The 141451-nt window shown below is 34.0% G+C and overlaps 17 protein-coding genes across 40 annotated transcripts; 8 read left to right on the forward strand and 9 right to left on the reverse strand.

Annotated features, from left to right (window-relative positions):
* Positions 1–1886: 1886 nt before the first annotated feature.
* Positions 1887–6541, reverse strand: LOC105208435 (superoxide dismutase [Cu-Zn]). The gene is made up of 5 exons (XM_011178272.3): positions 6467–6541; positions 5101–6241; positions 2812–3010; positions 2528–2746; positions 1887–2358 (listed from the first exon to the last, which is right to left on the reverse strand). The coding sequence occupies exons 2-5, from the start codon at positions 5163–5165 to the stop codon at positions 2071–2073; spliced, it is 771 nt and encodes a 256-aa protein (XP_011176574.2). The 5' UTR covers positions 5166–6241; positions 6467–6541; the 3' UTR covers positions 1887–2070.
* A 202-nt stretch (positions 6542–6743) lies between these two features.
* LOC105208436 (sodium-coupled monocarboxylate transporter 1) lies at positions 6744–13366 on the forward strand. 4 transcript variants are annotated; one of them, XM_054226105.1, is made up of 10 exons: positions 6744–7253; positions 8016–8175; positions 11395–11460; positions 11525–11576; positions 11656–11723; positions 11810–11964; positions 12024–12273; positions 12346–12726; positions 12783–12952; positions 13026–13074. In XM_054226105.1, coding segments are annotated over exons 1-10 (1602 nt in total). In that variant the 5' UTR covers positions 6744–6954; the 3' UTR covers positions 13027–13074. The 4 variants fall into 4 exon arrangements, with proteins under 4 accessions (XP_054082080.1, XP_011176580.2, XP_054082079.1 ...); XM_011178278.3 differs by having other exon boundaries at positions 6783–7253; positions 13045–13366; XM_054226104.1 differs by lacking the exons at positions 11395–11460; positions 11525–11576; positions 11656–11723; ... (3 more) ...; positions 12783–12952; positions 13026–13074 and adding exons at positions 8688–8753; positions 8829–8880; positions 8955–9022; ... (2 more) ...; positions 9614–10167; positions 10225–10616 and having other exon boundaries at positions 6796–7253.
* LOC105208439 (cardioacceleratory peptide receptor) lies at positions 12958–28290 on the reverse strand. 9 transcript variants are annotated; one of them, XM_054226114.1, is made up of 9 exons: positions 28136–28290; positions 27269–27990; positions 23978–24396; positions 23612–23897; positions 19788–19923; positions 18688–18885; positions 18345–18605; positions 18000–18282; positions 12958–17938 (listed from the first exon to the last, which is right to left on the reverse strand). In XM_054226114.1, the coding sequence occupies exons 3-9, from the start codon at positions 24067–24069 to the stop codon at positions 17716–17718; spliced, it is 1479 nt and encodes a 492-aa protein (XP_054082089.1). In that variant the 5' UTR covers positions 24070–24396; positions 27269–27990; positions 28136–28290; the 3' UTR covers positions 12958–17715. The 9 variants fall into 9 exon arrangements, with proteins under 9 accessions (XP_054082089.1, XP_054082087.1, XP_054082085.1 ...); XM_054226112.1 differs by having other exon boundaries at positions 23612–24396; positions 27573–27664; positions 27744–27990; positions 28136–28289; XM_054226110.1 differs by having other exon boundaries at positions 23612–24396; positions 27269–27664; positions 27744–27990; positions 28136–28289.
* LOC105208438 (uncharacterized) lies at positions 13725–15132 on the forward strand. The gene is made up of 3 exons (XM_011178279.3): positions 13725–14186; positions 14273–14396; positions 14453–15132. The coding sequence occupies exons 1-3, from the start codon at positions 13725–13727 to the stop codon at positions 15022–15024; spliced, it is 1158 nt and encodes a 385-aa protein (XP_011176581.1). The 3' UTR covers positions 15025–15132.
* A 1031-nt stretch (positions 28291–29321) lies between the features above and the next one.
* Positions 29322–31308, reverse strand: LOC105208434 (putative uncharacterized protein DDB_G0282499). Its single transcript, XM_011178271.3, has 3 exons — positions 30439–31308; positions 30250–30373; positions 29322–30192 (listed from the first exon to the last, which is right to left on the reverse strand). Exons 1-3 carry the CDS (start codon positions 31039–31041, stop codon positions 29594–29596), a joined length of 1326 nt encoding a protein of 441 aa, XP_011176573.2. The 5' UTR covers positions 31042–31308; the 3' UTR covers positions 29322–29593.
* Positions 31309–32765: 1457 nt separating this feature from the next.
* On the forward strand, positions 32766–39179 carry LOC105208433 (protein bride of sevenless). The gene is made up of 6 exons (XM_054226119.1): positions 32766–33949; positions 36077–36153; positions 36218–36620; positions 36689–37140; positions 37216–38672; positions 38734–39179. Exons 2-6 carry the CDS (start codon positions 36135–36137, stop codon positions 38989–38991), a joined length of 2589 nt encoding a protein of 862 aa, XP_054082094.1. The 5' UTR covers positions 32766–33949; positions 36077–36134; the 3' UTR covers positions 38992–39179.
* A 316-nt stretch (positions 39180–39495) lies between these two features.
* Positions 39496–46991, forward strand: LOC105208466 (uncharacterized). 5 transcript variants are annotated; one of them, XM_054226103.1, is made up of 6 exons: positions 39496–40137; positions 41455–41605; positions 41664–42262; positions 42329–42490; positions 42554–42739; positions 42799–46991. In XM_054226103.1, the coding sequence occupies exons 2-6, from the start codon at positions 41512–41514 to the stop codon at positions 46156–46158; spliced, it is 4401 nt and encodes a 1466-aa protein (XP_054082078.1). In that variant the 5' UTR covers positions 39496–40137; positions 41455–41511; the 3' UTR covers positions 46159–46991. The 5 variants fall into 5 exon arrangements, with proteins under 5 accessions (XP_054082078.1, XP_028893690.1, XP_028893691.1 ...); XM_029037857.2 differs by having other exon boundaries at positions 39496–40252; positions 42329–42739; XM_029037858.2 differs by having other exon boundaries at positions 41394–41605; positions 42329–42739.
* A 2193-nt stretch (positions 46992–49184) lies between these two features.
* On the reverse strand, positions 49185–53875 carry LOC105208431 (uncharacterized). 4 transcript variants are annotated; one of them, XM_054226116.1, is made up of 7 exons: positions 53647–53871; positions 52430–52827; positions 51464–51990; positions 51151–51388; positions 50062–50273; positions 49899–50004; positions 49193–49786 (listed from the first exon to the last, which is right to left on the reverse strand). In XM_054226116.1, exons 2-7 carry the CDS (start codon positions 52671–52673, stop codon positions 49674–49676), a joined length of 1440 nt encoding a protein of 479 aa, XP_054082091.1. In that variant the 5' UTR covers positions 52674–52827; positions 53647–53871; the 3' UTR covers positions 49193–49673. The 4 variants fall into 4 exon arrangements, with proteins under 4 accessions (XP_054082093.1, XP_054082091.1, XP_054082092.1 ...); XM_054226117.1 differs by having other exon boundaries at positions 52430–52822; positions 53601–53871; XM_054226115.1 differs by having other exon boundaries at positions 53601–53871.
* Positions 53876–55636: 1761 nt separating this feature from the next.
* Positions 55637–63105, reverse strand: Hyal4_1 (Hyaluronidase-4). Of its 2 annotated transcripts, XM_011178263.2 has the most exons (6): positions 62668–63105; positions 57756–58159; positions 57597–57682; positions 56766–56849; positions 56114–56364; positions 55637–56048 (listed from the first exon to the last, which is right to left on the reverse strand). In XM_011178263.2, the coding sequence occupies exons 2-6, from the start codon at positions 58156–58158 to the stop codon at positions 55922–55924; spliced, it is 951 nt and encodes a 316-aa protein (XP_011176565.1). In that variant the 5' UTR covers position 58159; positions 62668–63105; the 3' UTR covers positions 55637–55921. The 2 variants fall into 2 exon arrangements, with proteins under 2 accessions (XP_011176565.1, XP_011176566.1); XM_011178264.3 differs by lacking the exon at positions 56766–56849.
* A 2933-nt stretch (positions 63106–66038) lies between these two features.
* On the reverse strand, positions 66039–84607 carry LOC105208465 (uncharacterized). 3 transcript variants are annotated; one of them, XM_054230717.1, is made up of 7 exons: positions 73408–78021; positions 71844–72362; positions 70906–71747; positions 69868–70102; positions 68488–69167; positions 68061–68166; positions 66039–66345 (listed from the first exon to the last, which is right to left on the reverse strand). In XM_054230717.1, the coding sequence occupies exons 1-7, from the start codon at positions 73541–73543 to the stop codon at positions 66194–66196; spliced, it is 2670 nt and encodes an 889-aa protein (XP_054086692.1). In that variant the 5' UTR covers positions 73544–78021; the 3' UTR covers positions 66039–66193. The 3 variants fall into 3 exon arrangements, with proteins under 3 accessions (XP_054086692.1, XP_028893542.2, XP_054086698.1); XM_029037709.2 differs by lacking the exon at positions 73408–78021 and adding an exon at positions 79378–84607 and having other exon boundaries at positions 66040–66345; XM_054230723.1 differs by lacking the exon at positions 66039–66345 and adding an exon at positions 66386–67993 and having other exon boundaries at positions 73408–78022.
* A 127-nt stretch (positions 84608–84734) lies between these two features.
* On the forward strand, positions 84735–86578 carry LOC105208427 (uncharacterized). Its single transcript, XM_011178259.3, has 2 exons — positions 84735–84898; positions 86285–86578. The coding sequence occupies exons 1-2, from the start codon at positions 84818–84820 to the stop codon at positions 86420–86422; spliced, it is 219 nt and encodes a 72-aa protein (XP_011176561.1). The 5' UTR covers positions 84735–84817; the 3' UTR covers positions 86423–86578.
* LOC105208428 (conserved oligomeric Golgi complex subunit 1) lies at positions 86563–90307 on the reverse strand. 2 transcript variants are annotated; one of them, XM_011178260.3, is made up of 5 exons: positions 90069–90307; positions 89328–90010; positions 88206–89272; positions 87493–88137; positions 86563–86970 (listed from the first exon to the last, which is right to left on the reverse strand). In XM_011178260.3, exons 1-5 carry the CDS (start codon positions 90206–90208, stop codon positions 86830–86832), a joined length of 2676 nt encoding a protein of 891 aa, XP_011176562.2. In that variant the 5' UTR covers positions 90209–90307; the 3' UTR covers positions 86563–86829. The 2 variants fall into 2 exon arrangements, with proteins under 2 accessions (XP_011176562.2, XP_011176563.2); XM_011178261.3 differs by having other exon boundaries at positions 89328–89985; positions 90069–90207.
* A 2464-nt stretch (positions 90308–92771) lies between these two features.
* On the forward strand, positions 92772–94769 carry LOC105208429 (pinin). Its single transcript, XM_029037718.2, has 9 exons — positions 92772–92931; positions 93002–93208; positions 93288–93598; positions 93653–93751; positions 93815–93886; positions 93953–94057; positions 94115–94153; positions 94215–94268; positions 94330–94769. Exons 2-9 carry the CDS (start codon positions 93025–93027, stop codon positions 94639–94641), a joined length of 1176 nt encoding a protein of 391 aa, XP_028893551.2. The 5' UTR covers positions 92772–92931; positions 93002–93024; the 3' UTR covers positions 94642–94769.
* A 422-nt stretch (positions 94770–95191) lies between these two features.
* Positions 95192–97558, reverse strand: LOC105208464 (chymotrypsin-2). Its single transcript, XM_029037720.2, has 3 exons — positions 97422–97558; positions 96752–97362; positions 95192–95442 (listed from the first exon to the last, which is right to left on the reverse strand). The coding sequence occupies exons 1-3, from the start codon at positions 97483–97485 to the stop codon at positions 95281–95283; spliced, it is 837 nt and encodes a 278-aa protein (XP_028893553.2). The 5' UTR covers positions 97486–97558; the 3' UTR covers positions 95192–95280.
* On the reverse strand, positions 97186–105015 carry LOC105208426 (chymotrypsin-2). 2 transcript variants are annotated; one of them, XM_054233860.1, is made up of 7 exons: positions 104696–105015; positions 104447–104590; positions 103410–103642; positions 98914–99340; positions 98252–98853; positions 97422–98192; positions 97186–97362 (listed from the first exon to the last, which is right to left on the reverse strand). In XM_054233860.1, exons 4-6 carry the CDS (start codon positions 99005–99007, stop codon positions 98037–98039), a joined length of 852 nt encoding a protein of 283 aa, XP_054089835.1. In that variant the 5' UTR covers positions 99008–99340; positions 103410–103642; positions 104447–104590; positions 104696–105015; the 3' UTR covers positions 97186–97362; positions 97422–98036. The 2 variants fall into 2 exon arrangements, with proteins under 2 accessions (XP_054089835.1, XP_011176560.1); XM_011178258.3 differs by lacking the exon at positions 103410–103642.
* Positions 104897–105913, forward strand: LOC105208463 (plasma kallikrein). The gene is made up of 3 exons (XM_011178318.3): positions 104897–105031; positions 105088–105635; positions 105689–105913. The coding sequence occupies exons 1-3, from the start codon at positions 104947–104949 to the stop codon at positions 105866–105868; spliced, it is 813 nt and encodes a 270-aa protein (XP_011176620.1). The 5' UTR covers positions 104897–104946; the 3' UTR covers positions 105869–105913.
* A 1183-nt stretch (positions 105914–107096) lies between these two features.
* Positions 107097–108464, forward strand: LOC105208425 (mite allergen Der f 3). Its single transcript, XM_011178256.3, has 2 exons — positions 107097–107840; positions 108244–108464. The coding sequence occupies exons 1-2, from the start codon at positions 107139–107141 to the stop codon at positions 108406–108408; spliced, it is 867 nt and encodes a 288-aa protein (XP_011176558.1). The 5' UTR covers positions 107097–107138; the 3' UTR covers positions 108409–108464.
* Positions 108465–141451: the final 32987 nt, after the last annotated feature.

Raw genomic sequence — 141451 nt, forward strand, 5'->3', positions numbered from 1 at the left:
GGGAAAATGGGCGAAATCGGCTCACAACCACGCCTACTTCCCATATAACTCAATTTTGAATTCCATCTTATTTGTTTACTTTATAATACATATGCACATTAGGAGCCAATGAAGATGGCGGAATAAAACTTTACACCAGTATTCGAGTTTTTGTGCTGTGGCATCACTTGAGGAAAAATTTTCGAAATTTCGTGCCTATAGGTAATTTTTCACCGAAAATATCGGTAAATTTCTCAGATATTTTCATTTAATTCAGATTTAATTTAATTCTCTGTAACAAAAATGGTTAAAATCGGGTCCCTAGCTCCCATATACCTAATTATAGGGTTATCAAAAATTCGATTAGCTTAATACCTAATAAATCGATTATTATGTGAAATATATACCCATGTGTCAAAAATGCAGTATACAACAAGTTTAAACAAAACAAATAAGGAAAGGCTAAGTTCAACCGAACATTTTATACTCTCGCAATTTTATTAAGATAACATACAAATTTACTCATATATAGTATATGAAGGCTGAGGTAATTCCTGAACCGATTTCATTCATTTTCACCAGCAAGGTACATTATATCCAAGACTATACACTCACTTAATTTCGCTAAGATATCTCATATATTAACCAATATATATATGCAGAATAAAGCCCACCGTATTTTTGAAAAACCTATAATTAGGTATATGGGAGTTAGGAGATGTTATGACCGATTTTAATAATTTTTGGAACAGAGACACACCATTAGAAGAAAACCATTTCCTATGAATTAAATTAAATTATCTGAGAGATTTACCCATATTTTCGTTTAAAATTTACCCTTAGGCGTTGAGTTCAACATATTCGATAACTGGGGCCTTGGAATGTTATAGTCCGTTTTCGACAATTATTTGAGTAAAGTCAGAGATGATAAGCACTATTTGTGTAAAGTTTTATTCCGCTATCTTCATTGGTTCCTTATATATACATTATAAAGTGATGGAATCAGATGGAACTCAAAATTTTTAGTTATAATAAAAGCAATCGTGGTTGTGAATCGGTTGTGAACCCACTTTTAGTAATTTTCAACCTAACCTTTGTATGGGAGGTGGACGTGGTTATTATCCGATTTCAACCAAATTGTGGTGGGGTACGTAAGAGAACCGACTGCAGAAAGTTTGGTTTATATAACTTCATTGGTTTGAGAGATATATACAAATCACCAATTTGGTGCGGGGCCACGCCCACTTCCCCAAAAAAATTACATCCAAATATGCCCCTTTCTTGTGCGATCCTTTATTCCAAATTTTACCTTTATAACTTTATTTATGGCTTAGTTATGACACTTTATATGTTTTTGGTTTTCGCCATTTTGTGGGCATGGCAATGGTCCGATTTTGCCCATCTTCGAAAGCAACCTCCTCAGGGTGGCAAGAAATATGTGTTCCAAGTTTCGTTAAGATATCTATTTTTTACTTAAGTTATCCGTTGCACGGGCAAACGGACGGACAGACGGACAGACAGACATCCAGATTTCAACTCGTCTCATCATCCTGATCATTTTGATATATATAACCTTATATTTAACTCGTTTAGTTTTATGACTTACAAACAAACGCTAAGTGAACAAAACTATAATACTCTCTTAGCAACTTTTGTTGCGAGAGTATAATTATAAGAGTATTTTTAAACTTCTTATATGTACATATATACAATCTCCATGGTTCTTGCAGGAGTAACAAAACAAATATATAATATACATATGTACAGTGACTTATTTTATACAGCGCGTATTTCCAATTTTAAAACATTATAATTTAGCGACTATAAGGAATACACAAATGTGATTAGTACCATTAAAAATATAAAAAAAAATCTATTTTAACAAAAACACTTTACTTAATTTTATATATTTATATTATTTGTAATTTCGACGAAGATTAAAAAATTGTATAAATAGTTTTATAATATTATTAACTTATCAAATTAACGCACAAATTGTAATGGAAAATATTGATGAAAAAACATTTTTTGCACCTATTATGCACCAAAAATATTTTTAACAATTAAACACTGACTTATTTTATATTTTCTTTATTTCTGCGTTAAAATGGTAGTCGACGCTGAGCTTGTTATACTGATGACGCCACATGCAATAGCCGGCCCCACAGAGTTTTCTTCATTTTGATAGGCCAATGCATCGGACATTGATTGAAGTGAACTAGAAAACACTTCAGCATTGAGTGCAATATTTATGTCGATGGGCTTTTCATGAATAACAATTGCACGCCCTACAATTCCGTTAAAACCAAATAAATTTAGATACGGACTACGAAAGACTGACGAGATACTCCCATCTTCTTTGGTGTCTACGTTGCCAATCTGTTCGAATAAAGTATATTAATAAAATATTTTTTTATAAGTCTTATAATGATTTTACGAGGTTGATTCCGAACCTTGGATATATAACACATATGGTGTATACATACTACTTTCAAAGGATAAAAAATATGAGGATATTTTAGTCTGGATTAGAAATATTAATACTTACGAAATTGTTAGGGAATTGCCCACCAGTTGATTTGCAACCCTCACGTATATCTCCGTATGTGTGTATGTGAATAGCATGTTTTCCTACTGGTAGTCCAGTTATATTAATGGTCACTCTGATGTCGCCGTTATAGGGCATTTGTTGAAAGGTAACAACTCCGTTTATGACGGACTCTCCTTCTCCTACAATTTTCGCAAATGCTTGCCAATGAGGTACTACCTGCAGGAAAAGTAAAGTTTCTTACTTTTATATAATAATTTGTGCAGTAAGCTTCTTGTACTCACACCGCCATAATTATAACCCACATACATTGGATATTGCGTGAATTGTCCACCCAGTGGAACAGTCATTCGTTCAAAACGTTTAACCTTAGTACCAGACACAACTTTAATCACATCGGCAGCCTGCTTGTTGGATGGTGAATCATTTACTTTAGGGAGCGCTCTGGCTTCTATTGTTTGGATGCACAAGACTACTTTGGGACTAATAAAAACAGAGAACAGCAAAAAGGCAAGTAAAAATATGCAAATTATGTATTTCATAACGGCGATGTTATTGTTACACGAATATGTAATTTTCCGTTAAATTTCGATGTATCAACGACCAGAGTAACAAACTGCCGTCAAATAACTGAATCAACACAAGTATCTAGTGACATTCAATGATGATGATGGCATCGACATAGTTTTCACGCTGATTGATTCAGTTAATTATAACATAGGGTAATTCGATTTCAGTTCACGATGATAATTCTATGTACTTATGTATACGAGTATATATAAATGCAGGTGTTTGACATGCACATAGCCAAACTTGAAGAGAACTGTGGAATAGGGACACACTGGTTTATTGCTAAAAACAAAACCACCAAACCTTCTATAATTATAATTATAATTAGTTATGTTACTCTGATTAGTAACCAACATTTTCCATGAAAGTTTTGAGGTTTAGTCGACAATGACTGTTAACATTACATAGATTTCTATTTATATTGGCATATATAACTGTGCCAATTTTTCTTCATTATCGATAGTACAAAAATCGTAACATGTTGCATAACGAGAGAGTATAATAGTTTTGTAATTTCTAAAACTAAAAGAGTTAGATATAGAGTAATATATACCAAAGCAATCAAGGTGACGAGTAGATTTGAAATCCGAATGTATACCCGTCCGTTCGTCTGTGCAAGCTATAACTTGGTATTGTAGATGTGCGACATTAAACGACTGCCACGCCCACAAAAAAAAAATAGGCGTGGCAATTTCAATATCTCGGAATCCTAATGTTAATATTTTAAATTTGGCCAAATCGGTTCACAACTACACATATTTTCCTTATACCACCTGATTCTATCTGATTCGTTCATTATACAATCTATAAATAAAGCACTAGTGAAGATATTGCAACAGATTTTTGTACAAATCCTGCATTTATGGTGTGGCATTGCCCGTCCGTTATGGGACCATACCCCAATGCTTGTGACCAATTTTTAACTGGAAATGTCGGCAAATCTTTCCGATATTCTAAAAAATATATTTTCCTTACAATAGTGTGTCTCTGTGCCAATCGGGTCAATACTTCCCCTAGTCAACATATACCCGATTTACGACTTTTCAAACTTCCGGTGGACTTTATACCGTAATATGTGAGATATCTTAGCAAAATTAAGTGAACTTGGTGAATATGAATGAAAACGGTTCAGGAATTCGAGATAGCTTAACTAATTATCCAATTAATATTTTATTAATAATAAATTTGAGTAAAAATCTTCATGCAATCCAGCGAAGTATAATACATATTCTAACATCTGTTAAATGAATAAATGAAATGTAGCTAGAAAAGTAAATATCAAACGAAAATTAAATTAGAATAATGTTTTTCTACACAATTGCATGTTCTGCTATTTCTAATTGAAAATTTACCGTGAGTGTATTATCGAAACACTGGTATAGTAAAGTAGTATAGTACTATAAGGGGGAACTCTAAATATAATATTTATATACAGTACATACGTACATATATGTATGGTAAAAAGCTGCGTATGCACCGCAGATAACAGTGAGAAAGCTTACAAGAAAGCTCAGAGAACTTTAATGCGCAACTTTCATTAACATTCTCTGATTATATATTTTTACTTTCAGCGAATGCTAACATTTACTTGTGTTGCAATTTATTTATATTTACTGACGTGCTTTAGGACTGTGTTAATATTACCAAAAAAATTAAATGTACGAAATATAGACGAGCATAAAAATTACAGAATGTTTTTTTTTTGTTGTACATATGTTAAACCTCGGTAACATCAAATTTGGCTGTCAATTTTATATATTTTATGCAAAGTGTTAACGAAGTATATGACATTTAATTATTCATTATGGTTGAATAAAAGATGCCATAACCATATCCATATCACACATACTATCATTGATTTAACCCTTACACTCACCCAAAAATCCAAATTTTTAAATTCAAAAGCAAACAAATTTCAATCAAAAGCAATATTTTTTAAAATAAATAAATGAAAATGACGAATACTTTTTACTTGTGCAAAACAACTCATGGAAACAACTTACCAATGTTTTGAGCTCCAACTGACAAATCGCAACAAATATTTATGTAAGCATTCCAGTGGCTTCATATTGTTCAAGATAATAAATATATTTTAAACAAGTAAGGAAAGGCTTAGTTCAAGCAATTTATCAAATAAATTGTATTTACATAACACACAAATATACCCATAAATTCGGCATAAAGCTTAATAGAATAACGAAAATCAGCATGTATAGTATATGACGGCTGAGTTAATTCCTGAACCGATTTCACTCATTTTCACCAGCAAGGTACACTATATCCAGGGCTATACGCTCACTTAATTTTGCTAAGATATCATACATATTAACCAATATATACATATATGCGGAATAAAGCCCACCGTATTTTTAAGAAACATATAATTAGGTATATGGGAGCTAGGAGATGCTATTTTTGAAAAACTTATAATTAGGTATATGGGAGATAAGAGATGCTATGACCCGATTTTATAATTTTTGAACAGAGACACACTATTAGAAGAAATTAAAATTAAAATTATTAAAATTTACCCTCATTTACCCTTCAACATGTTCGATATCTGAAGCCTTGAAATGTTATAGTCCGTTTTCGACAATTTTCTCACAAGTGAAGCCAGAGATGATATGCACTATTTGTGTAAAGTTTTATTCCGCTATCTTCATTGGTTACTTATGTATACATTATAAAGTGAAGGAATCAGATGGAATTCAAAATTGAGTTATAAGGAAAGTAGTCGTGGTTGTGAACCGATTTCGCCCATTTTTTATCCGTGTTATCAGGGTGTCAAGAAAATATTATATACCGAATTTCATTGAAATCTGTCGATTAGTTCCTGAGATATGGTTTTTGACCCATAAGTGAGCGATGCCACACCCATTTTTCATTTTGTAAAAAAATCTGAGTGCAACTTCCTTTTGCTATTATATGTGTGTTTCTGGCGTTTTTCGTTAGAAAGTTTGGTTTATATAGCTTCATTGGTTTGAGAGATATATACAAATAACCGATTTGGGGGCGGGGCCACGCCCACTTCCCCAAAAAAATTACATCCAAATGTGCTCCTTCCTAGTGCGATCCTTTATTCCAAATTTTACTTTTATAACTTTATTTATGGCTTAGTTATGACACTTTATAGGTTTTTGGTTACTAAAAAATTAAAAATAATTTTGGATATAAAGTGTCAGTAATAATTAATGAAAAATACGAGTAATATTTGTTAAAAATCGTGGATTGTTCGATAGGAAAATAGGATTTTTATTTAAGAATACTAGTATTTTTTCATTTAAAAAATTAAATTTTAATTTTAAATTTACATGTTAAAGCATACAATTTATAAGAAAACAATATTTTTGCAAAATGTGTAATATTTACCCAAGTGTTGGTAGCAGCTATATTTCTATTTACATTTAAAAAAAGAGACCGTAAAACAGTAGCATTTATTATTAAACTTTTACGTAAACTGAATATATTTTCTTTATTAGAACGTCATGGAAATGCTCTAAACTAATACCAGATAATTTATATCATCCAAGCGACATAACGACCATAAAGAGCTTTTGTAGTTTACTTATTCTTAATTGATTTACATGGGTCTTATGATGTACGTATATAATCGCATCTCAGTAATAAAATATGCAAACAGCTTCTTTTTTGAAAATTTTCAATTATTCTGATTGCAACACTGTTTGTGATTTAGTTTGAGCTTTGTGTTGTGCTTGAATGGGTGCTACTAAATGAAAAACGCTACTAGTAATTTAATCCAGTCTAGTCAGAAAGACTGAATATTCAAATACTGTGCTGATTCTAAGCAAGAGAACATTCCAAACGAATTAAGCAAATATACCAACCTAATTGCAAATATGGATCCGACTGCCTCTACTCTAACAATGTACGAAACGACCGTTGTCGCTTCAAATACAATAAAATCGCTGAATGTGATGGAATTAAGCTCCTCTCTACAACATTTCGGTGTTCTTGACTACTTCGTTTTTATGCTCATGCTGGCGGTGTGTGCAGTAATTGGATTATATTTTGGATTCATTGAGAGGAATAAAAAGCAAAGTGATAACGAGCAGCGTCGAGGTTCAGAGGCATTAGACTACTTGATGGGCGGAAGAAAGATGAAAGTGTTTCCCGTGTCGTTATCATTAGTTGCCAGGTATTACTTCAAATTCATATTCACATATCCATGACTAGCCCAAATATATCCTTTGTTGTAATCGCTAGAAATTCCTACAACTAATGCTTACTTATTCAATATCTTCTACATATGAATAATAACATGTGGTACATTTCTGGTTAAATTTTTGATTAATCATTGTTGGGATTTTTCATTTTATTTGCTAAAATTTAATAACACAACATCAATAATAAAAATTGTCGAGGAAACCCTCCACCAATAGTTAAATTATGATTGCTTACATAATTGGTAAGTTATTCATGCGAGTGCTGGGGTCAATTATTCTAGCTATTGACATATTGAGTTAATTGTGAAGACGTAATCGTCCATGCTCTTGCTTGTAATTATCTATTAAAGTTATTTCTCAACCAGAAGATTTAATAAACAACAAAAAGAATATTAGTATTAATAGTAAGACTCATTTGTCCCATTTATGTAGGTTTCCTGTAAATAAGATAAAACAAAATGTTTAATCTTAATCTCAAGGTCAAGGTCATATCCTAGTGCAACTTGTATATCATTTATAAACAAAATCAAATAAATAAATTCCCCTATAGTCCTGAATTGTGTTTGGCCATAGCCGTTGCCTTTGTTCCTGTCGTTGATTTTTCATTCTGAGTTTTATTATTGTTCTCAATAAACAAACATTGGATTAATTTAAATTTTTTTCATATTATGTAAATATTATGTAAATTACATACGTTCTAATTCATATAATTAATATAACTTTCTTAATTATAGTTTTGTTTCGGGAATATCTTTACTCGGTACATCGACAGAAATCTATGTTTACGGTACGCAATATGCTTTCATTCTTATTACGTTAGTTATATCTGGAATAATATCGTGGTACGTCTTTCTTCCTGTTTTTTGCAATCTACAATTAACCTCAACTTATGAGGTAAGTCAAACTTTGTTTAAAAGTGTGAATATATTTATGTGAATGTTTATTCAGATGAAATAATTACGTAAGTATGTACAACATGTATAATCTCTTCCGGGCTATCGAAGGAGTATAAGTATAATGTTATCCTGACGCGTCTTTCCTTACTGTGATTCTTTATACCAAATATAAAAGCTTTATAATTTGTGGCTTAATTATAGCACTTTATAGCGAGTTTTGATTTTTTACATATTAAAGTTTTCGTCTCGTCTGGCTATTTTGATTTATAACTTTAGATTCAACTCGGAGATATAGCATAATTCCGTAATTGAAATACCGTATGCGATCTTAATTGATTGTGCAAAATTGTAAGCAACTTGTCTTACTATTAGTTAAATAAACTTATAATAATTATTGCATACGCTTGTCGACACGTTTGTAAATAATGTGAATGAAAAGTAATGGGTGTAATTGTTTTTGAAAAATTACTTAATTAATTTATTAATGTTTTCACTCTGTTCTTCAATTAGTATTTTGAAATGCGATTTGGGCGTGAGGTACGCTATTTTGGATCCATTTTATTTATCATAGGAATGGTGAGATATGCAGTTTACCTAGAATTATAATATTAATTTATAATTATACTATTTTTTAATTATTTCGCAACGAAGATTCTGTGGCTACCCGTTGCAGTATATGTCCCAGCTTTGACTTTTAATCAAGGTGAGAAAAACTGGGCGTACGATAAATAAATACAATTGCCAAGCATATCGTAACACACTCATTTACTCTTCCAGTATCTGGAATCGATACGCATATTATAACACCAATAGTATGTCTGATTTGCACATTTTATACTTGCGTGGTAAGCGTATATGTGATTCAGAAGGAATTTTTCCTCCGCATTTAATTTTCATTATAAAAAGGGCGGTTTAAAGGCAGTGATTTGGACAGATGTTGTGCAAAGTTTCGTTATGTATGGATCAATAGTGACAATTTGCTTTAAAGGAACATTTGATGTAGGGGGCTTAGATGTGGTTCTGCAGCGTAATAGTGAGAGTGGTCGTTTGAATACACCAGAGTAAGGGGAACAAACTTGTTTAATATAGTTATACATATGTATTTATTTTTCCCTTTGTGCTATAGTTGGACTTGGGATCCTACAGTACGATTGTCTATGTTAGCTGTATTTGTCGGAGGATCTCTTCATAAGATACAATCTTCTGCTGTAAATCAAATTTGCATTCAACGTTACCTTTCATTACCTTCTCTCCAAAAAGCAAAACAGACAGTTATATTATTTAATATTATGTTAATATTTCTCATGTTGTGTTGTTGTTATATGGGATTAATAGCATATGCCAGTTACTACGACTGCGATCCAATCAGCACAAAGGTTGGTACATACAAAAACTAATATGTCCTTTCACTAATTCGTTTCGTTGTTTATTTGCAGCTTGTTGCGGCTAGTGATCAATTGCCAACATTGTTCGTGATGAAAACGGTGGGTGACATACCAGGTTTGACAGGATTTTTCGTTGCTGGCGTATTCAGCGCTGCGTTGAGCTCATTATCTACTGGATTAAATTCGTTGGCTTGTGTTATTTCTCAAGATATCATTACATCCTTTCTTAAGTCACCTTTGAACGAACGCCATACAGCTATTTTACTGCGCTTAATAGTTTTTGTCTTTGGTATAGCCTGCATCGGTTTAGTTTATATAGTCGAAGAACTTGGTATGATATTACAATTAGCTACAATGACGGGGGCGGTTACAATGGGACCACTCTTAGCTGTTTATACAATGGGCGTTACATTGCCATGGATCAATGGGAAGAGTGCTCTTATGGGTTGTGTGACAGGTTTTTTAGTTTTGAGCTGGATATGTGCTAATTCACAAATCGCCCAAATGAAAGGGGAAATCGCTTATCCAAAAATGCCAGTATCGGTGAATGGATGCGAATATGAATTTGACAATGTGACAGCTTGGGATACCATCCACAACTACAAGTGAGTTCATTTACATATGAAAGAAATAAAACTCTTTTTAACTAAGAAAATTTATAGGTCGTCAACTTCTGAGCAGCGAAATGTATACCATCTTTCTTTTTTATGGTATTCCGCCTTTGGTGCATTCATTTCGATTGCCGTTGCATGTATGACAACTATAATATTTGGTACAACGAATTTAGAAGAATTAGATCCAGCTTTACTTGCGCCCTTTGTACGGCGTTTCTTACCATTACAACAACGTAAAAATTATTTTAGTGTTAGTTTAGAGGAATCTTCTGTTAAATGCCCAAATGAGAGTATTCAACGACGCGCTGAATAAACTACCGGTAGTCATTATATACTTGACAAAGTATATACCTTTTATTTACACACATTATTTTAAATGTCTCTTTACTAAATATTATTAAATCAAATACATATATCAAGAATATGCTTGTGTGAATGTATGTATGTATATTAATTAATCTTTTGAAAACCTTATTCCGCTAAGTTAACCCTAGTCATATTCATAAGTCGAATAAAATAAAGAAGAATCTAGCTCATTTTTAACTTATTCTTAGGGCTACTGCCACGCCAAAAAAGGCGATAACTGAAACCCTATAAAGTGCCATAACTTAGCCATTTTTGATACACAAGATCATATTAGAAATGGACATTTTTGAATGAAAACTCTTAGAGAATGTGGGCGTGGCCCGCCTCTAATTTGTTTGTCTGTATATATCTTAAACACTACCAAAGCCATATCTGGATATTTTATTATGCAACATGAAAATAAATAAAATCGGAATATAACCATGCCTACTTATGGATCAATAACCATATCTCATAAACTCGACCACTTTCAACGAAATTCGATCCAAGACATTTTCTTGGCGTCCCAATGGTATACTCTCAAAATGGGTGAAATCTGTTAACAACCACGCCTAATTTCCTTATAAAACATCAGACTATAAGATTTCAAGGCCCTATCTCTCAGATATTCTAAATCAATTCAAAGGAGATGTGTTTCTTATAATAATGTGCTCCGTGTCGAAAATTTGGCAAAATCAGGCCCAATATACCTCATAAATGGATTTTCAAACTTCCTATGGACTGTATATGTCGGCTAACATGTGAGATAAATATCTTATTAAAATGAGGACGAATTAAACATTCCCTCAAGAGCATGTTTAAACTTATTAATACTAATAGTGATTATTTTAATTAATTTATTTATCATTATAGTACATTGGAAAGCGATTTAGCAGGAGAATGCAGCTGTTTTCTGCTTCTTTATTTGTAATTAAAGCGGTAAGCATATAATTTCTATCGTTTAGAAACGCAGTTCTTATGTACATAAAGATCAAATTAACAGATAATATGGCTACCTATTGCTATTTATGTTCCGGCTCTAACCTTTAGCCAAAGTGAGAATATATAGATCATACTATTTGAAGTACACGTATGTATATATATATATATGCTTCTTTACTATTTAATTTTCAGTTAGCGGAGTCGGAGTGCATACAATCACTCCGATTGTGATTGCAATATGCATATTTTATACAACCGTGGTTAGTATTAAAAATTAAATTAATTTATGACAAATCATGTATGATTATTGAATTATTATATACTGTATAAATACACATATAAATAGGGAGGAATCAAGTGTGTTGTATGGACTGATGCCATTCAGAGTTTGATTATGTATAGTTCCCTGATTACATTAATTGTTAAAGGTACTTATGATGTAGGAGGCATTAAAATCTTGTGGCAACGCAACGCCGAAGGTGGTCGACTGAATACTCCGGAGTAAGAATATTAAACAGAACTTTTGAAATATCAAGAATAACAATACTTTTATTTGAAAGCATTACTTTAGATCCCACAGTACGCATGAGCATTATGTCGGTTATTGTAGGAGGTACCTTTTTTAAGCTACAGAATACCTCCATAAACCAGCCAACAATTCAACGGTTTATGTCACTCTCATCATTAAAAGATGTCAAGCAAACACTTGTCATATTTTCTTTTGGAGTAATTGTTCTTTATTTGGGTTGCATTTACGTGGGTCTGGTAGCATTTGCTACATATTATAAATGTGATCCAATCTCAACCGGCGTGAGTAAATTACATATTCATACATACACCTCTTGATTTAAAAGTTATACTTATAAATAACAAATTATTAAGCTCGCAGAGGCTCGCGATCAGCTGATTCCATTGCTTGTAATGCAAGTTCTTGGAAAGTTTCCAGGTTTACCTGGGCTTTTTGTATCAGCGGTGTTCAGTGCTGCATTAAGTTCCATTTCAACTCTACTAAACTCCTTGGCAGCAGTTATATTGGAAGATTTTATTAAGCCGAACGTTCGAATTCCAATTAGTGAAAATACAGTGGCCATCGTTATGCGGTCCATTGTAATTGTTTTTGGTGCAAGTGCAATTGGACTTGTATATATTGTTGAAAGAATGGGGATGGTATTACAGTTTTCCGCTACTATGCAATCGATTTCGTATGGACCGATGTTAGGTATTTTTTCTACCGGCGTACTGATGCCATGGATTTCAGAAAAGGTTATATTTTCTATGCAAGCGTGAGCAAATAATATTGTTTTTTTTATTGTTTTCAGAGTGTTCTTGTTGGAAGTATTACCGCCGTTTTGTCTATGGCCTATATATGTATAAGTGCTCAAGTGGCCATTGTAACAGGCTCATTCCGTCACACAAAACTACTGGTTTCTGTTGAGGAATGTGACTACGAATATGACATGAATCGCTACTTGAATTCTACGAATGAATAGTGAGTAGTTTATTTCCTTCTAAAATCAAAGTATTCACATATTGATACTATATTTTACAATTTATTGTTTTTGATCGGCTTAATAATGCCAGCGAGGTTAAGAATGGAACGGCTATACATCATATTTCTTTTTTGTTGTATACAATGCTGGGCGCTTTTATCACCATTGTAGTTTCAAATATAGCTTCATTATATTTTGGAGGAAATAAGATATCTGATGTGGATCAAAATCTAATTGCTCCTTTCATTGCTAAATATATCCAAAAGAAGAACTATAAAAGTGTTAAAACATCCGAGAAATTTGAATTGAACGAAATGGTTGGTTGATCACTGAAAACTAAGTATATTGCATATGTTCCATATTTTTCCTTGACGATATGTAAATAAATATCTATCAATTAAAAAAATTTAAAAGCGGTTCAGTTTTATTGTAAAGCATTGATGATAAACATATTTTATGTATTAACCTGCTTTATGTATTAAAGCGGAATTTTGCTTTCTCTAAAATCGATCTTTTCCCATTAGATATTTATGTCAGTATTTTTTTAAATCAAAATATTTATGCCTGTGTAATACAAACAATCTTCGAATTTTTCTGCCAAAACAAAATGTCTAAATCAGATTTGAAATACTTAAATTTGTGAAAATATATCAAACATTTCGTAGCTTCGTTTTCGAATCCCACTCAGTAAGGAAACACATTTCTCCACTACTTAACAAAATTGCATACCGTCTAATCGAAATAAAATAAGTGTTAAAAATTGAACACGTAATGAGTTGCTTTCCGCGTCAATCAGAATGTTGCTGCTGTTCGTCTTGTTCGCCCTGCTGCAATTATATGGGTGATTGCTGTAATATTCGTCGAAATCGGTCGTGTATTGATTGTTTTCCAACGCGAATGATCCCTGATGTTCAAGTACCTCCCAAAAAAATGAAGTCTAGATCTCCTCCAATTAGGCCTTCAATAACAAAAAATAATAACAAACGCACATCCAAAAACGGAAAGCGTTTAAGTGTACCAGTCGAGAGCGAACCCAGTATCGAACCTAAAAATCCTAAGCAAACAAAGAACAAGCAAAACTTTCAATACCAAGATCTTAAGAAACGTATGGAGGTAATAAGCGAGGAAGCGGAACAAGATTCCGATGATGAACCATTTAGCAGCAAAAATATTCAGAATTCATGTGCCGATTTTCTCAGTATTGTACATGACACGGTATTAGAGACGGTGCAGGTGAGTAAAGTGTGACGTGTATGAATACGATATATTTCTCATTTAACTAATATATGAAATAAACCTAATTACTAATTTTTTATTAGAGTTCTGTTGAATGCATGATGAGAAATTATTTTGTTCATACAATGGAAAAGGTCGAAACGCTGTGCTCGCAGATGATGAGAAATGAATGTTTACTAAGCAAAATGTATTTGGATATTTTAGATAGTGAGGCTTGAACTTGCACTTTGGAATTTAATGCTCTTAACATCCTTTTCATACAGAAATATCACAGCAAAGCGAGAAAAGTCTACGTCAATTTAAATGCCTGTGCCAATTTATTGCCGAGACTCAGAAAGAAGTTAGCGAGGATCGTACACAGTATCATCGATGCAATTGTCCGAATTGCACAGGCACGGAAGAATCTTTCATATCGCTAGCTAAAGAAAAAGTTTTATCGAAAGGACGCCGTCTCTCTGGCAGTGGTAATAGTAATAATAATTTCAATGGTTACACGAGTGAATTAACTGCACGAAGCTATCGTGACACCGACAACGAAGTAAAACCTAACCCCTCTCTGACGAGCTGCACAAATTTAATACAACCTAAAACTAAATTACTTGAAAAACCACCAAGTAATATCAGCAGCCTCGGTAATGAGGTAAATCGACGAAATATTAAACGATTGAGTGAATCCAGTCATTTCGAGATTTCCAATAATCGCAAAATTCCTGAGCTTCCAAGGGTCGATGACTGTTTTAAAATCGAACAGTATGAGAACCGTATAGAAGGTGGCAGATACGTTAGTGTGAAAACGGGGCCAAGTGAAACGAACATGTCGGATGTAAAACTGTAGGGGCAGCTAATTTACCTTCCTGCCGTTTTTTGTGACCAGTGAAACTTAACTGTGCATTGAAAGTGGCGAATTGACGTTTTTATTACGAATATTTCGATGATCCTTGAACATGAATACATATTATATATTGACGAGTATACTTAAATCATTCTCTAGCTGTTCTTGCAGTGTAAAAGGCATAGACTTCTCCTCCAGTTTGCATATCGATTGCCATATTGGAGGAGAAATTTTTGCTTTTTATCTTGATTGCTTGGTATTATTATTCTGAAACTCCAAATTTAACGAATATTTAAATTTTCTAATATATTCTACTCAAATATCGAGCCCGAAACAAAAAAAAAATATTTTCTTTGACGTTGGGTAAAGTACATATGTATAGAGAGCCAAAAGTGTATAGGAACGTAAACGTTAATTAAATTTGTGTATATCTGTTTTTACCAAGAAGAGTCTCTCAGTTACAGTGTACTGTGCAGTCAAGTATGCCATTTAAACTAACTTACCTAAGCATTGCTATTTCCATCCAAACTAAAAGAAATTATACACTTCCATAGTCCCACAGTTACAGTGTACTGGTGCAGTACAGTGTGCCATATAAACTGACTTACCTGGGCCTTCCGATTTCCATACAAACTAAAAGAAATCGTACACTTCCATACCATAACAGTCGAAGAGCTCGAGTTGCCACTTCGTTCTGGATACTTATCTAGACTGAACCCCGATGGATAATCGTTAAAACAACAATATACTCTTCTTAAATCATTTTTTCAAAAAATTTGCATACTATCAACACTGTTATATCACAAAACTTCTTTGCTTGAAGATATCCTTCGACTCGTTGATTATGAAACGAAATCCACGAACAATAAGTGAAACTAATGAATTATATTTTAATTTAATAATTGGGGTTATTGGCACAAAATTTAGATAGGCATTAAAAAAACTATAATCTACATTATTGAATAATTTTATTGTATACATATTGAAGGTTTCGATGGACTCTAATCTTTATTTTTATTATCATTTTGCAACGGTCATATAGGGGCTCCTCTTATTTCCAAACGACTGTTTATGAGACATAAAGATTCGTATCCGTACAATGGTTAAAACTGGTACGTTTTATTTCTTTCTTTAGTAATTTCGATGATTTTCCTTTCAATACTAGTCTTTAAAAACAAAGGAATTATTTCAATATAGTTCGCTAAGTTTACTTTTGTGTTTTTGACTAATAATATATAAATACATATGTACATACATATATTTTTTTAAATATAAAGCGTATAATAAAAATCAGAGGTTTGTATATACATGTATACGATTTTTTTGAGATTGGTTGTCTTAATTTTTATTGGCTTTGAATATTCTGTCTTAGTTTTACATTATGTACAACCATATAATCATGTACGTGTACACATATGTATATATACATATAAATATTTAAATAAATAATAAAAAATGCATATTAGCCTTATCAATAAAATGTTTTAAAAATATTTATTTATATGTACATATTTACGTCGGTATATATCAGCGTCTATACGACATGTAAACATAAATAAATTACTGAAAAAGCGTGTAGGATTAGGATAAACTATAGTTTTTTGTTCGTTGCCTTTCCTTTTGTTTCAATAAATTCAATTCATTATTTTTGTACCTAAAATAACTCAGTGTAGTTTAAAAAGGACTTAACCCGGACGTTACAAGTTCAAGAAATTGCTTTCAAATTGCCACACACTCACACTTTTTTACTACCACACCCTCACTTTCCGAACTTGATTGCTATTGCTATTGCGAACTATTGCTTTCAATTTTTGCGAGCAAGAAGTGTTTCAAGTTGATGATCAAGAAATTATCAGCTGAGTGCACAGTTCTCCAATTTTCAAATTACAAGTGTTAAAATTTTAAAATTAATCTATACTACTATTTTATAGAGGAAATATTTGTATGTATGTTTGTAATGAATAAACTCAAAAACTACTGTGTCCTCCCAAGTATGCGCTTGAGAGTCGAATATGGAGCGTGTGCGGTGGCTTGAAGAACAAAATATTAGAAATATACAAGCTCGCACTAGGGTGTCGAACTCTGAGCGTTTTGCGTTGAGCGTTCCCAACGCCTTCATAATCAGAGATAAAGACATCGGACACCAAAGACTAGAGACTCATTACAAATAAAATATAATTTCATTTTCCTCATTTTACTTTTTTAAAATGAACCCACGTAAGAAACGTGAAAGTACATTTATATGTATAACCGTAAACCCGTGCGAAGCCGGAGCGGTCTGCTAGTAACGAATACATTTATTCAAAAATTCAAATTTTGAAATTCAAAAGTAAACAAATTTCAAACCAAAAAAAAAAATATTTTTTAAATGAATAAAGGAAAATGCCGAATACTTTCTGCTTAGGCAAAACAACTCATGGGAGCAATTTACTAAGGTTTTGTGCTCCAACTGACAAATTGCAAACAATTTTATCAATATATATCATATTGTTAAAGTTAAAAAAGACGGGTTAATGTAAACAAATACATGAATTGTTTACTATTTTATTGTCAAAAGCGGGTATGTCAAATACTTAGTTCACTTTGTTGAATACACTTTGGTGTGATCAACTTGAAAGCAAGTTCTTTCCCGTGTAACGGTAGCGTAAGTTATTAAGATTATTGGCACAGCTGCGATGTAAATGGTGCACGATATCATACTTCCGAAACGGCTAATGTATTATTTTCTTTTTCACATATGACCACATGGGCTGGTGCTTTGTTAGAACGTCGTGATACGGCAAGTGAAGTAGTCAACGTTCGTACTGAATCGCAGCTGTGGTGAAGTCGACGACTCACGGTGCTGCACCGATTTGCTGTTGTACTATTTAAGTAGGAACGACAACAGCATTTGAACCATTTGAATGGTGGAAAACGACTAAGAAATATAAAAAAGGATAAAGACTTTTTTTTGTAATTTTTTCGGATGTGTCACTAACCTGAGCGTGCGAAATACTTGTGATGAAAATATACAGTATATGAGTGGGTTAGCTGCAGAATTGAGTGGTGCCAAACTCTGTATAAAAGTTGCTATAGCAATATTGGTTTGAGTTTTAGGAATACGTCCAAACACTTGCAGTAAGTCGAAGACAATGTAGGGAGACCAACACAGTATAAATACGATGACAATTACAAATGTCATTTTGACAGTTTTTACTTTGGCTCGAGGTATTATTCCGCGAGAGCTGGCTCTTCTAGTAGTTATATTACTATTACAACGTTCTGAAGTCGAAAACATTAAATCATGATTTATATAAATACATATGTATATGTACATGCTTTACCTGAAGGTATAAATATTGAGCCCTTTGCCCAAATAGTTTTTACGATAATCGCATAACAAGCTGAGATGGTCAGTGCAGGAACAACGAATAAAGTTGCCGCGACTAGACACATATACGTTTGCCATGCTTCCGGCGAACCAAGTTCTATCCAGCATTGCATTTGGCCCTGGATTAGCTTTTCTTCGTAAAGAAATAAAATGGGTAACGAGAAAATAACCGAAACCACCCATGCTGCTGTAACAAGATGCCTTGCTCTGCGCCCTTTACGAGAAGTTAATGTAAATCAAAGCGTATCTACTGTACAAATAAATTTATCAATGTTTTATAAGTAGGTATGACTCACATGATTTCGAGAAGTTCATTGGATGAGTAATGGCGTCATAGCGATCGATACTCATAGCTACTAGCACATATGTAGAGGAATATGTCACGCAAACTTGGGAAAATCGAATGAGCTTACAAGCAATATTACCAGCCCTCCATGAAATAGTGATGCGCCATATTATGTCAGTAAGTACATGAAGCAAACCCACAGAAAGATCTTATTTAAAGTAATATATAAAGTTAAAAAGGATAATAGTATTAATCAACAAGTAAGGAAGAACTAAGTTACTAAGAGTGTAAACGAACATTTTTCACACTCTTTATCTATGTAATTATTTTTTATTTAACACACATTTTGACCCATATATTTGGCATAAAGTCCACTAGAGTATCGGAAATCATTATACATAGGATCAGAAGGCTGGACACTCCTCTACACTTATTTAGTACTGTATGTTTGAAAAATCTATAAAAAGAATCGCTCTGAATTACATTAAAATATTTGAGAGATTTACTGATATTTTCGGTAAAAAATTATCCTTAGGCATTAAGTTCTTCACGTTCGATTTCTGGGGCTTTGAATAGTTATAGTCCGCTTTCCGGTTATAGTCCGGTATATTTCGGTTTCAGTTTTAGACGGGCGGATCCAGTATTTGTGCAAAATTTTATTCCAATATCTTCACTGGAACTCAATTTATATATTGTGAACGAATCAGATAGACTTAAAAATTGTGATATATCAATAGTAGCCGGTAAAAAATTATCCTTAGGCACTAAGTTTTCGATTTCTGGGTATTAGTTATAGTCCGGTATATTTCGGTTTCAGTTTTAGACGGGCGATGTAACACTTGGAATCCAGTATTTGTGCAAAATTGTATTCCAATATCTTCACTGGAACTCAATTTATATATTGTGAACGAATCAGATGGACTTAAAAATTGTGATATATCATTAGTAGTCGTTTTGTAAACATAGATGACCCGCCATCTAACTCGTTTAGTTTTCGGACTTATTAACAACCGTTATATTAACAAAACAATTATACTATGTGCAACATGTTACGAGAGTATACAAAACTATATATGTATATGAAGGATAATATCCCAAAGAGACTCTTACCTGCGATTGCTAGCTGCTTAATGAAATAATTCATTCTTGATTTTCGATTTTTATTTACAATCATAACAAATAGCACCGCAGAGTTTCCAAGCACAATGACAGTGAAGAGTATCCATAGAACTGCAAATTGTTCCATCTAAAAGAGAATAAATATGTGAAAATACCATAATCAATAATCGGTAATCGGTAAGAAAAATGGGGACTACAAAACGCACTTACATATTTACCAAAATTTTTTTACAAAATAAAATCAAAGGGAATTGCGGGTATTCAGGGATTAATGGAAGATATGCTGCTATCTACATATATAAGGTAGATACATATATGATAAATAAGACGATGTCATGGAAAATTGCATTACACTGAAACTTCTGGTTTATGCCTGTCGGTGTTTATATATACATATGTACATATATGTATATACATATGTATGTATGTATACAGTGAACAAAAAAAAAGTTGTACTGGGAAATGTTTTAACTTTGATGTTACTAATCTCTTTGTTTGAACATTGATTATGATTACAAAATTATTTAAGAAAAATGTTGCGTTTGTATGGACACTATAATGGCTTCCAGTCTTTTAATCCTAGAATGCTCTAAATTTTTTGTTAGTTAAAGAGGCGTATATGTCCATATCTCCTGAAGAACAGTTTTAACCTCACGGTTGGCTTTAAGTCATAAAATTAAACGAGTTGGATATTGGTTTATTTATATCAAAATTATCAGGATGACGAGTTGAAATACGGATGTCTGTCTGTCCGTCCGTCTATCCGTGCAACGGATAACTTGAGTAAAAATTAAGATATCTAGACGAAACTTGGAACACATGTTCCTTGGGACCGTAGGAGGGTTGCTATTGAAAATGAGCGAAATCGATTGCCATCCATTGCCACGCCTTCAAAATGCAGCCCCTAAATATTTTTTTTGTGAATATCTCGCAAACCAATAAAGTTATATAAACCAAACTTTCTGCAGTCGTTACCTTGCGAACAACATTACACATTGTAAAAATTTAAAAAATCGATATAATCGGATAATAACCATAAAAAGTTGAAAATGGGCTTGGCGTTTTCCCATTCACTTGGGAGTTGCTAGGAACGATTCTTTTGCATGTGGCTCAAGCAGCTCACGTCTTCCGGTATTAGACCAAGTATCCTCTGGGTAGCCAACAGACATCCGTTTGGAGGTGAGCTAAAGTGAAAAGGCGAACCCCGCTTATGCGGTTGTGCGTAGGGTTTGGGACCCACCACATAAAAACAAATAACCAATGAACAGGAAGCAACAGCCTCGAATAAGGAGCCCCAATTCGTCGTCGGGTCTTCAACATATCGCTTATTTACACCCACGCCCCGACGGAAGAGAAGGACGAAGGGAAGAACAAAAAGGCGGCGCTGTTGTGGACTCAGCTATAACCGCGTAAGCCTTGTCTACGCCAGTCAAGAAGAAGAAAAGTTTTTTTTTCAAAAAATACGGTGGACTTTATTCCGCATATATTGATTAATATGTGAGATATCTTAGCAAAAGTGAGCATATAGTCTTGGTTATAGTGTACCTTGGTGGTGAAAATGAGTGAAATCTGTTTAGGAATTACCTTAGCCCTCATATACTATGTATATATGTTATTTATTCGTTATTCTATTGGACTTCATGCCGAATATATGGGTAATTGTATTATCTTTATAAAATTGTATCAATAAATTGCGAGAGTATAAAATGTTTGGTTCCACCCCAACATAGCCTTTCCTTACTTGTTACTATCAACTTTGAGCTCTGGTAGCTTTGTCTCCATAGAGGCCCACATATGTTTGCTTATATTTTTTGGAATTGAGGGCTAAACTCGGTGGAGGATGCGACGGCACTTTTTCAACGTTGTACAATAATAGCCATTCCGTAATCACTAAAACGAAAAATAATTGTTGTGTACTTTCAAATAACTAATAAAACGCATTTTTAGATGCAAGTCGAAAACTTAATTAGTTTAAAAGATAAGTAATTTCAAAGTCAAAACATTTCTCTGTACACGTTTTTTTCATTCACCATTCACTCTATTTGAAATAGCGCATGTATTTAATACCTTTGATTTAAGAATTCAATTGTATTGTTTAGTGCCCCGCAAGCCCATTTTTACATTTTCAATCAGTGTTCTTTGCATACAATAAGAAAGGTAAAGCATAGGCACTGAAACTATATATATATATATTACATATATTGTTACATACATATACACACATATTGTTTATATACAGACTCGTATATAGATACTAAGATACATACGTATATGCCTATATCAAAAATTTGAATGGCTGCAGTCATGGCAACTAAGGCGTAGTGAGTATCAAGTCTGTCCTGTTCTGTCAGCCTAAAAAACGTAAATAAAAGTGGCATCTGTCTGTCATAAAGTAAATAATCCCTAAAGAGAAAATAAAAATAATAATTCGTATGGGGTAGAATTTATATTCGCAGCTTGTGTATTATTTGTATATTTATATTATTTGTTTCTGTACCTGAATGCTTGCGATTTAAACCTCGATATTACAATCCAATATGAGATGAGATGACGAAGTACTCATCACAAGGATTATTATTGTCATGAACACAACGAATTAATTTTTTGTAATACATAATTTGTGTAGACATTTCGCTTGTCATTAGAGAATATCATACATCAGTGGCATCTGATTTTATTATATGTATAACGCTACCGTTACACGGGAAAGAACTTGCTTTCAAGTTGATCACACGAATTAATTGACATAAATTGAAAGCCATGACGTAGGCTGCAAGCAACTTGATATTCAATTATTGCTACAGAGATGCCGTCATCAAGAAAAATGGGTTTCAAGTTCGGAAAGTGAGAGTGTGGTAGTAAAAAAGTGTGAGTGTGTGGCAACTTGAAAGTAATTTCTTGAACGTGTAACGTCTGGGTAAATACGGCAACAACCATCCTTTATTTTCTCCAAGGTACATACATATATGTATGTGATATTATTATACTCGAATGGTAGTTGGACATGGTTATTTCGAATTTATCCACTTTTACAATGAAATATAAGGTACTATTTGAGTGTTGGAGCTTAATTGTAGTGGTATAGCTTTCGAATTAATTTAAAAGCCTCCATTTTATTTAAACAATTCCACTCAGTTACAACACCCATACACCAAATTTTCGACCGCTACTATGCTTTTGTTTTCAAAGTTTGATTCTGGTCGTTCTTATCACTGGTCGTAAGTTTGGCATAGTAGAAGACTCTGTCCGAAAAAAATGTCCGCTCATTTAATTGCAAAAAATGTGTGTCAGTGTAAAAACATATGAAATTCGCACTTAAGTTTTCAGTACGATGTATAAATAATATTGTATTCCATTTTAATTGTTTTAATTAAAATGTAACAATTATTGTTTTTATTCAACGCAATAATTGAAGATTTCGCACAGTTTTGTTGGTAATTTTCATGAGGATTTGGCATTTCTTTTTTCTCTTCCTTCTCGCGCTGTTTCGGTTATGATGTCACTGCTAGCTCATGTCATTTTATGATTCTTGTCATGCAAACTGTACTTATTCGTGTGTCAATCTCACTTTAAACACTTTGCTTAGTTGTAAAATGGATGGTATTGCTATTTCAAGCTTCCAGTGGGGGTAAGGTTGTAGTTGTGGTTTGTAGCTCAGTAGTTATATAATGTAGTGGTTGACATCACTGAATTTAAGTTTAGTGTAAAAATGTAATATTCAAGTGATAATAAATATACTTAAAGACGTGAAATTAGAATTATGCACTTGAGTACTTAAAATGTGTAAATGGATGGTAAATGTGAATGTTACTCACCTCGTAAAAATAGAACGAGTTCAGCTTGTCATTTCCTACATCCTCTGTCGTCGCAGCTGGCGGCCCCAAAATTGTTCTCAATACTTTTTCCGAAATATTATTGCCTCCGTTGAATGGTGATGAAATGTCTTGTTCAATCAAAACTGGATGAGGTTTGAATGATGCCATTGATAAAGACGTGGTTGGGGGTGTAGAGGCTTGGGCAGCATGAGATACAGCCGAAATATAGTAAGAGTGGGTAAAGTTGCTTAGAGAAACGAAAGTGCTTGTAGGAGTGCCGATATTGCTTAATTTTACGTAATTGAAACCATTAGATGTGCTATTTGCGCGGTCAATTGCAGCAATAACAGTGGCACTTACACTTACATTTGTCGTGGCTGAATTATCAGGAATGAAAGGCTGTGGAATATGCTCGTAAGCCAGTACAACAGCAGGCTCAACTGTATACAAACGAACATTATTACTTCTATCCATCACATGACCTAAGACATATAGTGTATATTCACTTGTTATATGGCCATAAGAAATTTCTAATGCGAATTCTTGAAAGAATTTAATATTATATTTTCCTCCGAATAAGCTGTAAATTGTTTTCCACCATCAGTGAAATAATTGTTTCTTATTTCTTAAAACTTTCAATTTATTTCTCAATTTTATTGCATAGTTTGTGATTACATTTTTCATTGGATGCGTGAGATTTTAGAATAACGGTTACGGCACAAGCTTGCAGTAGAAGTGACATATTTCTTCAAAATGCATACATAAATATTACATAAATAGGAAACCTGTAAGTAATACACAAAGTGTTGTTTATATAATATATACAATAAAATGTTTATTTATGTACTATAATCTATTCTGCCAACCAATTATAGTATCGTAGATTTGTACGAGTTCAAATTTATATACATAAATTTTCTAATATCTTAAACGGAACAAATTCAAAGGTAATTTTTACGTAGATAACGGTAAATTCATAAAAAACGTAAAATTACGCGGGACAAAAGTTTAAATACAGTGCATAGAGTCTCATTTTCTGATTTAATCAAACGGATATAAAGGAAATTAAATAAAGTATTTTGTTGGTATACCTCTGCTTCCATAACTGCTTTTAGACGGCGTGGTGTAGATAGAACCATATTTTCTTTTTCGGAAGGCGGAATATCAGACCACTCCTTTTTCAGAGCTTCTTTCAAAGATTGTTTGTTGGTTGAAGACGCATTATAAATTTTACATGCCAATAGCTCTTAAAAATGCTCAAACGGGTTCATGTTTGGTGATTGTGGCAGATTATAGAGCTGACGAGAAGCATAATACAACAGCCATTCCTTCACTAAGTCCACCGTATGCTTAGGGTCGGCGTCTTGTCGGAATAGAACTTCCGAGATCCAAGCAATCCAATGAAGACTGCATATGTTGTTCCAAAATATTTTTATTAACATATTTGTCCATTATACCATTGATAACCCTTAGATTTCTCACGGAAACTGCTTATATTGTTCCCCAAACCATGACGCTACCTTCACTACGCTTAACCGTTGGTATTTTGGGTTTGATATGCTGTCCCTGCTTCATGCCACATTTTTGGGTGGCTATCGTATCCAAATATCTTGAATTTGGATTCATCAGTAATCAAGACTCCTCTCCAAAAGGATTCACCCCTTTATAGTTATTCGCAAATTCAAGTCCATGTTGCTTATTTTTCTCATATATGATATATTTGTTGTGTGGAACTCTGCTTCGAAAGCCATTTTCCCGTAAAGCTCGTGCTATAGTGTTTGGGTGTAAACTGATAATGTGATAATACAAACATCTCGCCGAGCTTTCTTGAAAGCCCAGTTTTTGGCTTATTTGCAATGGATTTGAGCTTTTTATACATTCTTACAATATTTTGCACAGTCACAAAATATATTAACAATTTCTAAAAGTTGCTAAATCATCTAAAAAATGACAAGAAACATGCGATGCCTATTTTTCAGTGGCTGTATTTAAACTTTTGTCCCGCGTAATTTTACGTTTTTTAAGAATTTAACGTTATCTATGTAACAATGTTTTTTTTTTGCATTCCATTATTGGTGAATTATCTATTATAAATAAACTGCAGCATAATATTTGTGTTTCAACACATTGTTTAAAAAAAAATTTAAATTTTATGGGTGTATTTAAACTTTTGTCTTTGTACATATGTATGTGCCAATTTGAGTGCAACCCTTTTGTACCATCTTTACCATGGAATTTAAGGTTTCTAGTGTTTTCCCTTATTAATGTCATGTTACAGCTTGCACAGACGGACGAACGGACAGACAGACATCCGGATTTCAAATCTGCTCGTCCCCTTCATTACTTTGGTATATTTAAGTCTATATCTAACTCTTTTAGTTTTAGAAGTTATAAACAAACGTTATATGAGCAAAACTATAATAGTCTCTCTGCAACATATTGTGAGAATATAAAATATGAGATAACACAAGAACGTAATGAGTAGGAGATATTTAAATTTATATGTAATGACGTCATTGCATCAATAATACGATAATACCATGCTATTCGCGGTATGTATTTCTATATTCTGGTATTTAAATCGTAATGTTGTTAAGTGCAACGTGTGAACGCACAGCAAGTTACAGTATTTACACTAAATGAAGACCTTGCTGGCATATGGGCTAGTAAAATACGAAATCCATTAACTTGATTTTGCAATTTGACAGGCATACAGATATGTAGATGTGTATATATATAGCATGAATTATAATTTGTTATATATTGTACAAAACATATATGGAGTTAGTTTTTATTCTGGAATCGAAGAAAGGGTGGCTAACAAAGAAATATTTACTTGTATAAGCAAAAACTTCTATTTGTAAACCTGGGCTATTATTAATGTTATACAAATAAAATTTGGATAATCGGTTTGCTACAGTTTGGAAAAGTGAAAATGGAGTAACAATCACACCTACTTCCAGTATATATATATATATGTATATATATTAAGCACCAGTGAATATAACTAAAACTTTGCACTTATGGTGTGGCATTGACCGTCAGAAGGAATATTCTCCTTACAAATGTGTGACTCTGTGCCGAAAATTGGTCAAATCGAGTCATTACATCCTCTAGTTCTCATATACCTAATATACCGTATATTTATACCGTATATATCGGTTAATATTTGAGATATCTTAGCAATTTTAGGTGAGCATATAATAATGGATGTAATGTAAGTCAGTGTCGATAAGTGAAATTGTGTATTATTTTAATAAAATTAAAGAAATAAATAAATTGCGAGAGTTAAATGTTCGGCTACCCCCGAACTTTAGCCCTTCCTTACTTCTTGTTGTTGTTTTGGGTGATAAACTTGTTGTTGTTTCACTGCCTTGAGTGAATTGAGCTCGAGCTTGTTACAGTGCTTGGGAAATAACAATGGCTTGAATTTGAAACACCATTAAATTATCATAGTCTGTTGGTTCTCTCTTTGAATTGCTTTTATAATGTTTTACAATATTTAATGTTGTGTTCATTAAATGCTATTAAATGCCATTGTGATGAGTACATATTAAAATAAAACTTATAGATTCATTTAACAAACTTATAGATTCAAAGAACAGAAATCTCTGAAATTAATTACAATATTACTAGGTAATTATACAATATTATCACCGCTATCCTTATCACTGGCTATATATAAACTGCTGTACCCTGTTTTAAAACCTTTCACTGCCGGTTTTCACTGATTGTCGCAGATAACTCCATTTATACAAGCAAATGCTTACATACAATCCCATACACGCGCACACACATCTACTCATTGTGGTGAAGCGTGGAACTTTTCAATTCAGTTTCTCCATAAAACTTGTTTGTAAATACACATAATACAATTTTATGATAAACTGTCGGATAGTTACGGAAATTTTGCTTTCAAAAGCAACGTTTTTATCACAAAATAATTAATTTTAACCAATACTTTTTATATTGTAGTAAGCGATGTCATGTTTTGCCGGTTCTTCAATGTGATTTTTTTGCACACTTTTGATTCTGCGTTCTGGATATGGATATCTGTTGGCATACATACGTTTCAAGCATATGAGTGAGTTTAGTTGGTCGCTACCTTGAATTACTTTATCTAATCTCTTACATAGAAAATACTTCACGGGACACGAAAAACCAAGTCCGACGACAAACTTATGTATGCTTATGTTATGTATGTATGTGCATACGTATAGAATTTTGTTAACATCACTTAACACTACCAATCGAACGTGTTGCTCTCACGGAAGGCGACGACATACTAACAAATCAATTGGTCGCATCAGATGCTACTGCCAATGTAGCCGCTGTAGATACAAATAGACACTTTTTACTCTGTGTTTTGCACCATGCTGCTGTCCTTTCGAAGAGAAAGCTTTGTTAGTAGCTGTGATAAATGCACAAATGGCTTTTGTGAAAGACGAATATCCAAAAGCACACATAATGATGATTTAATGCTAACTCCATTTTTATACGTACTAAATGCTCACGCATACTTACACGTATGTGGAAATAAACGGTAAACTAGTGACAAGTAACAGTAAATATGTTCGTTCGGCACGTAATTGGTTTTTATCAAATACATAATACTAAAAGCTCTTCATATTTTATTTTCAATACGAGCAAAGTGTAAATAGAATTACTTTAGAGAGTTTGTTTTATTTCTCTCAATTTTATTTACAATTTTAACAGAAAGCTCTGTCCTAAATGTGTTTTCTAATCACAATATAATGTGTAAATGTTTTTCTGTTATAGGATATTTATCGATATTAAATAAGCTCAAACGTTCAGAGTTAAACTTGTCTTAAATGTGATGCGCACCTCGATGTTGTCTGTAAAATGGTTATTCTTCAGCTAGGAAACAATAACAACAATAGCAATACAGTGGAACTTCTCTAACTCGAATCACTATAATCCACCAAAAAACTTCAAGGTAGAGAGGCTTCTACAGAATTTTCATTAAAACATGTAATTTTAAAAAAAGCAGTAAAATATAAATTTATACACATTTTTATTTATTTATTTCGCCTAACGTGTGTACATAAAACTTTATAAAATGTATTCTGTATTTTGTTCGTTGCAGTTTGCTATTGTTAGGCTATTGAAGTCTATATCCCATGCCTTTGTTGCATGATTTATGAAATCCATAAGTGTTATATCATATTTTTTGTTAGCCTCCATACGATATAGAGACTCTTTTAAAATGCTGCCTCGATAATAAAATTTATATTTTGAATTATCCCCTGGTCGAAAAGTTTCATTTATGGAATGCATTTTGTATGTAATTTTTCTTCTATTGCCATTTGAAGAGTTCGAGTTATAGAGAACTTCGAGATATAGAAGTTCGAGTTATGGAAGGAAACTTGTATGAAATTTGATTTAAACCTCCGCATGCGCATTAACACGATTTGTGCTGTTATCTCTACTTGCATTGAAAAGTGACTTTATAATACACATAAGTTAGGAACAATTTTAACAGTGTTTCCACATAATAACATAACTGATTCAGCACATAATCTATAGTATCGGTTAATAAGATAAGAAAACTTAGGGTGGTCGGTTTGTAAATTAGCCAAGCATCGAATGCTTAACTCATTCGCAAATAAACCCGTTCTATGAAATTTAGTTAGACAATCACAAGTAAACAATCACTTGACACAGCCTTTATAATTCAAAAGCTTTTAAGTCAAAATAAAGTAAAATTTTAGTTTATTCCATTTAGAATAGGAGGTATCAAGAATATAATATGAAATATAGATATATATATGTATGATGCAATTTTTTTTTTAATTATTTGAGAAATAAATAATCGAGAACGATCACAATTTAGAATTCGAGTAACATACATTTGAAATCCTATTATTTAGTGATTTTTAACGATCACCTGTGCCATAGTATTCACTATTCACATACAATTTTATGTGTATTTTATCATAATTTTCTTCTCTCTATTCCTTATTAAGCATCTCCACCTCCGTTTCCACCTCGTGTAGTGCTGCAACTACGCATTGTTGTACCTCCATATTTATTGTGGTGCACGTGTTCATCGCTGCGAGGTGTCATGCCATCGGAGCTCATTTGAAAATCATCATCATCCTCTTCGAAAACGGGCTTGCTAATTTTCATAGCGTCTTCCAAGCGATAACTGTTACTTTTGGGTAATGGTTGATCATCACATTTTAGTTCACTCATTTGTATTTGTGTGCAAAAGCGTTGAATATGCTCTAAAACCTCACGCATTCCCATCTCAGATGACTTTTGACTCATGCTGCGCTCCTCTGAAGAGGTTTTGTGTGGTTCGGAAGGTGGTGTTTTAATGGTGCTACGACATGAACACGAGTTTTGCCCCTTTTCACATTCATTGATCGATGTACTTTGTTTCGACCCGCTACCACGCTTCTCAGGGTGATTAGATGGTGCTGTTGGTGCGGTACTTGATTGGGTGTTTGAAGTAGATGCCAACATAGTATGATGTTGGTAAAACATTTTGTCATACTCTGATTTCATGCAGAGGTAACGGAAGTGGCGTGAATTCTCCTCCCCATAGTGTACAACCTCTGTCGGAGTAATAATATACAAATTTTTTTCTGAACAGATTTTAACACTAAACTTACTGTTATTTAAATCAGCCTGTAGTTTATTTAGCATTGAATTCGTGGACTTAAGTTCGGCTGAAAAACGATCGACTTTTGCTGATAATTCTCGAAAGTTACGATTGAGTAAATCAGAGATCGATTTCTACAAAAAAACAAAGCAAATCATGATACAGAGTTTATATAGCGAAGGAATTCGTCAAAATTTACCCCGATAGCACTTTCAACAGTTTGACGAATGAGTTCAAAAAACTCTTCGGTATCATCATCTTTATCGTCATCATGGTTGACGTGATGGTGGCGATGGTGATTAGTATGCTCCTGCACGCGTAGGTCTTTTTGCGCGTTACTATCCGCAAAGCTCGAGTAGTTCTTATTATCGTATAGATTAGGCGCATTGTATATAGCCGATGGTGGGCCATAGTTGTTTTTTTCTGTACGGGCAGTCTTAGCTTTATTACTGCTGCTATGTTCTTTTTTGCTATCATCCAGATTCAGCACTTTCTCGTCCTTGCCAAAATATTTGTCTTGTTTAATACTATTAGGTCCCGGACGGGCACTTTTGCGCCGACCTGTCGCCATGCTGCTAACTCCCATTGTATTGCCGTTACCATTGACAGCTGACGAATTGCCAGATGGTGCTTGACAGCTGGTATTGTATGGAGTATTGGAAGTGATAATGTATCCTCCATAATCTCCGCGATCGCGTAGATTCTTTGGCATGTTATTGTTGGCTTGAGATTTATTTGTGTTTGTTTCAAATTTTGACGCATACAGTTCTTCGACAGATTTTCGTGGCCGTTGTCGCACCATTTCACCAAAGGAGTTCGTAAAACTTATACCTTTAAAAATGGATGATTGTTGTTGTTGATATAACGACTCTTCAGCTAGGGAAAGACCATGCAATTGTATGATGCCCAGATGATTTAGTTGTTGACCTGTTCACTTAATTACAACGATATGCTGTGTAACAAAGAAAGAGATAAATGTTAGTGGCAAATTAATTCTCTGAGACTTTTTAACAATTTTTTTTTTTATTTTTTGACGAAAATATCAATTTGCATTCAAAAGTGTCTGAAAATTAAAAAATACACTGCAGTGGAGAATTCAAAGTATACACCAGATAAAGCAAAGTAAGCCTGGTCACTATTCGGACGCGAAAAGATGGCTTTACTTACAAGTGGAATAGGAGGTATAATAGCATAGTCCAGTGGAACTTCTCTAACTCGAATCACTATAATCCTCAAAAAAACTTCGAGTTAGAGAGACTTCGAGTTATAGAATTTTCATTAAAACATATAAATTTTCATAAAGCTGTAAAATATAGATTTATACACTGATTTATTTATTTACTTCTCGAAACTTTTATGGACATACGTTAAATCATATATTCTGTAATTTTGTTTGATAAAGAATAAAGAGTTTTTCCATTATTTCATCAATAAACACAAACATTGAAATCCTAGCTACTGACATATGTACATCCCCTCACACGAACTCCAGCAGCTTTCTGTTTTGCTATTGGATATAACCGCCCATATGACTTGTACAAACAAAATATACTTTCTTTGGAGAAGATAACTTTCTCCCTAAATTCCGTCGACATGTTTAAGTGCACCTTTGCAAAAAAAAGTCGCATTGTTTGGTACACCTTACTAATGAGTGGTGTTCTTCGACAACCTGGGCATTGGAACCAGTATTACATCTGTTTCTGGTGATGGTGTTTTGGGATATTTATACTCGTTCACATAACGGTTGTATGTAACACCCAAAACAAAACGAGTTAAATATGGAGTTATATATACCAAAGTGATCAGGGTGACTAGTGGAGTTCAAATCCGGATGTCTGTCCGCCCGTCTGTGCAAGCTGTAACTTGAGTAAACATTGAGATACTTTGATGAAACTTGGTACACGAGTTCTTAGCAACATAGGAAGGTTGCTTTCGAAGATGAGCCATGGACCACTGCCACGCCCACCAAATGACGAAAACCGAAACACACACGCTTTTTAGGGAAGCCCCTATTAAGTTTTTTGTACATAGCAGATCAGTTAGAGCAACGAAACTCTCTAGAGTCGTTTTTTTAGGTACTACCTTATACAATCCAAAAATGGAGGAAACCGGATAATAATCACACCTACCTCCCATTCAAAAGATATTTTGAAAACTACTAAAAATGTTTTCATTCAGTAAGGAAGAACATCAGAAACCTCAAATTTCATTATAAATATGGTACAGAAGGACTGCAATCAAATTGGTAACAAAATTTTAAATATGTGTGGCTCCGCCCACTTAGAGGTTAAAAACCATATCTCCGAAACTACTTGAGCACTCCAATGATGTGTTATGAAAATAGTCCAAATCGGTTCACAACCACGCCTGAACAGGGTATATTAAATTTGTCACGAAGTTTGTAACACCCAGAATGAAGCGTCGGAGGCCCTATAAAGTATATATATAAATGATCCGTATGTTGCACTGAGTCGATTTAGCCATATCTGTCTGTCTGTATATAAGTATACGAACTAGTCCTTCAGTTTTTAAGATATCGTTTTGAAATTTTACAGATGTTATTTTCTCTTCAAGAAGCTGCTCATTTGTCGGAATTGCGGATATCGGACCACTATATCATATAGCTGCCATACAAACTGAACGATCGGAATCAAGGGCTTGTATGGAAAACTTCCGCATTTTACTACATATCTTCACGAAATTTGGTGTGAGTTATTGTTCATAGAATTAATTTAATCTCCGAAGAAATTATTCAGATCGGTTAACTATAGCATATAGCTGCCGTACAAACTGAATAATCGAAATCAAATGCTTGCATGGGAAACTTTCTCATTTGACACTACAATAGCTGAAGAAATTCTGCAGATCGGATAACAAAACCTGCCATACAAACTTAAAAATCAAAATTAAGTTCTTATGTGACAAGGAATGTTCATAAAATTTAGTATGGATTATTGCCCAAGATATCGTTTTAATCTTCAAAAGACTTACTTTTTCTTACGTCTTTAGGTTTGCATAAACACATAGTTACTAAAAGAAATGCACCTGTGAAGGGTATATTAGCTTCGATACAGCCGAAGTTAACGTTTTTTCTTTTTTTTTTAATAACCGAATATTATTTTCACCATTACCATAATCCATAACGTACCCCATAGATAATATTACGGAGGCCAGTGCACTTTTGTCCCAAAAACAATATTCATATACACACGTTCGAGTATGTACATACATATGTACATATTTATGTATGTATGTAAACACATAATTTATGCGATATCACCGTAGCAACATAAAGCGATGCCAAACATTGTTAAGTTGTAATTCAGCGTGGTGAACTCAGAGGTGACATATATAATCAGACATATGTCTACAAAATCATAACAAACCATTTTATCTTAGTGGCTCACTGCTTATACAATAATCAACCTGTGCGCATTTAATTATTATTACCACAAATATTTATTGGTTTTGGAAAATAACGAAGACCGACCTTAATGGTAAGGGAGCATGCGCTGCATGCCATATTCACTCTGTGTAGTTGAGCTTAAATTTGGTGAAGCGTTAAGTCCATCTCACTCAAATTCTACAAATTAACTAGTGAACGCAGGGCAATGTAATAATGAAAGCAAGCCGTACAACAGTTAAAATTCTACTCCCGGTTAAAAGGTACCTCAAAGCTGAGCTCTTTGCTTGTCGCGAAAACAGTGAAGGTAATTACTGGTGTTTACATCGAACGGTCGTAGAGAAATTATACATATTAGTAGTAGTAATTTTTTTTTTATTTTTATTCATCAAAAATAGTTTGTGTGCTACTGTGCCACAAATATCTACTAAACTTATTATGAAAAGTATTAGCTATCGATTTTTAAATGGAACCATGGACATTTGACCTAAAATAAATCAAATATGTATACACATACATGCATATGGGGAAAAATTATTTAAGTGAAAAGTAAAGTGAATACGCAGATACAATCAAATGTACCTGGATACATACATATTTAAGTCACATACTATAAGACATTCGTCTGCAAGGTCCAACCAAGTGTAAAAACACTATGCTACATAAAATACATGTCATATGTGATATATGAAATAGTTATAAAAATGATGTGATGATGTTTGTTAAACATGTTTTTTTTTCAATTTATATATGTTTTTCTAAAAGTTTTACATCATAAACACACCAATCACTAAAGTGTACACTTTCAACAATAAAACAATTGTGTGTAAGCAACTCAAAAGTGAACGACTAATGACTTATTTATGTGGCTACATGCATACATATATAAGTACCTGTAAATATTTATTTGCAGTTTTCAAACATACAAGTTTAGCGATCGACATCAACCCTTAATCGGTGCCCGATTGCACAGGTTAAAGTGCCATAATAATATGTACATAAATATCTGTTTACAAATTTACGGAAGCGTTCATTTTATTCATTACTGACAATAACAAATAAATAAAGAATGTTAAATGGATTAACTTGAATTATAAATTGTAAATGTTGTAGGCCTACTGATGGAAGAGTATTCCATTTCATACGCAAACTGATGAATACTTGTAAAATGATAATTTACGCCTCAAATGAACTACATAATCTTTACCTACTTGGTGAAAACCTTCAAAAAAACCTATTTATATTTTTCAAATTAACTTATTATTATAATATAACGGTAAATTAAATTGGCCGTCGATTATGCAATTGGTTTGTTATATATGTACATATATAGATATGACATAAAGAAGACTAATACAGGGAGCACTCTAATATATAAAACAAATAACAAAATGGCTGTGACTAGTAAAATTAAATTATACTATAAACAAAAATTACCCAAGTAAACTCAATCAAAAATACATATATTTATACATAAGTACCAACAATCTATAAGGAAATGATCATTAAATAAATGTTAATTTTTAATATTCTAATGCATAATAACAGTTACGTAAGCACCAAAGAGAATATGCGGAAAAAGCGCTTTCATAAGTGCATAATATCAAAAGAGGACTATTTTAAAGGTGACAGCAATAATGTGGACTAATGAATATATATGTTTGTAAAAAAATAGAAATTCCCTTTATTTTTTGAACAGCCGCGATATTTGTTATGCACCCTCTAGGAAAATAAACGAAGACCTCTGCTTAAATATATTCCAAAACCATTTTAACTAAGTATGTACTATATATATATATATATAGGGCATAATACCAAAATTTAAGATTTTACTATCAAGACAGAATTTTCAGAGTCCCTATATCGTATGGAGACGAACAAAAAATATTATATTACAGAAGTCAAGAGTCAAACAATAGCAAACTGCCACAAACATAATAAGTAAAACTGTATATAAATCTATATTTTACAGTTTTTTGAAAAATTTTATATTTTAATGAAAATTCTATAACTCGAAGTTTTTTGTGGATTATGGTGATTCGAGTTAGAGAAGTTCCACTGTACTTGGATGTGTTTATTTCTTTGGAGTTTATTTCCTGCGGGTGCTGACGTCCGACTGCTGTAAGCCTAATGCGATTACAGTAAAAAGAAAATTTGCAAAATATAGTAGGAAACAAATTTAACCTACTGCCCACATATGTGCATGTATGTATGTATACACATAAATAATATTCAGTTAGATTTTTTATAAGGAAAACAACAAGATTACTAAAGAAAAAGAACAGCATTAAAGAAGAGTTTAGATGGGAGGTAAATTGTAAAAGAACCAGACCTAGATATTAGTATAATTTAGTTACTAACAAACTAAATATACGTTTTATTAGTAAGGTTGCTGTTAGTAAGGTTGATTTTCACTAAAATTTTATATTACTAGAAGACTGATTTTGAACAAAGAAGTGAAATAGATGAACTGAAATTGTCGCGAAAAAATTATGTTTTATAAAACAAGTGGTAAGTGCTATCAAAATATTGTCTCGAATGAATATATGTTGAAGTTAATACATTTTATTTCCAGTTCTAATGTTAACACTTCCATTGGCCAATATATACATTTTTTATTCAGTATGTGTAACGGCGCAAGGAGCTGCTGACTTACTCAAGATTACAAAACCAACGCCGAGCATTATTTCGAAAGAACCATCAATAAGAGTAAAAAACCCAACTAATACCCAAGCAACTGCTTTCCCTACTACAGAGGTTAGTCCTGCGACATCTGTAGTACCTGAGATTTGCATACATGGTGTAAAAATTTTATCAAACGTCAAGCATGATACTCAAAATATACAATACGAACAAGATTTCGTGCATGTCATTGAAGGTGATGCTATGCTCAGCATATTGACTACGGATGTTGCTTCATCACTTTTTGTAGTCGATCGGGTGAACAGAGCAAATCTATTGGATGCCGACTTTGAAATTGGGAAGTTACATGCCTTTATTTAACTTTAATATGTATTTATTGCTCACTTACTTTATTTATTTCTACAGGAGTTCGTGCCATATTGGTCGAAGATGAAACAGTTGCTGAAAATTTGCTTATACAAGAGGTACAGTATCTTCAGCAGTGCATAGCTCATGCCATTGGTATCTTTGTCGATTATGATTTATATAAAAGTTCCGAGAAATTTATCAAAGACCTAGAGTACAACATTTGGCCAATACTTCCGCCTCGTATGTATATCCTTCCGAAAGTAGCGCATCTGTTGCACCAAATGCCTTGGGCCGGCAGTATAGCATCTGTGGAAATTATCACTGAAAATTTAAACACTTATAATGAGTTTATTGAGGCTGTGCGTCATGAACATATGTGTCTTATGCATTTTAAAAGTAATGAAAATATTTACATTGTGTTTGGAAAAAAGATGACGAAGCATTTCGAAGATAACAGCACTATTTTTGCAATACCCACTGATCGCACAGATCGTACATTTCTAACAGGTAATGAAAATAATAAAAAATAATAATATCTTTATGAATATACTTATGTATGTATATATTACTGTCCAATTTAAGATCTTCCGGAGAAGTCGTATGTGTTTATGGAAAGCGAAGTGGATCCTGATAAAATTGAGGAAAATTCTACAATGCCAATAATAGACGAGACTTTAAAGAGTACATTAATTCAACCGTCCCGGGTTTTCGCTTTTGCGCGACCCTTGCTGGAAATCGTCCGTTGGTTAAAGGGATCATTAATGCGCAACTGCAAACGGGAGCAAAACATTTTTGTACTTGAGTCTTGCTTAAACTTTTTAAATTTCATCGCTGATTGGCAGACAACTGAGTATCGTCAGTATTACGAACCAGCTAAAATTTTAGAATTATTGCACATGCAAAGATTTACTTCTTTTATGAACCTTAAAATGTTTCAAAAAAGCACCAAAATCCCCAATGAAAGAGCAACGACTAGTCAAGATCATACAGATCTTCAGGAGATAGCATCACAAAACTTTGTTACTAACATAACCACGTTTTATCATTACAATGAAGCTAATAGCACCAGCATAGAGTTGAAACCTAAATTTGGAAAGGTTTTCAATTGTCAGTATAGCGCGGGAGACAATAGACGATATCCTTTTTTATTCGATGGAGAATCTGTGATGTTTTGGAGGATTAAGCCGGATGCATGGGTAGCAACGGGAATGACTGCAGCTATTCTTGGCCTAATAATTACCTTGGCTATATTAGTATTTATTGTTGTTCGCATATCTTTGGGTGACGTATTCGAAGGCAATCCCGTCACATCGATATTATTGCTGCTTTCTATGATTTTATTATTCACTTCCTTTGTACCTTTCTCTTTGGAGTATATCGGTGAGCATAAAAACTCACACGTGACATTTGAAGATGCCGCCACGCTGAATACGCTTTGCGCTATACGAGTTTTTATTATGACACTAGCTTATTGCCTAATTTTTTCACTATTACTTTGTCGGGCTGTTATGCTCGCCTCGATAGGTTCTGAGGGGGGATTTTTGTCCCATGTCAATGGCTATATCCAGGCTGTAATCTGTATTTTCAGTATCCTCGTACAGTTGGGTATGTCAATTCAATTACTTGTCATTATGCATATCGCTACGGAGAGTATATCATGTGAGAACATGTACTATGGCCACTGGTTATGGCTTTTGGTTGGATACGATTTCATGTTACTTGTGGGCATTGTTGGATTGATTCCTTTTATATATCGCTCTCAACGGAATTATCGCGAAGGTATTCTCATTGTTATTGGTGCAGTGTTGACATTCGCAATTTGGATCGTTTGGATTGGAATGTCACTTTTAGGGGATGAGATGCGTGATGCAGCAATATCTTTAGGCCTACAGGCCACGGGCTGGGCTATTTTAGTAGGTGTGCTTATACCGCGGACATTTCTTATAGTGCGCGGAATTGAGCGTTCGGATATTGCCCAAGCATTACCTTCGCTTACTTCACTAGCGTTTGCGCAAAATAATCAGTACTCATCGGAACAGGTAAATTATTACTTCATTCTATTTGTAACTACGCTACTTTTATGAACTACTATTTTAATAGAGCGTTTACGAGTGTGTTAATCCAGCTATGCGAAGTTGTTCACAAGCTGATATAGTTCAGTCTCCAAGTGAAATTCCGACTCTTCCCTTGCGCGGTGGTGGACCACGCCGCCAACAATTTTTCGCCAACTTACGTCAGGCTAATGCCAATATCAACCCACAGCGACAACCGCCTCGACCACAGAGGGGCAGTCCCACACGTTCAGAGTGCTCTTCTTTGCCCGGTTCACCAGAGAGCAGTAAAATAACCCGGTTTTAGACAAACCAAAACTCCATGGAAAATATATTATATTAACTTACCAAATAAAACGTATTTTGAGATTATTTTATTTGTATCTAGTCATTCATAGTCTTTTAAAGACTGCCCTTTTATTATACATACTTATATTACAATAACATTTTCGAAACATACTATATACAATGTTAAAATTAAATAAATTATACTCACTTATGTATTTTTTATTACCATTTTAGTAACTTCTGTAAAGGAACCTTAGTCCCAAGTTCGTGAATTCTTTATAAGCATAATATGGTATAATGTCGGTACATCATTAACAAAAAATTTACTTCCTGCAACGAATAAATCGAATATACCTACATATGTAACTAAAAAACTAATGAATTAATTTTGTTTTGCATAATATCTGAAATGTCTACTATAAAGTCAACCGGGATATTATGAATGATTGTGATGAAAATTATCACCATGTATAAATGTATGAAGAAGTTCTATCAGTATTTCGCCTTGCTATGAAATTACATATGTACGTCAAGTAAATGGTCTATATATCTTATCTGTTTTATGGCTGACCGCTTGGAATTCAATATTAGGGGTGTTATTGCAGAGAAACTATGTTGTCTTCTGAAGAAGTAGTTCATTTATCTAAAAATCTTTCAAATATAAAATACCAAAATGATTACCATCACACAATTTTTAATGAACTTATTTGAAATGTATTTTGTAAAATTTTAAGGATTTACAGTTATATTTATCTGTGACCTCAAATAACAACAGTTACTTTTGATGATGTGGGTAATTTCTATTGTTTATTTAAAAATAATTACAATTATATTTATATTCAAACCGGAAATAAATTCAATAACTGGCAACAAGACAGTTTTTGTTGAGATAGTGTTGGTAGCCGGTCATGGTTCTAGCTGTTATGATATTAGAAAAGCTTATTATCGAATGATTTTAGCTTTTTCGTTGAGTCGATTATATGTCAAAAGCTAGTTTATTAAAATGAGCATCCATTTGCATGTTTTTATTAAATTACAACTCAAGTTGTCTGGCAACTCACGCTCATCTAAACTATTCTGAGTTTACCGTCGATTGACTAACTTCGTCCAGTTCAGTTTTGGACGCTAACCCGAACAAGTCGTATTCAATTAAAAATCGTCGTTGGTAATAATTATCTTTCAGTGATTTTCGATGCATATAGTATATATAAAAAGAGACACTCAGAATCACATAACAAAGAAAAATTCTAGTTAAATAGTGTTGTTTAGATATTTTAAAAGTACGAACTGGAGAAAATATATATTTCAGTTAGTTAAAGTCTCAGTATATAGTGGCATGTGTTTTATTTATTTGTTTCATAACATTTAATATAAAGCAGTGCAACAGTGAATATTTAATTTACACACATGTTTAAACTAATAATACGAAATTAGCTGCATATAGCATATTCCTTTATTTTAAGAAAATTGTGAAAAATCATTGGCACTCAATTCCTATTTTCAAAAGCTTTATTCCGTTTTCCTTGTGAAATGTTTCTCTCTCTCTCTCTTAAAGCAGTGTTGTACGTGTCCTTACATTATGTCACTCTCTGGCATTCTATATATATATGTATTTATATTTCGCGGTTCGTTAAGTTAGCACGCAGGAGTAAATAAACCCCGCAATATCAGTTTATGACTAAATATTTCTATCTGAAAACCAACTAGGTATAATAAGGTCACAATTATACTAATCAAAGAACGATTTGTTGGCATATTTTTTGTACAGGTGGGGTTTCTGACCGAAATCTGACAACTCTCATTTCATACAACTTTGTCTGTAGAAGTTCATATTAGTTTAATAGTAGTTTGACTGGTTGATTTCATATACCAAATAATTGCAACATACAAAACAAATATAATGAACTTAAAAAAGAAATATATTAATAATATATGTAGCATTTTGGTAGTTTATGTAATATTATGAAAATATGAATAGAAAAATGAACACTAACCAATAAACAAGTACAAAAATAACCAATCCCCAGTGCATAAAGAATTTATCTGCACCCCTAAATATCGACAAATTGCAGGTCAACGAAATTAGCACAACGACCTCAATGTGGAGTCTCAAAGTAAGATGCATTTTCCATTTATAAAAACATTTACGAACATAGCTTTCATTCATAAAAATGCAAAGAAGCACATTGAAAGAGATGCGGCTGACTGTTTTCATCTAATTGAGTGAGAGACAACTGACGAATGCGCATGACTGCAATTATATTGGGGAGCATTTCTTGTGCCACTGCTGTTGTTTATATGAACTTAACGAAACTAACCTTTCACAAAACCTAACACATTCGATTTTATTCAGCAATTATGTGCATATATGTACTTACCATTTCAAAACTTTTTTCATCCTATTGATAAATATAATATTAGTGTTGCAACTAAACAAATTGAAATTTTTCCAATTCGCCGATTTCCTACTAAATAATAACAGCGATGTGCATTTGGAATTTTGGAAGAAGCTAAATGAAGATACACATAAATTCTCTAAATGTTGACCAGCTGTTTAGCACTTGATTCAAGCACGAACACCTTGAATATAACAACAAATGATGGTTTTACCGGAATTAATGTTAATCTAGATGGTAAGAGCTACAGGTTATGCTTTATAGAATTATTAAAGTTATACTGATTGATTTGTAGATGAAATTTTCCACTCGGAATTTGCAAATTCTTTGGAGGCAAACGCTAATATATTTCAAAGGGTATCGATGACGAAGCAACTAACTACCAGTTCTCCTACAACAAATGGGGAAAGAAACCCCGGTACCTTAGTTATAACGCCTATAGCTCATCTTGGTCCTAGTGATACATCAATACCAAATAAAATAGATTCGGCTGGAATTGAGGCCGACAATTGCAATTCAGCAAAAGTGTTGCAAAAAAATAGCAGCAATTATATAACTTTATTGCCAAACGCACATGTTGCAAGCATTTTGGCCACAATCAATTCGGGAAATGATGAAGTTTCTTCAAGGAAGACAGTTGATGATACCAATGGACGTTCAGCGGCACTGGAACGTGCTTATGTTCATGATGTGTATGAGAATTGCAATGAGCCAACTGGTCCTATTCGACCACGTATAGCACAATTTCTGAATAATTTAGATCCTGGTGCAGTAGTCTGTGATGTTGGCTGCGGTAATGGTCGCTATCTTGCTCAAGGAAATCCTTCCATTTGCACAGTTGGAGTTGATCGTTGTTATAGATTGAGTAAGATGGCTCGTGAAAAAGGCGGGGAGGTTGGTATTTATTTAGTGAAATGGAAATGAAGCAGTTCTGATAATATCATTAATAATTTATTTAAGGTCATAATGTGTGATAATTTGGAGCTACCATTTCGAGATGATTCATTTGATGCAGTTCTTTCGTTGGCAGTTGTTCATCATTTCGCTACCACTGAGCGCCGAGTAAATGCTCTCCGAGAGTTGGCACGTGTATTGCGCATTGGTGGTCGTGTCATTATAACGGTATGGGCACTTGAACAGAGACACCGTCGTTTTGAGTCACAAGATGTTCTCATTCCATGGCAGCCTCCGAAAATTCGTAATATGAGCTGTTCGGATGAAGAGGATGATGAAAGCTTCTTACCACCTTATCATGCTTACACAGAGGACTCAACAAACTCAAGCCGCTCAGCTGGTGATGGTGACAGCTCAAGTTTATCCTCATCCTCGCCCGGTGAATCCTGCTACAGTTTTGTTCGACGTGCTATTCAAGTAAATTTCTTAACTTAATCATAGTAGTTAAATGGCACAATATTCTCTATTATCTTCAGAAACTTGCTGCTGGTCGAAAGCATCCTTGGTTTTTGGACTCATGGGCCTCAAAAGAAACAAAAAATGATAGCAGCCTAGATTTTGAAGATGTGAAAGATTTGCCAATCGAACTTCGACGACTTGAAGATTTTGAAGACTTTCACGATCCTCCACTTTCTGCAGGATTGAAATCACGTAGTCTTGGTAGCATTCTGAATCCCCCTCCCCGTCAAATTGTCCGTTCAAGATCCAGTGTCCCTAGTTTAGGTGGAACTCTCTTTCATTTGGACGTGAATTACAAACCTGGAATATCTGTATCTACTTATTCAATTCAAAACACTCAACATTTCTTTACCAAGGACTTCAATATAGCACCCGTTATTGTCTCCAAAAATAATGTATCTCCCACAAAATCAGTGAATGCTGCAAATGTAAGAAGTATAAATAGTAATAGTCCACTAGGACGCCGCCCAAAGCTCATCAAACAAAAACAATCCTTTTGTGATGAAGAATGCCAACTGCCAGAATATCCTTTTCATATAAAAGGTGCACATAATAGTAATAATTTTAATGCCAGTAGTAGTTTGTATTCACGAAGTCGCTACTACTTCAACGGCAGTAACATTAACGTTAACTCACAAACTATAGGAAAAATGCCTATTATTGATAATTTACACCATCAATCTCCACTTTCCGCCCGCCAAATGATGCAAGCAAGTATTTTTTTACGCAAACAAAGTTCCTTGAATGAGGAACTTATGGCCGTTAACCGATTGCGTGAAAAAGAGGGAGTTCGGAAACGCATTCAAAAGCAGACGTCATTAAATGAAGCATTCCTTTGTCAATCCAGTACACTTTCCAAAAAATTTCATATTATGCGAGAGAACTTCACGAAGAAAGTGAAAACTTCAACAGGCAGTTTTGAGAGGGTTACTAAAACTGGATTGAATAAATTAGTTCAAAACCTTTCATCTTATATATCGCCAGGAACGATTAGCTCCGATCTGTCTGATAAAGTAATTAGCGAGATTCAAGAATACGGTACCGTACATTCGCAATCTAACGCTCCCAAATGCAATAAATATCACCATCATCACCATTATCAGAACGTTCAGCATCCACAATCTGTAAATCTGCAAAATTGCCAATATCATCCGCGTACTTTCACAAACAACCAGGAAACCGGTTCGCAGGCGTCACATTATCAAAAGCAATTGTCGATCAGTAGTGGGGTCAACAAATACGCCGGTCCAGTCACATATTGTAACAATGCAGAGTGTTCTAACACGGGCTGTTATTGCAGCACATACCATTATGCGGGTTGTAGTACTTTTTGTACTACTAACGATGGTTATGAAAATAAGAATGGAGAGTCACGACGACACTCTAAAGAGTCCGGTTCAGACTCCTCTAAGGACAGCAGTTTACAGTCGGATACCAGTATTGAGTCAGAAGATAGTTTCGCCTCAGTTATTTTTATACCAAAGCCAGAACAGCATCAGCAACAACTTAACTACCAACAAAGCTCAAATTCGAGTTCAAGTAATTCGTCCTCAAGCAATGGTGGAGGGGGATGTCGAACTTATGGAAGTTGCTGCCAACACAAGATTGAAACGTGTAAAAAACAAAACAGTGACAATACTCAAAATTGTTTAACATGTCTAAAGCATCTGCAACAACCGCACCATCAAAGATTGCCCTCCGTACCCACCTCGCCCATGATTTTGGCATGTCCACCAACTCCAGCGCATTCCCCTGCAGCAATACAAGCTGTTATAACATCTCCCCCAAGGACAGTTGCAGCTGTGACGGCAGCCATGGCAATACTTACTCCACCTTCAGATATTAAAAATGGAATCTTAGATGAAAATTCAAAAACATTCTCAAATAATAATACGAAAAATATCAAGGATCGATTCGATTTTGATGAAGACCTTATAAAGCAGCACGAAAAGGATAAAGCACAAAATCAGCGAGAAAATGAAGAAATAGAATGTAAAATAACGCGACAAATTATCAAGAACCTACCTCCTATTCCTAAATTTCGTAAACAATCTTTGCAACCATTACGTCAATATTTTCCGATCGTACGGCGGTCATCGACAACATCTAGCTCATCTATACCAAATATGCCAAAACTAATGTCTTTAGAACTTTTCAATCCAGCCACTGACGATCTAGACAGCGATTCGAGCGAGGCATCCACACCAAACTCAATTGACAGTGTGATTAGTACTGGAAAATCCAATTCTACGACAATTACCTTAGAGCAAAGTATAAATGTGAAATCATCTCCTACATTTGAACAAGATGAATGCGATTTTGAGCAAACTATTAAGACAAAAAAACAACAAAACTACGGTGAGCAACTGAAGAACAGTAGTGACATTCCACTCGACATATTTTTAAATGAAGAAGACAGTTGTCCTATACCACCGAATAAAACCAATATTAACATCAGTACGAATTCATTACATAGGAAAGAACAAGACTTTGTTGAGTTTGCCGAACAGCTCAATATACAGTTGATGCGGAAATTTGAGGACAAAAGCGATAATGATGAATGTGTAAACATAGAAGCGATGAACGAATTTGGCGATTTTTCAGATGTACACGTTAATGTGTCGGCAGAATATTTAAATTGGAAGCGTAGTAATGAGTTGCGAGACTTGTCGGCAATTCGCGAGGAACTACGGGAACGACGTTTAATGCTCGCAAACCTTTCTACTCAGCCAAGCTTGCAACAATCGCCAACATCTTCCACATCATCCTTATCTTCACAGACACGTAGTTTTACCATTCATGAGGAAAATGAAGAAGAAAGTGATGAACGAAGCTACTCTCTGCAACTCTATGAGAATTGTAAAGTATCAAAAATTAATTATATACGTAATCGTCCATATAATTTGAATCCGGAAACCGCTTACCTATTGCAAGACGAAGGTGAAATCTTTAACGAAGAAGAAGAAAATGAATTTGATTCATTATCCAAACAAGAAACTCTTAATCAACCCACAGATGAAACCCAAATGTGCCCCAAAGTCTCTGAAAGACCAATTAGGAATGAAACTTTGAGATTGGAAATAACAGATGAAAAAAAAGACAATTCATTCGAACAAAAACCCAAAGAATCTGAAAAATCTCTCCAAAATCGACAATCAACAGAATCATGGGGCAATTCTAACAGCTCTGCTGGTTCTCTTGAGAGTCCGTCTCAAGGGGGCTCAACAACACACCACCGCTATTATCACGTTTTTCGTGAGGGAGAGCTTGATGCATTGATCAATCATCATGTAGCTAGTTTACATATAGTCTCCTCATACTATGAACGGTCTAGTTGGTGTGTAGTTGCTGAAAAAGTTCAAGTTTGGACTATATAAATAAAATCTGAAACTTATCCGTAAAATTTAAACAATATGGAAATGGAAAATTATAATACATACATAACCTCTGACCAACAATACCAAAACAATAACGAATTAAATTTACGACTTTTTACTCGTGCATTAAACATTAATATATACTGTGTAATTATGTAAAAGGAATTGCTAGTGTGTTCACACGCCTTAGTTCTAATTCAGTATAGATTATAGTGCTTAATATATCTCAACCATACATACGAGTACACATGAACTCCCGAGCTTACATCGAACGAAATATTCTCAACGAATGTAATGAACTAGGATGTATTTTATTAGTAGATATGCACAGCCCCTCGCATAATGTGTTCCAATCATAAGAATAGACGTATATATATACAGTAATCCCCGCTTAAGTGCCCCTTCTTAATATGCAAGACTTTTGGAACACTTAAGCGAGAAAGACACTTAAATGAATTCCGCTTAAGTGCCTCGAGGTACTTACCAAGCTTTTTATCAAATGCTTCGATCTAATATTTTTTCTTTATTTCTTATTAATAACAAAAATACTTATTAATAGCAATAAATATGAAAAAAAACTTGTTTTCATGCTCTTTAATTTGGTTTGACATTGTCAAAAGGCACTTAAAAGAGAAAAATTGCAAACAATTTTGTATTTGTGGTTTAAATATTACAAGCATTTAAGCAGTAAAAGCCACTTAAGTGGAGAATTGTATATGTAAATTTACAGAAAAAACAACGATGCAGCAAAATATGTAAACTTAAGCGGGGATCACTTTATACCTTTATTAATACAGATACTGGTGCTTATGTTTGGCTTTGTATTAACGTATTCATAGCTATTTAGCGCATAGCTCATATTTAGCTTCTCATTAATACAACGATTAAAAATTGGGCGAATTTTACTAATATTCGTTTATTAACAAATATGGAATTGTATATACATATTTAGTAACTCAATTAGCTACTACATGATAAAATATAGAAAGGAATAGTGGTAAAAACTTTTTATGAAAACTCATGTTTATATTTGTACATAAATTTGCCTCCTATAATTTTTTGCTCTTTAATTTAGATTATGAATATTTGCTCGAATCGTTAAAAAATCGAGTTAATTACTATTAGTTAACTTTAGTTTTAGACTCTGTGATTGGCATTGTGATCAATTATTAACAAATTTGTAGTGTATTCAAAATAACAAAAATTTAATGATTTCGCTCATAATAACTAAATCGGTTTTGTAGAAGGCGAGCGAGCTTTCACTCAGCACAAAAATTTACTTTTCTCATCATTATCAACCGGTGATAATACAATTAAGTTTGAAGTAATATTTTGTCATTTTAGATGTTAAGATTATTCATTCATTTGAGCGACATACTTGTACTGTTGCTTTAATATAGATTAGTGTAAAAACATTAAGTAATAGTATAATGATAAATTAATTACAACACTACGTTCTGAATACAAAAATGTACTCAAAATCTAAATATATATATGTAAAATTTTTCCGAATAAATTCCTTCATAAATGATGACTATTTTCTTTTTGTTTGGAAAGTAAGCAAAGGGCTAGGATACCAAATAATTTAATTCATATGTATGTTCGGCATAAAGTCCACTGGATTAACTAAATTCATTATATGCATCATTGTATATATTATATGAGGGCTTAGGTAATTCCTGGACCATTATCATTAATTTTCGCCACGAAGATACACGTACATAATATTTAAGATTATAATTTCTCTTATATGAAAATATAGAGAAAAACCCACGATAAGGATATTTCGACTAGCCTCAATAAGTTTTTGAGCATGTTGAGAATTGTCAGGGAGTACAGATCTTCCGAAGCTTTTGAATTCATGATATCGTTGAAGTAGTTTGGAAATTAGAGCAAACCAATATGTTTACGGTATAATATTGAATCTGGTATATTAATTGCAGAACTGGAGTTGACTGAATATGCTTAAAAGACTTGTGTGTTTTCGGTAGAAAGTTAAAGTGGACTAACAATAAAGAAAAAAATATTTATTTAATTTTATTAGTATTATATAACACACAATTTGACTTACATATAAGTCCATTGAAAATTGGAATCCCTAATATTAGGTATATGGCACGGAGACATATTATTAAAAGAAAAATATTCCCTCTGAATTTCTTCAAAATATCTGTGAGACTTACATACATATATTTTCGGTAAACATTTTATTCGAAATTCTGATGTCTTCATGTTCGATGTATGAGCCCTTGAATACTTATGGTCCGATTTGACCTCACTATAATTGCAGTATTTGTGCAAAGGTCTGTTCCGATATCTTTACTAGTGCTTACTTTATATATTTTAAAGTAACTATTCAGATCCACTTCAAAGTCCTGGTATATGGAAAGTAGGCGTGGTTGTGCACCAATTTGGACTGTTTTCATAACATGTCATTGGGATGCCAAGAAATGATATGAACCGAATTTCATTGAAATTTGGTCGAGTAGTTTCGGAGATATGATTTTTGACCCATTTCAAACTGTGTATACAAATTTGAGCGCAACTCTTCTGTACCATCTTTACCATGAAATTTACGGTTTATAGGGTTTTTCTTAGTAAATTAAAGCATTTTTAATAGCTTTCAACCTTTGTATGGGAAGTGGGCGTGGTTATAATCCGATTTCATTTTCATTTTTGAACTATAAAAGGAAGTGGCTAAACGACTCTAGAGAGTTTGGTTGAAATAGCTTTAGTAGTTTACGAGATATGTACAAAAAAATTAATAGTGAGCGGGACCCACTTTCTCAAAAAAATTACATTAGTCCTATGCGATCCTTTGTACCAAATTTTACTTTTATAACTTTATTTATGGCTTAGTTATGTCACTTTATATATTTTCGGTTTTCGGCATTTTGTGGGTGTGGCAATGGTCCAATTCGCCCATTTTCAATACCAGCCTCCTCAGGGTGCTAAGGAATATGTGTACCAAATTTCATTAAGATATCTTAATTTTTACTCAAGTTATCGCTCGCACGGACGGACAGACATTGGGTGACACAAACAATCTTTATGTGAACAAAACTATAATACTTTCTTTAGCAACTTTGTTGCGAGAGCATAAAAAGCAAAATTTCATTTAATAACAGACATGTTTTTATTATGTATATTTTCTTATAATTTAAAATTACAGTTTTAATTGTCTACATATTTATGACCTTCATTAGCATTGAATACAGTTAGGACTTTTAGCGAATAATTTATTCTTTAATTACAAGTTATTCCACTCTCACCCTAATACATTTAGGTTGTGCTTACTTATTGAAGTTTCACAACTTTGTTTTTCTCCTTGGTTTTTTCAAATGTAATTTTTTTAATACTGTTCAGGACACAATTTTCTTAATCTTTAGTATTATTGATTGCTATTATAAATACAGTTGCTTAACTTACCTAACATATTTCAATACTTAAATAAGTAAAGCTTAACAAATGATATAAACTATGGGGAAGTAAATACATGGCGATTTGCAATGAAGTCACGCATTCCTAATGGCCAGAAACAATAGGAAAAATAAATGGCAGGTGAAAATTGATTTATTAATCCGGTGGGAGTTAGCCACAGACATTATTGCCGATGCAGAATACTCTCCTGCAAGAGATAAATTAATTATAGATATTCAGAAGTTAATTTTTGAATCAAATGAAAGATAATTATCAACACATGCTGTCAATACATAAGTTATATAGTTCACAACGCTTACCACTAAGCACATGAAGTTGGACGGAAACGGACGCACTATTCGACGGCTCACAGGTGTATGTATCCGAATCCTGCTTTCGTACATATGGTATTATCAACGAACCGATCTGTGGCATATAAGTCAATAAAAATATTATATTTTATATAGAAAATCATCTTCTTACCGTATTTCGACTGCTGTCAACATTACCGAATATCGCCCGATCGATTTCCGTGTACCAACCCAGTTCATTTTCATTGGTGATTTGCGTTTTGTCTCGAAACCAAATAATGTACGCCGGTGGCTCAAGCGTATCACGAACTATACAATGTAATACCACTCTGCTGCCCGTCTTCACGAAGCGATTTCGATCACCAATAAGTTCAGTGTGTGGAACTATTGAAATACGAATAATAAATAAATTTAAGTATTCTGATTTTAAAACGTAAATTTTAACAATGTTTTCACATAACAATTGTTTACAAAACTATGAAATAACCGATATATTTATAATATATAAATATATATAATATATATACATATACAGAAGAAATTGCAGAAAAGGCCGCACTCAGATTAAAAAAAAAATGAAAATGGGCGTTGTGTTGCCCTCTTATCGGTAAAAAACCATATCTCAGGAAATACTCGACCGATTTCAATGAAATTTGGTACATAATATTCTCTTAACACCCGGATGACACAGATGAAAAATAGGTGAAATCGGTTCATAACCACGTCTACTTCTCATATAACTAAATTTTGAATTATATTTGATTCGAATGAATCTATAATATATTCATTAGGAACCAATAAATATAGCGGAATAAAACTTTACACGAATACTGTATTTTAGCTGTGGCATTACTTGTGGAAAATTTGTCGAAATCGGACTATAACCGAATATCAAAACCAAAATTACACTATAAAATTACAATTAACTCGAGTGAAAGCTCTAACTGTGGATACTAATTTGGGATTTTACCCTTTTGTATTTTAGGGTGGCTGCGGGTGCAGCAAAACCAAAAAGGCAATTTAGGCCGAGAACCTAAGCAAATAAAATACTTTGTAAAAGTAAATATCCCGTTTAGTCTAACATGTACTAGAAATAACTAATTTGTAAATATTCTCTTTTGTTTTGAAATGAACAAAGCTAAATTTTTATGCGTAAAAACAGACGCTTACCTTCAAATCTTTTGTACTTGGAAACTATCTTGTTCAGATTATATTGGCTAAGCTAACTTGATTGATCTCCAACTATAGTCTATTCACTTACCCACCACTCCTAAATACATTTTAGCGCTCATTTTTGGTTCAGTCGACACTTGGCATTCATACCAGCCTTCATCGCTTTTCTGTACATATTTGATTTGTAGTGAGCAAGTGTTATTGCTCTGTCCATGAAAAATAGATTGAAAGCGTCGATCTGAAATGAAAGCTGCTTGGTCGACAGAGAGAATATGTCCATCGCGAAGACGAAGCCATGAAATTGGTTTGTTCAACATGCGCGGCATCTGTTGTTTTTAATAATAATATCTAATAATAACATATAATTTGCATAATTTGTTCAATAAATGTTGACCACTTACGTTGCATGGTAGATAGGCGTGATTTCCTAATTGAACGGTAATGTTTTTTGTTGTCATCGAAGAGTTGGGACGTCGATTGTTTTGTTGGTAGCCATCGATATTGAGTTGATCTTGGTTTTCCGTATTCTTGCTTGAGGTAAGTATTTTTGAAGACGTAGTTGGTGATGAATATTCTGATAATTCGGCAATAGAGAAAGACGGCAATGGCGATAAAAAAGTGGGTATTGAAAAACCTTTTGCAAGGGCGTCAGGAGATGATGAATGTTGTGTCGATGCTACAGTAGAAGATAATGAAATTGGAATTGATTGCAGAGCTACAGTTGATGTAGAAGTCGGCGGTGCATAAAAAGTTTGTACTGAATCTTCAATTATTGGCGCCAAGGAGTATTTCACAGTTGATATTAACTGAACTGTCGTTGTTTCGTGTGGAAAGGTAGTTTGCGTAGTTGCAGAATGCTGCGCAACTCTTGTCTTCGATATTTCCGGTGAAGGTATGGTTGTATGCCGTGATTGAGTCATCATGGAATCTATCATGGAAAATTAATTCCCATGATATTTGAATTTTATAATGTATACTCACTTAAAATGTGTATCTATATTTTAAGTGTGTAATATAAATTTTTGCATAAACAATTTACAGGCTTACAAGAAACTAACATAGTCCAACAAGATTAAGTGTATACTTGTAATAAAATTTTTATATATTAAAAAAATTATATTTTTATTCAGTTGGTGGTTACTATAATTTTAGTTATTATTGAAGCTATTGTCATAGGTTTCTCTTTTGTTAAAGCTGATCAATATATTTCGCTATAATGTCCTTAATTTTAATTATGGAATTGCATCTCAAGTAACAAACGCAACTATTTTACGTGAAGCTATAAATAAACTATATTTAATGGCCTTTAATTGGTACTACCAGACAACTTAGTAATACATAAACATTTCATGAGTTTATTTACTTACCCGCCCCCAGGACAAGTGCAGAAGACAAAAGGAATGCTAATACATATTGCCAATTCGTGGCAATACTTATGTTTTTGCATAAATTATTATCCTTTTTAATTTGAAGATGGTTAGTTGGGTTGCAGATATTATTGAAGCAATTATCATAGGTTCGTCTTTTGTTAATGGCCATGGAGCAACTACAATAGATATAGGAGACAAATACGCTATCCTTCTTGTTTTTTGGACCCTTTACTTCTTCCATGGTTCGAGTTCAAAATTTTTGTAGACTTTTTCACCACATCTCCTTGCCACTAATTGACGCTCATTCGTGCTGTGAACTTGTGATGATTATCTCCATAAGTAATAAATAGGTTCTTAAAGATAATTAAATCTTTGTATTGTTGATATTTACTGCACTTTTTATTATGTTAGTCAATATTTTCCAATAAGTTTTGTTAGTAAGAAAAAAAATAATCAAAGATAAACCATCATGTGAAAATATAAGTCTAAGTATAAGTATATCAGCACTTTATTGTTTTTAAACCAAATGCGGGCGATTTCTTTATACACGATAATTTTTCATCCACTCAGCAAATTCATCAATAAAAAATAACCGGAGAGCGGAGCAATATAATAAACACATATGAAATAGCCTATTTGGTTTCATATACTAGCTTTAATTTCGCGATTCACAAGCCTCTTCACGTAAGGGATGTTGCAACTTTTTTGTTAGTTTTAACTTGCATAGAATGTGTCAAATAGTGGGAAGAATAAGTCATGTTGATGTTTAAATAATTTATAATTTATTACTCCCCAAAAACTTAAGAAAGCGCATTCAAGTTTACACAGCTAAACACATACAATATTTTTTAAGGAATATTTTATCAAAGTGTGACAAGCTGATTATAATTATTTCCCAAATAAATTTAATTGCTTTTTCATGGACCTACGATTAAGGAATTACTCGAATATATTGTTTGTCCGCTAATATAATAACGGATAAATAAATTTGAAAAAAAGGTTTCACCTATGTGATATGTGTATATAAAAGTAATAAATTGCCGTTTGTTGCCAACATCTGTCTTTTTGAAGTGTATGTACGCTTATACCAACACAATTTGAGAGTATATGAAACCAAATCCTTTGCATATATATTTTTCTCTTCATTTTGATTTAATCCATTCTGAACCATTGTTATTCTTATTCAAGATGTAACATTTTAAAACCTAATTCACATTTTTATCGTTCTTTTAGTATAGATTATTATTATTGAAACCGCATAATATGTGTGCAACGCAATGTAAGAGCTTTTTCACTGATGCCATATTAATGAAGTCCCGATTAGTTCCTGTTGGTGATGTGGAGAGGCTGTGACGCCGTTTCATTCCAATTATTTTATGACTTAAATTTCACAGCGTTTCATTCCTCACTTCTCTAGAGCGCATGTCCGTTCCTAATATTTCTATATATTTATCAACAAATTTGTTGTTGCATACATTTTTATATTAATATTTCTATAAAAGAAGTATTATTTATAAATTCAGGGTATATTAAAATGTTAATTTTTATCCTCTTGAAGCCTGTTCACAATATCTCTACCAATGTAAGTAAATTTAATGTCATTTGGCAACAATCCTTAAAACTATGAACAGAAGAATATAAGTATATGTTTCAAGTATAGAACTTCCCCCGTAAATATATGCTGGGTTCCTAAGCCGCCTGCAATGCCTTGCATTGTAGATTTAAACAACACTCAAACTAATTGCTCACAGTAATTATCTTAATATATTATATTAATTAATTATTAATTTAATGTAAACACGCTTAACGCTAATTACACTGGATAACACAATTTAACACAAAGTTGTGCCACATGAAAGCTCATATCACATTTTGAACTATTAGGGCCACTAAACAATAATTTATGAAAATATTGACATGCCAGGTTTTCTTGTGACATCAAAACATGCATTTCCTAAAAAGTACAAACATCAGCTGTAGGGTGCATTCGAGATGGTAATCACAACAGCAGTGTTGCAAATTGGTCAAATTATCACGTAACCCGTGAATTTTCGGCAACATTTGCTCAGCACGACGTTCTACCGACACTTTTTGCGCGCAATTTTATCAAATAGTCGACAATACCAAATTTTAGTAAGCACAACACAATGGAATTACATATATTTCACATTATATCAATGAATATTAAACAAACTTTGTTACTTGTCTTTTTGAATGCTTTGGCACAGACAGTTCGACACTTTATGGGATGGAAGGGTCTTTAGAACACGTTAGTGGTATGTTTACGATATAACAAATGTATACACATATGATGTAAGTTAGCCGAATGCAATTGTTATACACACGTATGATTGAAGTTATTTTTTAACAAGTAAAAAAGGGCTAAGCTATATCATATCCAAGATTTTACGTTCACTTAATTTTTCTAAGATATCACACATATTAACCGATATATACAGTATAAACCACTGGAAGTTTGAAAATCCGCTGGAGGAAATATTGGCCTGATTCTGCCCATTTTTAGCACAGACACACATTATAAGAAAGAACACAACTCTTTTGAAGCACTTTAGAATATATGAGAGATGATATATGGGGCCATATTATAAATCGATGACATTCTCAATCGGACGTCAAAATATGCCTCTCAGTTCTAACTTCTAGTTCAACTCAACTAATAATATGTAAATGACTGCTGAAATGTCCAGATACGGGCTTTTCTTAAGATACATATGTACCATGATGGTAAATTGCTATTGGTATACGGTAGAGTTTCGCTAGTTATTATGCGTACTATTGATTGGGATCGAACAGAGCAACAGAAGAATAGCTCCTACTTCCAACGTAGTGAGCATTTATATATAGTTTTTATTTTAAATTTCTAGAAATATGTATATTCTCAAAACTCTTCTGTGTTCAAAAATTATAGTCTAATTGTTATGAATTAAACACTTTTCTAGGAGGGACATACTTAGTAGTGCTGTAATTATACATATACTCACCGTATTGTCACAATGAAATGTCAAGATAATCTCTCTCTCTCTTAAATCCGAGTTTGTGAACTTAGATCAGAAACTATTGAAATAAAGTTATTGTCATACATATATAGGTCAGAAGTGATAATACCAAGTGTGTTCATATCGCAGAATGCTTAAATTTTGTTTGGAAGCAATTGACCATGTTATTATTATAAAATTTAAACTGTTACTTTCGGCAAATCCATTTGCTTGTTTATTTGTTATTTATAATTTACTAACCTAATTAGCGCATGTCTTGTCTTTATGCTTTATTTCTTTTCGCACATAAATAAATAAATACATTATTTTTTAACCTAAACTTAACGATTAATCGACCGAGATACATGTGTGCGTCAATTAAAATAACTTGTATAATTTATGTATGTATGTATTCTCTCTCATCATCACGGATTTTTGCAGCATATTCATATGACTTAGTCAATGAAGAATTTCCGCCAAGATATATCAAGTCCTAAACTTCATTACACTCAAGAAACAGTTGATGACAGTCATAGCCGGAGCGTCCTCTGCGTCCCGCATCATATAAATGTTCGAACTTACCATCGCTGCTGCGATCCAGGAAGTAGCTAGTGGCATAACTGCAAATTAAATGAAATTTCTTTCTTGATTACTTCCACCGTCTTCTAAGAGCAGCAATACTTACGATCCCAGTTGGCAGAAGATGCTGGCACCTCCAATTTCGCGAACACACTCTGAGTTTGCTTCACACATATAGCGTTGCATGCACTTGTCGTCTGCATTGCGGTAAGTACGCACGTAACCTTTCAGAAGGGAGAGACCGGCGACTGTGGCGTCACTGACCGAGTCCCGCTTGCCCATCGAGCGGGCAGATAACGACCGATGAGAGAATGATGTCTTCAGTGCATCAAGCAAATTCATCACGATTTGAATGAACTGAGTGCGTCGAATTGCACATAAATAAGAGCAATAACAAGAGCAGAGAAGAAAGAAATTATTTTTTTTTTTTGAAATACTCAAGAACATATGCACAAATGTAGATTCATAAATGTGTACGTGTGCTAATAGATGTGTAAGCTCGTCAAAATGTGCGAAGGTAAATAAGCTAGATAAATTATAATGGAAAAGCTATGCGATTTTAGTTGATTTATGCATGTGAGTATTAACATGTGGTTATTGCAATGTTTATATGCTATTATTATAAAGTGTTTATTGTACGCATTTCATATTCCGTAGATAAAGGTAAAATTTTTTTTACTTTTTACGGTAAAAATTTTTGTAGTAGTTTGTTTATTTTTTAAATTATAATTTACTAGTTCATCAAATTATTCCTTTACCTCTCCAGCTTGTTTCGCCATCGAATTCACTTGATCGGGATCTTTGGTACCAAGCACTGATGACAGCACAGCAGCTAAGATGTTCTGTTGCAAGCGAGAAACCACACAAAACCAATAATTCCATACACCATTCAGTTTGAGATATTTTTCAATATATTATGTATCGATTTGTATTGTATTGTACAAGAGCAACAAAAATAATGGTAAAACGAAAAGAATACGATTTTCGATTAAAAACTTTTATGAAAACAGATTTTATTAATACATATGGCAGTATGTATGAATTTAAGCGGTGGAAATTGAAACTCAATGTGTAAGTACTAATTGAAAACAGAGGAAGACATGCGTACTCGCATACAGCTATTACTTATGCAAATTTAGCGGCCACTTAAAATGATTGTAAGTCATCTGTTTATATGTACATATACACATATATATTATATAAATTCCTAAAGTTTCATATTGAATTAAATATTCACACAAGTTATATTAGATATTATATCCAAATTCTTCAGATAGCTGTAAGACTATTGAAAATAAACCATTTGGTAAAATAAAAAAAATATTGTAGGTTTCAAACATTCGCCGAAATACGTACTAATTGAATCAATTGCATACCTTCGAATTAAAATCATATACTAACCATTGCCCCTCTACTTTTTTTTAACTATATATATTATATTCTTGAGTGGTAAAGCATTTAAAAGCAGTACTTTTTGGTTAGATCTAAGAAATTATTTACACCAAATAATAAAATGCTATGGGATTGTATAAAGTGCACTTTAAGCTTCTACAATGATATATATAATAAATTTAGAAATCACTTGGTACCTGCATTGGAGAGCCGCCGTTGTCAACCTTATCAATACCGTCGCTTGGAGCACCGCCGCCCAAAAGTGTGTTAATAATTTTCAGACCTTAAAGTAAAGAAATTGAATGTAAGTATAGAATTAGTAAATATCAGATTTTTTTCTTGAATATTGCACTCACCCATCGATATTACATTGGCCCAGGGTGAGCCACCGAAACCGACTGAGTTGTCTACATCATCAGATTTAGAGGGCACGTTCGCTGCTCCATTGAAGAACATCGTTAAAACAGTCGACAACATATTGGACCAAGAAAAACCGGTGGGTGTCTCGCTCAATTGATTCACCACATCGCCGTCATCCTCTACATCATCTAAAGCCACTTTTTTGGATGCATTGGGTTTCACCGCATATTTGCGGCCCGTGGATTCAGCTGTGGGCTGATAAATGGGGGACTGGCGGCCTTGTTGAATATGTCGCTGTTGATAAACTTCATTTTGAGGATATGCCCAAGTGAGGAGCAGGCAATTAGCAGAAACTATTAAAAGTAGCAGGCAAGAGTAAAGCTTGCGTTGGTTAAACATTCTACAGCGAGAAGAATAAAACGATACACATAAGTGAACATTTTGAAAAATATATTGAAATGTAGAAAAGAAAATTCCATCGTAATTTAGAAATAATAAACATGCTTCAAAACAATCTGGATTATCGCCCTTGTTGCGTAGAGAAAGGAAAACATGCTTAGCAAAAGTATGTCACACAAGTCTTTTGTTTTTACTGAACATGGTAAAAGGAAAGGAGTACATAGCCAGAATGTATTCACTTACGGTGAAGACGGAATATTGTATGTTAATATGATATTCCTAATTGAGGTTTTGTATGCCGGTCAATATATTTGTGCGATAACAATATTTTTTACAGTTTTTAGTATGCTAGACACTCGTTCATTAATATTCAACAGGTGTACTATGACTGCCATATTTGCCACAGAAATTGTGCAATGCCACAATTTTCGTTAACATTTGCGAATGCAATGGCATAAAGCAGTAGGAAAAGAAACGAAGTTAAAATATTTCCATTATTTCGAGATCATATACACCTATTAATGTACTCGTATGTAAAATTTCTATTATAGTAAATACAACATTGCAATATTCAGGTGAGTTCATCCATTTGAATGGTTGTTTCAAAAGCATTCGCTCTTTACAATAACTGTAATAGAATAGAACACAAAGAAAGAGCAACTAACGGTACAAAGCCAATTAAGTATTTGTGTACGTACGTACTGGAGAATATATGATTTTTGTTTAAGACGTGCTTGCATCTTGTATTTTCTCATTAACAATTACTAGTTTTCTCAACAGGTATTTTATTAATTTATCTCGGGCTACTGAATTAGCTCGCCATACTCTCTTTGCTCCCAGTTTATTTTTTGTACTTATACATTTCTTTAATGTGTTTGTATGTGTAAATAGCATAGCTGTGGTTGCCAGGTTAGGCTTACGAGTGAAAAAGAGAAATGAAAGTATCATAAGATAACTATTGCCTTCGAATAGCGACTCTTGGCCACCTTGTTGTTGTTATTGCTGTTTTTATTTGGTTCTCTGGTTCTATTCCTCTGTTAGCACTGCGATAATTGAAACGAGCCGTTTTTATGTGACACCAATAACATGTACTAACTGCCATAGTTATTCGCCATATACTCGTAAGTATAAGTTGATGTGAGAAACGCCTCAGCACGTTCCTTGATCGTCATAAGTAAATTAAGAAGAATTTGTGAATTATGAAAGTTAAAAATTGTATTGTCAAAGCCGAAGTTGATTAATATCTACTTTCTATGGTATACACGCATACATATATAAATATTCTAATTGTGTTAAATAAAGTTTAAATGTACACATACTTTTCAGGGTGACAACAATCTACCATACATAAACTCTCGGAGTAGTGGAAAAAGGAATAAATTCATTTTTTTTTTATTTTAATAATAACAATAAATTTAGATAGTTTGTATTTCAAAAGCATACCGACACAAAAGAACTTCATATGCTCTTAATTCTGTGATTTTGAAATATTCAACTACCATGTGGTTTGTATTTTATTGAATTAATAATTAGCATTTCTAATTGAAGCCTCAGCAGAGAAAGTGAAACTGCTCGTTTTTCCAGCCAAGTCATATCACGATTGCATTTTTTCGGTTTCCAATAATAACACTTAATTAATTTGAAGTATACAGTTACTTTTGTATTATAAGTTGTTGTGACGACCAGATAAAGATGAAAATGGAAGACACGATAACTTTTTCACTTTCATTAAGTCGACACATAAAATCAAAGAAAAAATTGGAAGCCGTAGTGCTAACAGAAAAAGGGAGAAAAGTATATGTAGAAAAAGCGGAGAAAAAAGTAAAAGTTTATTGACCGTAAATGTTGTGCGTCACTTTTGTCGATTTTTTTTTTCAATTATTTTCAACTAAAAAAGAGAAATCATATGCACGTATGTGATTAATTGATACAGGGAATATTTAGATATCAGTTCTTTAATTTGCTTATAAGAGTATATAGAGCTAAAATTCTCAGCATGGTGCTTAATTAGCCTGCAGCAATATTAATGTTGGATTATTGAACTTTGTTTAGTTTAATTTTCAATAGTTTTGTGTCTAAGTATTTTGATATTTTCAGAACGGCAGAGCGCATTTAATACTTTTTTAAGTTGTTGTTCTTCGCTTGCAACATTTGTCATTTTCCAAAACGTTGATCAATAATTTTGGTACATTGGAAATGAAAACGATAAATTGTCTTTTCAATCACTTTTGTGGACTTAAAGCGTTCTCTTTTCTCAAAAATGTGACATTTATTCTGCCCTCTACTCGGATTTTCAAGGTTGACCAGCATAATGGAGAGAAATTTGTTGTTCTTTTATCATGTAAAAAATGGAACACATTCAAAGTGGTAACGCAGCATTTGTATAATAAATACATCTTGGTTAATAGACAACTAACAGTTAAAATTAAATCTCCATTTATTCATTAAAATAATTTAACTGTTTATTGTAATAACTATATAAATATAATGAAATTTTTCTCATATATGAAGTGCAAGTATTTTATGGTAGTTGTATATTTTTCAGTCCGAGAAATGAAATCGAATGCAGCCAAAATACTTCACAATATAGTGGAACAACTTTCTTCGCTAATTATTTTTTTCAATAGCTCATATACATATACACATATGTAGGTACGCGCTTACTGACAGTTGTGAAATTAAGAGTAGATTATGATTTCTCAGCAATATTTTGGTCGTGGTAAATTTAGTTAGGCATATGTACATAACTTATTCTTTATTAAGTTGAGTATGTGTTGATGATCTGATCTGATAATACTATTGAAATCATGTTAAATATCGAAATCTTTAAACATGTTGGATCTTAATTCGATATAAATGTGGCATTGAATTTACATATACATATCTACTCTTACAACGGTTTTGAGTATAACAAAAGCAGAGTGTGTCAAGTCAACAGCAAAACTTTCTCCACTCAAGCAAAAGCCGAATGCCAGCCAATCAACAAATGGAATGACAAAAACTACAACAAAATGAAAACGGTATGTGCATACATTCAAATGTATACATGCATGTGTATGTAAGTAAGTACACCTGAATTCAAATTCGTTTGTTGCTTCGATAAATAAAAATTGTACAATAAAGTTCTAAATTAAAAATAAAAAAAAAAACATTTATAAATAAACAGCATCTTTGAACTTGACTTGACTGAGAAAATTACACATTATTTTACATATATGTATGCCGTAATAACTACATACTTTTCCAGATAAAATCAGTTAACTGTTTCTTATTTTGTTCGTTCCCAAAATACTCTGGAAATTTCTCCAAATTTTATCTCCAAACAGCGGATGATGCTTACAACTTTAAAAATCCACTTATGATAAAACAAAGATTATGGAAAACCGTGGTGTTGAAGAACATAAGGTACACTATGTATGGATAGTCGTATTTCCAGGTTGTGGTAATATGTGTTACTTTATACACTTATATGCACATTCATACAGTTTTATTTATGGATGCCTGGTGTAATATAATTGTTGTATTTCAGACAACTTCTTCGTTGCGGTTTTCCAGATTAAACGACTGGCTTTTTTGTTTATTTTTTCTTCACTATTGTTTGTCTTCTTCTTGTATATTAACGATTTAATTTTTCAAGTTCTGTTATGACTGGTGTGTGACCTACATTGCAAAGTGTATTGGAGTGTGTGAACTCGAACATGCACGAAAACGTGAGCATAAAATATGTTGGTGTAAATTAATCCTAATTCGTTTGAAAGTATAGTGTTAATACCGGCGTTCCCCATCCAAATAGAGGCGCATAAGAAATTTGTACATTCTTTTTCATACATGCATTTTTATTTATTAATGAAGCTTACGGTATGATGAACTGAAATTTAGCAGCTTTACCATATTTAGCTTAAATAAATAACTTTCTAATTTTTACTTAAACTATAGAAGCATAGCTACTTTCGCTTACTGATTTATATAGTTTTTTGTAGTTAACTAGATCATCTTAATAAAGACTCTGTAAATATATATTAAAAGGCCTGTAAATACGGTTGAACTTCCCTAACTCAAATAAAAAAAAACACAATCGAGTTAGAGAGACTTTCGAGTTACGGAATATAATTTGTATGAAATTTGACTTCTATTTGAAGTTCGAGTTGTGGAAGTTTAACTGCATATTAAATTGGGTTTCATATCTAGAAATTTTCAAAAATGTTCGAGATCACAAAGTTGTTGTTTTAATAAACAAATCCTTTAAAAACAGTGTATCAAACTCATGTATATAAGCAAAGCTTTGTCTTATCATTAAACTATGTTTGATATATATAAAGATCATGTACATATATGTAGTATGACCCAAATTAAGGAAATTATTTATAAAACGTTTGGCCAAAATAGGTATAAAATATAGACATTTTTCTATTGCTAGTTTTATAGAGTGGAGAAATTGATAACCCAGGCTGTTTTAAAAATATCGATTTAGAAATTAATTGCAGTTCTTTATAATTAAGTAAAACTCACCTGATACTACTTCGTTATTTTCCCCTTTCTCAATTCAATTATATTGTACAGAGCTATGCAGTTGACGGTTCTTGTAACTGTGGACACTACTGTTGCTGTCTAAATCACTTGGATATTTGCAATTTAGAACGTTGCAACTTCTGCACTCGCGAATAGACTAATTTTTATTATTTTTTAACAAAATTAAAAATGAAATGATTAACGTTTGGTATGTTATATTTTCACTGCACTGAAGTTAAAATGTTATAATTTGTTGAGGAATTTACAACATCTACTTTTACAATGTGAGCTTCTTTGACTATAAGAAAATTTATCTTTTTCCAGTTTTCTAACTTTTCACAATCCACACTTTGGTTTCGTTTTAGTGTTTTCTTCGCTGATAAGCTGTCGTGCTGTCGCTGTAAGCTATTTCTTTCGTCTGAAACAGCGATCGCCTTGAACTTGGGTTTATATAGCCTGACCCACATTCCAACACTGTATGAGCGATTAAACCAACTACCAGTTGAGAGTTGCTGAAGAAATTTACAAGCAACAAGTTGGAGCAGTAAATGTTGCCGCTATTACTATTGCAGTTACACACGCTCGCACTGAAAGTAACGAACGTAGAACTGTGAGCAGCGCACTGCCATTGCAGCAAATCAATGTTGAAGTTGGTAGCAGCTTTAGCGCATGCGTGCATGGTTTTGGTAATGTTAGTTTCGTTTTCAACGTCGCCGCTTTATAACTCCACAACCTGTATGAGCGCAAATTAAAATTTGAGAGCGGTGGAGACCGTAAAAGAAAATATACGATCGTAATATTCTAATAATTACATATATGTATGTACTTAGGCAGCGGGACATCGAAACGAAAGAAACCAAACCTCACATTGCTTTCGTTAAGTGAAGTGATTAAATTTGTAATTCCACAAACTTAACAATTGACAATTGTTTAATTAGATCCATCCATACAAATGTCAATTTAAACTCACTAAAAGTTCACACAAAAATTTCGCCTGAGGCTCTTTGAGGAAATTCTTTCGCTATTTCGAGTGGGCAACTTTATATCGCTTTTAAACATCTTTAATTTATTTTTGTTAGTCTGTTTTTGTATGTATCTTGTCTCTAAAATACCAATTCAAAACATAATTTAGTCAGTCATCAGTAATTATTTACATAAAAACTTCCAAATGGTTTATTTCTTTTACATTTCCGCAACTCATTCACCAACGGATAGATTTCGACCAAAGTTTTCGATTTTGCGGATTCAATGATTTCGTAATTAGTGACATCTATTAGTCACGATAAGTAAGTTCAATGTGATCGTAAATTTGATTTTCAATACGGTTTCAACGATTCCGACGTAAAATTTTTCGATCAAATCGAACCAACTACAGTTGAACTTCACTAACGCGAATCACCATAATCCACAAAAAACTTCCGAGTTATAGAAATTTTCGATAAAACATCAATTTTTCAAAAATCTGTAAAATATAGATTTATACAGTTTTAAACATGTATTCTGTAATTTTGTTTGTTTCCTATTCTTTGGCTCTTGACGTCTGTATCCCGTGGCTTCGTTATATGATTTATGCAATCCATATGATATATAGGGATTATTTTAAAATTATGCCTCAATAGAAAAATTTTAAATTATTTATGGAAGGAAATTTGTATGAAATTTGACTTCTATTGTCAAATCAAGAGTTCGAGTTATGGAGAACTTCGAGTAAAGGAAGTTTGAGTTATGGAAGGGATTTTGTCTTCTAAAAGTTATTGCCAATTCTTCGAGTTATAGAAGATCGAGTTATGGAAGTTCAACTGTATATTTCTAATGCAAAAAAATATGCTTAAGATGATTCAATTGATTTCATGACGAATATTCAAAAATTGCAGTGAATGGTAATGAAATCGAGAAACGATTCTGGTGAAAATTGCAACACTCTTAATAAATTTCGTATTTACATAAAAGCAGCCTAAAAGTAGGCAAAGTTGGCTTAAAATAGATAACTACAAAAATAAAGAACGTATGTATATGTATGTAATAAGAAGAACATATATATACGTTCTTAGCTACAAGTTTTTGTACTAAAATACCTTACCAATACCAAAGAACGGATATTATACGTTCGTTGCAAATGCCTTATTTGAAAATACTCCAATGTGTACTAATCACGTTTAACGTAAAGTAACGTAAATAACGTAAAAATAAGAAAGATAATATAAACACTCCCTAGTACACGCTGTATAAGCAAAAAGAGATTGTAATGCTATAATCACAAGTTCATAATATAATTTGAATTTGGTTTTATTCCGAATAATAGCGTTTTTAGACAGTCAAATTAATTGATCAATAAAAATTTTTATTTAGAAACCCTTTTTTGCCTTTTATACTGCCGGCTACACGATAACCGATCAGCTGTTATACCTTTTTGTTTTTACTTTTCATAAGAAGTTGGTAAGCTTCATCAGCTGATTGATATTTTAGCAGCGACATCTATCGTAGCTTTTTTATCAAAAAATTCAGCCAATCGCAATGAACGTGTATCGTAAGCAAAGTAGCTTTTGATTTTCAAGTCGATTAAAATTCAAATAAAAATAAATGTAAATTTTATTTTGTATGGTAAATCGATCTTAATAAGCATTTTAATCGAGCAGAGACCGGTTAATTGATCAATTAGCTGCTTTCTAAAACCGCTATAAAGAATTTGATACGCTTCCTTCCCTCGCTTCCTGGACTTAGACAACAGTATTCGAGTTCCCCAGACTTTAATCATTCCAACATATAAGTAAAATTTCTACATCACATTATATCATATACAGTAAAACCTGCAAAGTTGGACACTAGCTCAAATTGGACAAAATGTTCTGTACCAAAATAATTCATTTTTATGTTTTTATAAATATAATTCTTTATAATATGGACACTTGCGTAACTCGGACAAAAAGTGCTGAACCGCAGGAGTCCAGCTTAGACAGGCTTTACTGTACTTTTTGTAATCATGGAATGATGTCATGAAAACCACCAAATCACACGAATTTTCGGTATTTTTATATCAATGCGGAGTTATTAATACAAAAATTTAATTAAACGCAAGTACCAAATACTTTGCGATTAATCGGTCTTGGCATCGGCCAGTATTGCCCAAAAAATTCAGCAAATTCAATTCTTTGTACTTTTTTCGAATATAATACAAAAATTGCGAAAACTTTATTTAAGTAAAACGACTCGACTAAATGTTACCACAATTATTTTAACTATGTATGTATGTAATTGCTCATATATAAGAACAGCCTAAGTTGATAGAAAAAAAAATATTTTGAATATAAATTAGCTTTAATGTTCATTACATTATGAAATATTAATGTAGTAGTATTTATATAAATTCCTCATTTTATTTTCCATATTTACAAGTACTAAAATATAAAATATAATAACTAAATTACTTTATAAATGATATATATACAAATATATACATATAATATAATAATATATAATCAACCGTCAAGCATGTCAATAATATTCTTCACAATATCTGTTATTTGCTTCAAGGAAATCGCAACTGGATGGAAATTTCGGCGAATTCGTGGTGCCAATGCGAAAGCATCAGATACAATAGTATTAATCGCCACTTACATTGCATAGAAATATTAATATTACCACTCTCACCCGACGTTATCGCCGATGCAGAGTACTCGCCTGCAAGTAGGAGCAACAAATTAAAAATAAAATACAGTTTAGAAGAATGCATATGACAATTTCGTGGTAGTTATGCTTTTAATTCTATGGCGCAATATTTTAATTGTTTCAGTACGATATACATATATAATATTGAATCCTGAATGCTTACAGTTAAACTTACTAAGTAACTTACATTTCTCTTAATAAGTAATACTGAACAGTTTTGCAGCGATCTTGTATGTCCTTTAAATAAACTTCGCTTCAGCCGTAGAATTCATCATTCTCTTGACATTTCATTATATTTCTAAAATGTGCTAAATGCTAAAACTGAATTAGATCGTCTTTTCCCCAAACAATGTACAGCGTTAAAGCTGTAAACATAGAATTTATACACAAATGTTACGACTCGACGCTTGCCATAATGCACCATTGTAGTGTGCATGTACATTGTAGGTACATATGTGTGGTTTTCTATCTCACTTCGCGTTGAAAAACTTCATATACATTTTTATACTCTTGCAACATGTTCACCCAATGTTTGTTTATATCACTAAAGTGATTAGGGTGACGAGTAGAGTTGAAATCCGGATGTCTATCCGTCTGTCCGTGTAAGCGATAGCTAAGAAACTACTCGACCAATTTCAACAAAATTTGGTTCGTAACATTTCCTTGGCATCCCTATAGCATAGTTTAAAGGAAATCGGTTTACAACCACGCCTACTTACCTTATAACACAATTTTGAAGACCATTTAATTCGTTCACTTAGCAATCTGTAAATTAAGCACCAGTGGTGATATCGGAACAAAACTTTACACACATATTGCGTTTCTAGTGTGACATCACCCATCTTAAAATCATCGAAATTGAACTCAAAACATATCAACACCTCAGTGCTTGTGACCTTCTTTTACCGAAAATATACATACTTAAATCTCTTAAATATTCTAAATAAATTCAAAGGATATCTACTTGAGTGCATCTGTGCCAAAAATGAACAAAATCGTGTCCATACATACAAACTATATGATGATGATTCTAGTGGACTTTATGGCGAATATGTGGGTCAAATTGTGAAATATTAAAAAAATTACACCAATGTCTATCGAACAATGTGACAAATAGGTAATAGCTAATATCGTTTTTACATGACAGCATCGTTAAGGAAGTGTTAGATTTCCAATAACCTTCTAAATTATTAGTTAATTGGAAGAAATACAGTCACGTCACAAAACATACATACAAGACACAAGACACTTTATAACGAATGGCCAATACTGACACACGGTCACCATTGCTTCAAGAGATCAGAAACATTCATGCCGCCCGTCGTTAGTCGGTGTTAATGACATATTTTGTTCGTATTATGTAAATTAAATTATTTATAGAGTGGTGATAAAACAATTTAATTTAATTTTTCATTGATTGTCAGAAAATAAATTAATAATTGGACATCATATGCATACATACAAAATAATGGGATTTTTTGACAAAAATATTAATTCATTAGTCCACATTATTGTTGTCGCCTTTAAAATAGTTACTTCTTCCGATCGAACACGTACAATGAATGTTCTGAATTTTCAAAACCCTTTCAATAAATTTTGCAGCGCTTTAGCGTTTACTATATCACCAATAGAGTACATATGTACATACTTTTTATATTAACTAAATTAGAATTAAACTTTTATATAGGAAAGTAAACCTATTAATGTGTAAATAGAAGAGAATATACCATTGAGAACGTGAAGAACAACTGTTTTAGGAGCACTGTTGGATGGGCTGCAGGTGTAATTGCCAGAGTCTTTTTTCTTCACCGATGGTATTATTAAAGATGCAGTCTGCAATTAAATTTGAAAAAATAAACATTACACTAGATATGTGAGAGACGGGGTCAAAGTACAATGTATTATAACAATATTAGCATACCACAGCAATGACTTTTGATATATAGTATGTACAATATATGTTTACAAATTGTGAGAAATTGGCACCGTTAGGTGAAAAACTATTACATATATCCTTAATAAAATACCCTCATTATAAATTACACATGCCTATTCATTATTTTGGAATGTAAAAGTAGTTAGACCATAGTATACAAACGTCTTTCAAGTATGTAAATGTAAACTTTAATAATCAGAATTATAAAAGAAACTTACCGTTACTTGTCGTACCTCCACTGCTGCCAATAGTGTACTCGTTGTCGTTATTGTCAATGTAGTTGGCGGACAATGAGTAGTGCTTACTTTGGTTGGCACTGGTGTTGATATGGTGACCACTGCCGCCGCCGTGGTGGGGAGCTGTGAGAAAGTGGCGTTGCCAAAGTTGCCAGTGCCAAATTCAAACCTATCGTGGTTATCCAATAAATCGTCCACGACGTCTGTCCCTAATCTAGAGAGTGGTAAATTGGTTGCCGATTCTCCGTCTCTAGTTGTCGCGTGAACTACCGGCGTGTTTTTTCCCGCAGTTCCAAAGTCGATAGAAGTGTCATCAACTGTTGTTGTGGCATTTGCTGAAGAGACTGTAGCAGATCCTGTTGGCGGATTAATTGTTGTTGTACTTTCTACATTATTCATTGTTGCTGTCGTTGTTATTGTGGGTGTACTCTTTGTTGAGGTTGTTATATCTGAAGTCGTTGAGAAATCAGATATAGGTAATTCGACGCGTTCGATTTCCGTGCGCCATCCCCTCCGGCTATGCAAATAAATCTGCTTCTGATTATGGAACCAATTAATAAAAACTGGCGGGTCCAGTGCCTGAGTAATAATGCAACGTAGTTTCACTTCACTGCCAGTTGTGACATGTTGGGTGGACTCCCCAATTAATTCCGTTTTCGGTTCTACACCAATGAACAGGCGGCGACGACAGTGTGCAGCGGTTGTTGCAATCAAAAAGTTCAATAGTGTAGGAGGGAGAATAATTAAAGCGCAACCAACCGTTAAACATCGGATATATTAGTTGTGATTTAATGCGTGTTTGAATGTTTTCGAGCAGTGAATATTTGGTAGCAGGTTTTCGATTTTTTATTTTGTGAAATTTATTCGTTCCGATGAGAAATGTTTGCAGGATAATAAAGGGGTATTGTACAGGAAATTAAGATTATAGAAATTCAGTTAATACAATTTAGCATATTATCATTATTATAAGAACATATGTATAGATATATATCTATATTTTCTATATTTTAGGTTAAGCCAAGCTGTAAGGCATTATATATAGAATATTATTAACGACCTGGTGTCATGAAATTTATAATAATAAATGGTAATAAATGTTCGGTTATAATATTAAATATTGTTGTATGCCAAGGTTGCGGTAAAAATTAATATTATAATTTCATATCGTTTCTTTAGGTATCTTTTCAATATAGAAGTTTTCATAGGCGTGAATTTTAGTTGAAACATTGTAGTAAAATAATTAAATAATAGTAAAATAATCCTATTTTATTTTAGTGCAAGTTTTCAAAGTGGTAGCTTTTCTTTTAAATGGATCCTGACAAATCAGAAAATATACGGATTTCTTTGTACAGTGCTACTTACCCACTACTCTAAGTGAGACGATGGCACTCGACTTTGGTTCTGTAGATACCTGGCATTCGTAAGTACCTTCATCTTTAAGTTGAACATATTTGATTTGTAGTGACCAACGTTCAGGATTCGGTGTGAAAATTGGCTGAAATCTCTGGTCAGAAATGAAAGTCGTTTGATCGACTGTTAAAATGTGTCCATCGCGAACTCGTAACCAGGATATCGGGTTTTTCACAATCTGCTTCACCTATTCACCGAAATATACAACAACATATGTGTAATAACACTATACGGCGAAATGGACTTTGGCTGGGTATTGGGGGAACTAAGTTTTTCCGGAAGCTTGAGACATACATAAATAAAAGAAGTGCATTCTCCGATTTTCAAAGTTAGCCTAAGAAAATATACATATGATTTTTTCAAATAATTATTATTAATTACAGGATAAGTTAGTAACTACCAAACAATCCTAAATATGGAAATAATCTACATTTTCTTCTTAATTCTATGGGGTATAAGTTTTTTCAGCCCAGCTTATATGATGAAAATCAGAGAATGCACGTTTTTACTCAAGCTCCCGGTGTCAAGTGTTGTTCAGTGGAATTGATCGCATATTATTTAAAATATGTAAGTATATATTGAAGATGAACACACTTTTCTTAGCTCTATTCAGGGGATGATTTTTTAAATATTTGATATTCTACGAATATAAGTCAAAATTAGCTCATACGTGTGCTACCTCTCTTCATATCGGAGATTTTTAAAATATGATCATTCCTTATCTACTGTGTAAAAAGCGCATTAACAAGGACATTTTCCCTGGTATGACCGGGTTCTATTAATATATTTAAATAACGGAAATGTTGGGAATTGCTAATGAATCAATAATCGGACAAAATACTTTTTATCTTCAAAGTGCTTATAGTTAAGCAAATGTTAAACTCCCCTAATATGCAAATTGCAAACTTATTTATAGCAGAAAATTCAACAAATACATATAAACAAGTACAAATACGAGTATATGTACACAAACTTATAAATTGGACTTACATTACACGGGAGATAGGCATGTGTACCTGCCTGACTAATCACCGACCGGTAGTCGTCGATTAAAGGGGTTGGCAGTTGTGTAGTTGTATGTAGTGGTCGCTTCGTCGTGGATTTCATTGTTTTTAGTGATACCGTTGGAATCGACGACTCAATTGTTGTGATGTTTACAACTTTCTGCCCAACAGCTGTTTTTCCTACTTCCATTGTTGTGTCCGGATAAGGCATATAGGTAGTTGTTAAAAGTGTCAGTAGAGCGTTCGAACTTCGCGATGCATTAGTTTTACTGTGTACTATTTGGTTCGAAAACGTTGTGAACCGTCTTATGTTGGTATCTTTGTCGATCAAATGCTCGTAGTTTTCGGTCTGTGGCATCACTTCCTGCACTCTAATAGGTGCGATTGTTGTTAAATTAAATTGTTGCTGCCGTACTTGACGAGTTCGTTGTTGACGTAATTTTCTCATCGACTGTTTTTGCTGTTTCATCGGCATATTGCTATTATTTAAGTCGTAGTCATTGCGGTGCCGGTTTTCTCTCTGAGCCTCAGATCGCACATAAAGAGTAGTGTGACGTTGATTATTACTACAAATATGTCTACTGTCACGTTCATCTACAATACCGTTGTTGTGATCATCTTTTTTCATCAAATACTTCTTATTGTAGTCGTAATGGTAATTACATTTGATATTGTCAATGTCGTGCTCTCTGGAGGGGTATTGACCACTAGTCATGTTTTGCTGATTCTGATGTGCGTATTTCTGATTTGTACCAGTTATTGAAAATAATTGTATCTCTTGTTGCGGTGTGATAATGGTAGATGACCGAGCCGATGGGACACTTACCCCTGAAATTAAGGTTTCTGTTACTAATATATTCCTTATGGTAATTATTGCTTTTAGTGCCGTTTTCGTTGTTGACTCTATGGCCTTCGAGAAATCACCTGTTTTGGTAGTTCCTTCTGAATATTTTCGCCCAACACTCATACTAGTTATCCCTGTCACATTCAATACTCCTTTTGTTCGCTTTGTTACCACCTCAACTTTCGTTATTGATTGCGTTGAGTTTTCTCTTAATAATTTGGCTTTTGCTGATGCCGTAGTTGTTTTTATAGATCTCATAGTGGACAACTCAGCATCCTCAGATGTTTTATTTAAGTTTCCTTGGACATCTTGAATGGAATATTTCTCTTTTGCATGTTGGTTCTTAGTTTTAAGTATTATATCCCAACTCAGTTGATTCGGTAGTGTCGGCACTATCGTCGATTTCTCCAAATTTAGTGAGTCGAAACTCGTTTGCATAGAACTTTCTTTATTTGTTCGATATGTTTTCAAATTATCAGCCTCTGTATTTATTTGCATAGTAGCTGATACTACTGTTTTTAACACCAATGGTATTGTCATATCTGTCACGGCTTTGGTAGACGTCACTGCTACTCTCTCCATAACATTCAACGTCGAACCTGTGATATGATAAATGTATTCGAGTATTTTCTACCAATGAAATAAAAACCAATATATATTTGTCAGTTAATAAATGACATAAAACGAATTGGTAGAGGACTGATTGAAGTTAGAAATACTTTTACCAATGACCAAATCGGCTGAAATTGAAAATTTTTTTATGCTGAATTTATAGAGAATTAAAAGGATTTCTTTCATATTAGAAGACTCAACTGCAAGTATGGTTGTATTATGGTAACATACTCGTCTGGATTTTTTTCTGGGGAAAGGATAGGTCCGATTCACAGAGTAATAGGTGGCATGTTTGCAAGTTTAGAAAAAACATACTAGAGGGATGCTTTAGTTCGCCAATACTCTATATACAGTAATTCCCGCTTAAGTGCACCCTCTGAATATGCAATACTTTTGAGACACTTAAGCGGGAAAGGCACTTAAATGAATCCCGCTTAAGTGCCTCGAGGTACTTACCAAGCTTTTTCTCAAATATTTCAATCTAATATTTTTTTAGAATGAAAATCACATTTATTTATTATTAATAACAAAAATACTTATTAAATTTTTTTTTCAAAAAAAAAAAAACATTACAAATCTATTTATATATTCCTTTTGACAATTCTCAGCGCATTAAATGTCACAAATATGAAAAGGCACTTAAAAGAGGAAAATTGCAAACAATTTTGTATTTGTGGCAGGCATTTAAGCGGAAAAGGCACTTAAGTGGGGAATTTTATATGTCAATTTAGAGAAAAAACAACGATGCCGCAAAATATGGTCACTTAAGCGGGAAAGGCACTTAGACCGCAAAATATGGTCACTTAAACGGGAAAGGCACTTTTACGTTAAATTACAGTGTAAAATTAGAAATTCGAAAATTATTGATAAAAACTGTCGAATAGATTCGACGTTAGCGGTATAATGAAATATTAAAAGGATATTTTGTTCTATGGTTTGGTTCTTGAAGTAAACAACACCATAGACAAATAAAAAAAACGTTCAAACATTAGAAAATTGTGTTTAATTTCATAAATACTATTTCTTACTTACCTGGAATGGTTGTTAAAACACCGAATAGAATCAACCAGTTGGAAATATTCATATTTTTCAAGACAATTAAAACTTTATATTGGTTATGCGGAAACATGGAGTAATCAATGTCTGCTGCTGTATTTATACACCACATTTGTACATTTATATATTTTCCAGGGAAATTCAGAAACTCTTAGGGGAATGTGTAATATTTCCACTTTCATATACTTCTTCATCACAAATTAACTTATTCTGATTACACTTTACATTTCGTTGCTTGGTTATTGACATAATGGTGAAAGTGTGCATATTATTTGTTTTGTTTGACTGCACTTTGACTGTGTACCTTCAAAACTTGGTCTAGAAACCTTGAAAAATGACAATGGAGAGTTGTATGAGTTTACACTATTAAACTTGTTCGTTGCTGATTTCGCGAACTTTGTGAAAATTGGAATTGATGCTATTATTTAATAATTAATTTGACTGAATTTTTTAATTCTTTAAATTCATTCACTTTGATTTGAAATGTTTCATTCATATAGTTTAGTATGTGGTCCACTTCATTTCTTCCGAAAGTTATGCTTAATTATTTATTGAAGCGTATCTCTACCGCTGAAGTCAACTGAAAGCAAATTTATTTGTGTATGTGGAAGCGTTGTTGATCCTACTAGTATACTATGCAATAATCTGTTTATATTTTCATTGTTTTTTTTTGAAAATTATAATTTCAAATGTTTTTGAAAATAACATTCTCTAATTGGCTTTCTTTCGGGTGCTTAATGGAAATTGTATCAAAAATTTTTTTAGTATTGTATAATAAAATAATTAATACAACTACATATGTATAAATGTACACATTTCAGATTAATCTTTTACGTTTTTTCAGTAGCTAGTTATGTTAACTGTTTTAGGTTCTAAGTTCAGTACGCGTAAAATCTAATAACGCTGCAAACTATGATCGAATAAAATAATCGGCAATATTTTTTCTCTTCGATTAGGGGACTTTAATTAATTAATACGCTTAGTTCATACTATGTATGATGTTATATTTACATTAATTGCTTCCTCTATTCTCATTTCGAACGTGGACTACGTTTCTATCGGTCGTCCGGACCAACGTGTCGTATGAGCAACCCCAAAACAAGCGAATTATAAATTAGTATTTTCGCACGTACACAACAGCTAGTTGCTATCACAATCTTCTGTTTAAATATTTCGATATGACAAGGACTGTGTATTAACGCGCGCAACGATGTATAAACGCGAGATTCTCCTCGTTGACTGATAATAATATTCAACTGTAGCTTCACTGGTGCCCGCATTTTATACTCTTTTCAAAGCTGTTAGCACTGAACGAGTATATCTGGAATTTTAGTTCATTGACAGTGAGAAGGAAAACCAAAATACTCCTAGCGTACGTTATGCTGTAGATATTTCACTACAATTTTCATTCTGTAAAGGGTTTAACATAAGAGAACTCTACAGTGTTTAACTTTTACGTGAATGTTAAATTAAAGTCGAATAAAAATCGTAAACAGCACTACAACACCAAATTTGTTAAATAATTAAAATTATAAACTACGTATAACTTGAATTTGATTCCAATGCTGATGAAGAAAATCACGTTAGTAGTTCTATAAAGCAAAACCGGTAATGAAAATATTACCACTAATGATTATTGAATTAATAAAAAGTAAAGTTAGTTTACATATCCGTGAAGAAGTTTTTGGTGCGGTACCATTTTAAGTTGCTTTAATTATTTTGTGTACTATTTTAATAACATGTGTATAACACGTCTCACTGTCTTGTGCCTCTTACTGTTACATAACAGCAAAGATGCGTTCAACAAATTCAAGCTATAACCGACACAACCAAACGAAACAAAAAACAAATAAAAATTAAACATACATACATACACCTGCGATGGTCTCCGTAAAAGCATCACCCACATTGCAGATATCACAAATCGAGATCAGGTTATGTATCTACATGTATGTCTATAGTGTGAAATACAACAATATTTTAGATGGCACGATTTCATTAAAAAGGTTATGCAATTTATCTTTGTGAAATTCTGAAAATGGATGAGGTTAAAAATATTGTAACCCAACCTAAACGGAAGATATTTTGCATTTGCTCTAAATCTAAAGCCATAAGGAATTGACATTTTAATCAATTTCGAAGTTTCCACTTAACGTATCGATCAGAAATAACTCACACAAAGAATAATTCCAAAAATCAATAATAATAATCATTGATTTACTTGAATTTAATAACAAAAGCTCAAAATAACTTCGTAGTTATTCAAATTTTGAATATTGTTTTTTTTCGGAACACCAAATAAGAAAAAAGGTCCTTAATTAAAGGATTTATTAAATACTCACACTTTCCAAACCAGTTCATTTTTTACAAACTGTTGCGTCTTTTATAAATCTATTGACCATACGAAGATGACCTAATACTTGTTGGTAGGCTCCTCCTTTGTGAGATAACGTCATATAACACAGATGCTCTCCGAAGCTTTAAGCATAAGTGTAAATGCGTGATTTAGCCAATTTTAGTTCATTACATGTTTTATTACTCACTTTGTGAAATATAAAGAAAATATTAGGTATATAAAAGGTAAAATTGTTACGGTGGCATGACTACTAAAGTTGGTACACAGTATATTGCGTTCATAGAAGCATTTTATAGATATTTCGAATGTTGAAAGACAAAAATCGCTAACTTTGAGACCGGGATACTCATTCTAGATAGTGCATGTTGGTTAAAATGTTGGCAGAATGCATATGCTTCAACAGAGGAATGTGGATAATATCTGCTGCCTCACATAAAATGTTAGAAATCTTAGTAACTTCTTTAAAGGTAAACATTTATCAAGAACGTTGACAAATGTAGGAACTTCCGAATAAAGATTCTAAAATTCTTAAAAATACTCTGACCTTTTTGTCAGACACATATGCATAAGTATGTATGTATACATTCAGCCATCACAAAACTGTTTTCATTCGAACGGCATACCAATGAAAAGAAAATCTAAATATTTTAATAATGCACAAACATTCAAGGCTAAATGTTGCAAAATGCCTGATGACAACGGCAAATAATTAAGATAAGAGTTGTTTTATCTTAACGCAACACCCACCTTCGCACATATTTGAAAAATTATCTGCGTAAGCCAGAACGCACTTGTATTATTGTTGCAAGTTAAGGATGTTGGATTCGCCTTGGCACAAAAGCACAGTTTCGCGCACACTGTCAGGTTGACAGTTTTCTGGTTTCAACTGGTCAAACTGAACGCGAAAGAGTGGCAATAACTCAGAGGATGAGGGGCCATAACTCAGGAGATACAACAAATACTGTTCACATATATTAGTTATATACTTTAGCAATGTCTTGCTCTGCTATTCAAGGAAAATATCATCAGTATTTGATTTTACTATGACTCCAAATTCGCGCAATAAAGAGTCAGGGTTACCCCGAGGCTATATAATTGGAACCCAGGTACTATATTTGATGATACTTTGATAATTACAATTCAGTTCTAGAGAAACTTTGTTGAAAAATTAACAAAGCAAATTCAAACAGAAATCGGCAGAGCAAATCCAATAAAATAAAGAGGTGTTTTCATTACAGGACACTTGTGACAACAGCACGACATGCGACAGTTTGCTTATTGAATATTATTGTGTGTCCGCTTGTAAAGCGTTTACGAATAAGGATAACTGAATAGCATTTACCATCTTGTTGTGGGGAGTGTGTTCAGACCCTTTCTTGCCAGTGATTTAGTATTTGACATCGAAATATGAATTGACATAGAAGTAGTTAAACCTCCGAAATTTATTCGAAAATACATGTAACAAGTCGACAAATAAATGAACTCGACAATTAAATGAGTTCAACATTACATTAGCTCTCAGAAACAATTAAAACTCACACATTTTGAAAGCTGACTGTCGTGCCTCATGAGAATTTATTAAAGAATTCATTAAAGAAAAAGTGTATATTTGTCATTTGTTATAAATGTTTGGATTAAGAAAGACTCTCCTTCTCTTGTTTTCTCCTTCGTTTGTTTAAATTATCTTTTTTGGTTCTAATTTTTTGTTTATCTCCCCTTATTTTTCTTTAGTTACCACTTAGGTCCTCAGAATTTTTTTTGAAATAAAGTATGAATAAATTATTATTTATCAATGTCTGCCATTTTATTAAAAGTATATAATTGGCTAAGAAAAGCTTCAATATGACCCTCCCAGTTTGTAAATTGCTCATACACTATTGACATGGACGAACAAACAATAAAACAATCGTTTTGTCAGTTGCCTGTATTCAATTTCTATTTGAATATTGCAATTTGATTTCTTCTCACGTAGTATTGACAAACTATTACAGAATTTGTGATACGCTTCCAATCCCACGCTATATCTAAGCACAGCTGTTGTTAACTGAAATTTGTTGATTGATGTTAAAAACGTTCAAATCACTTAAGAAAAAGGTGCTAAGCGCGGTAGCAGTGCGTGGAAGCTACTATAATTTACCCACTTTTTTATGAAGAATGAAATCCTGATAAAATTAGAAAGACAAGGTAAAACGTTTTTATATTTTTATGCTCTTGCTCTTACAAGTCACGTTACTGATTGTAATGGCATTAACTACGAGCCTCTTGACTGATTTGAACTAATCTGATCTCAGTTGTCTATAAACATTATTCATTCGAGAAGAATTGGGTTCCTATTTTCTGCTAGCTCCCATATTCAGTTAAAAATACAGACTCGTACGAAAATGTTAGTTAGACTAGGAAATTAATACATATGTACTTGATATACGACATGAAGAAAATAATTAATAGCCTCTCTGTCACAACAGACAAAAATGAATTATGCGCATGCCCTACCGCTCTTTGAACACTACTTCGCTCATACGTCTTACATTAGAGAAAATGTTAAATAAAATTTAACAAATAACATTTCCCTTGCAAATCCTATAAAAACGTTACATTACCGTATAGCATTCTTCAAGAAACTATTAAATTTGTATGCGCAAGAGATATTATTTTTAAGCTTCTATTATCACATAACAACTGAAAACCCTATTTACGTGTTACACTTCAGGTAACTATGAGAGAATAAATATGCGCTCATGTAATACTTCTAGACATACGTAGCTAAGCGAATATGTTAGTACTCGCACCCTAGTGATTAGTGCAAACCTAAAAACTGACACACGAGCCTATAATTAGTAGCAAAAGTCCCAAATCAATATTACTTATCCGCTCCAAAAGCTGATCCGAGCGCAAACGAAAAGAGGCAGTGCTAAAGTCAATATATTAATTAAAGCAATTAGCCACACTTCGGAGTAGTGAATAATTCATTACAATTATTATTTAATTATTTTTGGACTTACATATCTACAACATATAAATAATCCCAGGATTTGATTAGCAGTTATAGTATGTATTAGTATTTTAGTAAAAAAGATATTATACCTATGGGATGAGAAAACCGTCGAAAATCTAAATAGTGGCGAAAGAAAGGATATAACAGCAAAGAAACCACGGCAATACAATATTATGAATATTGCAAAAGGGGATATTTACAAAAGTACACAACAAATTGGGATATTATTAAAGTTTCGAGTCAAAAGTAGATATTCTGTTTTTTTTATTGAGTAGCACTAAATGTCAAGGTTCTATTTTTTACGAAATTGTGTAGTTAGAACAATGTAATTGTAAAGTTCCTAAACACAAAAACTATATTCGAGAGGTCTGTAAATATTTCTCTTAGAACGTTTTCTTATTTTGTGAAAAAAAGTTAAGATGTACATAGATATCCCCTTTTGAAAAGTCAGTCCTCAGTTATACATTGATTTTTAATGAATATTTACTTTTTTTAATTTTGATGCGCGATTACTATTGTATAATTATCCATACACACACGCGAATTGTAACAATAATAATTTTAATAGGTAAGGTTAGGCTAAGAAAACACTCACCAAACATTAAAGCTCGAAATTATGCTCTTCATTACACATTTGTAAGCCCGAGTATTTAATTATTTTATCAATCAGATGTATTTCCTTATAACTGTATCAATTTATACAGCACTTTTCATACCAGCCATTAAAGTTTACAAAAATATTTTCTCACGTATATGTGTAGATGTGCAAATAGGACTTTTGTTAGCAGGTGAAGTTAAATAAAAAGTTACCATATTAGTCAAATTGGAGTGAAAAGTTTTTACATTTGTCAAGCAAACATACATTTGTTAAGGACAAAGCTTTTGGGAAGCTTTACCACTTGGAAAATGCATAATACATAATGCATTACTATTAGGAATTCGCATTTATATACCAATTTTTTCAGTTCAAATGCTTTTAAATGTCGTTTGTCTTGCAACTTTTACATGAGTTCCTTCTCTTACCACTTTCGACATATTGCATTTTGTGCTTACGACCTTTATTTGCTTGATGACTTATTTTCGTTACCAGACGTCATCTTGTTTACTTTTGCTTAAAATGTACACTCCTACTTTCCCACATGTCAGATGGCATAACGTTTGTCATTTCGGTTTACTAATGGACTTTAAAATATATTGTTTGAACACAATCCCACTCTTAGGTGTATGTATGTCCGCAATTTCATCTTCCTCCAAGAACGGCCTTACGATTTCGTGGGAGGAGGACTCTATGAAACGCACCCCTACATCTCTTATTAAGGCTCCAGATACCGAAAAATTAAAAACCGATCTACGAATTACCATAGCCCAAAATACAACATACATATAAAAATATTTGTTATTCTAATGAACTTTATTCGAATATATGTACCAATTTGTGAGTTATCTTAAATCAGGTTCTAGAATTTAGACTGTCCTCTAACCCCAATATATATATGAGATCGGCAATAAATCAAAATGATGCCAAGCAACTAACAGGGTTTATTGTTAATACACATACATATATATGATATCAAATACAGTGGAACTTCCATAACTCGAACTTTCGAATTGGCAACAGCGTTTAGAAATGAAATTTCATACAAATTTCCTTCGATAATTCAAACTTCCTTAACTCGAAGTTCTCTGTAACTCGAACTCTTGAATTGGCAATAGAAGTCAAATTTCAAACAAAATTCCTTCCATAAATAGAACTTTCCGATTAGGGTTTTCGATTATTATTCCACAGATCTTTCAATGATATGTCAAGTGCTTCTAGAGAATTGCACTCATCTCATATAAAGAAAAAATAGTCCACTGCTTCCATCATTGAAGGCGTTCATCAACTAATCATAGGCAAATTGGAAAAAGTCACTTTTTCTAATTTTACAATTTTCTGACTTTTCCTCGTGAAAATTATAAAGTTTTTTTTTAAATTTCAAACTTACACTTATCAAAATATTTTAATATAACTTATGGGTCACCGATCTTTAAGTTATAAAATTACAACGAAAAGTGGCATTACTTTATGTATGTATGTATGTATGTATGTATATTAGATTTGCAAAATATGAAACAGAATAATTTCATGCATGAAAAACTTTATTAAAAACATTAAATTTATATAAATAAATGAAAGCAAAATCAGCAATTCGTACAACACATGTTCGGCTATCTTCAAGCTGTCAGCAATGCCATTATTATGTAAGCTCTTTTATATTACAATGTTGAACTTATTTTAAGAAAACATAAAGGAGATAGAGAAACCCAAAGTGAAAACAAGTAAGGAAAGGCTAAGTTCGGGTGCAACCGAACATTTTATACTCTCGCAATTTATTTAGAGATTTACCTATATTTTCGGTGAAAAATTACCCTTAAGCACTGAGTTCTTCATGTTTGATATCAGGGGCCTTGAAAAGTCATGGTTCGATTTTGACAATTTTTCCACAAGTGATGTCACAGCTAAAATACAGTATTTGTGTAAAGTTTTATTTCGCTATCTTTATCGGTTCTTTATGTATACAATATAAAGTGAACGAATCAGAAGGATTCAAAATTGAGTTATATGGGAAGTAGACGTAGTTGTGAACCGATTTCGCCCATATTCCACCAGTGTAATCAGGGTATCAAGAAAATATTATATACCGAATTTCATTGAAATCTGTCGAGTAGTTCCTGAGATATGGTTTTTCCCCCATAAGTGCGTCGTCCATTTTCCATTTTGTAAAAAAATCTCATTGCAGCTTTCTTCTGCCATTTCTTATGTAAAATTTGGTGTTTCTGACGTTTCTCGTTAGTGAGTTAATGCACTTTTAGTCATTTTCAACCTAACCTTTGTATGCGAGGTGGGCGTGGTTATTATCCGATTTCTTTCATTTTTGGACTGCATAAGGAAACGGCTAGAAGAAACGACTGCAGAAAGTTTGGTTTATATAGCTTTATTGGTTTGAAAGATATATGCAAAAAAACCTATTTGGGGGCGGGGTCACGCCCACTTTTCCAAAAAAATTACATTCAAATGTGTCCCTCCCTAATGCGATCCTATGTTCCAAATTTTATTTTCATAAATTTATTTATGGCTTAGTTATAGCTCTTTATGTGTTTTTGGTTATCGCCATTTTGTGGGCGTGCCAGTGGTCCGATTCCGCCCATCTTCGAACTTAACCTTCTTATGGTGCCAAGGAACACGTGTTCCAAGTTTCATTAAGATATCTCAATTTTTACTCAAGTTACAGCTTGCACGGACGGACAGACGGACGGACAGACAGACATCCGGATTTGAATTTTACTCGTCACCCTGATCACTTTGGTATATATAACCCTATATCTAACTCGTTTAGTTTTAGGACTTACAAACAACCGTTATGTGGACAAAACTATAATACTCTCTTTAGCAACTTTTGTTGCGAGAGTATAAAAATGCTAAGCAACAAATGTTTTCCGTATAAAGCACATAATAAACAAATAAGGAAGTGCTAAGTTCGGGTGTCACCGAACATTATATACTTTGCAATTTATTTTCGGCTAAAGTCCATTGGAATAACGAAAGTAATTATATAACCTCATGATCGATTTCTGAGGCCTTGAAAAGTTATAGTCCGATTTCGGTGATTTGTATATAGGCTATGCCGCACTATAAATGCAGTATTTGTGCAAAATTTTGTTCTGATATCTTCATTGCTGCCTATTTTATATATCGTAAAAGGAACGAATCAGATTGACTACAAAATTGTAGTATAGTGAAGGTACACGTGGTTGCTAAGGAAATTGTTTTTACCCATAAGGTGGGGGAGCCACGCCCATTTAAAATTTGTTTTACAAATTTGAACGTAGCCCTTCTGTGGCATTTTTACCATGTGTTTGGTGTCTTTCCTTACTGAATTAAAGCATTTTAGTAGTTTTCAACATAACCTTTGTATGGGCGGTAGGCGTTGTTATAATCCGATCTCCTCCATTTTTAGACTGTATAAGAAAATGGCTAAAGGAAATGGCTGTAGTTTGGTTTATATAGCTTTAGTAGTTTACGAGATATATACATACAAATTAGTAGGGGTCATAACTTCCCCTAACTCCCATATACCTATGTAATTATAGGTTTTCCAAAATATGGTGGGCTTTATCCCGCACATATCGTTTAATATGTGAGATATCTTATCTAGCAAAATTAAGTAATTGTATAGTATTGTATATAGTGTACCTTGATGGTGAAAATGAGTGAAATCGATTTAGGAATTACCTCAGCCCCCATATACTTGGTGATTTTCGTTATTTCAGTAGACTTTAGACTAGATGAAAACAAGTTTAGCACAACCACTATTTTATATGCTAACAGAAGAGTATATTGTAGGCCGACGCCCTATACGGCCTGATCTTACCGATGGCTCATTTGTACGATATTGAAGTACTCTACGAAATGCAGTATTGGACTAAATCATGCCTCTACATTTATTCATTACTCGCAACAATCGTATGTACATATGTGTTTTCTAGTTAGCTTATCAACCGAAATTATTCCAATATACACACACGTATTTGGTATGAATTTCGGATAATTTTGGAGCACTCTCTTATTCATGTGGAGTATATTTTATACGTTTGCATAGAGTACTCACCATATTGGCAGGATTGATGTACGTATTCCTGTATTGTTTGTAAAAAATAATGTATTATAATCCCACAACGAGAATTTATAAATCTTAAAATAGCCCATATTGAAGTTTCTATTAATTGACTCCTTGATAGTGTATTCTCTCCATTAGTTATTGTATGCGCTTCTTGCGAATTTATTCACAGCGACTTCAGAAATGAAAAGCCAACTTGACTGCAAGGAATCGTATCACAAAATAAAGAAAATGGCATCAAATCAAATGTTGAAAACATAACAGGACTCACAAAAACCTCAGCGAAGCTCTGCAAACACTTCAGATAAAATGTAGAATCTGCAACAAAATACCAATCTTGATTGAGTTTGTTAACATCATTAGAATCTCAAAGGCTAGGAACTCCTAAGCCCATTCGTGATAATGAATGACATGTGAATACATCATTATCATATCTAATCAGCGATCCGCTACTCGGCGAATGTCGGACAAATTTTCCAAAGCAGATTTTTCATGGAGCAGACGCATTTCTGTTGTACTCAGAAAGTTACGATTATGATTGCCTCTTTCGTCTTAAATCGATATGAGATCATGCTACCGTAAATATATATAATTGCATCGCTCTTGCTTTTCTGCATTCATTCAGCGCCACTTATAGGCAGCAATAACAAACATTTGGTCAAACACAAGGCAAGGCCACAATAGCCGCTTTTAATGTTTATTTCCCAATGGATGGCACAAGCTTATTCCACTATTGAATTTTTGCATCATTCATTGTACCCGGGTACCTTATGTTTCATAGGGCTCTATAATTATAGTTAACTAACGGTTGTTATACGATATTGCTATTCTTCAATACCATTAATATAACGTACATACATACTGATAAAATATAAATTAAAAACTCAAACTTGCTGGCATACCAACAATATTTCTTTGATGTGAACATTTTGGGAAAAAGTTAAACTACTTATGAAAATATATATTAACCTAAAAATTATGAACAGTTCATATCTTTGACTTAAATTATCTGTATAATTTCATGGAAAAATTTATCACCTTACATAATATGATAGGCAAAATTGGTAATATGTGTGCAGCCAAGTGTATTTTATTTCTTTGTAATGCGAAATGAATGTTCGGTTTCGCTCGTATTTAGCGCTTTCTTATTTATTTATTTTTGGCATTTTACAGTTGTTTGTATTAGCATCCAACTTTCTCCTATTAAAGGGCACTTGCACTTGAAAATATTTTTGAAAACTTGCAAATTTTATTTTTTGTCTGTAATTTCGGGTTCTTTAGTGTGGCAGTGACACAACCGTGTGATTCAATGTACTGCACAACAATCTTCATTAATTATTAACAACATTTTTGACATTAAATACTACTTCTCTTGTCATGGGTAAAAATAAGGGAGGTAGTGGAGCAGGTAAAGGAAGCGGTGGCGGCGATAATAGTGGAGGTGGTGCTGGTGGAAATGTAAGCAAAATTTGTGTTATGCAAACAAAGTAATTAAAGTGATTGCAAATGGACCGATAGGTTGAACTCAAATATATGCAGTATAAACGAACTATGTAGTACATATGTATGTATATTCATAGGTTTTCCATTTTTCACATAATTGCTAATAAGTATACATTTGATAAGAAGTAAATGGGATTACAACTAATTATTAAAATATAGTGTTAAACTTCCATAACTCGAGATTCTATAACTCGAAATAATACAAACTCTTGAATTTGCAATAGCGTTTAGAAGCAAAAGTTCATAAAAATTACCTTCCATGACTCGAAGTTCTCCATAACTCGAACTTTTGAATTGGAAATACAGTGGAACTTCTTTAACTCGAATCATCATAATCCACAAAAAAACTTCGAGTTAGAGAGACTTCGAGTTATAGAATTTTCACTTAAACATAAAATTTTTCAAAAAACTGTAAAATATTGATTTATACACAGTTTCAGTTATTTACTTCGAAAAAAAGTTTCATTTAGCTCTTGACGTCTGCATCCGATTCCTTTGTTGTGATTTATGAAACCCATAAGTGTAATATCATATTTTTTGTTCTCCATACGATATAAAGGGACTCTTTTAAAATTCTGCGTCGATAGCAAAATTTTATTTTTTGTATTATGCCCTGGTAGAAAAGTTCGATTTATGGGAGGAAATTTGTATGAAATTTGATTTCTAAACACTATTTCGAGTTATGGAGATCTTCGACTTATAGAAGTTCGAGTTATGGAAGTTCCACTGTATAAGTAAATTTTTGTGGAAATTTCCTTCCATAAATCGAACTTTTCGACCAGATAAAATAATTCCGACCAAAAAATTTGATATTACACCTATGGATTGCATAAATCATGTAATTTTATTATTATATTTAGATTTGCCATTTGCGTATTCTTCATTATGAGCCTGATTTATGTATACCTCCTTATGCACCAATCTCTAAAATTACTATTTTATTCGCCAATCTTTATAATGTTTATTTTTAATGTTGAAGGCGGCGCTATACGACAACAGCGTCAAAAAGTTGTTTCGATTGTAAATATTACCGAGTTGATAGCCCTCGGCGTAAATCCAATAGTCAATAGTGATAAAAACGACACATCTATTGTGGTATTTTTTTTGCCATATTTTTTTTTTGAAATTTTTGAGTCAGAACTAAAATTTTAGTACATAAGATATAGCCATGAATTGATGACTCGGAAAGCCTAAACTACGACAGTTGCCCTCACACAACTTCGTTCAGGATACTGTAACAGGTCAAACTTCTACCTATCCAGAATAGACCCTAACATATTAAACACATGTCCTGCATGTATTTTCAATGATTTGTTTTATTCCACATAACCCACATTTCAGAAAAAAAGTGGTGGCGTTGGCGATAAAGGCGGAAACAAAAATAAAGGTGGAGGAGGTGCGGAAAAAACTGGTGGCAAAAAAGGACAAGATCAGAAGGTTGGCGCAAGTGGAGGAGGCAAAAAAGGAAACAAGAAATAACAACGGCCCATCCGGTCTACACTTTCTAATTATTTTGTATATTAATAAGTATATATATAGCTTAACATCCAGCTTAAATAAAATTGTAAAGTTAATCTAAACAGAGGAAGAAGTTCAGTAAACAGAAGAACTGTATTGAATCATGCTTCATTTAAATAGTCATTTATTTGTTAAATGAATATTTAGCTTCAGCTTTTTATATCTATATATGAGATGAGACAAAAGAATGTGCAGTATTAAAAAGTAAGGCTTAATTCTATACTAAACATCAAATGTTTTCTAATACATAATTACAAGACATTATGGTAGGCCTGCTGAATTTTTTATAAATTACATACATTCATACTGTTCAAATGTTATGTGCACATATGTATGTGTGTATAAGAGAGGAGTTGTTAACAACTTTACTAGCGAAACCAATCTTGGGACATTGCACCAAAGAAAGATGCCGCTCCTGATTTCGTTTTGGAATCGAACTTAACTTTCCTTCCTGCATTCGTCGCACTTGTTGCCAATATACTCGCTTTATTTGCTGCTGCCGAAGTAGGCTGAAAAGACAGGTAACCAAGAAGAACAAGACATAAGAATGAAATATTTGTTGTATAATATACATATGTGCTTGCTATGGCGCTATATTTGTAATAATATGTTTAATAAGAGTAAGGTACTAAGCATCTCAACTCCCAAAATTAACTCAAGCCAAATGAAAAACACAAAAATAAATACTAACATTAGTTCAGTGGCAAAAAATCCATTATGCAAATTTAGTGCAAACGTAGCCAAATACAGAATTTGGGGTAGTATTTTGGTAGTAAATTTTTTAATTTAAATGTAATCAGTAATTAAAATTTCGTGTTGATGCCTTAATGTGTTACATTTTCACAGTTGGACATTTTAATGCCAGAAAACAAAATTAACATCAATTTAAGTTAAAAAATATACTTATCGGTCCCAAAATAGATTTAGCTTACGCAGGGTTAGCTACAAATCAAAGAAAATATCCTTGAAGAATTGAATGTTCAAAATATACTGTAACTGTTATATATACTAACACAAAGCGCGTGATTTACCTTTTCACTGTTCATAAGAACGTTTTTACGGTCCAAATTTTCGACGGGTGCAGAGGTTACAATGGGTAGCAGGGGGAACCATGCCGATGATGAACCTATTGAACTTAAACACAAAACATTTGGATCTTTCTCGTGTGACAACATCGCGGATGCTTTAGGAGCCATGTGTGCTGGGAATGGTGGGGTAAGTACTCCAAATTGACAATGGAACCGAGCTAACGATTTTTTTACATTAGTTGATATGTGTTCAGCAAATAATTCGAAATCAAATGGATCAATGCGATTCTTGCATATGTGTTGCAAAGTAATGAAGTGATCATTCAACTGTCGGTCATCCCTAGTGATTGCAAATATAGTTTGCAAAAATTTTAAATCAAAATACAGTTGTAAGGCGATGTTTTGATTGCCTGATGAATTGTCGGTTAGGATTTTTTGATACTGCTGCAGGATTTGTGCCAACATAGTCATGTTGTAGTAATGCAATACTTTGGTTGGTAAAGTTTGTGGCACATTCGAATTCAACATGTGTATTAATCTAAAAAGATACGTTTGTAGTGAAATACGTGGTTGATTAGGAATGCGAAAGGTGGAATGTATGTTTGATTCTGATTCATCCTTTTGAGTGATTTCAACAGTTTCCCAATTCTATAAACAATTAAAATGTTATTAACATATTACAATATTATATGATCTTATATTATGATCAAACTTACGGCAAATTCTTCTATAATGTTTTCATTAGTAATATTACTTCGAAGATTATTCTCACAATTGCTCTCTTCTAAAATGCCTTTAACAATTTGTTGCCAAAAATGTAATGATTCTTCTTCAATTAACATGCACACTCTATTCCAATGTTCGATACTATTTGCGGTAACATTTCCCACCCACTGGCGCCAGTTTCCTCGTTGGCAGAAACAGACCTTCAAATTGGGGCACAGTTCAACGAGAGCTGCAAAGCAACGTGCTACAAATAAAAGTTCACTACGCTGCGTCGGAGCTAAGTGAAGGCTTTTTACCCGACTTAGAAAATGTGTTAGTTGTGCTTCAGAAGTCTCTCTCAAAAAAACAATCAATGAAAGCTTATCTTCTGCACGAGTCGTTTGCTCTTCAAGAAGGACGTTCATTTCTGAAATAATACTTCTCAGTTGCCCATCGAATTCAGCGCAGAGTCTTATTATATCGTTGTCGTATCCTTTTGTTTTCATTAACAACTTTTTAACCTTAGTATCATCACTTAGCGCTACTTCTAAACTTGATGGAAGATCATTAATGCTTTCATACCAAATGTCCATTTCACTCATGTTGATATCTGTTAAAGCTCGCTCCAATGACTCAAATGTTGTTTGCATTGCCCTAGCCCAATTGTCGTGTATAATATCGTGAATGCGTTGATGGATGAGTGGTATATATTTCTGTTCGAAAAAATCTAGTGTTTGAGTTAACTTTAGCATTTTGATTATTTTATCGAATTTGAAATGATTTTTGTAAGAATAAGCATCTGTCTTTATCTGTTTGATTGTACTCATTGTCGAAACGTAATCAAAAAGTTGCTTGAGTTGCGTTCCCGCAATCCGTCTGATGTCAATGATCCATTGTTCAAGGGATTCGCGGGCTTGCCCTTCATCAAGATTCTTTGTTTCGATTTTAACACGGAAATTCGAAATAATTTCCGGAAGCAAATACGTGTTAACTGTATCAAACTGCTGGATTAAAGTTATTGTTGGCGATGAATTTACATCATTATGTTCAAACAGCTTTTGCAGTAGTAACCCATTTTCTGGAAGTTAAGAAAGTATATTAAATAAATTTATTATTTAGCACAGGCTACAAACCGAAAAAGCAATTCTCTATTAGATTAACTGTGTTGTTTAATATGCGCAAACTCGCTAATATTATATTTTGTACTCGTCCCCGTTCTTCAATAGACCACTGATTATCATTGCTCAAGCAATTTAAAAAAGTTTTGCAGCGTAAGTTTAGAAATGTTTTTAAAACACTGTTTAATGAGTTTTTTTCCAATATTAACAAACTAAGCAAACAATCTGTTGCCACATTGACATTCAAATCCTCCTTCTCTAAGGCTGCCAGAACATGTATTTTTATCGTCAGATTGAATGGCTTTAAAATTTCCCATTGTTTTTTTGCAACAGGTAGATGTTGCATTAACAAATTATTCGCATCTAACTGCAATCCAGTGCTGACATGTCTACTTAATATAAACAATTCACTAGCACAATAAAATCGCTCATTATCGATATGTGTCCAAATTAATTCAGGTAAAGTCGTCAACAGTTTGATCTGCATCATTGTACTAAAGTAATTATTTAGTTGCTTGTTGGCATTGCGATTACGAAGTAAATCCTCCGGTTCACTAATTTTAAATCCCAATAATTGTTGGTCGTTAAGATTGCGACAATTCTTAGTAATTGAATCCATTTGCTCCACAAGTCTTTCTGATGTATATTTCATAGCTACAATAGTATCTGCAGCCTGAAGTAAATCACGATATCGTTCGCTGATGAGAAAAGTCTAATATAAATATTATATGTATTATACATCTAACAAACACGTACCCGACCATTAGACGTAGCTCTTCTCGTTTGTTTTCTACAACAGATTGAATTTTTTTATGAACTATATCGATTTCTGGAACACTGTGGTGATCGAATAAAGTGTCTACGTCCAAACTCAATAAATTTGCAGCGTCCATCATGCCGACTAAGGTTTCACAAATTTTTCTACGGACTATATTATTGAAAAATCTTAAACAGATATCAAACAAAACTTGGACACGTCGGTAACAGCTGATTGATTACAGCTACATCTAGCGCCGGTTAGCCAAAATGCAAACAGCTCACTTTATAAGCGAGACATTAGGGAGACAACTTATTTATACGCTTTTGCTCTGTTTTGCTTATGAAATTAGGAAACTTTATTCCAGTTTCTTTTCAAAAAAAATATTATTTGAATATTAGAAGCAATTAATACTTCACCTACTTCATTTTTAATGTGACTGACCACAGGTGAGTCTGAACCATGATTTGAATCGTAGAACACAATAAAAACCTTAAATCAAGAGCTATATGGTTCGCGTATTCGAATGTGTACGTTTGACAGATGAGTTGAATATATGTATGTACATGTTCTTATGAGCTTTCACATGTTTTCGCAACTAAAGCAGCTACTACATAGCTCGCGAATGCGAATGCGAACGTTTGACAGTTGAGTTGAATACACATGTATGTGTATCACCTTGTACACAGCTGTCAACGCATTCAAAACCGCATTTATGGAGTTGCTCGATATATACGCAGTCAAGCGCATTATTTCGCTTTCGCATTCGCATTCGCATACGCGAGCTATGTAGATTGAGCTTAACGCTCCGAATTTCGAACTCGGATTCAAAGATGTACAGAAGTTTTTTTTCAGCTTTAATACGCCAACACAGCAACCTTCACATTCTTAAGAATAGCAACCAACATTATGTTCGCTACAATATAAGTATTTTATGAAACATAATATTTATTAATAATATATTCATTAAATATTTAAAGTAATTTTTAAATATCAGGGGGGATGAAGTTTAAGAAACAAGGTAGGTGGTTTTTCCTTCCGTTGCTTAATTCGAGGTATTCTATGTACACTGCTTATAAAAACCACTAAAGCTCAGTATATAGTATGTACTGTGCACTAAAGTTTGAAAATCGCCGTCCATGTTATTTAGTTCTTCTTCAAACTCACACATAAAAAGTGTGTATGTGTTGTCACCTTGTACATAGCTGTCAACGCATTCAAAAGCTCATTTATAGAGGTGCTCGAAATAAACGCAGTCGAGAGATATCAAACGTCAAAACCTCTTTGACTTTGTACAGTTGACTGGATGGAGGAGGTTTTGCCTACCCGACTTTGATAGTTGATTGAATGGAGGAGGTTTTGACGTTTGGTTTGATTGGGAAACTGGAAGGACCAGATTGAAATGTTGCTAAAAAAATTAATGCGACGGAGACATTTATAACCGCCGTTCAAGATCACTTATAAGAATTTAAAACAATAGATATAAATGGGAACGCGAAATTAACGCCCAAATCGAATCTGGTGGTAGGAAATTGTTATTTACTAATTCATTAATGGACAAATAAGATGATAAAAAGAAAAAACTTAAAATTGTTTGTTTAATTTTTGAGAAAAATGGGTGTCCTCATCTGGAAACAATGGACAGTTTAAGTATGAAATTGAGCAAAGCACCGGCATTGAACGCAAAGTTTGTTGTGCGTAGTTCGCAAGGCCAGCGGCATTTAGAGTGCATTTTCTTTTTGACAAAATCTTTTGCGCTTAGCAAAGAATGCAAGTGTTTCTTCATCACTTTCATTCCAATCGGAATCATATTGGCGACGTGGGACTACCTCAATTCTTACAGTTACATCATTCAGCAAACCAAATCGTTTTCATTTACCACTTCTTCATCATTTACAATGCCAGGATCAGGATAATATTTTAGTCAATTCGTTTAGTTTAGTTTAGTTTCACATAAATACTAAACAAAAGTTACCTCGTCGAAATGTCTAACTTTGAAGAGCTAGCAATTTCATTTCATTGACAGAATCCTCATAAGTTTTTGTTTGTATATACAGTAATCCTCGCTTAAGTGCCCCTTCTTAACATGCAAGACTTTTGGAACACCTAAGCGGGAAAGGCACTTAAATGAATCCCGCTTAAGTGTCTCGAGGTACTTACCAAGCTTTTTGTCAAATACTTCGATCTAATATTTTTTCTTTTAGAATGAAAGTCACATTTATTTCACACTTAAGCGGGGATCACTGTACTACTTGTGTCGTCTGTATATTGTAATTGTAGTAACATTATTATTTTTTGGTGTTCAAGATACATATATAGCTATTCGAAGAGCTATGAGATTCATCAAATTAATTTAAGCTCCATTAATTAATTTTCGACGTTGCTGTTTTTGAATAAAATTAAGAGTAACAAAATAAAAATAAAATATTAATCAAATTTAAGGAAAAAATTACTATTTAGTTTTAATAAATAATATTTTGTGTATTATTATTGTTGGAATTTACAAACGTACATGAGTTCTACAAAAATTGCTATAAATTTGAAAAAGATGAAATTACATTTCGCTGATAGCATAGGACAATTGGTACCAACAATTGGTATATAAATCAATACAAAATGTTTGCTTATAAGACAATTGTACATAAAAAATACGTATTATGGTTTTTATTTTGGCTGAGTCTACTGAATCTGTTTTGAAAATAAATTCAAAGTCTGGGTACACAATTATGAAAAGTTCATGACAAATAAAAACATATACATATATACATATGTTTTTGTAAAATTCTTAAATTGATTAAATAAAAAAACATTTAAAATAATAAAATTGGTAGAACAATTCCTATTTGACTAAACATAAAAAACGTAATATTTTTCAGATAAAATAGATTCAAAAATAAATATGTTTTATTTTAATATAATTTTCACAAAGCAGAAAGGAATCAGCAAAAATACATTATGAATTATCTTATTCAACGGGGAAAGGTTCGCAACCAAATGATAAATGTACCCCAAGGACTACCAGAACTCTTGTCGGATATCACACGGGAAGTATTGCGTTGTCAGCCAACCACGGAATGCCTCTGTCAATTCATTATCGACTATTTGCATTCAGTGATTGTAACACGAGAAAAAGCCAGAGGTAAAAAATTAGTGTTTGCTTTTGGAATACGTCAAAGACATATAAAAAATATTAAAGGAATAATATGGTTTGTATGCAGTGGCCAAGGGTATTATTGATCGTGCATTAGCGGTGGTGGATGAAATCATCGCGGATATGTGCGTTTGTGATATCAGTAAGGAAAAGGCCCATGAAATGGCAATTCATATGGAAGAATGTTTCCGGCGCTTCCTGAGTAGAATGCGTTGTGAACAACGAAAGGATATAGAAGTTGTGCGCTTTGAAGAGCAAGATATGCTCAATGCAATGATAGAGCGCTGCAAGTTCACGGAGCAGGAATTAAAAATATCCAAACCAATGATCGAAGCTGCTTATCGACGCTTTGTGGATGCATATATGAAGGCTCATGAGGTACATAAAGATCAACAATACCTTTATTTTTAATGACACTTTTTAATTGTCAAGGACTTTGAAGGTACCGAAGAGTTATATCAATATTTCAAAGAACGAGAACATAAACGACAGGAAGAAGAGAAGGAAAAAATCGCGGCAACGAAAATCCAGGTTTTAACACGGAATGTAGTTTTATTTGGAAGCAATCACTGTATGTATATTTGTATATTTCAGGCAAATTTCAGGGGGTATAGAGTACGAAGAAATTTAGGAAAGCCACAACCCAAAGATCTTTCTCAAGATAATGTATGAACAAGGCCAGATTGGAAATCTAATTTAAATACTGATCTTTTCACGTTTACTCATTATTAGTTTGACGAAGAAGACATAGAATTGCAAACTCAAGCTGCAATTACAATTCAAAAGGCTTTTCGTCGTCACTTGTCTACGGTGGAAACTAAAAAATCAATCGAAAAGGTAAACCATTAACTCTCAAAATGAAGTTAAACTATAAGTAAACAATTATCTTTATAGGGCGGAGAGGTGTGTGAGCCCGGTTCGGAAATTCAAGTTGTATGTAATACTTTGTTTTTTGTTTTGTATATAGACATACTACCATTGTAAACAATTCTAGACTACAACTGGTATACTGGGCGAAGATCTTACTGAACCCCCCGAGCAAATAATAGTAAGGAACATTTCATTTAATACTTAAATAGTTTATTTTTATGAAACATTTATATTGGTAGATTGAGGATGTGCCTTTAGAAGCGACTCAACCATCACAGCCTCTTACTGAGGTTGTTCCGGAAGTTGCACAAGAACCAGCATCGGTAGCTGAACAAGGACCTGAGCCTATTCATGAACCCGAGCCTGAGCCTGAGCCAGAACCAGAACCATCACTAGAACCAGAACCTACCATGGAAGCAGAGCCGGAACCAATTCCGCAGGAGACCGAACATACTGAAGCTCCTCCAGACATTGGCACAGCAGTTGTTGAGGAGCCTGTTCCTGAAATGGCAACTGATGCAAACGAAGGTGAAGCTCCTGCAGATGGCTGAAAACTTGGATTTCATTAAAGTTTTTGGTAATAAAAGAATGCCATTCCATTATACATTTTGTGAATAAATAATATATTGTTGGCCTCAAAAATATTTTATTATAACAAGTTCAGTTATCTACTCGTATGTGAGAAACATAAGAGCATACAAACAGCAATATGTTTTAAAGAAATTTACTGCTTTCCTTAGCCTCTATTCATGACATGCCGGTCGCAAAGCACATGTATTCATATGCGATGTAATAAAAATTCGGTCGACTTATTTTATGAACCGTATTATTAAATTGTCCGCAAGCACATTACAACCCTCAAGTTTTGTTTGAGTACACACCAATGCTTTTTCAATGGGTGAAGATGGTAACATGAGCGGTTTTTAAATCGCATGCCCTTGAAAATGGTATGGTCATGATTGTTTGAAAAGTGCAAAAAACGTTATACTTTCAATGGGTCCATAATTTAGGTTTATTACAAGGATAACAACTACATTGGGGCGTAGTAATCCATAGAGCAGTATTTTGGGTAAATACAGAAATATGTATTATACATACAGTATGGTGAGCGATGATGTGTATTGTAAGAATACATACTTATGTATGTAAATTTACGCTTGTAGAAATTTATTTCTAATACCAAAGCTTAGTTAATGCATACGCGCCTGTATCCAGTCATCAAACATGGATACTCTAGTGTACACGTCCGGAATGACAGTGAATACTCCACAAACAAATAGCCCGTACGAGACAATACCGACTTGACGCAACCCGCTTCCTGTTTTCATCACCAGTGGACCACCAGAGTCTCCCTATAAATAATAATTTTAACTATAATTTAAACAAGTAAGGAAGGGCTAAGTTCGGGTGTAACCGAACATTATATACTCTTGCAATTCCTTTATTTAATATTAGATATTAATATTCGTCCCATATATTCGGCTTAAGGGGTGGGTTTCAAAATTTGAAAACAATTTTATTGTCTAAATAAATAGTGCAATATCAATACCGCAAGACCTTTTTTTAGACACGTCATGCGAGATGAGGTGCCAACGACTGAGTTTTTGGAATTTGTAAATAAAAATTTCACAAAATACTATTTAAATATGTATCTTGGTTTAGCCTCTGAAGCCCACCTAACCCCTTGAAGTCCACTAGAATAACGGAATTCATTATATATAGTATAATAGGGCTGAGCGAATTCAACTATTTTTGCCACCAAACTACATTATATCTAAGTTTTTACGTTCATTTAACTTTGCTTATCTCACATTTTAACTGATAAATGCAATATAAAGTCCACCGGATGTTTGAAAACCATAAATATAAAGTAATATATAAATTTTTGGCATATGAAGCACATTATCGTATTGTAAGGTGAACGATTCAGATGGAATCCAAGATTGTGTTATATGGGAAGTAGGCATAGTTGTCTACCGATTCTTCCCATTTTCCAACTATGTTTATATTATCATAGTTTCGAGAAAATATTATATAGCAGATTTCATTGAAATCGGTCGAGTAGTTCCTGGGATAGTTTTTGACCCAAAAGTGTGCGACCCATTTTCCTTTATTTATATAAATCTGAGGGCAGCTCTTGTCTGTCATATCTTCTTTAAAATTTAGTGTTTGTTAGTAGAACATAACCTTTGAGTGGGGGTTGGGCGTGTTTATTATCCGATTTCATGGTGTATAATTGGATGCTAAAGGGAAATATGTCCAGTAAGTTTGGTTCATATACCTTCTTTGGTTTTCGGCATATACACAAAAAAGTATTTGGGGGTCACTTTTCGAAAAAAATTATATGCAAACATGCCCGTCCATATTGCGATCTTCTGTGGACGTGGCAGTGGTCCGATTGTGACCATCTGCAATACCTCTCATGGTGTCAATGAATATACGTCATTAAAATATCTCAAGTTATCTCTTGCACGGACAGACGGACGGACATACAGACATCAGGATTTCAATTGTTTTCGTCATCCCGATAATTTTGATATATATAGCTCCACATCTAACTCGTTTAGTTTCAGGATTTATAAACAACCGTTATTTGACAAAACGATTATGCTCTCTTTGCAACATATTGGGAGAGTATAAAAATACAATCAGCCCACTCACTGAACAAGCACCCGTAAGTATAGCGCCCCGTGCACAAATTTCCGTTTCTGTGAGTTCGTCCATTCCGCTGTTTGTACATTCTTGGTTAGTAATTGTGTGATAGTTCATGGTTTGCAATATGGTTGGGTAATTTATATTGTCGAACTCTGGTGGCAGAAAAGGCAAAGAAATGGGCAGTCGTAGACCCCAACCAGTCAAAGTGACAGGTATTCCTCCTCCCAAAAGCTCAGATCCGCGCACTTCAATAGCTGTCATTCGAATTCCATCCAAATTAAGTGATTCCATAAGTGTCAGAATAGCTATATCACTGGTAACGAGCTCCTCATAATTGGGGTGTATATCATACGAAGAAACTGGTACTCGTACACCTTTCGAGTCATTAAGATCGCGTATTCCAGCCAATATCGTCATCCGCTTAACATCGAAATCTTTGCAACAATGGGCGGCTGTGAGAATGCGATTAGACGATATTATAGAACCACCGCAGAAGTGTTGGTACTTATTTCTTCTTGTAAAATACTGTAGTGATATCTGATACGGAACATATTCACCAGGAGGCACATCGTGACCACCAACAATTCGCGTCGTATCAGTGCTGTTGGACAACACAACTAAAAAGAAAGAAGCGGAGTGTCAAATGGCAGCCAGCAGGAACGAAATTCGAACATACCATGGACGAAACACAGCATAGTACTCAGAATGTGTGAGATACGAAATCCTTTAATCAATTTCATTATTACTTTATTTTAGTCAGTTATGTCATTAAAATTACGTATTTTATTAAATTAAAATTGAACTGACACCCACTCATTTATAGTTGCACAATATTGCAGAAGTTCGCGTACACACTGCAATTAGTCACTAATAATCACTCTTCACAGTAGACGCGACCTCCTAACAAAAGATAGCACTATTAGCATAGCTATCAGTTAGGTCAGGGAATTAGAGCTACACTTGAAATGAATATCATGTACATGTATGAACATACATACATACATATATTATACGGGCGAGAATTTTAGTTTGAAATAAATTTATCATTTAATCATACATATGTAGTTTGTAAATTTCTGCGTATTTATTTAAAAATATAAGAGTCAAGAGTATTTGTGAAGAGATATAAACACCCTGTAGGGAAAGTTTTAAACTAAATAATGTGTACCATGCTAAACTTTATAATTGCAGTTTTAATTAAATAAGTTTTTATTTCAATGTCATCATAAATGTTTTTCTTGAAAAGGCCGTATCATATACCTAGGTGCATATGTATGTGGAGGAATTTCCCTTAATTTAAGCGCGCTTTGATCCAGTCATCGAACATGGACACGCGAGTGTAAACATCTGGACTATTAGATGCACAAAGTGCCGTGCCGTAAGAAACAACGCCAACCTGTTTCAAGCTTCCACCATTATCCATTACTAAGGGACCACCTGAATCACCCTGAAAATTTGATTTCATCTCATTTAGGAATTCAAATTCAGTTCTGAAATTTTTCATACATTACAAGCTCCTTTGCCGAAGCGCTCCAATGCACAGATCTCCGTCTCGGTCAATTGTGTCATCACTCTTTTGCATTGCTCGTTGGTGATCGTTTTATAGGACATTCGTTGCAGCAATGTGGGGTAAATTGCCAACGGACCTTGGCCCACATGCCACATAGCACCCCATCCAGAGAGCGTTACAGCATGGCCCCCATTGACTTTGTCACTGCCGCTCACATCCACTTGGTTGATTTTGACGCCATCCAACTCGAATGATGGCTCGATTTTCAAGATGGCTATATCACTAGTAACCAATTCTTCATAGTTCTCATGTATTTCGAAGGATAACACCTGTGATCGAATTCCACTGCTGTCATTAAGATCGCGTATTCCCGCTACAACTGAGATTCGCTTTGCATCCTGTCCATTGACGCAATGAGCTGCGGTCAGAATGCGATTAGGAGCAATTATAGAACCGCCACAGAAGTGCCTGTCTTTGCCACTTCGTGTTCTATACTGCATGGACACCTGATAAGGTATGTACTCGCCATCGGGTACAGCGGCACCGCCAACTACCCTCTCTTGGGAATTGAAATCCTGTGATTCGAAGTAGCTGTCCACTTTATTGAATGAAGTTTATTTTTTATTTTACATTCACACTTCCTTTCAAAAGTACTTACATTCTATAATGGTTCCCTTGCAGCGCCAAACACTTGTGTATGAAGTTCCTAGAAAGCAGGCAATCAACAAAACGGTTAATACCTCTGATCCCATTTCTCTGCGATATTTCGAATGATATTTCTGAAGTAGTGTTACTTGCCAAATTTATATAACGTTTATATACTGAAATTTCCAGGGCACCCCTGAAGTAACCTTTGTTAATTTTAATCGTGAGCAGTGGGCGGTAATGAATTTACATAAGCTTCGGTTTATGTATGTGAATTAGGAAATAAAACACTTCATGAGCTCATTTGATTGAAGGTTTGACATACATATCTTCAGTTCATCGTTATTATTAACTTTGTATTTACTCATATTTCGATGACAAATAGCGTGGACTCGATATCCATAATAATTGTGATCAACAGCCGTTCCGTTGCCTGTTTTCTGATAAGGAGAAGCATATACATATGTATGTCTATCCATCTTTATATAGTATATGCATTGAAAACACTTTGTTATAAATGAGCAATAATATAAAATCTTAAAATTCCAGTTATATGATATATGTTTAAGGTGCGCTATATATACCATAAACAAGATAATATTATTCATGAAAGTCATACATATATGTATGTACAGAAAAGAAACATTTGGCTTAAGCGGAGGACTGCTAATCGGCCAATGTGCTGTCTACAAAATATAATCAAACTAATTACAATGAGGTGTCGTTTTGGAACGTAAAACAGGAACAGATCAAAATGTTGACTGCCATTACGATCATCTTAAGTGCATTAAGTATATTTAAGAGATAAACAAATATTAGTACATATTGAAACTAATTACAAATATTAGATTCAGCCATTTCGGGCATTGAAGATCAGAGGCGACTTCGTTTGAAATGTACATAAAAGGGAATAAAGGGAAGAGAAAGATTTAAAATATATAAAAAAAAAAACATTTCAGATGACACTTCATGGCGGCAATAGCAAAAGTGACGGCCTTTGCGATTAAAATGTGCAGATTCGCGTTGAAGACGACAGACGGCAACTGTTGCAACCATACTGAAGTGTTGGAGCAGAGTTATTGTTAAGTGTGTTGGCCTTTAAACTGCGACGGACCACATGTTGTGTGCCGTATCAAGCTGGGTGCTGGCCAACAGCGCAATTCAATAAACACACCGTAAGAACTTCTTCTACACTGTACATTATGTATTCAATGTGTCTTTGCACCCGCACATAAATACCACCATATTTACATATGTATGTACGTTCTTACACACGATTTTATCGTATTTAACTTTTCACAACAATTTGGAACTCGCACGTGTTTTGCGTATAAAGGTTTTTGGATTGAAGCATTAACTAAATTATGTAATTATAGTATTATTAGTACTATATTGATTAAAAAAGTAAGCATTAAAATTAGAAGGAAATATATGGAGATTATAGTAGAGTATTCCCGTATTTCTCCATTGGAATTCCTACATTTCGTTTCCGTACGATTTATTTAGTTTGAAGAACTACTTAATAGGAGGATATGAATCCCATAATTTCAAAAGATCACGATTTAAATTATTTAGAAATATGTCAATTAACCACCTTTTGTGTGTACATTTGAATATATATTGTATATTGATATCTATCTGAAAGTTATTATAAATTCTAAATTTAATAATCAAACATTTTATATTTATAATTTCAAAATATGTTTAAATCCTTATTAGAGGATTAATTCCTAACAATTTATAAATAAAAGAGAAACAGTTGAAAATCTGGATCAAAGTTCCTTTCATCACATATAGTTCACATTTTTGTTCACCCTGTCATTCTGAGCCCATGTAGACTACTATTTGACATTAAAAAAGATCGAAACTACTATTATCGTCGCCTTACATAGTGATTTCATGGGTATGTATATATTAATGTATATTCAATGGCTGTTTAATTCTGCAAATTGCTCAATTTCGGGTGGCATTTCAATTGCAGAAGTTCTGAGGAATAACACCTACTCATATCATGACCACTTTCGGTGGCCCATCGATTCACGTGCCCGACACTATCCAAAGGCATGCATTCACATAGAAATATACAAGATCGCTGCAATGTCGGTGCCAACGGTTGGCTACTGTTCGGTCTGTTCTCTGCTGGCCAATTCAGCATGGCGTTTTTTATCTGTGAAATAATTTAAATATTGTGATTTCAGACTTGAGTGTGTTGCTTCGATCAGCCAAACCAAGACGTTGGTGACGAATCAGCAGATCATCAGCCAACACAGTTCGCACCCATTTGCGCAGAGAACTGGCTCATTCATTCATTCATGTTTTGCTTCCAAAGGATACCATCAGCGGCAATATATAGAAACAGTCGTGAAATCTTGTATGGGTTAGATGAGTGTCCGTGCTGCATACAATATTAGCAACACGTTGTTAATGAATCATTTTCATTCTGCTTATTCCATAGAAATGCGATTGCTATTCCAGTTGAATACTCTGATTATTGCCACTGTTTTATGTAGAATTGCTTTGGTAGAGTCTGCGTGTATTTAATCGAATTAATTATGCACACCTTTGTTGGTTATTAAGCTTCTCTGCTGACTGGTCTTTTTGTCTAACTACCTCCTTTTAAGTTCTTTTGGCCATACTGAGCATGGGTCTTGATCCCTGCTCTGTTGTGTTAATTGTTGGTATGGTCTGCCCACCCGTCCAGTTGATTATGCACTTATCGACGCGGTGGATGTTGCATCCCGCTGTCCGCGTATGCCACGCTAACATGCCAATAGCGCAGGCGCAGACAGAAGGCGCAATGGCTTTATTTAGAATGGATTTGTATTGTAAAACTTTTGGTTTTGTTTGTTTGCTCATTCATACACAATACAGGGTCGGCGCCCTTATCCTTAATGTGTCTCTCTTAATTGGACCACACGTATTCGTAAGGACTCACAGTAACGATTTAATGAATTAAAATAATTTGCATATGTTTCAAAAATGTTGATGATGATATACAAATGAATTTCATCGAAAATGTGGTCATATACGTTTGTATAGTACATCAAGGACAATTAAACTAACTTTCTGTGAAGAAGACTAATCAGCCTACATGATTGTAAATGATATAAATTGACCCATGTCAGAAATATTTCACACCACTCATTGTTTCGCTCGTGGATATACTGAATATAATTAAGAGATTTAAATCAAAGTCAAAGGATGAAAATTATGATTTTATTGGATGGGAGATACATGTATTTCTTCACTGGGTTTAAACCTTCACGTTGGAGAATTTCCAACTGAAGGTCCTACTTTGAATATATCTTAACCCCTATAAACTACAAATTAACAAGTAAGGAAGGGCTAAGTTCGGCTGTAACCGAACATTTTATACTCTCGCAATTTATTTATTTCATTTTATTAAACATGAACGGAGATATATTATTAGAAGAAACATATACAGTCTGAATTTCTTCAAAATTTTCTGAGAGACTTACCTATATTTTCGATAAAAAATTTGTTAGAAGCACTGAGGTCCTCATATTCGATTTCAGTCTTTAAAACTTATGGACTGATTTCGACGATTTTTAGAAGAGCGATGTCACTCATTAAATGCAGTATTTTTATAAAGTTCTGTTCCGATATCTTCACTAATGCTTACTTTATATTTTGTAAAGTAAACGATTCAGATCGACATCAAATTTCTGGTATATGGGAAGTAGGCGTGTTTGTGAACCGATTTCGATTATTTACATAACATATCATTGGGATGCCATGAAAATATTACGAACCGAATTTCATTGAAATTGGTCAATAGTTTCTGAGATATGGTCAAATCTTGTGTACAAATTTGAGTGAAGCTCTTGTGTGGCTTCTTTACAATGAAATTTTAGGCCTTTTAGACTGTATAAGGTAATGGCTAAAAACACGACCCCAGAGAGTTTGGTTGATATAACTTTAGTAGTTTACGAGATATGTATAAAAAAACTTAGTAGGGGCGGGGCCACACCCACTTTCCCAAAAAAATTACAAATTATCAAATATGCCTCTTCTTAGTGCGATGCTTTCTACAATATTTCATAGCTTTAATTATGGCTTTGTTATGGGATCTTATATGTTTTCGGTTTTCGACATTTTGTGAGCGTGGCAGCGGTCCGATTTCGCCCATTTACGAATGGTTCCAAAGAACATGTGTACCAAGTTTCATCAAGATATCTCAAGTTAGCGCTTGTACGGACGGACGGACACTACTCGTTACTCGTCATCCTGATCATTTTGTTATATATACATAACTCCATATATAACTCGTTTAGATTTAGAACTTACAATAAACCGTTATGTGCACAAAAACATTATACTCTCGTAGCAACTTGTTGCGAGAGTATGACAATTTTCACTGATTGCTATCAACGACCAAATTAAAAAAAAGTCGAATGTGCTGCCAGCAAAATGGTCTTGTGGCTTAATGGTGTATTGCAATACATACATACATAAGTCAATAGAGTATGCGCTTGGTTATATACGTACCGATTTCACAGAGTAATGAACTATCACTTTAATTCTAAAAATTAATATCCAAAAATTCAGAGCAAAGGATGTATTGGTATACGGGTATATCATACGTATGTATGTGTTGCTCGCGTCTTTATTAATTATACAATCTGCATTTTATCCTGTAGCAGTAAACCATTGAGGTATTTAATTATAAGTTGACACATCCGTTAATCCTAGACATGTAACTGGGCCGCATAAATGTATATCTGTGCAAGCATTTAAGAACATGCATATACAAAATATTAACCGGAGCTACGAAGGCACACACACATACAGTGGCGGACAAAAAAACGGGACACTTACTTTTTGAGACTTTACTTTACATCGATGTAGCATTAACAAATCAAACTCTATTATAAAAGTCAATATTAATTATACTAAGTACAGTAGTTTTCCAAAAGAACGAATATTCGTTTTAACGAAAACTGCTTATAACGAACAAGCAAATTTGTTACATTGAGTACCTTAAATAATGAACATCGGGGATTTGTATGTACTCGGTTTAATGAACAACATGAAGAAGACATATGAAAAAAAAATTCAAAAGAAATGTACCAATTTGAAAATTTTTGAATTTTATAAAAAAACTTAAAACTATGTATTGTTCAGCACCAAATAAAAGTATAAGTGTCAGAATTGGTATATTTTGGAAGCATTTATTGGATGGCAATTTACGGATATTTAACTAATTTTTATTGAAAAATATATGTACCTCTAAGTGAGTATTCGAATTAACGAAAAAGTCGATTTAACGAACAGGCCTGACAATTAATGTGTTCGTTATTTCGGAAAACTACTGTACATTATTCAGCTATAATAAAACATTTTTTGTCCTTACGATGAAATTAATTTTTTTTATATAACATCAAAAAATCCCTAAGTTCTGCAGTGCCCTTTTTTTGTCCACCACTGTATGTATGTACGGATCTGTATTGCTCTTATTCATTCCGGCTTGCCACTTTCATGTTTAAATCTAGGTACTGCATAACTTTGTATATATCCACACATACCCGGGAGACCTGACTTGAACTTGTTGGTACGTTTTCAGCGACTCATTTGTTTGCTCATGTCTTAATGTTGTCAACAAACAGCTAATCCTTTGCACAAGTTCTTTGAGGTTGTCATTCGCTTTGTGGTGTTACGGTGCTTGCTTGCTAATAGAAAGTGGTAAAAGTTAATAAACGTCAAAAGAGATTTTGTTAAAACTTAAAATCAGCATTTTAAAAGGATGTATGTACATAAATTAAAACTAAACTAACCCTCTCTTTGGCTGCTTTCATAGATGTTTCAAAATATCGAGCCCAAGTTGTTTGACAATGTATCTCCAGCAGCAATTATTTAACGGTATCCTATTAGCTGATACAAATTGCAGTGAAATGTGCTTGTAAAATTCCGTGAAATTACGATTATGACAAATGTTTTGTTCTGAATCGTTTGATAGAAAAGAAAGCTGAGTTTATTGCTAATCAGTATGGTTTTAAAGGTCTAAAAATATAGTACACTAAAAGAGATGCAGCCTTTAGTCATATTCACCATAGGCACTCTACCAATGTTTCTAGTAGCACTAATCAGTGAAAACCGAAAATTCATTGAAGGTACTACATATACACCATATAAATATAAAATATCTGATAATATTCGCAAATAATAGCGATCAACCTGCTGAGGGAAACCAACGGAATTATGAACGGATATCTGCCTTTTGCAGTTCCTTTTCAAGTCTCCATACAAGTTAAACTGGGTAGTAGGTACAGGCATCTTTGTGGTGGCAGCATCATTCACGAGCAGATCATCTTGACAGCGGCGCACTGTTTCTATGACAGACATCCAACAAAACATCTTAGAGTATTGGCCGGTGTACAAAATCTTTCGGTGAAAACGAGACAGCATTACCATGTGGCGCAAGTCATCGTCCACAAGGGCTTTGTACCACTAAAAGGTAATGATATCGCCCTGATGAAACTAGCTTGGCCATTGCCCATCGACGGTGTTACCTTGGATACTGTGGACTATCGATCCAGTGACAATGTGGAAGACATCATGGAAACGTATCTAATTGGTTGGGGCCAAACAAAGGAAATTCTGGAAATTGTCGCATTTGCAACGCTTCAATCGAGAGAATGTCGTTTTCTAGGCTTTCAATATGTAACCAGTACTGATTTGTGCGCTTATAGCTCAACAGGACGTGGAGCTTGCGAGGTAGGTACGCAAACGAAATACTGGTTTCTGTAGTAAATTGTTTTTTAATCTAGGGTGATTCTGGTGGTGCCTTACTTACGGCGAATCTAACCAAACAGATCGGACTATTGTCATATGGAAAGTCTTCGTGTAAGAGAAATCATATATATGTTTATACAAGGATTTTTCCATTGACACGTTGGATAGATCAACAAATTGAAAACTTGTTCGGCTCACAGAGTTTTCGAGTATGATGTGCTATAAATAAAGAAAACCGTAACATTTGTAACGAATCAAAACGTTGCTATATCTATTGGCAATAGCAATAGCAATCAATAGAGTATTTATGTTAGTGTAAGAGAAGATTGCCATGTTGCAATTTGTTTTGTGACAGCACAAGCGCCTACCTGTTGTCATCAATTAAGTAACAAGCATACGCGACCTATAAATAATGTGCAAACAAAATCTATGGATTAACCAGAATCTCCGCACTCACGCAGAGTGCACACATAGCTTTTATCGGATTAAGGGCACACAGTGGAAAATAAATAGTCAGCAGACAAAACGTAGTTTCCATATTCCGACGACTTTAACGACCTACACGAATTTCGCAAGGCCTGTAGGTTTATGTAGCGAAGATAGCTTTAGTTATGGTGTAGTACTCCGCAGTTCCACTGGACCTTGGTTTGACTGTAGTAGCCTCCCCTTGACAGGCATTGGCAAATCTCCGAATGTGTTCCTCTAAACTTCAATTGACCCAATATGCACTATTATTTTTAAATCTTTTACAAATGTACAAGTTTTAGAGTTTAATTGGATTCTCCAAACTAATTATATTTCCTAATTTGCGTCCTAGGGTTGCCGTTACGAACTATTTTAGTACATTTTATAGCGTTTCCATGACTGATTGCACGCACTGTATTACATCGAATTCACCTCAGCCATAATTTATGTCCTACTGCGTCTCATGTTTGTGTTTGAATGTATTGCAGTTTATAGTAACTTGCTAACTTACGGCATTGTAAACAAATGAGGCATTGAAATAAATTACCAATTTGGTGATTACGGAAAACATGCAATGAATTTAAACACATTCACATTTACTATGTGTATAATATTTCTGTCCTTCGTGCGTAGGCTCTGTTTTGTGGGCAAATACTAGTACATGTCGCCAATTTTCGCCAAACTGGTACCTGATGATATAATTGGAGACTCAACGCTTGGACAGATTGGAAGACAAGAGGCAAGTAACGAGTACTGTTTAACTCGCTCCGCACCGGTATAGGGCAAAATATGTCCGCCTTAATATCGTTTCTCGCACATTCGAGTTTTATATTAAAAGAGTAAATTAAATAAATAAAACCCAATTGTTTCACATGCCATAATTTATATTTATATGTTATTGTACGACGGCATAATCTTTAAGAAAATATTAATGACATTTCACTTTTCATTCGGTTTATAAATAGCGAACTTTACATCTCAATTGTCTTATTCGCTTTCGGCTACTCACTCACATTCGATATGTATAAGTTAAAGGCGTGCACTGTATTAATCTTTTTTGCCTTTGGTAACGCTACTTTTATAGACAAATCAAATCTCACAATGTTAACTTCTAAGGAAATCGCAATCTGGGATATGGAAAGACCTAACCATGAGCTGACAAGTGACACTGTGGTTCGTATAAATGGCGGCCGGCCTGTAGAACAAATCGTTCCGTACCAGGTATCGCTGCAGGTACTCCGACGAGGACGTTATCACCACTTCTGTAGTGGTTCTATTATCAGTGCTCAGCACGTTCTTACTGCCGCTCATTGCTTAACGAAATTGAATCCGAATGAGATCAGTGTTGTTGTTGGTACATTAACGTGGCGTTATGGTGGTGAGCGCCATGTAGTTGTAGCAATGCGCTCTCACCCTGGTTTCTCGTCGAGTTCATTAATTATAAACGACATTGCAGTACTGAAGGTATCTCCGGCATTCAATTTGGCCAGAACTTCAATAAGCACAATTTCGCTGGGTAGCCGGGCGCGTGTGGGCGAGAAGGTGGCAGTGCGTTTAACAGGCTGGGGCTCAATTACGCCTACGGGATCGAGCGGTCTGCCAGAGCGATTGCAAGTGTTAGACTACCACACCATATCGAACCAAGAGTGTGCCCAACGTGGATTCCGTATAACAGCCAACGAGTTATGTGCTCTCGGCGACAGAGGACGCGGCGCTTGTGTGGTAGGTCACGAATAATAGAATATGCTCGTCTTAATCACAATTTAATAACAATTATTAGTAATCCATAAAAATTTCCGAGGTAGGTACAAAATTAATTTTATAATGACCATCTGTTGGTACGGGTTATCAGAGAAATAAAAGCTCCGCTCCCCTTCTAGCAAGAGCGCAACCGCCAAATTTTATATATGTACATACATGTATGCATACATATATGGCTCTAAACACTTTGCAAATGAATTACATATACTGTCTAAATACTTTGCTTTCATATAAATAGATATGTATATTGTGTTTTTTTATTGAGTTTGTCATAAATGTTTAGAAACGTCATAATTCCTTACATACATATGTACATATGGGAAACAGTTTTGCTCCGGATTTGTTATTATCTTTTTGCTTTCAGGGTGATTCCGGAGGCCCACTTACAGTATCAAACGGCACACCACAGCTGGTCGGAATCGTTTCCTATGGCACCGCGACATGCGCCCAGGGTCGCCCCGATGTTTACACAAGAGTCTCAAGTTTTCTGCCATACGTTAATAGAGTAATAAGCAGTGAAATACCATGAAGTTGTAAAACATGCTATTGTGGAAATTAAAGCTTGAAATTAGTGTTCAAACCGCAGATATCCATACATTTAACTCATGTAACCTTAAAAATAAAAGAAACCCGCGAAACTAAATGGAAAATGCATAAACAAACTATGATGTAATAGCGACAAAGACAATGACAATAAAAACAAACAGACGAAGACGAAAATTCATTCAAGACGAACTGGACGAAAGATGATGCACCTTTGCTTTAGTTGTAGAACAATCTGTTCTATGATGCCGGTCCCTAATGAATATTGCTTTCCATGCCTCATTACCACTTATTATGGCGCTGAAGGCAGAGTGACCCGCCAGATGTGAGCGGCCACTTGGCCACAAAGTCAGCAAGAAATGCCGTTGGTAAATCAATAAATATTAAATAAATAACTATAAGCGTCGTATAACTTTACTCAACGACTAATTAAAAAATCTTTTCGATATTCGCTACGGACACCTCTTCGAAAATTCCACCTCACAATATTTTGTTTTTCTTCTTTTTTACATTCAACGATTGGCAAAACAGTTGGGCTAATTTATTGATTCAGCAATAGGCGACATTTAGCGCGAGTCACTTGCTCGCTGACATCAGCGAAAAGGAATAAGAAGTGATACCTTAACTAAACCTAAAGCAAAGGAAAACAATTTGACTCTGATTTGTCGCAGTTTCTATTCGTGTATGTGCGCCCCGCCGACCTCGAGTCCAAAAGCTTAAGACTATGCCTAATTGGACAAATGCATAGGCTCTCGCATTCAAGCAGGCATTCATTCTCATGTTCCACAGCATACAAATGTATTAAAAGTCAGTGTTTGTTTGTTGGCATTTAAGCTATGTAATGACTGAAATATTTAAGTATGTGAAGTTTAATTTTCCGCACAACAAATCTGAGATGCACTTGTAAGAAAACGGTTATTTTGAACGATTTGAGAAGAAAATCTACTGTTTCCCGACAGACCTAGCTAAGCGTAAATAACATACATATACATAAATTCCTATATATATGTACATATATCTGTATATCTGTACACATACGAGTACATACAATATTTAGTTGGAATTTATTGAGTTTGTTTGTCTCACTGATTTGGACTTTATTCTATCATTTGGCGCCGAACCCTAACAGAGCCACAGTGCCACAGAGCTTTGCCTAACCACCACTCATACTTTTTATTCAGCCGTAACTGCTCAGAGATCGTTCTTGGTTTACTCATTGCTGCGCGCACATAAATTCATTTAAATCAATCAATTCAATTTGTTTGTCAATAAAATTTAAATGAGTGTTTCATTTAAGCAAATTAAAATCGACCCAGTTGAATGCCGATTTTAGTTTTTGCGCTTGAAGGCCTGAAGCTTAAAGAGCGTTCCACGATGCACTGATAACTGCAATCATACAACGTGTGCTGCTATATGTACGAAGTTATCGGCGGCAATAGAACTTATATTTGTCAACTATCGAAAGCATTTTGTGTATATTGTAGAGTTGCAACCTAAATGCAATTCATTTCTGCGCAGAAATTTGAAAATTTATAAGCTGAAGCTTTATGTGTTTTCGGTTTTCGCCATTTTGTGGGCGTGGCAGAGGTCCAATTTCTCCCATCTTGGAACTTAACCTTCTTATGGTGCCAAGAAATACATGTACCAAGTTTCATCAAGATATCTAAATTTTTACTCAAGTTACAGTTGCACGGACGGAAAGACAGACATCGAGATTTCAACTCTACTGGTCATCCTGATGACTTTGGTATATATAACCCTATATCTCACTCGTTTTTATGACTTACTCTCTTTACCAACTTTGTTGCGAGAGTATAAAAATACTCTACTTTCATGCGCTCGAGCGAGTAAGCACAGCAATTTTTAGGGGTAATGAAGTTTTAATAAACGAGGTAGATATTTTCAATTTTCCTGCCATTGCTTAATTCGAAGTATTCTATGTACACTGCTTATAAAAATCACTAAAAATTTAAAATCGCCGTCCATTTTCAAATTCGCAAATAAAAATAGTGTATGTGTTTCACCATTGAGCCTCTATGTTCCACCTAGGAACTACGGGAATATCTATGTATACGAGTATATATACGTATATCACCTTGTATCACAGCTGTCAACGCATTCAAAATCGCATTTATGGAGGTGGTCGAAACATACCCAGTCCAGCGCGTTTCGTTTTCGCATTCGCATGCTCGAGCTATGGAGATCAGCTTAATGTTTTCAAGCATTGAACGTACACAGTATGCATACTGATTACAAAATCGGTTTTTAGTAAATAGTTGAGAAATTAACGTTTTACACTTATAAAAGATTGTAATATTTTTTGTAAGCCCATGCTGAACAAGTCATATCAATCACCTGAACAAAAAGTTTTTCCGAAATTGTTAGCTGATAAATTTACTGAAAGCCGGATAGTACCTAAGTATAAACACGCAACGAACATTATCGGTGTGTAGAGGAATCAAAAACATATAGAGAATTGTTTATTTGTTGTTAAGTTTAAGTGCGATTCAAGCTTGAACAGTGTCAACGAAAATAATAAATAATAAAATAAGAAGTTGAAAGCACGCATAAATATATGTACATCTGGATGCATACATGCATGTTTAAAACATTCTACACGTATGTGTGTACGTACTTGTCGATAATTGATTTGGCCGGAGGTGTGGTATAGACATAGACATTTACTCAGACGTTGGCTGGCATAGCAAGCGATAGCAGTTTGAGGAATACTGTTGAGCTGCTGCTGAAATAGCAGCTGAGTGTATTGCTGCCGTCGGTTTTTATTTTTAAATTGTGTCCATAATAGTTTCCACGGTGATGCACATTGTTGTTCTTGAAACATTGCGTGCAACTGTATACGGCCGTCGATAAGCAGATAAGCAACATTAGCGACCAATTTTCAATTAACACGAAAACCTGTGAATAGATAGATACAACTAGCCTCAAGATGCTACAACGGCAGCGCTGGTTTGGTTTGGCCAACAGCGTCAGTTCGCCACAACAGGTCTCCAATTGGCCTTTACTGGTGTCAGCAGCCACCACCGAGGTGGCGCTTGGAGCGCCTCTCTAAACAAATTGTGCATCTAATGCTTTCGACGCGCCGCCACGCATAAATGCCAATATGTACATAGCGGAGTTGTGCATTAGGCCCTCCAGAAATGGAAGGCAATAAGTGCCGCATCAGCAGCTGAAGCAGAGCGTTTAGAATGCACTCAAAGCTAATATGAACAATAAACACACAACGCCGGCCACAACTGTAAGAGCCGAGGAAAAATATCGACAACTTCGAGCTGGCAATGTTCGACCATTTATCATTTTAACGTTTTTGCGCGTAGTGGCCATAAAATTCGGCGTGTTCGCCACAACCAGCAATGCTTTAACTAAAAATGCTTTTATGTAATACGCAACTCTCTTTGTAACTTTGATACTCTCGTAACATCCAGCACAGAGTATAATGTCTTAGTAAAAAAATATAATCTTAGTTTGAAAAATAGCCGTGATACCAACTAGAATATTTATTATTTAAATTTACCGTTTTACCAAAAAATAACAGGTTTCGTTCCATCGATTGACTGACATACATTGACTGAGTTAATATAATAACTTATAAGAAAACTTTAAAATATTTCCTATAACTTGTTTGCGCTCGAACTTAATACTCCCTTACTGGTTTTATAAGAGCTGCTGTTTTTCTGCGAATATACATAAGTTGGTAGAACATGACCGGTGAAGGCGACAGTCACTTTGCAGCATTTCGATAGTCGATGGCAACCGATTTTGTTAGCTTGCTGTTGGACTTTTCCATATAATGTCATTGTCGTCGGTATATCCTGGGTTTACGTGTGCGATGGCGCTGGTAACCTTTCGCACAGTCTGACACCTTTAAGATGCTGCCACTACACATGCTATTTTACGGTAGGCCTATGATTTGTGGCCACCCATACACGCGTAAGTATTCGTTCACAACTTGTGATATATGGAGACACGCGGTGCTCCAAAGACTATTCAAGTAAAACTCGTGTTGTCTAATGACGGTCGATGGAAAGTAATTTGGTTTAATAGAAATTTTGAATAGAATTTGCTGCAGAAATGAAAATATAAATAAATTGGAAAATTATATAGTATATGTAGATTCATTGTACATCTGTACTAAATACAACTTTTAATAGGAAGTCGCAACTATTGAAAGTTAAACTAGTGTATTTTTGATTTAATTTTTTAATTTAGAAGGATGGGATCATGGGATAACATAACCAACCGAAGAAAATAACGATGTGACCAAAGATTCTTTCCATGAGTGTCTAGAACGCATCTACAAGCACTGCCCGAAAATTGTGCTTGGCGATTTCATCGCTCGGGTGGGTAAAGAAGGTGTCTTTGGCACAACAGCCGGAAAATTCAGCCTCCATGATGAAATATCGCCAAACGGCCTGAGGCTGATCGATTTCGCTGTGGCCCGAAAAATGGTCGTCTGTAGTACTAGATTCCAGCATAAGATAATTCATCAAGCAACATGACTTTCTCCTCATCGAAACACGCGTAACCAGATCGATCATGTTGAGATGGATGGACGATATGTCTCCAGGGTTTTTAATGTGCCTACGGTCCGAGGACCAAATATAGACTCAGATCATTATATGGTAGCAGCGAAGATACGCACCGCATCTGTGCAGCAAAGAACGCCCGTCAACAAACACAAGGAAAGTTCGTCGACGAAAAGCTGCAATCGCAACAGACAGCCAGAAATTTTCTACCCGACTTGCACTCCTGCTCTCTGAGAGAATACCGTACACGATAGAACGATGAGCTGTACGAGTTATACGACGACATTGATTTAGTTCAGCGAATAAAAAGACAGTCGCTACGCTGGCTAGGTCATGTTGTCCGCATGGACGAAAACACTCCAGCTTTGAAAGTGTTCGATGCAGTACCCGCTGGTGGAAGTGGTGAGAGAGGAAGGCCTCCTCTCCGTTGGAAAGACCAGGTGGAGAGTGACCTGGTTACGATTGGGATTTCCGCGCGAATAACGCGCTTTTATCGATTCGGCTATAACCAGCTAAACGGTTTCTATGCAAATTACATACATACATTTTTAATTTAAAAATCCTGTGATTTACACTTTTTGGTTGTATGAAGAGTTATTTCATATGTATAAGGGATATAAAACTGCTAGTAGAAAAAAAATATTTCTCATTTGTCGGAGCATGCAATCGAGGCCTGGTCCTACGAAGAAATTTATACATATTTATGTATATAATTTGCTGTATTAATATGGTATAGTTTCCCTTATTATTCATTTTAGATGCGCCAATTAGTGTATGTTAATGTTTTTTAAGTAAGAAGCAACAATAATAAATAATAATAAACCACGGAGCTGACGGTGTTTTCGTATGGCTTCTTTACAAATGTAATCAACAATGCACAGCACCGCAAAATATCGACTTCAAGAAACTACCAGTATTAAAACACATGTACATACATGTGTATGTATAAGTACATACACACATTTTCTAAATTATTATACTCGACCAATATTTTCAATGACGCGTGAGTTCAAAATGTCAAAGCATATGGTACATTGCTCATATTAACCGTGTATCTACATAGTATGTATAAGAAGGTTTAGCCCAGTCACAAGTGCTGGACCGGGGTTCGCGTATGTATGTGTGCTGGCATAAGACGCGAAAGCACAAATGTCAATAGCAAAATGTGCGCATGCGCTTTGATGACGGCCAATGCAATTTTGGGGCAACAGCTAGAGGACGTGGATGCTACTGGCTTTCTCAGTACCAGCAGTCTTTCGCCGAGGTGCGGTATGGTCCTACGCATCGCTGACCTGATGAGTTTAGTACCGATACTACTGCAAAACGCGTAGATTTTATTTTATGATTTGTTGTCTTAGTTAAAGTTACAGCTCATTGGCAAGCCAGAAAATCACGCATTCGCTGCACGTTCCTCAACTATGATCTCTGGCAAAAATAATACCACTTTCCCAAATATCTTTGGCGTTCGCTTCTTTTTTGCATCGGTAAATCGTCACCATCAGCAAACCCACTTTTTTCTCTTCTCTTGTTTTACTAGTAATGGTTTTCATTTTCGAGGCCAATTTGTTGGATTTGTGAAGATATGCAGTATGTAAGAAATTGAAACGTTTGCTTGCAGCTGCAAAAACTGCCACGATTGGAAATGCAATTCTGTGCGGTTTTCCACGGTCCATCCTTTGTGTTTTGTGTAGCTGAACTAATTTTTTTGGCTAATTTGAACACCTGTGCGCAATGATTTCTGATTAACGTATCAGATGTGCAAAATTAGCATTTTCGCCCAATTTCAAATCTGATGTATGCGATATTGATCAATGAATATGTGTTCGTTGTTAGAGGCGTCAAAGCTCGTTTTAAACTAAGGCTTCCGAAAACTTGAATAACAGTGGAAATAAGCTTGATAAAATGTGTATCTGTTTTTTTTTTTTATTTTTAGGAAATTATAATAACGACTATAGATACATACAGTTACCATAAGCCACTTTCAATGCATGGTACTTGTAAAATTATTCTGCTTAAACCAACAAAAACAAACATTATGCATACTAATTAATTTCCTATTAAAAATCTAAACATTTCAATTATTTACATTCGTCTTGTTATTTTCAATTTGCATATTCTTCGTACTCGCATATATGTATATATGTGTACATACATACATATCTAATAATTATACATACCTATGAACAACAGTTAATTTTGAACATATGTACATACATACAATGTGGGCCGCTGTCTGTGTACATTAAGGCGTTTTGGTTGTTACTACTTAAACGCTCTTGAATTTAAGCTTCCTTACGTCTACCACACATATCCATTTAGACATGAATAAGTATGTGCATACGCGAATTTATACATGCGCTAATCGCTACCATCTGTCGTGTACCTAGGAAACTTGTATAATTTGAGCTGCCTTGTTGTACCGATCGACCAAAAGCACATTCATTCCAACACATGTAATGAATTTAAATTGTATCCAGGCGTCAATCCCCCTAAAGGGTGGCGTTTGACATTATCGTATTTGACTTTCATTATGCTGCTAAGCGTATGTCAACTCGTAACGTGTATTGCAGAAACAATAAAACGACTTAATGGTTAATAATTTCGCTATGCGCTGCTGACTTTCATAAGGAATCATGCCGACACAGTTGTATTCGTGGAATCCTTTATTCAATAGCTTCTTCTTCTGCTCCTTAAGGTATCATTTTTCGTGAATTAAACACGCCCGTCATACATACTAATAAACATTTAAGTGCACATATGCCTAGGTGCTTAGACTACCAATCTTTCTACACAAACAACCTGACATATATTTCTGTGTATGTGTGTGTGAATACTTGTGCGCAAATAACATCCCACCACTACAGCTTTTCGCGGCCTGTGGAGCGTCAAACTTCCTTTTGTTATGATGTATGCGCACATATGCACGTACTTGCGCAAGTGGGTGGTGGTGTGGGTAGCGTGTCGGATAAACAATAAAACTGGCACACTATTACATATCCTTGCTGTCATATTTCCATTAAAGCCACGCCATTTAACTCCTAACAAGAATATTTGCATAGGAATAAGCATGCTTTCTTGACTGTATTTTACTGCGAGTTGGATACATATATTGCTCATATTCGTAACTTCCGGCTTTTATCCTTTTGTCGTGCGCGGTAGCGCTCGCTTTTATGGTGTTACCATCACACCTCTCAACACACACACACTCGTATATATGTAGCCGTCGAATGATTGTCGCGAAATCACGACTACTAGGCCTCCCTTTAGGGCTTGAAATATGCGTTAATGAAAGAATGTATCGGCTGTTCAGTGATTTCACTTAACGTCGCCTTCTAACAGACAACAGAGCTCTTTATGACATTTTTTCTAAGCGTCCATATCTTCATCAACATTATGCAATTACTCGATAACTTCAACGGACGGACAGATGATCATGACATAATTAATCGTGTTTAATTCGGAGAACTCAGTTCTTTAATTTTTCCTTTTGGCCTATGCTTTTACAAATGCCGTTGCGAAAACAAAACAGCTATCATTTGCGAAATTATAAATCCAGAAATTTGTGTGTATGTATGTATAATATATTAAAATAAATATGATCTGCAAGAGTTAACCCGTTGAATATCCGTTATGCTGCGTGTGCAAGGAACCAGAACCAGCATTTAATCGCCACGGCTGACCACGGGACGTATCTTGCGGAATGTACTCGAAGTTTACGGCTAACTGTTGTTATTGTGCTGCAGTTTGCAGGTCAATTGTTTTGTGCAAAGTGCATGGTGTTGTAATCAAGCTAGGGACGCCACCAACCACCGCAGAAGCACCACCCGCATATACAGGCGATTCGAAAAGGCACGGTGCGACTATATTCTTCACTTATGTACGTTTACTTCATTTATTCATATTTGCATAATGAACTTTAGCGGCATTGCAAGGGACGTCCCAGAAACTGATAATTTAGCTGCTGGCTTGTTGCTACGGTGTTTGTGTGAGCGCAGCCTGATTAATTGTAATCATAAGCATAGGCAAGTTGTGTTCAACGCCAGATCTCGTTTCCGTTGTCACTGCTCTTCCACCTCATAATTGTATTACAATTTTGTTTATCTATTCATATACATTTTTCTTTCGGTTATATCCGATATGGAAGTTGCTTATGATATTAACTTCTCTTTTTATTTCGCTCAGGTAGTGGCATATCGCTAGTATTTTCGAAATCTACTATTATTGTTTTCAGCCTAATGCTCACATGCATACATACTTATGTATATGCACAAATATACACAGGTCGATTTGACGCTGCCCAATAGCTGCATATTAAAGCCAGATTGTATTAGCAACAGTCTGATTAGAGAACTTTCAGCTAGAGAGGATCGGATTTATCGAATATACTATACTCTCTAGTATACTAGCAGAAGCGGGTAGCATTTACAAACCGCTACCGTAAAAGCTTAGTATTTTCAAGTAAAGGCCGCACTTAACAAAATATGTGAGACTCTTTCACTGTTAAACGATTTTCTTGCATGTGTATATACATATATGTCGGTATGTACATGTATGTACTTGTATTGACTACTATTCTTGAATAACCACATTCCTTTGCATCTTTGCATTCAACTACTATGTTGCTGACCAACTGATTACCAGCTTAATTCAAACGCCAAAGAAACAATTAGCATTGAGAAGAATAAGTTTTAGCTAAATGGTAGAACATATAATTTGCCTTCCCACACATTACCCCTCTATTATATAAGTACAATTTTTGTGCCATATATAAACGTATACACGTACACATGTACACAGTGCGCTGCTGAAGCGTTATAATTAATGATGTACTTGCAAATATTGGCAAATTAATACACAGCCTTTATTTATACTCAACTGTAGTTGAAATGTTGTTATTGTAGCATTGCCGCAAATGTCATCTCTTTAAATTTGCTTCGTTGCTTCCATCTCTTGCCTCGTAGAAGATAGCAGCCAACTGCTTAGCACAGTTTGTTGCTGCTGGCTAACCCTCCCCGGCGGCCAGACTATTGCTTCTGGTGCTTGGAGTGCTAATGATTTGCAGTGAGCAAACCTTCTTTCATAGTTTGTTTGCTACTATTAATATATGTGTATGTACATACATACATACATACTTATGTACCATGCTTTGGAAAATATTTTCCCACTCAGCAAATATTTGCGCTTCCATTCATTTTGAGCGTATTTTAATTGATGTCAAGCGGCAGCAGCAACCCACCAGCAAGCGGCAGTAGTAATTAAAAACACCTTTTAACTGAATTCAACGCGAAGGGCAAGCAAGCAATAGGAAAATTTGTCAGTTGTGTTGTCAGTGAATTCATTTTATCCATTTATCAAACGTTCTTCTATGCATTCTTCATTGATGTACGCTAATGTTCTTTGATTTCTGCTTAGTTGACTTTCATGTTTTAGTTACCATAGCTAAGACTAACGATTTTCTTGACCGTGTCAATCCATTTGCAAATAATTGGCGCTTGGGTTGCCTTTCAGCTATGTTCAGCTGTTCAAATTTCTTTATAGTAAAGGCTGGCATTGAGTAAATGTTCATATAATTTGTGGTAAAAGATAGAAGCTGAACATTTTTATATCCAGAAAAATTATTTTAATGTTTTCTGTTTGTCGAGTTACGTGAATATTTTTCTACTCTCGCAACAAAGTTGCTAAGAGAGTATTATAGTTTTGTTCACATAACGGTTATTTGTCATAAAATTAAACGAGTTAGATATAGGGTTACATATGTACATATATCAAAATGATCGGGATGATGCAACTATTTGGTATCCTGTCTGTCCGTCCGGATAACTAGAGTAAAAATTAAGATATCTTGACGAACATTGGGACCGTGGTAGAGTTGCTATGAAAGTGGGCGAAATCGGACCATGCCACACCCACAAAATGAAAATAAAGCCATAAATAATGTTATAAAAGTAAAATTTCTTAATAAGAATCGCACTAGGAAGGTGCATATTTGGATGTGATTTTTTTGGGAAAGTGGATGTGGCCCCGCCATCTAATAAGTTTATTGTTCATATATATCTCGTTAACTACTAAAGCTATATAAACCAAAATTTCTGCAGTAACTTCCCTTATGTACCCGATCATATACTATAAAAATAGGTGAAATCGGATAATAACCACGGTCATATTAAAAAATGGGCGTGGCGTCGCCCACTTATGGGTTAAAAACCATATCTCAGAAACTGACACCCTGTTCACACGGATGAAAAATATATGAAATCGATTCACAAACACGCCTACTTCTCGTATATAACAATTTTTTAAATACATTAGGAACCAATAAAGATAGCGGAATAAAACTTTACACGTATTGCTGTATTTAAGTTGTGGAATCACTTGTGTCGGTATCGGATCATAACTTTTCAATGCACCGGATATCGAACATGAAGTACTCATTGCCTAAGGGAAAATTTTCACCGAGAATACCGGTAAATCTCTCAGATATTGTAATGTAATTCAGAGGGAATCTTTTTATTCTAATAGTCTGTCTCTGTACAAAAATATTTAATATAATTAATTATAGGTTTTTCAAAAATACGATGGGCTTAATACCTTATAAATAGGTTAATATGTGAAACATCTTAGCCAAAATAAGTGACCATGTAGTCTTGGATATTGCAGTGTATATTGGTGATCGAAATGAGTGAAATCGGTTCAGGAATTACCTCAGCTTTCATATACTATATGAGATGATATTCGTTAGTAAACTTTATGCCGAATATATGGGTCAAATTATGTGTTATCTTAATAAAACTATATCCATAAATTGTGAGAGTATAAAATGTTCGGATGCACCCGAGCTTAGCTTTTCCTTATGCCTAAGACAGACATACATATGGTTTCCGTACTACAAAGTGTTCGACAAAAAAAGCTCAAGACACCATGTGCCAGCATTTAAGTATTTAAAGAGAATTGATGCAAAAAAGAAACTGCAAAAGAAACGCAAAAACAAAAACACTGTATGTAACCATCTTTGATTAAAAAAAAATTTTTGAACTGAAGTAAAAAGTAATTATTTTGCTGCGGAAAGAGAAAAAGTGTATTTATTTTCAATGTGTTAACTATTTCTTGACAAACTGTACGTACCATAAATCAAAATTAAATCTGCAAACATTGTGAAGTGAAACATCGTTGGTTCGATGTATCGATGTTTCTTCCAAAGGCATCGAAATCAAAAACATCGGTCATTAAAACATCGATGTATTTTTGAACGTTTTTGACGTATGTATATCAATGTTAGTAGAAAAAGCTAAGGGATATAGAACCAGAAGCATAAATAAATGAAATATTATTATATTAGTAGTTAGTGTGTCTTAAGTGGATACATTTTATTTACACTTAACTTTAGCTGTCTGTTAAAACTTAATAAATAACATAATTTTAATTTTCGTGATAGGTACTCCGGCGTTAGAAAATCGTCGTCCACTCGCGACTGAAGTGGCCAGAGTGTGTATACACTAAGAAGCCTCTATACAACGCCGGTAACACACTTTTTATGTCAACCCACATCTCTATTGGATTCTGAGTGATAGAAGTAATATCTGGTCCAAGATACATTTGCTCTTCAACCTTCCGTCGTTGTAATTGTAGAAAAATTTAACAACTTACATTTCATATTTTGGTTGGCCATATCATTGTTTGGTTAAAAAAACTTGTTTTGTTGCTTCTTGACAAAAACATCGATACATCGTTTGCATCCCTAGTCATATGTTATTATAGAACGCGAGCATGCTATTGCAGACAATCCTTCACAAGAGAATAATCGTCGGAATAACCCTATAATAGGGTTTACAATTCGTATTGTTTGATAACCAAATTTAGCAACAAAAAACAATGAATGAATTAATTTATATACCGACAGATGTGCATGTATGTACGTATATATCCTTCTAAATCTAATAATCCTGAGCCATCCTGATGAGCCATTTTGTGTTTAGGAGCTATATATGTATACTGTTTTTATACTCTCGCAACAAAGGTTGCTAAGAGAGTATTATAGTTTTGTCCACATAACGGTTGTTTGTAAGTCCTAAAACTAAACGAGTTAGATAAAAGGTTATATACCAAAGTGATCAGGGTGACGAGTAAAGTTCAAATCCGGATGTCTGTCTGTCCGTCTGTCCGTCCGTGCAAGCTGTAACTTGAGTAAAAATTGTGATATCTTAATGAAACTTGAAACACGTGTTCCTTGGCACCATAAGAAGTTTAAGTTCGAAGATGGGCGGAATCGGACCAGTGCCACGCCCACAAAATGGCGATAACCAAAAACACATAAAGAGCTATAACTAAGCCATAAATAAAGTTATGAAAATAAAATTTGGAACATAGCATCGCATTAGGGAGAGGCACATTTGAGTGTAATTTCTTTGGAAAAGTGGGCGTGACCCCGCCCCAAATAGGTTTTTTGTATATATCTTGTAAACCAATAAAGCTATATAAACCAAACTTTCCGCAGTCGTTTCTTTTAGCCGTTTCCTTATACAGTCCAAAAATTAAAGAAATCGGATAATAACCACGCCCATCTCCCATACAAAGGTTAGGTTGAAAATGACTAAAAGTGCGTTAACTCACTAACGAAAAACGTCAGAAACACCAAATTTTACATAAGAAATGGCGGAAGGAAGCTGCACTGAGATTTTTTTACAAAATGGCAAATGGGCATGGCGTCGCCCACTTATGGGTCAAAAACCATATCTCAAGAACTACTCGACAGTTTTCAATGAAATTCGGTATATAATATTTTCTTGACACCCTGATGACACTGGTGGAATATGAGCGAAATCGGTTCACAACTACGCCTACTTCCCATATAACTCAATTTTGAATCCTTCTGATCCGTTCACTTTATAATGTATACATAAGGAACCGATAAAGATAGCGAAATAAAACTTTATACAAATACTGTATTTGAGCTGTGATATCACTTGTGGAAAAATTGTCAAAATCGAACCACGACTTTTCAAGGCCCCTGATATCAAACATGAAGAACTCAGTGCCTAAGGGTAATTTTTCACCGAAAATATAGGTAAATCTCTAAATAAGTTGCGAGAGTATAAAATGTTCGGTTGCACTCGAACTTAGTTTTTCCTTACTGGTTGAAAATATATTTTATTTAGGAATCGATAACATGTATGATGTACGTATATTCCAGCTTTTTGTTATTGGAAAATGCTTGCAGCGAGTGATAATTGTTCACCGTGTATTCTGTTGAATAACAGCGCCGAACTCTTGTAATTCTGTTAGTGTAAATACTGAATATGTGAGAGAGCACTACTTTCTCAATCAGAATTCTACAAAACTGGACTTACCACTAATAAGAATTTATTTTAACGAAACTCAATGAACCCTCATAATTTTTCAACTCAAGTGAGTCACTCATTGTACGTGAGAGACAATGCAATAATTGCTCAAAAATAGATTCCGCCCATTTTTCTTAACGTTTGGTCGACTCTCTCTATGAAGTAATTGCTCTCTCACTCAAATCAGTTAACTCCATAACAACATGTACGAGTATCAATTTGTGTTGAGGTAAGCATCTGTTGTTGTGCCCAATGCGTTTGAGGTCTAGGAGGGGAGCAGTTTAGAATTGACTTTGGAGCAAAAGTGATGGCATTAATGTGAATAATAAGCCACCTAAATTTTCCCTTTATTCGTTTGTTTTGCAGTAAAATTACATTAATACGATTAAAGAATATATATGAAAAAGGAAATTTACTTGTTCAATCGTAATTTTCTTCATATGTATGTACGTCTTAAGTGCGATTTTTCAGGAAAGCTGTAGTATTTAAATTTCGTTCTATGAAAAAAGGGGACGGGTGCAGCGGTTGCATGTGTTATTTATATTTATACAATGTTTATGTTGCCATATTAACAAACTTTCTCCCTTCACCCAATTATAATTTGATTTTTATATAACTAGTAAGTAATTAGCTGTGCCAATTAATAAACCACATTTGTGATCAAAATATATTTATTTTAGTATGGAAAATATCATGATATCATGTTCAATATTTCTTCAATGTATACATATGTACTTATATTTGTAAGGATGTTTGTTGCATCAATTGGAAGTTAATTGAAGTGTTAATGCCCTTTCGTGAGTCAATTTTACAAGAATATGATTCCTTTGCGAATGCAATGATCGACGAATCTGCCTTCAAATTTCAGAAAACACATTCAAGAGGTTTTTTTCTATAGACTCTATGACTTGAAATTCCAGTTAAAATGCCGCAGCATCTCAACAAACTATCCGCAACCCTACCATTCAACCCCTGCCCTCGACCTCATTACTATTTTTTTATCCTTTCAACACTGTTATATCTTCAGATGTTGTTGCAATATTTAGCAGAAAAAATAAAAGAAATTTTTGGTACTTTGACCCTTTTCATTTATTTAATTATTTGGGTTTTGGGTATAGGATCATGATCTTGTTTTTCAACCTTTTGCTATGACTTATTTTAAAGAGTTGTGATGTATGTCCACCTTTGCCCTGAATTTGCCAGTTTTCTACATTATACGGTGGCTGTCTAATGGGTTTGAGGAGTTGTGCTCGTTTTGCTTTTGAGAGATGGCAGAAATGGTAGTTTAAAAGGTAATACTGCGTGGTCCAGTTTTAAGCTGCCGTTAGACTTGTATACTTAAATAAAGAAATGTATGACACGATTTAATGAACTTTAGCGTTTTGATTGACATTTGACCGTTAAAATTACAGGTTTTTTGTGCGCAAGCATAATCTTAAAAAATTTTCAAACATACATATGTACTTATGTACATACAAACATATGAATATTATAAAAATATGTACATATATGCATGCCTATACATATATTTAATTGTTTTAACCGAGAATGTGCTGAAATTCGAAGGAATGGAAGAGTCTAGTAATAAGTATTCAAATAGTTGTCATTACTTACTATGCTCATATGTAAATATACTCTATGATTACAACATATATATATATATATATATACATATTACTAAACATAAACTAAGATTCTTACATACATACATGCATGTATGTGTTTATATGCACACACGTAATATGAATACAAAAGAACTTTAGAGTATAGACGTAATACTTGCATACATTTGAGGCGCCAATTTTTATTGTGCTGCCAATACATAGTAAATATTTTCCGTTAATAAACAAAAAGTGTTTATCCCTCCCGGACCTTGCTGCCACTTCAAAAAAAAAAACAAATTTGAAGTAAATTTTTTACTCGACATTTAAAAAAATTCGCATTCAGCACAATCGAAACATGTAAAAAAGGTTAGTGTGACTTAGGGATCAAAGGTGATATTGCAAGTAACAGTCATCTAGGATGTACAAATGTACATAAATATGTATGCGAAGTGACATTGAGCAAAAATAACAGAAGTGAAAAGTTGAAACAATTGTCGGCGCATTCGTTATCACCAAAGAATACAAAGGCAGCAACAAAAATTCACTAAGCATTTTCAAGAAAATAGGGAGCACGCAGAGGTATGCGATTTGACATATAAATTATATGTGATGTACATATTTACAGCACCGATTTTCCAAGCCAATAATTCCAAACTCGCGCCTGCCTTTTCCAAGCCAAACACGATTTGTGCAAATATGCAAAAAATATTTATGTACATATATACCATGTATACTTATACATATATGTATGTATATAACTGCAGTGGCTGAATATGAGGGTTGCATGAGCGCTTTCTCTCGAAACTTCGCCTAATTTTATAGTTAGCCACGCTGGTCATCGCCACGTACTACATTTTGAATCATTTTTTTTCATTCTGCAAACATTTTTCCAATACTCACACATTTATTATATTATCATTCTCTCTGATATTCTGTAACGACATTTTCCCTGTTCTTGGCTTGTTTTTATGTTATGTATTTTGTTTTTGTTCCTAAAACAATGACAGTGCACAAACGCGACCGATGCAACAAGCGTGTGTGTGCAGTTGTTGCAGTAAGTTGAAAAGAGTCGTGAATTATGTTGTTGTCATGTTTTTTTAAATGATTTTTGGTGGTAAAAGTTGTAAAATGATTCGTGACCATTTTCTAGTCCTCTTGTTAATTGCAAAAATTATCTGTTGCTGTGACTAATTCAAATTTTATGACTTGTAATGCTTTTTCCAAATTTCGCTAAAATAAAGGGCCTTTTACGCACATAACAGCTTAGGTAGCTGAACTTAATATTTTACATTATATACACCTATGTTCATATATATTTATGTATGCAAAATAACCTATCCATCGTTATGGGGATTATGATTGCTACACATACATATACATGTAGTATTGTTTGTGTTTAGAGTTCTACAAACGACTAATCTCAGGCACGTTCAGACTTAGTAGTGTATATGTTTTCCCTAGACTAACATCTCAGTCCTTATTGATGCCGGGTGTTCATCTGTCAATGAAAGTGAGATTTTACTCAATAATCTTAACCGCCGCTATCAGGTGTTAATAAAATTATATTTAGATATATTTATCGTTGCACTTTTACTTCAACGAGTTATGTTGTCACTCAAAAAACTAACAGCATTATAGAATGTTGCTTGTGTTGCTAATATAATTAATACTAGTTTATAAAGTTAATTATTATTTTAAAGATGTGAAAAGTTTTTACTAATGAAATACAAATCATCATTAAATCAATCGCCCTTACCATAAAATAACATCGTGTGACCGTTACAAATAAGATTCGCAATAACCGAATAACAAAATTGTTCTTATGAATATCACACTCTAATAAAAATCGTCTCCGTCTACGTTGAACAAGCCGAGAATGTCCAGGGCACATGCGAAAGTGTCGCTTCAATTCAGACAAGCAAATGCCAATCGAAGTGATTTTAACAGACTGTGATAATGAAGAAATTATGGCAGACTCCCTCTCACCAATCTCTTTGTAGCACGAATCATATTTTGATACGCGTCATAAAAACTGGAACAAAGAAGAAAAGTGCCAAGACATCGCATGAACATCTCGATACATCTAAGTAGAGGACACCGGAGACACTTGGCCAAATCGACAGACAACTCCAGTATTCAATGTTAATTACAGAAGTTTTGATGTTGCAAGTTGTTTTCATGCCTGCCACTTTGATAAGTTGCATGCAACAAATGGAGATGAAATGCGACTTTGCACTGAAATTGATTAGGAAAAATGGGACATCTGCTACTGGTGTATGCACAGCGGCGTGTCAATAGTAAGGGGAAAACGTATTTCATTGTATTCATATCAAGATTCATATGCACATACGAACATGTACTCAAGCATTTATACATACATATGAGCTCATAACATGAATTGCCTATTTAAGTAGTCACGCATCATAACAATCTTTTTGCGATTGCATTTTGATTATTTGAAGCAAATTTTCATATGAATCTTATGCGTTAATCTTGAAAAACCACATAAAGCCGAGCCAGCACACCTGGACAGTCCACGGTTCCTTGGCGGGTTTCACTCATAAAAGAGGCACCCTTTTTGCCTTGTACGTATGTTGCGTTGTGAAAAAATGACCGGTATTGACCTTTGATGACCCCGATATACTTTTTCCTATCTTCTGTACGTTTTCTTCAATTTTTTCCATTCTATTATTTTTGTCCAAGTCGTATATAGCAGTGTGTCCATGCATACGTATGTATATGCCAGCGCGTCAAAAGAAGTTTGGTCATTTAAATTAGTGCGGTAAGCTGGTCCAAGTATTTAAAACACTATTATGTTTTTTTCGTATGAACAAAGAAATCTTGATTTGCATGGCCATAAAATTTATTAAAAATGTATGTTTGTTACATAAGGCAACGAAAAAATAGTATGAAAACACATACAAATATATGAATGTATTTACACATATGAACATAAAAATAGATACTTATGCATATATAATGTACATATAAAATTGGAATAATAGTTGTGATTCCATTTTGTGGCAAAATTTTACATTTATGTGTATGTGTATGTGTATCAGCGTCCTCAATGTACATTTTGTATTCTATTAAATACTGCAATCTGACAAGTTACGCGGTAGATTTTCTTTCTTAGTTCTTAATTTACAGAAAATATTCAACGAAGAGATTTATTAGAAATCACAAAAATGTTGGATGAACACTGAGGTGCTCTTCTGGATATCATGAACATCAATTTTCCTTCCAAAAGCTAGTATAACATTCTCAGTGTACGTTAACTATTTATAAATCATGAAATCGTGTTTCATTCTCAGTGTACGTTAACTATTTATAAATCATGAAATCGTGTTTCTGTGAACAGTTAAATATGAGTATATATGTACACCCTATTTTGCACAGAATTTTAGATTTAAGGAAACCCAACTCATGTCGCTTTAAATTTTGATTGACATTTTTTTAGTATTTATAACAATTTTAATTCAATCAAAATCAAAATTCTTTGTTCCTAACTCACACTTTTGATTATTCTACAAAAGATTACCTTACCTATGCGCTGGGGGTTGCAGCGATGGATGCTGCCAACAACGGTGTTTCGATGATTTTTCCTAACGTTTTTGAAGGGAATAAAAAATTGTTGCTGGATAGCTTTGATGAAGCAAAATGTGTGTGTACATATGTTAGGATACATTACGAATTTCTTCGTTGACATTTGACCAGTTATAGAGTTAATAGATTAAAAGGGGTGAGTGAATAGGATGCTGCATTACAATCATTAACATTGGGAGGTCGCTGATCTGTTGAAGAGTTGATAGAACCTTACATTGAACTTTTAGTTAAAAAATGAGTTTCACAGTGTTTTACATGATATTAATTAAGGTATATTTAGAGCTTATTTTGTTTGATGTTGATTGATATTAAAGGCCATAATGATATCCCATTTATTTCCTTTATTTGTTTGCTTTATTTGTACGGGCAGTACATAATATTGTGGGAATGGATCGATCTGGTGGCACAGAAGAAAAAAAGAAGACCACGTTGGGTAGTAGTAGTTGAAGACAACGAGCGTGAGTAAGACGTGTACGTCGTGCAGCGGCCAGTTTTCTTAATCTATAATTCGTTTTAATTTTTATTCAAATCATTTAAAGTATTATAATTCATTTAAATTCAAATATAAATCATTTGTATTTATCATCATTTAAATCATTATAATCATTTTCAATAATTAAAATAAAGTGAAATATATCATTCCACAATATCAATTTATTTATTTCTACCAACACTTACATTAGAAGAAATCGGTATGTAGCCAAAAGTCATTGTAATCGTTTTCAATGTAATTTAAGGCCTTTAATAACCACTAAATGAGCATGAAATTGCTTTCGGAAGTTCAGATGCTAACCAAACTACTATGATATAAATATATATAACAAGTAATGTCCACAAAAGCAATGGTCAGAATACGAGAGAAACATGCAACCATTGTCTTAGATTTACAAAATTATAGCAAAAAGTAGATGGCTACCAGATTGACACCTTAATTGTTATATCTAAAAAGGGACGCTTCTGAATAGTTTTCAATAACCGTCGCAAAAGTTGTAAGGAAAGGAAGCAAAAAGGCAACAACAATACCTCGCAGGTGACAACCTGAGAGGAATTCAAATACTGGCGGCTGACCGTAACAGGAAGGATATACGCCCTTTAACACACCCACAGGCGCACGACATGACCACCAGAAGAAGCACACACACAACCAATAAGAGCACATGCCAAGGAATAATGTCTACAAGGCACAAAAAGGTTAAAATGTCCATAAATATGGTCAGTACAAGTTGCCTGCCTAACAAAACTATCAATGGAAGTACGAACGCATAAGAATAGCAGGGATGTTATGGCCTTTCAACAGCACACAAATCACTTTATTGAAATCATTGATATTAAACCGGCAAAGCAGACAAACTAAATATGTACATATGTGTATGTATGTATAGATATTATAACTAAAATATACAAGACATCATGAAATCAACAATAACAATACAATTAACGCATTACACACTTAGTAGGTGGTGCTGATGGCAATTCAACGGCAGAGCAATTTGAACCAAATATGTATATTTATATATGCATATGTACACGTACATATGTATATATATGTAGAAAACATGCATATGTATGAGTGGTCATTATAGTAAATATTACAACAATATGCTGGCGCTAGTCAACAATATGACCAGTAGCAGCCAGCAATGTGCTCTTAGGTCAAAACTGTCATTGCACACCTTCTGTGGTTTGGTAGGTAACATCCGATATCGATGTAGTGCTTTAGATATTGATACAGTACTTTCGGACACGTTACAAACGAAGAGTAGGGGACACGATTGGCAGGTGTTTTGTTTTTGTGGCCAATTGCCAACGGTTAAAACCATTGTCAGAGATTATAAAAACTCCAAACATATTCGTTTAAAAATTCTGACGTTTCTTAAATTCTAATTCCAGCTCCTTGGTGATTTACATTGTTTGCTGTACATTCACAAAAATTTGTGTTTATATACCCATATAATTGTAGATCTAAAAGCTCCAAGATTTCACTTCACCTAAAAATTGCAGTATATTTTTGTAAGTTCTGTACATACTTGAACTAGTATTTGTCAATTAGCCCATTTTAAACAAAATTACCTAATTTCCATATGCCACAGTGCAATCAAACCTTCTATTCATTTCGTAATTTCAATAGCGAATATTAATTTAACAGTTATTCGATATTTTCTCTGAAGTAATTTATAAAATATACAACGCCCATTGACCGAATGTTAACCCAATTCATTACTTCCAAAGGCCTTTGAGTTATCTGTAATCAAAATCACGCGACTGTTCCGCAAGTCCTCACAGCAGCCTTTGCAAAGATAATGAGTAACAATGCTCAGCATTCAACTATATTTTTTATGTAATATATATTTTCGGTGAGTGAAATTTGACGTTGACTACATTATTAGCGGCATCTTTTCGACATTGCAAAACCGCAAGGTTACCACTCGTACATTTGCATGCAGGCAGATATACGGATCTTTCCACTTGGCTTCAATAGATGGTAATCTGAGCTCGCTTGCATTCTATATTGAAGCACGAACTGTCAACATTAAGATATGCAAAAGATACGCAATTAGTCACAACAACAATATCAACGATTGAGCTACATATACCACACCCCTTTCGTAAAATGTTATAAAAGATTACCCTCGAATTCGGCCGCACAAATCAACCAAACGGTTTCAATGTCGAAATTTTCAAAAATGCGATACATAAGTACATATTAATTGTAGGCGAAACCTTCCCCGCAAAATGAAATTCTTTACATTTTACATAAACCATTTTTTTAGTTTTGAGACTACCGTAGTATCTCTATACGTTTTCATTGAGTTTTGCTGAAATGGGTAACCCATGGCGAGAAGGAAATAAGTAACTAGGATTTCGGAAATACTTTAAAGCTAATATTTTCTTGATTTAAATAGCCATTTTGCCAGGATACCTGCTATTTATTTGTCGTTTAACGTAACTGGTCTCCCTATTCGAAGAGAGTTTCTATCTAATTGACTACTTGATGGCTGATCTAGTTAAAGCTTATGTGATTCCTCCTTATTTATATGTTAACATCACGAAATTTGTCTCAACGCACAAGGACAATGTGTTAAAAAAGTTTTAATTGCTAGAAAATTCATGTGAGTTAAAATTTTTCGCGTATAACATACGTATATAACTTTTTTAAGTTGAGGTCAGAGGTTATATTAAAATTTCTTTTTAAAACTTTCAGAATAATAATTTAAATATCCGGTTTTCAGAAAGAAATCCTTCTTTGTCCACCAGAGTAGCCTGGGAACTTTTCGGCCACCTTGACCTCTGACCCAGGCCAATAGACGGCCGCGTTAATATGTGCTTTTCTACCCCAAAATCCACGGTATGCCATACACACACACATATACGCACTCACCTTATAATATGTACATGCGTGCACTAGGCGACCTAATCATCCAATGACAAGGTAGGTCTTGTAAGCTTAAGGAAAATGTACGTTACTCGTTTTGTATATGTCTAGTATTTTTTTTCTTTTTTTGCGGGTAGACGAAGAACTTGCTTTCAAATTCTTAAAATTAGTCATTGGTCATTGGCTGGAAGTTAGTATCGAAAATGTGCACTAACTGATGGCAGAACAACAATTGTGAATTTGCACAGTTCAAAATAATTTATAAGGAAATAAGTTTTCTTTGTCTGAAATTAGTGTGCAGTTATCAGTTATAATTTCAAAAGACACTTTATACCGCTATAATTTTGTGATGATAAAATAATAGATCTTTGAGCACGAATTTTTCACTTTGGATATCAAATTTGCCAAAGTCTTGAAATATACTTGTTTTCCTACTTATGAAACCTTATATGAATATTTATAAAAACTATAATAAATTAACATAACGATTACTGGCATTGTAATCGAATAAAATTGTTTCCAAATAAGTACTTACTATCTGGCGCACATTAGTATCAGCTAGAAAAATAAGTCGTTTAGATCGTCTCTTAATTTATATACATACATATGTCTCATATGAAATACATACAAGTATATATATGTACATATAAATATAATGCGTTCAGCGATCCAAAATTTGCGATCTTAACTGTCATCAATGGCTACACCGCGACTCTTTTGGTTTTTCAGTTTTTAGACGGACATTCCACACATATTTATTCGGATGATGTATTTACGCATAACCATGTATTCACACATACATATTAGTTCGCATAGTATACCCGCAATTTTATGAATGAATTACTAAGCGACTTGTGAGGTCAGAGCATGAGGCAAGTACTCGACGAAAGCCTCAGATCGGCAGAATGAAGCTGGGTAAGCCAAAGAATGCATTGTTCTGCACATCGCGATGCTGTGTTACCCTATTTTTCATTTTTTTATATTTTCGTCATATTTTTTTGGGTTCTCATTTACTCTTTACTCCCTCGCAGTTGTTGAATGACTACCATCCAACTGGTCTGTTTAAAGCACTCGTGCAATCGAAGATGTTAAATGTCAATTCATTAGTAGTTAAATTATGGCGGCTACTTCTCATGACTAATTGCCGCTTACTACGAGTTGTTTAAATAACATCATAACTTTTTATACTCTCGCAACATGTTGCATAGAGTATAATAGTTTTTTTTTTTATTTTAGAATTGTGCGAACGATTATCAATGAGTGATATATTATATATTATATGTATATACATTAGTACATATGTTAATTTTTCTAAACGTATAGAATTATTGCCAATTACTAAATGAGTGGCGGCGAATCTTTCAACTGACGTCGCTGACGTCCGCATCATTGAGCAGACCTATTGGGTGGTCTACTAGCATGCTGATTTAAGGCGGTGGTGGTAAGTGTGTGGATTGATGGAATACGTCGCAATCGGTGATTATCTCCTACCAGGGGGTGAATTCGACAAGTGTTGATCTTTATGTGCATCAGCAGGAAATATAGTACTTTTTTAATACGGGAAATATTTTCTGGCCAACTGCGGTTCTTTTAATCGTTTTTCACTTCTTTCATTTATTTCTTTATTTCCGATCAATGGATTGTAATTGTGGCTATGTTAATTAAAGAATTGACTTTCAATTGATTAAGGATTAATTAATGAAATAACAAGTATGAATAATTATGCCAAGTTGTCGTGATTAGTGACTGCTTGATAGGTATTGTACTTGAAGGTGATGGAACGAGGAGTGAGAAGAATGAAGTATGAGATGTTAATTACTAACAAGAATAGTATGAGATAGATAGATAAATATATTTTAACTGGTTACATACTATGTAAAGTTAAATATATGTAAATAGTTACAAAGAGTTAATATGTAAATAGGTTATGATAACACTATTTATTTTTATATGACTTAAATATACATGTAATATGTGAGAAACAATCTCACAAAAGATAGACCTTCTTTAATTCGATGAATTCATTCGTAAATCATTTATATCCTCATTAAAAAGTCGACAACCGGAAAATCATTACTTAAACAACCAGAACAACTAATAAACCTGTCAAAAAACATGCGTGCTTACTGTTTGCCTATGGGAACCCAATACTTCATATGTGTACTAAAATCACAAATTTGTATTTCAAGTGTGAGAAAAATGTACAGCCGTTACACATGCATATGTAAATACCCGCAACGGTAAGTGACTAAAAATACGCACCAACAACGACAGCAAAGATTAAAAAACTTCGAACAAGACACATCTGGACAAAATTATTTTGACTAGGGATCAATAAGTTTGTGTGTATGATCACTCCATATATGTAAATTGATTTTACCGATCAACCATAAAAGGCAACAAATTTTTTAGGACATTTCCTGCAACCACATTTGTTTATTTTGCATTTGTGACTCTTTAAGCGTGATTTCGGTGAGAATATTTAAAGCGATGACGAAGGAAATGATAAGGCGGATATTTGCATATATTAATGTGAGTGTGTTACTTATAGTTTTATTAAAATCATTAAATTTTTGAGTAGAGTAGACTATCTTTTCAACTCATTTAAATTGCTCATTTCTTGGACTGGTCAAAGTTCATTGAACTCCAAGTTATTTTAGACCCTTAGATTTACGGTCGAATAGTACTTCGTGACTCTCATATTACAAAAATCTAATAGAATATATTGTGTTGGAGCACTTATCACTTTCTTGGTTACGATGTTTCAGCATAACATTCTGTAGTTTCGAAAATGTAGACTCTGATTTTGCTGATGATTCTCAATTCCACTGAGAAACAATACACTTTATCACCAAACCTCAAAATCTTGGTCGCATGATAACATGTTTATGGTTTAGGAATTTGTTCCATCTAAAGTTACCGAAAAAAGATCAATTTAAGTATCTGTCGTTTGTATTTTCAAATCGAATTGTGCGGTTATCTCTAAAATAAATTCTAAATGATGTACTAAATCTGGGTGCGTTCTCCAATTCAAATCACTTGAGAGCCGTTAAATAGCATAGTTTTACTGATAAGAGTCTCACAAAATGTTTCCCCACTTCGCAGCAAACTTCATGATATGCTGATAACTGTTTTCACTACATACATTCATTTCTGTGTAAACAAAATACGATTTTTAAGAAAGCCTAGCAGTTGAGTACTTGAGTTAAATGTCACTTTGCTGCACACAAAAGCCCTTAGTTGCTGCAAAACTCAAACTCTCTCAGGAAATTGCCGTTTGCATTTTGTTCGGTGTGCTATAGTTCACACTTTCAACCGTTTGATCCCCTTAAGATGCAATACCTTCATTGAAATGTCAATTACACACCTTATAGTAATAATTTTCATATTTAGTTATATTATTATGCAACATGCTTTTGCAGGCATTCTGGCGGAAACAGCCATCAGCTTGTACTTTTATACTCTCGCATCAAGTAGCCTGAGTACAAAAGTTTTGTTCACCTAGCGGTTGTTTGTAACACGTAACAGTAAATGATCATGCTGAAGTGAGTTCCGGATGTCTGTCTGTTCGTCCGTCTGAGGTACCAGATGAGACTTAGCATTTTGAGCAGGTTGGAAATAGACAAAATTGGACTACAAGGTCTACAAAATGTAAAGTAGGCGTGATTTCCTTATTTATAGTACATTTTGATAATGTTGATAACATCGCTTACTTCCCATATAAAACGATTTTAAATTCTATTTGTTTACATTATAATATATAAATAAAGCACCAAAGAAGATAATCTAAAAAGAGTCGAAATCGGACTATAATTCTTCACGTTAAAATTAATAGAAATCGGAGATATATCAAATACATATGTAAACATATTTCTTAAGATAAATTGAAGGTGAAATTTCCACGCTTTTGACCTTTGCAAATTGCGACAGTGTAAAATATTCCGTTACAACCGAACTCAACCCTTCCTTATTTGATCCTTCTCCATTTCCTCAATTGAAAGAAAACCTTTTGCTTTTATTCCGACTGTATGTATACATATGTATTATTATATAATACTTACTATAAGTGTCAATTCACCCTTTTTATTCGGTATCAATTACCGCAGTTCGATTTTATTTGTTGATATCGAATTTCGTGCTAATAATTACTTAGGGTCTGTGGTTTACCCATTCGCATGTAAAAACAAATCAATCCTTTCGTGGTAGCAAATTAAATTGTGAAGTAATCGTGTAAGTGACACCTTCATACATACATACATATAAAATGGCACAAATACCCGGTACTGATCAAGGATATCCACATATTTATATGAGCTTAAGTGGTTGCTTTGACAGTTTCGATTTTATTTATTTACAGATTTACCCGTAATTGATATGCTCAACGGAAAGCATGTAATGTAGGGTAATGTACCCACAAATGCTAAGCAAAGTAATCATACCATTTATTGGAATTTGCCTTAACTCCAGAAATTAGATAGCTATTTTAGAATTATTTCCATTTTATTTTACGTCGTCCAGCCGGGAGTCCCTATATGCATATTCACATTTTATCACAGTTTACTTGAGTCTTGTTTAATCTATCTCTTTGTATTTGTGTATTACTTCTCTATTTATTTTATGCAATTAAAAACACTGGCCGCTTATCTCAGCTGATTAAACAGTTGTGTTTTGATACAGACTCACCTCCTGTCATCCAATTTGTACTCAGTCTACCGGTGGTAGGTTGTTATCTCGATAAGCAGCATGCAAATATTGAATGATTTTAAAATGCACATCATGAGGCTCTGGTACGCTCATGAAGGCAAAACTAACATTACAATTTTTATGAATGAAGTCATTATTTAAACATTCAGCAGTTAGAGGAAGTGCGAGTATGCGTAACGCAGTAAAAATACATGTAAACATAACATCTAACTGAAAGAGCGATTAAATATTTATCTTTCCTTTAGATGAAAGGTAGTGTTAGATTAAAATTTCTTAAATTATTTTGAGAAATATGCGATGTCACATTCAAAATGAAACTGTTACGATTTGGTGAGAACCTACTGTATTTGGATCCTCATATGTGCATATATAGCAAATAAAGTTCTTGTTGGTAGTAGATCAAAACTTATTTACTTGATTTCACTGTTCTTATACTCTCGCAGCATGGTGCACTGAGTATAATAGTTTTGTTCACATAACGGTTCTTTGCAAGTCCTAAATCTAAACGAGTTAGATATAAGGTTATACTTATATACCAATGTAATCACGGTGACGAGTAGAGTAAGGAAAAACACCAGAAACCTTACATTTCATTATAAAGATTGTACAGAATGTCTGCACTCAAATTGGTATACACAATTTTAAATGGGCGTGGTTCCGGCCACTTATGGGTCAAAAACAATATCTCCGTAACTACTCGACCAATTTCAATGCAATTCGGTTCTTGGCATCCTAATCATATGTTAAGAAAATAGGACAAACCGGTTCATAACCAACTCTACTTTCTATATACCAGAACTTTGAAGTCTATCTGAATCGTTTATTTTACAAAATATAATGAAAATTAGTGAAATCGGGTCATAACTTTCCCTAGCTCCCATATACCTAATGTTAGGGTTTTCCAGCTTTCAATAATGGACTTTATACCCTATATGCATATAGCGAATATGTAAGTCAAATTGTGTGTTATTTTAATAAATTTAATTAAAAATAAATAAATTGCGAGGGTATAAAATGTTTGGTTACATCCGAATTTAGCCTTTCCATACTTGTTTAAATGATATCGTTGAGATCGTGAGAGTGACAATAAGGCAATATTGTTGTTGTAAGGCAATGTTGCCTTATTTGATCTAGTTTCCTTGTTTTCCCATGGATATTAAAATGCGCGCTAGTCGCTGTCATAAACTGCAATTGATCAATTTGTTTCACAGTATTGCCAGCTTCGCTTCATTCGTTTATTATTTCTTGCTCCAAATCAGAGCTGATTGTCTGTCTTGTGTAGGTAATTTGAACACCGCGAGATATTAGGCAGAGTCCTTGAGGGAAAACGTCACAAGAAAATTTAATTTTGAAACAATTCCTTGTGGGTTAGAAATTTTCCCACAACTAGCAGCCTCATGTGCGGGTGTCTCAAATGGATGTCGCTTACACCGACAGTGTTTTTTATTTAGAACATCTTTGTTTATTTTTAGAGTAGCAATTCTTTCATAATGCTGGGGGAAAATTAGACGGTTTACGCGTAATTAGTATTCACTGGCGTATGCACATAAAGGAAATGTAAAACTGTTGGTAGAAGTTACTCAAGCACGTATTCTGATAAAGAAAAATGAATTGTGAAGGATGTGATTTACACTCAAAACAAATTAAAAAAGAACTGAAACCTCTGAAATCAATCCATCGCAATATTTAAGCATACTTCCGAAATACAATTCAAATTATCCAAAGCCATGTAATAAATATAGTATTGAATTCCACACAGCAAAGTTACACAAAAATATCACTTACGAGCTGTCGGATGTACCTCGATCTCACCTTTTGCATTTTTGTGTGTGTTTCACTTACCAAAATCCAAGCACATGCTGCGGTTTTCCTGGGAACTTTTCCCCCAACCTGTCAGGCGGACTAATTGCAAGCAGAAAACCATAAAAATCACGCCACGACAGCGAATGTCTATATGGTATGAAAAAAAAAAAACATAAGTGCTGAATTGGAGGCGAAAACAGTAACAGACAAACAAAAATAAATCGTGACCAACGACAAGTGCTCGCCAAGGCTCACTCGACTAGTGAGGTCATGGCGCACTGAATATTTAATTTTTCTTATGCGCAGGCGCACCAGTGCACGCACAAGTGTAGAATTACCAAAAGGCATTCTGCAAAGAACCGAAACGGGATATATAATTGCACTGCTGAGTTAGTATGTTTTCGTAATGTTTCGTATTGGAGTTGTAGGTGTAATTTGTAAAGACAGAACACATTTCGAGCTATTCATACTTGACTCACTTCAAGTGCCTACATCTGGTTAGAGACGTGGCAGACAGCAGGTCTGTGGTATTTCGCCATGTGTCCGGTTGTGGTTTCAGAAGTGCACGCTCCCGAAAATGTGTAGAAACACTTAACCACCTTTTTGATTTAATACATTGACACGACGTGAGCAATGACTTAGACTTTGAAACATAAGGGACCTATGTTCGTAAATAAGGAACGTAATATGCTACGTATATTCTGGGTATATACTCGCTTAAACAAAACATAAACATATCTGTTGAAATTACATTAGCTAGTTGAATATGTCATAAATATTTACGTCAATATTCGTTCTGACTGCTGACTGACTGACTGCGAAATATTTTGATATTAACGATGCTATATCCTTTCTATGGAAACCGGACTACTGAATATCTTTTAATTATGAATGGCTAAAAGCCTTCAACAAAAAATGCATTGTGGCAATATAGGCTTCTAATTAACAGTTCCCTGTGGAAGTTAACGCACTTGTTTTTCCTTCGTTCTTATTTCGTCCCGTGATTCCAACATGCAAGTAAATAGATACACACACATTTATGTATGTATTTGTAAGTAGCACCTTAGTTCCCCTTATTGCGTTTCGTGCACTGTTGATCGACGTTTACTTTCGTGTTTTATAGTGAGCGTAGACGTGTTGCAGGTGGTTCATTTCGTTTTCAAACGCTTATTACAAGGTCCTTTGACTGAGTATTCTGTCATGCGTGACACCAAAACTAGGGATTTCTAAAGGTCCTCCTGTGGTTGCGAGTATTATTTTTATGGTTTCCGGATCAAAGATCATATCCTGCGCAATATCGCAGGATGCAGTTTGTGGAAGTTGTATTGCTATTGACTGAGGGAGAATTTTGATCTGTGACAGATGCTTGTGGGAAAATGCTTCCTATAGTTTCTCTTTTCTTGGGAGCTTTAAATGTGTTTAATTTTTAGCGATTAAAGTTAACAGTTCAATCTAAAGTATTCGAAAGCGAATAGCATTCAGCTGATTCAAGTACGATGTAGGACTTTTAAATTGAGCAATGGCAAACAATATATGTTTTTCACACAAACTCAACTATATTTTCAATGCGATTGCCAATTTAAATATCCTTAGAATATATGCAGTCAAAAGTAAAAATTTTTGGGTCTTAATAAACCATTCTCCTAATAATCCTAAACGGCATTAACTATTCCTACGGAGTGCGTATATATATATGCCGTTCAGCGATATCCCTTCACTGATAAGTCCTAAAACAATATAATTTACACTGTCAAAGTGTAACCAACACATTACAACACTAAGCCACGGATATCCGGCCAGTTTGCTGACCCGCCCAACTCTCCCGCACATCAAATGACAGAATGGCTCTCCATTTCGCAAAGGAAAACTTTCGATATTTGTCAACATTACGATGGTGAACCCTTTCTGTGAGGAGTATTTATGAAGGCAAATGTTTGCACATATCCTTACATGCTGCTTAACACGTAACATACTCGTACATATTAGATAGCGATGTCTGCCACTGGAGGGTGAGCTCTTGATAAGCCGATGTGAACTATTGCAAAGTAGATAAGCAGTTGCAAAAACCAAAGAAAGAATGAAAGGACACATGAGCTAAAGAATGTATTTGCAATACTTAGAGATAAAAGAAAAATCCGCAAACACGCGCGGTTTTAATATCCTTTTGATTCCTTTTATGGTCAAACTAGCGCTTCGTGAATGCGAACTCTATGGCGTTAGCATGCAAAGGAAACAGTACGGTAATCGAGTAAGCTTATAGTTTACTTTTTCGGCAGTCGCTCTTATCCTCTGTGTGTCCTGTCGCCTGTTACGAATTCTTTTGCATACAAATAGTGAACGATATCCCGTGGCGAAAGAACTTCTTTCAGCGCTTTTTACGTCCTCACATTACGCCATTATTTAGCTTTTGTTCCCGCACTCAACAGGACATTGTTCATTCTCGCAGATATGAATTACCTTTATGTAAATAATACCGCAGTCACATATGCGCCACACGCAGCAACCCTTTTTCAAGCTGTGGTAGCACCTTTTATTACCTCCTCGGCGGTGATGAGTTTAATGTCCTGTTGCTGAGCCTTCGCCAACGGTGTGGATGATTGCCTTTTCGGTGTTGTTTAACGTTAGTCTGTGGCGAAGAAAGACACATGCAATGAAATGCTCTGCAACTGAATAAATCAGCGCCCAACTGGTAGTACAAGCGTATTTATATCCTTTGGCTTTATGAGCTGCTTCTGCTACTTATTCTCCCTGGTCATTGCTTTGTGATGCTATTTATCATAATTTTTCAACTTAATGCTGCTCTTTATACACTGCGCACCAACCATAATATACATACAAATGCTTTTCGCAGATTGATCTTTGGCTGATGCTTCGAAAGTATGAGTATTTTCCCTGATTTTCAGCCCTTGGTGCTGTTCTAATGTCCAGTTTTGTTGACTTGTTTGCACAATTTTGCATTTGCCATCGATGCATCTTCGGAGATGCCAAGGAATTGTTTACACTTTCATTTCTTCTTTCTGAGGTATATACGGAAAAGAAATGTGCGTTATCATGGGAAGCGATGAGTAAGCAGACAAGCTCATTTGCGCTGATAATTAATGATAATTTTGACACTTTCTTCTTGACATTTGCACAGCTGTCCAAAGGTTTGTGAACTAAACATCATAAACTATTCAGTTTAATAAAACTCGTTAGGAAGCTGTGCAAGAGGTCAATTGGTTTTACGAAGAATTCAACGAAGTGCGTAAATTATGGTATATGCACTTCAAACACTATCATCTATCTCATCTTAAGTTAAGATAATTTTCAAATTAAGTAAATACATTTTATTACAGTAGATCACAAGCCAGGAATATTAGTGCCAACGAAATTGATCGTAAGATATTCTCGTAAATTAATGGAATACAAAACTATTAATCGTTTGCTTACAATGTAAAATTTATGAATTATTTACATCTAATCTAAAAAATAAGAAATTTCTATACATTTTAGAAAACGTTAAAAGAACTATGAATTATACAGTTTTAAAAGAATTACTCGAATTCGAAGACAATGTCGCATACGGACAACTAGTTTCTATATACTGTGGCTCTAACGAATAATCGGACACCCTTTTATGAAAGTAATTGTGCCATATGACTAATCAGAAATCAATTATATCTTTTTTTTTTTCGAATTTAAACATAATTCAAGGATTTATGTAAGAGTTTTCGATAGAAATGTTTTGCGAAAGACGTTGGTCTTTTGAACATTGGCAACGGCGAATACAGCAGAGGATGGAACGATTAGCTGTACGAGTTATACGCTGGCTAGATCATATTGTTCGAATGGAAGAAAACAATCCAGCTTTGAAAGTGTTCGATGCAGTACACGTCGGTGGAAACAGTGGAAGAGGAAAACCTGCCCTCCGTTGGAAAGACCAGGTGGAAAGTGATCTTGCTGCATTTGGAATTTTCAAATGGCGAATCTGATGAATTCGGCTATAATCGCCTAAGCGTTTCCTACGGCAAATATATATATTTAAGGTTTTATCTGACCGATAAATTAACAAAAATTTTAC

Source organism: Zeugodacus cucurbitae, chromosome 2 (assembly GCF_028554725.1).
Source record: "Zeugodacus cucurbitae isolate PBARC_wt_2022May chromosome 2, idZeuCucr1.2, whole genome shotgun sequence".
Taxonomy (NCBI): Eukaryota; Metazoa; Arthropoda; class Insecta; order Diptera; family Tephritidae; genus Zeugodacus; species Zeugodacus cucurbitae.

What these genes read in the sequence shown, in the direction of transcription:
- LOC105208428 (XM_011178260.3), bottom strand. Translation starts at nt 90,208, where the DNA reads ATGATGGACGCTGCAAATTTATTGAGTTTGGACGTAGACACTTTATTC. An exon ending in AATAGAGAATTGCTTTTTCG is followed by an intron (nt 89,273 to 89,327) that starts GTTTGTAGCCTG and finishes CTTAACTTCCAG; the next exon opens with AAAATGGGTTACTACTGCAA. An exon ending in TTCTTATGAACAGTGAAAAG is followed by an intron (nt 86,971 to 87,492) that starts GTAAATCACGCG and finishes CTGTCTTTTCAG; the next exon opens with CCTACTTCGGCAGCAGCAAA.
- LOC105208463 (XM_011178318.3), top strand. Translation starts at nt 104,947, where the DNA reads ATGCAGCCTTTAGTCATATTCACCATAGGCACTCTACCAATGTTTCTA. An exon ending in AAACCGAAAATTCATTGAAG is followed by an intron (nt 105,032 to 105,087) that starts GTACTACATATA and finishes CGCAAATAATAG; the next exon opens with CGATCAACCTGCTGAGGGAA. An exon ending in CAGGACGTGGAGCTTGCGAG is followed by an intron (nt 105,636 to 105,688) that starts GTAGGTACGCAA and finishes TTTTTAATCTAG; the next exon opens with GGTGATTCTGGTGGTGCCTT.
- LOC105208464 (XM_029037720.2), bottom strand. Translation starts at nt 97,485, where the DNA reads ATGAAATTGATTAAAGGATTTCGTATCTCACACATTCTGAGTACTATG. An exon ending in TATGCTGTGTTTCGTCCATG is followed by an intron (nt 97,363 to 97,421) that starts GTATGTTCGAAT and finishes CTTTCTTTTTAG; the next exon opens with TTGTGTTGTCCAACAGCACT. An exon ending in TACTTACGGGTGCTTGTTCA is followed by an intron (nt 95,443 to 96,751) that starts GTGAGTGGGCTG and finishes TATTATTTATAG; the next exon opens with GGAGACTCTGGTGGTCCACT.
- LOC105208435 (XM_011178272.3), bottom strand. Translation starts at nt 5,165, where the DNA reads ATGAAGCCACTGGAATGCTTACATAAATATTTGTTGCGATTTGTCAGT. An exon ending in TGGGTTATAATTATGGCGGT is followed by an intron (nt 2,747 to 2,811) that starts GTGAGTACAAGA and finishes CTTTTCCTGCAG; the next exon opens with GTAGTACCTCATTGGCAAGC. An exon ending in GGCAATTCCCTAACAATTTC is followed by an intron (nt 2,359 to 2,527) that starts GTAAGTATTAAT and finishes TTATTCGAACAG; the next exon opens with ATTGGCAACGTAGACACCAA.
- LOC105208431 (XM_054226116.1), bottom strand. Translation starts at nt 52,673, where the DNA reads ATGGAAGAAGTAAAGGGTCCAAAAAACAAGAAGGATAGCGTATTTGTC. An exon ending in ACGCCTATCTACCATGCAAC is followed by an intron (nt 51,389 to 51,463) that starts GTAAGTGGTCAA and finishes TAAAAACAACAG; the next exon opens with ATGCCGCGCATGTTGAACAA. An exon ending in TTGACAGCAGTCGAAATACG is followed by an intron (nt 50,005 to 50,061) that starts GTAAGAAGATGA and finishes TATATGCCACAG; the next exon opens with ATCGGTTCGTTGATAATACC.
- LOC105208436 (XM_011178277.3), top strand. Translation starts at nt 6,955, where the DNA reads ATGGATCCGACTGCCTCTACTCTAACAATGTACGAAACGACCGTTGTC. An exon ending in AATTAACCTCAACTTATGAG is followed by an intron (nt 8,176 to 8,687) that starts GTAAGTCAAACT and finishes TTCTTCAATTAG; the next exon opens with TATTTTGAAATGCGATTTGG. An exon ending in GCACATTTTATACTTGCGTG is followed by an intron (nt 9,023 to 9,083) that starts GTAAGCGTATAT and finishes CATTATAAAAAG; the next exon opens with GGCGGTTTAAAGGCAGTGAT.
- LOC105208425 (XM_011178256.3), top strand. Translation starts at nt 107,139, where the DNA reads ATGTATAAGTTAAAGGCGTGCACTGTATTAATCTTTTTTGCCTTTGGT. An exon ending in GAGGACGCGGCGCTTGTGTG is followed by an intron (nt 107,841 to 108,243) that starts GTAGGTCACGAA and finishes TTTTGCTTTCAG; the next exon opens with GGTGATTCCGGAGGCCCACT.
- LOC105208429 (XM_029037718.2), top strand. Translation starts at nt 93,025, where the DNA reads ATGAATTATCTTATTCAACGGGGAAAGGTTCGCAACCAAATGATAAAT. An exon ending in AAGATCTTTCTCAAGATAAT is followed by an intron (nt 93,887 to 93,952) that starts GTATGAACAAGG and finishes ACTCATTATTAG; the next exon opens with TTTGACGAAGAAGACATAGA. An exon ending in AACCCCCCGAGCAAATAATA is followed by an intron (nt 94,269 to 94,329) that starts GTAAGGAACATT and finishes TTATATTGGTAG; the next exon opens with ATTGAGGATGTGCCTTTAGA.
- LOC105208466 (XM_029037857.2), top strand. Translation starts at nt 41,512, where the DNA reads ATGTTGACCAGCTGTTTAGCACTTGATTCAAGCACGAACACCTTGAAT. An exon ending in CTCGTGAAAAAGGCGGGGAG is followed by an intron (nt 42,263 to 42,328) that starts GTTGGTATTTAT and finishes AATTTATTTAAG; the next exon opens with GTCATAATGTGTGATAATTT. An exon ending in TTGTTCGACGTGCTATTCAA is followed by an intron (nt 42,740 to 42,798) that starts GTAAATTTCTTA and finishes TATTATCTTCAG; the next exon opens with AAACTTGCTGCTGGTCGAAA.
- LOC105208439 (XM_054226113.1), bottom strand. Translation starts at nt 24,085, where the DNA reads ATGGATAGAAGTAATAATGTTCGTTTGTATACAGTTGAGCCTGCTGTT. An exon ending in TAAGCAGCTAGCAATCGCAG is followed by an intron (nt 18,886 to 19,787) that starts GTAAGAGTCTCT and finishes ACTTTAAATAAG; the next exon opens with ATCTTTCTGTGGGTTTGCTT. An exon ending in AATGAACTTCTCGAAATCAT is followed by an intron (nt 18,606 to 18,687) that starts GTGAGTCATACC and finishes CTTCTCGTAAAG; the next exon opens with GGCGCAGAGCAAGGCATCTT.
- Hyal4_1 (XM_011178263.2), bottom strand. Translation starts at nt 58,158, where the DNA reads ATGTTTAACCAACGCAAGCTTTACTCTTGCCTGCTACTTTTAATAGTT. An exon ending in ACGGCGGCTCTCCAATGCAG is followed by an intron (nt 56,850 to 57,596) that starts GTACCAAGTGAT and finishes CGCTTGCAACAG; the next exon opens with AACATCTTAGCTGCTGTGCT. An exon ending in ATCTTCTGCCAACTGGGATC is followed by an intron (nt 56,049 to 56,113) that starts GTAAGTATTGCT and finishes TTTAATTTGCAG; the next exon opens with TTATGCCACTAGCTACTTCC.
- LOC105208427 (XM_011178259.3), top strand. Translation starts at nt 84,818, where the DNA reads ATGGGTAAAAATAAGGGAGGTAGTGGAGCAGGTAAAGGAAGCGGTGGC. An exon ending in GAGGTGGTGCTGGTGGAAAT is followed by an intron (nt 84,899 to 86,284) that starts GTAAGCAAAATT and finishes CCCACATTTCAG; the next exon opens with AAAAAAAGTGGTGGCGTTGG.
- LOC105208433 (XM_054226119.1), top strand. An exon ending in AGATCGTACATTTCTAACAG is followed by an intron (nt 37,141 to 37,215) that starts GTAATGAAAATA and finishes GTCCAATTTAAG; the next exon opens with ATCTTCCGGAGAAGTCGTAT. An exon ending in ATCAGTACTCATCGGAACAG is followed by an intron (nt 38,673 to 38,733) that starts GTAAATTATTAC and finishes CTATTTTAATAG; the next exon opens with AGCGTTTACGAGTGTGTTAA.
- LOC105208465 (XM_054230717.1), bottom strand. Translation starts at nt 73,543, where the DNA reads ATGTGGTGTATAAATACAGCAGCAGACATTGATTACTCCATGTTTCCG. An exon ending in AGAAGGAACTACCAAAACAG is followed by an intron (nt 71,748 to 71,843) that starts GTGATTTCTCGA and finishes CCTTAATTTCAG; the next exon opens with GGGTAAGTGTCCCATCGGCT. An exon ending in ATGCCTATCTCCCGTGTAAT is followed by an intron (nt 70,103 to 70,905) that starts GTAAGTCCAATT and finishes TTCGGTGAATAG; the next exon opens with GTGAAGCAGATTGTGAAAAA.
- LOC105208434 (XM_011178271.3), bottom strand. Translation starts at nt 31,041, where the DNA reads ATGGTGCGACAACGGCCACGAAAATCTGTCGAAGAACTGTATGCGTCA. An exon ending in CTGTTGAAAGTGCTATCGGG is followed by an intron (nt 30,374 to 30,438) that starts GTAAATTTTGAC and finishes GTTTTTTTGTAG; the next exon opens with AAATCGATCTCTGATTTACT. An exon ending in ACAGGCTGATTTAAATAACA is followed by an intron (nt 30,193 to 30,249) that starts GTAAGTTTAGTG and finishes TTACTCCGACAG; the next exon opens with AGGTTGTACACTATGGGGAG.
- LOC105208426 (XM_011178258.3), bottom strand. Translation starts at nt 99,007, where the DNA reads ATGGGATCAGAGGTATTAACCGTTTTGTTGATTGCCTGCTTTCTAGGA. An exon ending in CAAGGGAACCATTATAGAAT is followed by an intron (nt 98,854 to 98,913) that starts GTAAGTACTTTT and finishes CATTCAATAAAG; the next exon opens with TGGACAGCTACTTCGAATCA. An exon ending in TCGGCAAAGGAGCTTGTAAT is followed by an intron (nt 98,193 to 98,251) that starts GTATGAAAAATT and finishes TCAAATTTTCAG; the next exon opens with GGTGATTCAGGTGGTCCCTT.
- LOC105208438 (XM_011178279.3), top strand. Translation starts at nt 13,725, where the DNA reads ATGAGTTGCTTTCCGCGTCAATCAGAATGTTGCTGCTGTTCGTCTTGT. An exon ending in CGGTATTAGAGACGGTGCAG is followed by an intron (nt 14,187 to 14,272) that starts GTGAGTAAAGTG and finishes ATTTTTTATTAG; the next exon opens with AGTTCTGTTGAATGCATGAT. An exon ending in GTATTTGGATATTTTAGATA is followed by an intron (nt 14,397 to 14,452) that starts GTGAGGCTTGAA and finishes CTTTTCATACAG; the next exon opens with AAATATCACAGCAAAGCGAG.